The sequence below is a fragment of the Pieris rapae genome, chromosome 11 (genome assembly GCF_905147795.1).
Source record: "Pieris rapae chromosome 11, ilPieRapa1.1, whole genome shotgun sequence".
Taxonomy (NCBI): domain Eukaryota; kingdom Metazoa; phylum Arthropoda; class Insecta; order Lepidoptera; family Pieridae; genus Pieris; species Pieris rapae.
Genome location: NC_059519.1, coordinates 4,709,430 through 4,848,367, shown reverse-complemented (window position 1 = coordinate 4,848,367; position 138,938 = coordinate 4,709,430). Strand labels below are relative to the sequence as shown.

Genomic DNA, 138,938 nt, shown 5'->3' with positions numbered 1-138,938 from the left:
CCACACATTTCTCGGAATTCAAAGCATATCAAGATAATCGTTATTACTGATTAGTTTTATAATGTATTGGAATATAAGTTCCAATATATTACAAAATTTGTTCAGCTGCTTATATATCCGCACATATCTTAGGACATTATAATAATGAAGTTTTTTTTAATCAGCTTAAAATGTTTAAAAATACTTTAGTATATTGTAAGGAACCCGCGACCTTTTTCAAGATTCTCGCCTAATGGGGTTGAGTGATTTGTGGCTATTTCGATCTCCTATTGAATGCCTCAAAACCTTTTAAGTTTCAACTTTAGCCAGATAACGGGTTATAAACGAATAATTAATTGTTATAAAACATGTTTTACTTAATATTCAATTCATTTAACATATTAAATGATAATGAAAATATTGTTCTGAAATGTGAAATATGACCGATTCTTAAATTGACAAATGTAAGGAATTGCTAAGGTTTATAGCAAAATAACCTCCAATTAGATTTAGGGTTCTTCTAGAGCAGAGCGTAGGTATCAGTTCTTAAAGGGCCAGAAAAACACCTGCAGAGCCTTCTGCCAATGTGAATGTCAATGGGGAATATCAATTAACGTCAGGTGACCATGTAGGAGACATGTTATATAGAAAAAGTTGCACTAGAACTCATTTACTCATCTGTGTCTATTCTATGAAATCACTACCAAATTTAAAAAAAAAAATAGGCTGTTTGCCCCAAATAGAGGCGTCCTTCACGCTAATAATCAGGAGTCAAGATACATCGAAATTTATGTAGAAAAAGTTGTTTTAAATACCAGATAGGTACTTATTTAGTTTACAAAAAATGTGTTAAAAGCCTATATGATAGAGAACCGTTTTACAAAACGTAAATATTCTTTGAAAAACCATATTCCTTTCGAGGGTCGATTTAATGTTACGTAAACAAAGACGAATCGTTTAATTATGAATAAAGACAGCACTATTTTGTTTTGTTCGTAAGATTTATATTTAGAATATTATTGACAAATGATCATTAAACAGATTCAGAAAACTGAGACCCGATGATTAGTTTTATTTATTACATATTAAGAATATTAAAGCAAAAACGGCCGAGTTTGCTTCTCAGGCCAGAGATAATTCATTATAAACACTTGGGGCTTCCTACCATTTCTGGTCGAGAATCCTCCCTTTAGGTCGAAGGAAGAGAAACACATTCCGTCCCATACATACGTAATATGGTCACTTATTACTTTGTGTACTAAATTAATTTTATAACTATCACACTATATTGAGGAACTGTTGGCAGAAATGCACCGATTGCCTATATACTCCTAAGTGGACCTTTGCTCATGGCATTTTGACATAAGCATGCAGTCTACTTGCTTTCTTTTCTATTCAGATGTTTGGACGCAACGATCGTGTAGATCATCATCTATTTATTTTCTAAATTTAATACCTAAGATCATAGAAGAATAGTGGATGACAATAAATTATAGATTTGTATTATTTGATAAATTACAACTATTTGTATGTTTTTTTTACTGTAATATACATGTAGTATAATACAGTTTACTGTATTAATATTTCAAATATGTAAGTTAATTTTGAAAATATATAATATTAAACCGTAAATACTTTATATAGGTGGGTTATGTGTGTTAACCCATGTTTTTCTACTGTTACGAGACTTTTCCCAACAGGCCGACCAAATTATTAACGAAAATTATGAGTACTCAATGTATTGTTTCTTCGTATAATGCTGTAACTGCTCAATAGTACACCAAATACACCTTGCTATGATATAATTTTTATGAGCGTAACCATAATGGATGTAATAACTTTGATACTTGAAGTTAAATAACAGTTTTTTACGAATATAAATTAAAATCAACCACGCAATCGTTGGTAGCGTGACCACAGAATTTTATTTAAAATATATATGTAAAAGAACCGAGTTATTGTATATGTTAATCTAACACACGCTTTCCTTCGTTTTAGGTCTAAGGCATGTCGGGTTCCTCACGATATTTTTGATACTGACTCGTTAATTGTATTTTTGTATGGTTTTATTTTAGTTTTAATTTTGTGAAATGTGCCCTTAGAAAAAGGGCTTCATCATCCAACCATCGGTCAACCATGATTCGTAGATTCCTTAGACGTGGCGATTAAAACACTGGACAGCACTGCTCTTAAAAGTGGCGGAAAGTTTCTTGCTAGTTCTTCTTGCCCGCTCTACGCCCTTGACTTGCGAACTAAAAGTAAATGTAAATTTACAATTATTTTTTTTGACGTTCATAAGTGTACTTGTCTACTATATGAATAAAGATATTTTGATTGATTGATTGATTGAAAAAAAATAAAGGTGTAGTACCCTAGTACATATTATATATGTTAGAGGCAGCAATCGCTAGTATCAAAACAACTCAGTGCTGCTACAAAGATTCATCCAAAAGTGTTCGCAGCGACGTGCGCCGCTTACAAAAGGCATCATAGCGCACCCCTAGTAAAGTGTATTCTTATCTTATTTGTCGGGGACATTTACGAGCCTGCGGCAGCCATTCCTTACCCTTCGAGCGTATGATAGAGTCACCATACTTTACATAATTTGGGGATTATGACGACAGCTTGGTTTAATAGAATATAGTTTGGTAGAATTCCGAATACTTTTATTTTATTTATGCTCTAAAGCAGTTATTCGTCTCTTTATTTTTGTATTTGTTTTAACACATCTTGAAACAATAAAACAATTATGAAATTTGAGAACTTTCAAATCCGACGCAGTGCTAAGCAGATCCATGCAACAACAAATTCCGCGGGTTTTATGCATCGAAGAAATGAAGAAATAGTAGTTAGGTAAAAAGTTCCCATGTAAAAGTAGTATAATTTAATCCTGGATGTAAATCCTTTTACGAATCTGTGACCGCTTTTAGTATTTTAGTTTGATCTTGACATCACCTATATCTTAATATAAAAAAGGCGGGAAACGGGCTCGCCACCCTCTTGCATCGGAGCCTCATGGCCGTTTTTGGCTATAATACCTGGTCACCCCACGTACGATTACAGATGAAAATGTATTATGCGATGCGGTTTGGTTACAACTCGATTTGCGTCGACCCACATATTATAGCGATTGTGATATGACTAAGAATAGAAGTAGATTATATACAGGTAGGCACTGACTAACAAAAATACAAAGAAAACCCTTAAAAAAATCAGTTTCATTGATTAGGCACGATTATATATTGGCGGGCAACAAAATACTACCAGATATAATTATACTAGATACACAATGAGCATCGAGAGAGACAGTCCTTGACGTCGAACACAGAATACAGCGAACCTGGAATAATTGCTGAATGGAACCTGCATTAAACATTTAAAAGGGGGGGATGACACTGAGTCTTACTAAACTTATGAATACCTGTCTCCTTGCTTTATATACTCTTGTCAAATACGGAACACTTAAAGAAGTGGAATTAAGTAGCAGTGTAGTATTGTCTTTTATTAACATAACATTTACACATTTAAAGAAAACACTTTTTTAACGGATTAAATTTATGTATTATTGTAAACTTATAATTATTTAAACATAATTTTAATTTAACCGACGTTTCGCGTGCTTTAGTGCGTGCGTGGTCACGGTGACTGAAGACAAATAATTATATGTTTACAATATTACATAACTTTAATCCGTTAAAAAGTGTTTTCTTTAAATAAGTAGCAGTGTCAGGGGAGCTTGATTGCAGTATTAGGCGATAAACAAATCCAATATATGCAACTCGCAAAAGCACACTTGACAAAAGCCACAGATGCGGTCAAGTATGTCAAAAAAATTAAATGAAAGTAGGCGGGACACGTGGGTAGATTCAAGATGGAAAAAGGAGAAGAATATTTCATTATAAAAGGATCAAGAGGCGCGATCAAGGACGACCCCCCTTATTCGATGGGAGGACCTTTCCAGAAATTTCTAGTCTTGGCTCTAGGGTAAGAGAAATACATTTCTCAGAGGAGGCCTATGTCTGGAGGGGGTTTCAATGTAATTATAAATAAATAAATTTATCTTATAAGTATAACAAAATGTTTGTATTTATTATTTGTATAATTATATTTTTTAGGTCAACAGTACTTTTTTACATTTTTATGTTATTTGCTATTGTTGGCCTAGTGCCTTCAGCGTGCGACTCTCATACCGGAGGTCGTCGGTTCGATTCCGGGCTGTGCACCAATGGACTTTATTTCTATGTGCGCATTTAATATTTGCTCGAACGGTGAAGGAAAACATCGTAAGGAAACACCCAAAAGACATGTCTTACACCCAAAAAATCGACGACGTGTGTCAGGCACTGGAAGCTGATCACCTACTTGCCTATTAGATTTAAAAATGATCATGAAACAGATTCAGAAATCTGAGGCCAGGACCTAAAGAGGTTGTAGCGCCACAGATTTTTTTTATTTACTATTAATTTAGTAGATATTTCAAATTGTATGGGAAAAAATTATCTAAAAATATACCAGGTTTTTTACGTAATTGGACTTTCTTTCTATTACGTTTGAGCAGTGTTGTTTAAAAGAGCAGTATTAACGTTTGAGCAGGGTAGTTTGGAAGATAAGTGGTTTGGTTATCAGGAGCTGATGAATGAGAAGCGGTTAACAAGAAGGAAATACAAGACGTGTTGGGTAAGCCTTTTCATACACACCTGGACATGAGAAACTAAAGAAGGGATACGTTAAAAGTACTATGGGTACCGACGAGCATGCCTGGTGAGTGTCATGAATAGAAGCGAGGAGAGTCAGGATCGTAGCAATAAGATAACCGTGGTCTCTGTCTACCCCCTCAGGAAAAAGCGTGATAATATAAATAAAAGTAAATAAATAAACATTTGAGATATTTATCGTGATTTCGAATAAACCAGAACAAATAATTTTGTATTCATCACTACGTTTCTTAGCGTTAATATTATATGAGAAGTACTTCTTACGGTTTTACTTACAATCTTAGTGGATTTAAGTCTCTGATTTCATTAAGACATTAATTTGGAGATAAGTAATTCATTGGTGGAGAGCAGGGTTCGTTTAGTAAATTCGTCGGTTCGATGCCCGGCTGTGCACCAATAGGGTGTCTTTCTATGTGCGCTTTGAACAATCGCTCGAACGTTAATGAAAAACATCGTAAGAAAACTGGCTTGCCTTAGACCCAAAAAATATGTATGTATGTATGTCAGGCACAGGCACAGGAGGCTGATTGCCGATAAGCCTATTAGATTGACAAATAATCAAGAGACAGATACAGAAATCTGACTTCTGAGGCATAAAGAGGTTGTAGTTTTTGTGGTTTGCTTTTTTATTCACCGGTGCCTGACAAAGATTTCAGCCCAGAATGATTGCCGTATTATATTTATATATATTTTATAGTATATTTGATGTAGAAAACGTATGATTCAAGATATCGGTGGACAATTACTCATCCATTAAATACGCTTAACCACTACTTCTATTAGAAGTCGCATTCCATTATCCATCATAAATAAGACCCATTTAATCTAATGAACCATTTTATTGCCAAGTTTTACTTACCAATAAGGGTGATGAGAAACCCATGTTATGCTTAAGTAATTAAATATAATTGAGATATCAATATCACTTTATCCGTCTAATATTAATCCATTATTATGATTTTAGCTTATATCTTTAAATGAGCAATCATTGTATATATATATATATATATATATATATATAATTGGAATCTCGGAATAGGCTCCAACGATTTTCATGAAATTTAGTATACGGGGGGTTTCGGGGGCGGTAAATCGATGTAGCTAGGAATGATGATTTTTTCTTTAAATAACCTGTTCATATTTTTTTATTATTCTGTCGGTAAGATCTAAAAATATTATTCATATTTCATCATATTACTTTATTAGTATCTAATTCCTACTTAAATATAATTTCCAAAAAACACAATCAGTAAATTAAAAAAATACCGAGCGAAGCTCGGTCATCCGGGTATCATATAGTACCCATTATATCATACCCATAAACAGTAGTATAAGATATTATAGACAATAGCCCCAGTGACACTCACCTTTTAAATATTGCTACGCTCTTTAATTCAATTACCCTATGTCAAATTGGTTCAAATAAAATATTAATTCAAGTATTCATTAGACCAACTAAAATGGCGCTTTTGAACTTTAAATAAAATATAAAGATGATTCTAGTTGCCCCTTCCAAAATGTAGTTTCGTCTGGAGAAGAATGGGCAAAAACTCCACAAGTGTGGAGTTTTTTAAAAAAGAATTTACAATATTTTTATACATTAATTGTATGGTTAATATACATGTTCCTCAAATATTTACAAACATCGAAACCGTAGAATATTATTCATTAAAAACAATAAAACAGTGTGTGAAAATTGTTATTTTCCTAACAAAATAATGCGTTCGAAATGCGAAAAGTATTGATGATAGAAGAAAAAGAGGTTCCACAATATTAAAGAACATATTTATTTATTTATTTATTTATCCTTTATTGCCTTATACAAAAACACAAATAACAAAAAAAAAATGTACCTACTACCTATCAATATCTACAAAACATGTTTAAAAAATAAATGTACGTACGATGAGCCGCTAATTATTGATAAAACTTTTCAAAACAGCAGCGAGACTAAAATATAATCTCATATTTATGAAGTTTAATTTAAAACTACTTTTAATGCGAGCAAACCGCATTCAATAGCTAGTAATATAATAAAATTGATCACCGTCAGATGAGCCAAATGTAATTATCGTTTAATCGGCGCGTGCCATTAAATTTACCATCTCTGTAATTCAATTACTCTGTATAATCAATTTGTTTTCGTTGTGCCTATGGCTCAGTAGGTATTAATCTACGCTTGGAACATTTTTAACTTGTATAACCAGATTCTAAATCATGCTATTTGTAATATCGAATTTTTAACGCATTAAAAGTACTGCAATACTTGTTAGTTTACTTCAATTATATTATTATGATCGGCCATTAGGGTCAGCTTTTCCGAAATTCGAATAAAAATATAACTTAATGTTGTTATTTTGTTAATAACAACATTAAGTTATATTTGGTAATTAATTTGTCTCATTTTGCCTCTACAATTAATAAGGCTTTTAGCAATAAGACGACTTGGATCTTTTGTTTAATTTTTCTCCTGTTTATGACTTGCGTTATTCTTGCTGATTATTACAGCTGCTAAATGAAATGATTTTTTATTGACTTGAACTTGACGTAAACGTGCCGCCCATGGACACTCTTAATGCCAGAGGTCTCGCAAGTGCGTTGCCACCCCTTTAAATAAATGGATTTCTGGAGGTCTAAAAAATAAGTGTAACTGTTTTGGGATAATTTTGTTATTCTTTTCACTACAACCTCAATCCTTTCTCATCATCTGTGGGCTGTTGGAAGGGTAGTTAATCGCCTCAGACAAGCATTGAGGAAATATGAACTTATAATTGTTCTATAGTCTACCTAGCGCCCCTTTTTAATTCGTCAAACAAGCCCAGATAGCGTCCCCTAACTCAATTACAACACAATATCGTACCCTCATTGTACCAATGAGAATATGAAAACACTTTGTGGCTTAGTACGCTATCAAAGATGAGTTTTATTGTTTCTATTTGTAATTTCATATAGAAGTGATGATGTTTTATCCCTAGCAAGCCCCAGAAACCCAGATGTGTACCAATACCATTCATGATTTATTGTACATCTAACACTCATGTTACCAATTCTTAAAAAGCCGGCAACGCACTCGCGAGCTCTGGCATAGAGTGTCCATGGGCGTCGATATCACTTAACATCAGATCAGCCTCATGCCTGTCGGCCTCCTGTTCTATTAAAAAAAAGTGTGTAAGGAAAACATCGTGAGGAAATTGGTATGTCTCAAATCAAGAATCGACCGCAAGTGTCAGACAGACTGATCACTTACTTGACTATGAAAGGTAAATGATTGAAGAAACGGACGTAATCTGAGGCCAAGTCCCAAAGGCTTATAGCACCACTGAATTATTATTATTAACAGTTCATTTTTTTCGCACCACTAAGTAAAATAGGTACCTACTGAAGCCTTCGCAGTTGCTAGACTGGTCGAAGATCATACTTTCAGGCCGGAGAAAGAGCAGCACCATCCATGCTACTCGTATTACGTCTACACTCAGTCATAAAAGAAATATAGCAATAAGAATAGTTTAGCTTAAGTATACACAGGCATTATGTTTCGATACGAACTAATAATCGTCTCGGATGCCATTCACTAAGACCGTTAATGTAAGGAACAGTAAGAATTTGTTCAGATTATGACCAAAGAATAGAAATTAAAGACCAAAGAATAGAAAGGTATCTGCTTGTTTTAATACGGTTTAATAGAAGAAGCGTTGCTGAATAATCCCGTTTATGATTTATTAGAAGGTGTGAACTTTGTTTCTCAATTTGTTTTATATATATTGATACACAATTTTGAATATATAATATGTCAAAATCCAAGACTTTCCGACGTAGAAAAGACTTAGTGCTGAGTTGCGTTTCTGAATTAAAACAAAATATTCAAACTTGCAATGCCATCAGTTTATAAATCTATAGAAAAATGTGCGTTAGATTCAAGCATTTTGATGTCTTGTTTTTCAACCAGACTATTTGACATATAAAAAAACAAACAATAAAACAATCTGTTACAGAAACAAACAAAACAATTGCGCAACCACTTGTGACTGTAGTAGTCATGTGTGGCAATGGATATTGTTTCGCTAGGGTTGCCACTTTTATAATTATACAATTTCAAATGAATATCCGTCAACGAGCTTTTTTATTTATTTATTACATTAGATACAAGTCCATTAGTCGCGTCATCTAGAATTTTATTGAAAGGTTTTATAGGAATGAAATTAAATATATTTTGAGATCATCAAAGTGATTTCTGTGGAACCATCATGACGTAACAGTGTTGTTAACATACACAGATAGTTTAACACTACTGCGACCTGAAATCCTACGTGTCCTATCGTGACTTTAATTTACTTATCATTAGCAATACAAACTAAAACAAAGTATATAAAATCTCAATAATATAATAATCTCAATAAATAAAAGTAGATTTTATCAGCCCTACGTGAGTGTATAAGGGGTGTGATAAAATTATATTACAATGACTATTCACCCCTGTTGTAACCCATCTGATCGTTTGATGCATTAATATAATAGGACCGAATTAAATATTAATCTATTTATTTTGTCATTAGATAAAAATCGTTTTATTGTATTGGATGTAAGTGGAACATTGCATTTTGTTAAATCTATGGTCATGTAGCCTTATTGTCTACAAATTACTGCGATGACGTCATACCCTGAAACGCACTAACGACATTATTTCATCCGCTAACTATATAGTTTTCAAAATTTTTTGTTAAAGAAGAAGGGACAAACGGGCAGGAGCTCTCATCATTTTACGTGATACCACCGCTCATGGACACTCTCCCATTCAGGCCGAGCTAAGCTCGCCAAAACAGCCCATTGAGCTATAAAAGCCCTTAAGGCCAACAGCGAGATACCATACAAAAAAAAACAAAAACGCGTTCGCGAGCCCAGTTCCGGCATAGAGTATCCATACTCTCTATGCCGGAAGGCTTGGAAACGCGTTGCCGGCCTTATAAGAATTGGTACGGTCTATTCTTGAAGGACCCTAAGACGACCTTTAGGCTTTAGCCACTGGGGCCTCAGGCTCTCAGTAGCTTATTACGAGTCAAGAATCCTCCCGTTAGACCGGAGGAAGAGCAGCACCATCTTTGCTCCACAGTCACGTATAACCTTCAGAGGCAAAGAAATCAGAATTAAGTAAAGGGACATTGAGGTTTACCAGGTACCAAAACACGTAGCTAGTATACGTTACGCGTATTCCTTACTGTATTACGTGTAAGTAAGTGATAACTAGATGAAGGGCAAATAACGGGACGCCCAAAAACGGAAGGTATCGCAAGCCATGGACACCCATTTTAGTAAGTTCGTTGCCGGCATTTAATGGAAGGATGCTCTATAAAAATTGTAGGTCTTATCTCCCAGAAGATTCGGCTGGGAGTACCACGGTTTGCTAGTTCATAAAATAAAATGTTTTTGAAGCAGACCGGGCTATGGAAACTAAAATAATACTTCGAAATTAGGGTTTATTGCTAGATGATCGCAATGTCTAGCGTCATGCTTATGTAGGTTATGTAGGTACTATACTTGGAAAATACTATTACTTACTATTACTACTACTAATATAACTTTTATATTATTTTTAGTAAGAATGGATGACTGGATCGGCCATGCGTAGGTGTAAATAAATAAATAATTAAATAAGTTTTATCTTACCGCGTTCTCAGTAATAGCTAATTGATATAATTTTAAGGATTCAATAGTAAGCTTGCAGGTTTCCGGACAGCAAGGAGTTTAACTACAGATAAAAATATACAAACAAATGTTTTAATCGTTAAAATTTTCCGTCCCATCAATTACATGCGAATCAAACTATGCGTGAGAAATTCAATAGACCAAATCGCAATGGGCCCATACCCCATGCCCCTAATTTATATCTCTTTTGAACAAGATGTTAGCCATTGAGTAATGTCAAGTGCGACTGCAGATTATGGGAATCACGCCTCGGTACCATATCTAAAACAGCCTATATTACTTGCGAATATTTATTGAAAAAGCAACTTTACCACATAATATTAAAGTTTATTTTGTTTTGTAACAAGTAAACGTATAAACAATTACTGCAACGCATGCTGTAAGGTATTTAGTTCCGTATTCATAGTATTATATTTTTAACTTTATTTCGTATGATTACAGTTGATTTTTGATTATAGAATAGAATCAATATCAAACAACAGTTAACACCGGTGATCCCCCGGGAGTTTAGGCTCCAAACCCCAAAGTGGGGCGGCACTTGTTAGTTTGGGAATTACAAAGTATTGGGGAGGTTTTATGAGTTAATAAAAAGTGGAAATTGGTGTGCTGTGAGAGATTCACTTTGATGATTTCATTGTTTTAAATTTGGACCGTTCCCGTCTGTGAATGTGTACGTATGACAAAGAATACATACTTTATGAAGAGAAATAAGCCAGTTCCGAGTTCGATCAACTGTATTTATCTACATAAGTCAATCTTATCGATTTTCGTATCACGTAATTGTGTATTCAGAGAAAGTTGGACCCATCAATGTTTTGACCGTGACAAGTGATGCTTAACTTTAGAAATCTCTTATTATAGACAAAACTAAGAAACATAATAGCCATGAGCGTGGGAGTTTAGATAGTTTCGCGTGACGATTTACAAACATACGTAATTCCTCTCTAGAGAATCAAAGGGATTAATCACCATATCAGTTGACCCCTCACATAATATTAATCCATATAAACTAAATGCGATGCGAGGTAGCCGGGTGTCAGGTTATATTGGTCATAATTATTCGCACGGAAATTTGATATTCTTGATATGAATCAATTTGATCTCAATTATGATTGTAGAGAGATTTGTGATGATTTTACATGAAATCACTAGAGACACTAAAATGTGTCTATTCCACGGGCCGTATTTGTTCCCAGCTACTCGGACCAGAAACACAATCATGTATTATAGAAATTCAGAGAAATGAAATCGTCGTAAGTTATATTTTAAGTCTAATTTAAAAAGCCAAATGGTTTTAAAATCGTATAAACAAAAGCGATTCGACAGCGGCTCTATACATCCAAGTGTTGACATCTTCTGAATATTTGAGAGCAAGACGTGGGTCAACTGTCATCTGTCAAAGTCATTTAACTTTAAATTCACTCTTTCGTAGGGGGCATAAAAGCGTTATCGAGTTGGGGCGATAATAATGGGGAAGAGAATTTTTAAATTGTACTTTAAATAATATAACAGACTTCGTGCTTTTGAAATGTTTAAACCTAAAAATAACTTTAGATTATTATATCAGCAGTAATTAAAAATCTTACTTAGAAACGCAAAACAAATTAATACGTATCTATCACATTTATTACGTTATTTATCAGTATGTAGTTGTTATTTGGCAAGCTTCGAATCTCAGCGAAATAATGATTATAATGGGTAGGCAGACAAAGCTGACTTCCCCCCCCCCCATAAAAAGATTAAAAAAAAAAATAATTAGAAAATAGGGCGCTTATGTGTCTGACTGGTCGCGTTTAAAGAGCCAAACAGCCAAGTGGGAAGTAAAATTAGAGGACCAGCCAGGAACTTGGGAAGATGAAAAAAGAGATAGCGGGGAAAGATCGGTAAATAGTAGCTAAGATAGACACAATTTTAGTGAGGCCTTGACCGGGTCGCATAATATAATAATAACAAAAACATAATTAACATTAATTATATTACTCATAAACACTGATTTATCATTACATACATACATACAAGGGTATAGTAATTGTAGGTGAGTATTTGAAAAATATTATATATTATATTATAAGTTAAAGAGATTTTCACAACATTATAAAGGGTTGAGATGGTTTAATACGACTGCGGTTCCGTAATGAGTCGGGGTACGATCCTCGTTTGTCCGCCACTGCTCTGGAATATTATGGAGAAGTCAAATGAAAGTCTAAATAGGACAAAATGTATGTAAAATAGCTTACTACATATAAGGCACTTCATTGGAATTTAGTACATTACATAATAATCTTTCTATTAACTTACACGTTCTAAAAGTCGTATTTCTTAAGCATTAACTATACCTAGGAGAATTCTTCAGTTTGCGTAATAAAGAATAAAAATAATAATAATTATTTTTAAGGTTTTGACGAGTATACTGCCTTGGTGTACCTTTCTGCTCTTTAACTTTCAAATAATTAGAATAGTACCAATTAACTTTTGTACAAAAATCTTTTACAGTGTTCCGTGTATTAACTATACATAATTACGAATATCTTTTGAATATTTTCCCATAGTCGACTATTAATAGATACTTTACGAAAGTATTCGTACAAAACAAATAGTATATGTGGCTTAAGTGTTCGATTCTTCTTATTCCTTCTTCTTCTCGATTTTAGCCGCTCTACGCCCTTGACTTGCGAACTGGTTGTAAATGTAAATTTACAATTAATTTAATTTGTTTTTCTTGACGTTCATAAGTGTACATGTTTACCTATATGAATAAAAATATTTTGATTTGATTTGATTATCAACTGTGATAATATAGGGTATTTCAACAAGAACTTTGTTTTCTAAAACAAAATAAAACAAAGAATTTAGAGGAAAATGAATAAAATTTTTATTGTATTACAAAGAGAAAAGTTTGGCAATTATGAATGAAAAATGATATCTGGCAAATGTCCACCACGACCACGCTGACAGATGTTGATTCTTTCATCAAAATTTCTAATCACTTTTTGGCAAAATGGAGGGTCTATTTCGTTAATGACATCACGGATTTTGAGTTTTAAGGCTGCAATCGATTCGATTGGCTCCGTATAGACTCTGTCTTTAACATAGCCCCACAAAAAATAATCCAGTGGTGTTAAATCACACGATCTGGCTGGCCACTTAACAGCTGAATTTCGCGAATCCAGCCTTATCTTCGAAAAAAAACGGCCCAATAACGCCTCCAGTAATGCGGTAACAGTCAATGGATCACGGTATCGCGAGATCACGAGATCACCACTAAATTTTGGCCTATTATTGATGACATGGATATCACTGAAATGTGGTTTCAACAGGACGGTGCCACATGTCACACAGCCAATGAAACGATCAATTTATTGCAAACCAAATTTCCCGAGCGCATAATTTCGCGAAATTCAGCTGTTAAGTGGCCAGCCAGATCGTGTGATTTAACATCACTGGATTATTTTTTGTGGGGCTATGTTAAAGACAGAGTCTATACGAAGCCAATCGAATCGATTGCAGCCTTAAAACTCAAAATCCGTGATGTCATTAACGAAATAGACCCTCCATTTTGCCAAAAAGTGATTAGAAATTTTGATGAAAGAATCAATATCTGTCAGCGTGGTCGTGGTGGACATTTGCCAGATATCATTTTTCATTCATAATTGCCAAACTTTTCTCTTTGTAATACAATAAAAATTTTATTCATTTTCCTCTAAATTCTTTGTTTTATTTTGTTTTAGAAAACAAAGTTCTTGTTGAAAAACCCTTTACAAATAGACGTTTCTTCTATTTGCGCATTTAACATTCGATCGAACGGTGAAGGAAAACATTGAAAAAGGCTTGCCTTAGACCTAAGTCAATGACGTATGTCAGGTGCAGGAGGCTTATTACTAGCCGATTAGAATTGCCAAAAAATCATGAAAGAGATACGGACAAAGAGTCCAAACCTAAAAAGGTTTTAGTGCAACTAATTTTTAATGATTTGTTTTAACAACAATATACGTCCTAACTTTGCAGATCATTTAATGGCACGATAAGATAACTGGTGGTTATTTAGAAAAAATCGCTTTCCTTTAGGCGTTTGAATTATAAGGAAGTAATTTGTCACATCCACGCGGCCATGCTGCATGTTTCACTCAAATTACGCCCGCGTGCTGGATTATATTTGATGCGGTGCTAATCAGTCTCACTTACCAGCTAATTGCTTTCCGCATACCTATATTACAGGTGTGATACCTAAATTTTCAGTGTTTTCTTCTAATGTTTATATTAATAAAAATAAGGCGCTTGTTACAGAGAGGAGGCATCTGTCATACCGAAAGGTATTTAGAAGTACAGGGATACATTTTAAAGAATATAGACTTTTTTAACGCATACCATTAGTGCAAGCCCTGTACATTCTCATACCCAGATCTTGCGTATATACACTTTTTTAATATATATAAAAAAATAAAAAAAACAATTTATGGGCAGTCATCGCAGCCCATAGACAATTTTAGTTTGTACGCTCGAATTTTGAATAGTTGGAGGTCGCATCTCTCAGTAATCACCCCCACCGGGAGTCCATTCTACAGTTCGCAAAAGAAAATGCCCTGTGGAAGATTTCCAGCCATCAAGAACGATAATGGAACCGTATTATAATATCTAGCGGCGCTATTGTCCGTTATAGGTCTTGATTGTATCGGTTTCTTCGATTACTTTTACTTTATACGAAGACTTCTGTATCTGAACACATGTCATCGATTCTTGGATTTGGGACATGCCGGTTTTCTGACGATTTTTACAGTCACCGTAGGAGCCAATGCTAATATCGCCACAACTGGGATTTGAACTCAAGGCCTGAGTGATGAGGGACGACTTATTTAGATATACTATACTCACTTTTTTAAGTAATCCAAACATAGCGTGACCAATTGCACATTAATCAGTGTCTCAGTCAATCTGATTGACGTGTCGTGCTCTGACGAATACACCCAAATATTTCCGTCAACGTCACTGTCATACTTACACTAAGTGCATGTTATAATGGCCCGTTTGATGTGAAAAATGCACTGCTCAGGTTCGATTCTTATTCATATTTTAAGCGGAAATCTATTCTTAGGCGCTGTCATATGTTAAATTTCACTCAGAATAATTAGTTACACAGGTCTTGAAACTAGATTAACGTTCTAGAATACGGACCTAAGATTTTGTCACGTCACCGTCATTTTTATATAAATACTTAAGCAGCGCTTCAAGCGAATATTCTTCGCTCAGAAAATAAATCATAAGAATTAATAAAATTTTACATAATGTATACTAAAAACTAAAGTAAAGCGTCTCACAAACGAACCGATTATACATTAAAAGTAAAAGGTAAATAAATAAAATCGAACTCAGAGGTGGCTTCTACATTGGGATTGATTTGCTCCAGTTCAAACAATTTGTATTAAAAACATGGCGATTGAGAGGACTGGCGGAAAGTTTCTTGCCAGTTCTTCTTACCCGCTCTACGCCCTTGACTTGCGAACTGGTTGTAAATGTAAATTTACAATTTGTTTTTCTTGACGTTCATAAGTGTACATGTTTACTTATATGAATAAAGATATTTTTGATTGATTGATTGATTAAAACTTATGAAAGATAATGGCTCCGTAATTGGTAAATGAGAAAACGCCTAACATTCGGGAAAACAAAATTTTAGACTCAAACGTGCCAAGATGAACCGATATGGCAATAGTCCTAACACGCTACAACAATTATCGAGCGACAAGTCTCAAGTTCGATTCCCCGCAGTTCGTTTTAGGCTAATTCGGAGTTTGTCACGCGATCATTAAATGAACGTAAAAAGATAAAGTTCTGCTAACACATGTCAATTTAAACTCGTTATTAATTAACTTGTTTTAAATACATAAATATAATGAAATCCGTGAGTTCCTTCCTCTGAGAACAAATTCTTAGTTAAAGAAAAAGCGTATATAACATTTTATTTTTTGCTTTATTTATTTATATCATCGCACCTTTTTTCTAAGAGAGATACATATTTTCTAAGAGAGATACCTCTCTCGCTGATTCTACTTTCATGGTCGTCGGTTATGGGTAAGGTACTTTTGACTCTCAAGCACCTCCTGAATTTGGTTGGTCTATCTTTCTTGCTAACCGCTTCTCATTTATTCATCATTTTGTCCACGTATGGTTTTACGAAAAGGATACTAAGATTATGAGTATTTTTAATTATTTTATTACTTGGCTTAGTCGTTAACGAAGATGGCGTTCAGGTCAGGTTAGCTATCCAGGGAAATAAGTTAAGTAACTTAATACTGATACAATAGAAAACTGTTATGTATTACTATAAATAAACAAGAAAGCATAAAACCTATTTTTTTTTAAATTATGAATACCTACTGCAATCCTAGTAAATTCAGCCAGTATGAATGGTCAGTTTTGTATGCAATATCTAGTAGTATTAGAAGCGCAAGACGCGCGTAAATGGTTATTCCCTCGGTAAATTTGTATGCTCGCTGCACTTCTGGTAATTGCGACCTCATATCACGCCGAGTATATTTATTGGCAGCATCAGTGTCCCCAACTTTTCCGCATTATATATCCTACCTGTAACGACCTATAACCGGGTAAACACTCCATGTAACCTCACGTAAATACATCTAGTAAATTTTGTTGAAATTCGAAGGCCCTTAAGGCCAACAGCGAGATTCCTTTCAAAAAAAAAAAATGTTGAAATTCGAAAACCATTAAAAAGTGGTCGAATTTAAAATATATATTTATTTATTCGGAAACCAAACAGAGACATCCTTATAATAAAAACAAAGTCAAAAATAAAACACAATAACAACAACAACAACGGTAACTCTAGGTTGCAAGGCTAAAGATACGCATTTTCTGGTATTATCGAGCTGTTATAGAAGAAAACCTTACATTTCATAGGCATTGTAATGATTGTTAGTCTTGTGAAGCGTCTCTTGACCTGAGCTAGATGCCTTAACTCTTCCGCAGTCACAATTCCAGCCCACTCCTATGGATTTTGTCCATTATAATTAATATTGTTAACTTCCGATGAGACATTAGAATACCGTATTATGATGATAGTCTCTACTATCATAGTGGTCTCTACTATCTGGTGGACAGTTTCTCGTCTGTCCTTCTATTACATTAAACATCGTTCACTGAAGCACTTACAGTACGTATTTAAATTAGAAATCGTCGTACGAATTTTGACATTTAAAGTATACAATAGGTACATACTCGCAGTAATTTGATGATCCCCCATATCTTCATATGCGCTTAAAGGTTAACCGAAAAAACCCCTAAACGTTTGAAATGACTACAAAACCTCAAATTAGTTTAAAAAAAAAACAAAATGACAATCGTCTTCGAATAAACGAAATCGATTTGAATGATTTCCGTCCAAATGCTCGAATTAAGGACAGTTCGGTGATATACTTTATACAGGATGCTTTAAACTTTTGACTGACTGAACTAAACATAAAAGACATAATATAGATAGAGAACATTGGAAAACCTATATGTTATAAAATCAGTTTCATGTCGGATTTTGCCTCCAATAAATAAATTTAACATAGAAAATGTTATAACTTACAGCATGCTTGTTATACCTATTTACAGCAAAGTACGTAATAATAATAAACCCTTTGTATTGGCCAAAATAAAATGAAACAGTGAATTATAATGAAACTATTTCCTGATAGTAAGTTTTTAAAAATTTTACGTAAATTTATTATAACCTTTTGTTATCATATCAATTTTAACACACATGAAACAATTTATTGCGATATAATTTCAATAATCTATAATAATGTATTTTACCCACATAGTCATTAATAATCGAAAATCGATTAATAGAAAATTAAATGACATATAGTTTAGTCCCTCTAGCAGTGTATGTTTATTATTGGCTAGCAGTATTGCGGTACTCATTTCCCGAGAGGATTACCAGCTTTGTGGTACCATATAAACCAGCTAAAATTTATAATTATCACTTAAACCCCACAGCCCATACTCCAAAGGGAACATAATCAAAGTTACAGATATACTTTTTTGATATACATAAGTGAACCCCTGTATAGTTCTTAGTAATCCAACATTAATGATCTGCGGTGTAAGGATAATAGTTATACGTGACTTCTGTGCCGTTATTAGGGAGTTTTTTGTTACTAATGGTTTACATTCGGGACTATTTCAATTGCGGTTTTGACTTTATGAAAATAACTTTAATGGAGACAATTTTAATATTATTTACTGACTTGGAACGTTGACGTTATTATCGAGGATCATTTCTGGTACTTTAATTATGGTATAGATTACTAAATTTATAGATAAACTGTTAAATGGCCAGATATAATTCGTGAAACGTCGCTATCGAACGTTTGAGTCCAAGTGAGACAGAAGTATATGTATGTATGTATGTATGTATGATTAAAAATGTTAAAAAGTTTTTCTATGTCATAGCACCGTGAATTGAAGTTATTAATTAGCTATAATAAATAATAATCTAGGAACAGATTTAAAGCCAACACAAGGGTTGTACCACCAATTGTTTCTTTAAATTAAATAGTCGAAATAAAATAATTTAGTTTTAATGAATTTTTTATTATTAAATAAATTGTAAATATTGTATTATTGATTGTTGTTACTTTAATAGTAATCGTAACGTATACTCGAATAATTTAATAGTAAATCAGAACTGCTAGACCATCATGTGATGTGAATGTAAATACACTGACAAACCGGTGGTGCTACAATCTGAGGCTTACCTGAGTCTCAGATTTGTACATCTATTTCCTGGTGGGTTGATGATCAGCTTTTAGTACCTGTTGACACACATCGCTGAATTTTTGGGGCTAAGGCATGCCGTCCTCACTGTTTTCATCGTCCGACCTAGTGTTAAATGCGCTCAAAGAAAATCTGTTGCTGCACAACCAGGACACGAACCTAAGACCGCTAACTGCCACCAGGCCATTACTACACAAAAACAAAGTAAAATACTAAGTAAATACTAATAAAAAGCTCATGTCACAAATGACAAACGACGGCATATTTTTTTATAGAACTTTTATAGACAAAAGAGCAATTTTAAGCGGCCGGACACTCTCAACGCTGGAGAGCTGGCGAGTGCGTCGCCGACCTTTCAACAATTGGTATGCTCTTTTATTTAAGGATAATTGTGTCAAATTAAATATTGATCATTTTAATATCTTGTTTTTACTTCTAATGTGGTACTCACAAATAAGTGTGCTACTGTTTTTAAGTGGTAGTGATAGAAAAATGTATCCACATGGGTACGTATACCTTTTACATTTGTTTTTCTACCTTTGAAGGTCGGGATTTCAGATAAATTCTGAATCTGTTTCATGATCATTTGTTTTTTATAGGCAAGTAGCTGTTGACAATTTTGAGTTTAATCGTGAGTTTCCTAATACGATGTTTACCTTCATTAGCGAGTTTAAAACCGGCTCATTGATTTTAAGAACATTGGTGCACAGTTCCGGTGAAAAAAATAAAAGTCAAAGTCAGATACAGTACAATCCTTTGTCTTGGACTCAGATTTCTGTATCTGTTTCGTTATTGTATATTTTTTCTAATAGGCACGGATGATCAGCTTTCTGAGCCTGACAAGCCGTCAACAATTTTAAGTCTAATGCATGTTTCCTCACGATGTTTTCCTCCACCGTGCGAAAGTTAATGCGACATTGTTCACAGCCGGGGTTCAAACCTACCTTACGGATAATATTGGCCTATAGTAATCCTGCTAAGTACTTTGACGCTACAACTAAACTCTTTTGCAAAAAAAACAAGAACATAAGGAAATCCACCTCCTAAGATCGTTTCAAGTTTAATTAATTTCATTTAATTGTCTGAAGTAGTCTGTATACCTTTAAATAAATTAATACACGTAAAGTGAATTTAAATGAATTTTTAATGAATTCTCTAAAACCGATGATAAGACACACATTCAATTAAGCAAACACGACCGAACAATTATAAGTCGGTCGGCCATAAAGACAAGAAGATTTTTTTACTTTTTTTTTAATAAGTTACGTGAGAAGAAGGTAAATGACCTTCTATTGGCAAATTGCTTGAATCTGCTTTACATGTTTGTAATAAAGTTTTCAGGAATACGTCTCCACTCTTCTTTAGTCCAGAATGTTTTGTATCTTATTGAATTTTATTTATCTATGAATTTCAAACTGACCAATCTATACGATGGATTTCAACTTCTTGCTTGTATGTGGAAATACATCGCCAGAACGGTGCGAGCAAGCATTCGTCGTTCATAAAATGGAATCTTCCTTTAGAAGAGTATAAGTTAGTTTGTTGATGGGCAGGAGGTGGCATTTGTCTGCCTATATCAGGAGTTACCCGGCACAAAGAGTTTACATTGGTTATACCCATTGGAAGTGTTTTAAATAAAAGAAATAAATATCTTTAGTAATTTAATTTAACATTAGTGCTCATAATATACACAGGCAGGCATTTCTAGAATCTTCATGTCTATGTTATACAATAGCTAGTTCTAATTATAAGAACACATTTTAAAACTATTTACATTATTTTTAAATATTTATACTTCTCATACCGAATATGGCATTCTTACTGTCTGAAAGATGTGGAAGGCTTTTTTGTCAGTTTTTATTAGAGGAATATTTTGTGCTGTAATTTTTGATGGTGTGATAGAAGGTAATGTTAAAGAGATGGGAGGGTGATATTAAGGTTTGGTTTTCGTTAGTAAATATATTTATTTATTCAAACATTTCACGTGGTTAAATTAATATTTACTGAAAAAGTTAACTTTATGTACGTAAAGTATAGTTTGGATTTAGATATTAGAAATAGTATTTACTATATCAAATTTCAACAAAAAATATGATATAATTAAGACACCTTTACAAAAAAACCTTTTGCTATCTATTAATCCTCTCCATGACCCTTCTATTTAAGAATTTGTATCCAAACAGTAAAACATTTTTCTTCTATCAGTTTTGTTAGATATTCATTTCAATTTTTTTAACTGAATCTTCAAAAAAATCTGATCGGGTATCGGAATCTAGTCCGATTCATGTAAAACAAATTTAAATATGATAATATTTTACTTTATAATCTATTTTATACATTAATATTATGTTATTTACAATTTAAATATCAAACTTCTATTGATTATGTAGGATTGTATTATCTAATAACTATAATAATACTGTTTTCGTAATATACACATTGAAATAGTATAAAATTTCACTAAATACGGTAGAGCCGTTTCTAACCACTAGCTTTTAAGGAATATTAAGTACTAAGGCTATTTACACATTTTACAAGAATATATATCATACTATTAAAAATGATATCGCTTAAAGCAGATGTTATATCAAAATAAGTATATGATGTTTAAGTACATCGATTTTACATTAAGGTACATATTATAATCATTATTACAGCAATTGTTGTCTGCGTGCTACAATTTATGTCATAGTGCCTAATTGGTTTGATCATTTCATACTGTGGCAAACATTTCATCACAGGCAATTGCCCACAAAGACTGACAATTACCATAAACGTATGAATCTGGAGTCTGCCGCTTTATAAAATGAGCAAATCTAAAATAGTTCGTAAATAGGCTACGAATCACATAATACATCATGGAATAAAACCTCTTTTCATAGAATGAAAAAGTAAACTCTTGAATTTGGAACGAATTCAGCAAATCGGTGACGCGACAGGCGGTGGATGCGCTGTTGGCGCTGTATTAGGGGGGTTTATAAAAGAGCCATGGTTCCCGGCCCATGGCTGTAAATTTTGCAATGCGCTTAACGCTGTATTAGACGCGGGAGGTGCGGCGTTCTGTTGATAATGAAGCGCTGACAGCGATGCACCGGGTGGCGGTTCGGGAATGTAACCTTTGCTTAGCGCTTCAGCTTGAAGTGAAAGCATTAAGCGGTTAGCTGCTTGACGTTCCGCTTCACGCTCTTCAGCTGTCTGTCGTCTGAAACAAAAGAAAATACAATTAAACAAAATTATAGCTTGCTAACATTTTGAAAATTAACGTCGATTAAAGCATTTAGAATGATTTCTTATTATTTAGAAAAGATAAATAGTATAAGATGTATAAATAAAGGAGCAACTTCAAAATTATAAACATGTGTATTTCGAAGCCCTTAGTTAAATTTTCAAACATTACTGAGAGATGTTCAATGAACAAAGGATGAAAATCTTAAAGCGGCTTTTAGCGTTAAATGGAGTAACGTTCATTAACTGAAAGTGGTGTCAAGTGCATCTGTAAAGTTGGAGACCCCACTTAACATAATACAGAAGCCTGAATTATTTATAAACCCGTTGGATTTGTCGCTCGATTAGCGCGAAGCCCGTTGACATTTTACTTAGAAATAACATTCAAATTATACTTTTTATATGCATTTTATTAGCGGCTAGTATCTCTGATTCACTCTCTTGTCTATAAGGTATTGTGTAGAGGAGTTCAAACTATATAAATCGATATAAAATAAAATGCAGAAATGATAAAAATTTTGTTAAAAAATAATTTTTTTTATTATTTAAAAATTGATATTTATATACATTTACATAATTTTTTGTCTGGGTTGTCAATATCGAATGCACAATAAAATAAGATAATATGCTTTCGAAATCTGTCAAAACAATCTTTGTTTCACCAAAATCAAACCCTGGATATCAAGGATGTAAGCCACGTTTTCATTATCAATCCATTTCGGTATCTAAATTCTGAAATTGTAGCTGGTATTTTCCAGAAACGACACTGGCAACCCTAGAGCAGTTAATGCCCGATGATACTAATTGACATAATTCAACTCGTAGTCTTGAATTATTAGAACCGAACCCTTTGAGTTGACTTTAATAAATGATTAAGTTTATATTCCTTACGAGCGGTAACCGTTTTATGAGTCTATTCTCATATTTTGCAATGGCTTCTGTTTATTGGCAAATAAGCTTAAATTACATAAGTTATATACAAAAATCATTACGTTTTACAAATGGACACCCACATTGAAGGCTCGCAAATGTGTTGCTGGCCTTTTGAAAATTGGTACGCTTTTTTTTCGACGGACCCTAAGTTGAAATAATTCTCATATTTTGCACATAACATTATTATGGTATTTGAAATTATTTAAAAGTGTTATTAATAGGAATCTGTAAATGGCTTAAGAAAGCGTTATGAAGTAGATACATTGTAAAGAAATATTAATTTATGGAAATATTCTTAATTGAAAGTATTGATTAATATGCGTCCGCCATGACACAAAACGGTCACAGATTAACAAATCTACGATGACGTATTCTTGTAAATGGTATGACAATTAACTTGCATAAAAATCGTTTATTAAAATTATAAATATTTATTTATTTATTAACACTTCGTTACATTACTATGTGAAATTTGGACATAATTAAACGAAAAGGAGGGCAACTGGCGGCCTTATCGCTTTCGAGCGATTTCTTCCAGGCAACCACTTTACAAATCAACAACCAATTTAATACAACAAAGCCAAAAATTGCCAGAATTAAAAAAAATACGTTCCGTTCGTTTTTAAAATCTTGACAAATAGAGAGATGTACAATTTCGTCTCAAAATATTGAATATTGAAGGAACCTTATATCCCGTATATACTCAGATCCTCCAGATCTTAAACCCACTAATAAAATTAAATAAAATCTTAACAAATATCCTACCTATCCTACATATCCTATTGGTATAATAATATTACTGTATGACCATCACACCCATCGTAGTTCGATAAAGAGGTTATATTTAAATGCATAAAACAATATTTTAGCAATAATTAATTACCTAAACAGTTATGACATGGTTCTCTAATATAGAACGAATATAAAGCATTCGTATCTATTTAATTAGCGATCATAGTTCACACCCGTCGATAATTAATTTTACAAATGTCATCGTATGTAAAATTAATTTCAATATAACATCATAGTCTCTAAGACTTATGTACAAAGATGATTTTGGATCTTTCTTAAATTATAATCAATTGGAGGCATTAAACCGGTAATCTTCAATAAGACAACTCGCAGAAATCGAAGATAAAATATTAGTTAGTAACTTAAGTTTTCGGGAAATTCGGGAATTACCTAATTAAAATCTGGTTCAGATTTAAACTCTCAGGAAATAAATTTTAGTTTCAATAATCAGACAAAGGCAATCGTAGTTAAATCCTCTAACCCTCTTTTATCCGACGCTGAAATGCGCTTGCGCATCTTTTACAGCACAATAGTGACAGTGACAGTTGACAAATTCAAGGGAATGATTATACCCATCAAAACTGGTTATTACGAATCCCAACACAATTCAGAGCTCAAATGTAAAGTTTCTCTTCTCTCTTCTGCTTCAGCTAAATTCTTAAGATAGCTTTTAGTTAGTTCTAGATAACATTATATTGAAAATCATAGTATTAGATAGCTAGACTTTATCCCGCGCAAGCGCCTACATTAGTAACGATCAAGGCATAAACATAAACTCCTGTATCGCACTAATTAAGATAGCTCCTTACAGAGTGGTCCACATTCATTTGCATAGCGAAACCAGTTACTGCAATAATAGCTTTTATAACATACTAATTAGGTTTATTATTCATTGAAGGTAATGTTAGTTATAAATAACGCTTTTAGTATGATATCGCACGTTGTCGAATGACCTAAGTGACTCAATTAGGTTTATCGTAATCATGGAAATCGGATTAATGAAAGTGATTTTTTTAAGCATTAAAAGTTAATTGAATTGGATTCGATTTTTAAAATACGTAATCTTTGAAGTGAGGGTAGTATTACATGTCAGCTGTGTAATGCTTTGAATTTGTTTAAAATTATGTGTTTTTAGTATTGTATTGTGAAACAATTTACCAATAACCGTTATACCATATTCTCTTTTAACGCGTTTAATTAATTAAAGATTGTTTATTTTTGCGTGTATTACATCAAAATAAAGAAATTAATTGATCTTTTCTTCATAAATTTATACTAAACATAAATATTGTTGTGTTTTGTTTTAAAATACATATTTCAAGCAGTTTAAATTTACATAATGTTTTTATATCACAATGCATCAACAGTGAAATAAAAATTTCGATTGTTGGCCTGAAGGGCCTTGACAGAACAGCTCAAGTTGTTATGGATTTTCTTCCTTCCTCTCTTCTTGAATTTTGAATCTTGACTTGTGCCGTTGCAGAGTGGTCACTCACCTGACGGGCAAGACGGAAGCTTACTGGACTAAGCGAAATATGACTGACTCAAAAGACTGTTCCGTTAACGCCCGAATTCAATAATTAATCCAAAATCTCAGATTGTTAACAATCTGATCAGACCGTGACAGTCGATCGATGTACTATCTGCATCCCAATAACCAAACCCTATGAATACAATCCACTTTTGGCGACGAATAGAATGTTATCTCTTCGCTCTTTACACTCATATTTGATAATCAATATAAAACAAATAAAGTAAAAAAACCGTACAAATAATATTAAAATATTCATGTCTATGTTTAAAACATATCAAATAGCTTTTTCATTACTTTAAAAACTGGTATAAGTTTAAATTTTAAGATAGGATATTGCCACAGTTGAACTGTCATTTTCACACAAAGGTCCTATCCACATACACCGATCCGACCTACCATGGATAGCTTGTATTGAGAGAGAGCTATTACAATCCGTCGATTGGTTATTGGCACACTTTTATCACTATTTGGATTAAGATGTCTCTCTCAGATGGTCAAAAATGAATTGAGATGGTTGATAATGATGATGATGATGGTTTTTTTAGTATAATCTAAAGAAAAAATAAATGTTTTTGCCAACCCTGATATTAAACGACAATTTTATTCTTAAGAAATATATGAAAATAGATTACAACAAATAACTCCTTGTTAACATAAGTTAAAATAGGCTTAGGGGGTTTTCAATTAGGGGTGGCAATAATTCACAAACTTTAAAGCGAGAGAATTTACGCCAAATTCATTCCCCTGTCAGGTTCAATTAACTAATTAGTAGACAGTTCTCATGTATATTGCTATACGATGTAAAGTAATCTCTAAGAGGTTACCTCTTAATGATTACGCCTCTTTATTTCTGATTAGGACAATTCTTAATCTATAAACATTTTACGACCAGAAGGCCAAAATTTAAAGGTTAAAAAACTCCAAATATCTTGTATGTGACCGTAACATGTGAACGTTTTCTGCCATCTGCGAACCTCATCCCTGCGAAAAATGCTTGACTCCGGTTACGCACTATTATTATGGACTTTCTGTGTATGTTCAAAACATCGTGAGAGAACCGGTATTAGGCCCAAAAAGACAGAACAAGATACGAAGGTGTGTCAGGCACAGAAAGTTGATGAAAAGACGAATGATCACGTAAAAAATACAAAAATCTGAAGCCTAGGACTCCTGAAGGTTTTGGAGTTTTGACGCCATTGGTTTTTTTAAATAACGAAAATGAAGAATCGCATGCAATATACAAAAACGCATGCATTAAAATTTAATTTAAATTCGAAAAGTTATTTTAAAGGTATAGTTATGCAGAAGGCAGCCAATGTTAATTGTTAATGAATGATTGAACAAAGCGCTAAGTCTATTATCAGGGAGAACTTTATTATAACGGCAAATGAACGAACTAGTGTTGTGACAACGCTATCGATACTTTTACAAACCATATTTTAGTATTGTGGAAAATTTAAATGTACATGGTTTTCCACAGACTGAGAAAAAAGTGATGGAATGAGAAGTTGATTTTTATTAGTTAGTGTCTTGATAAATAGTTTTATAAAGTAATAGTATATAGGTTTAATAACAGTGTAAAAATACCTTCACTTAGGAACATTATTAAAAAAGCAATTTAACGCAACAGGCATAGTTATTATTGTATCCACTATTACTATAACTGTTTCATTATTTAAGTTTTAGTTTGAATTTCATTACGATAAATTACATACTGCCTGACTGACAGAAGCAAAAGCAATTTAACGCAACAGGCATAGTTATTATTGTATCCACTATTAATATAACTGATTTCATTATTTAAGATTTAGGTTGAATTTCATTACGATAAATTACATACTGCCTGACTGACAGAAGCAAAACTTGATTTTTTTCTTTTATCGATGAAATTGGCCATCACTAGCCAGTTGGGTAAACCACTTTAAGCCGCCTCCTTTATAATTAGATAACGCAAAGTACAATGAAACTTTCCTTAAATAAGCCAAACGCTGCGGCTGGCAATTACGAATTTCATCCTGATTATTTTACAAGCAGTTTAGAATTAATTTTATGGGGATTTTGAGGGGTTTTGTGAATATTCTTATGAATTATGTTTGACACTTTAGATTAAGGATATTGGAGTAAAGACATCTCGTAGTCAAACAGTGTTTATCATGAATTAAAATTAGGCGTCATTTTTGAAACAGCAATTGTATTAACAAAATTGTCTATTGGGAAAACATGACCTGTGATTTAACACATTTGTTTAAATTTTATATTAAATTTTAATCAGCCGTCAAAAAATACAAACATAATGTGTATTTTCTTCTCTTTCTTGGCCTGCACGGTTTGTGCGTCAGACAATACTATATACTATACATAACACATAATAGCAGTTTTTGATTAGTAGTAATTCCTTCTGTATTACGAAGCAAGTTTTATATTATAACTCTCAATCTGTATTGTGAAATAGGTTTCAATGTTTAGAGCAATAAGCCGTTTTTTACTCGTAAATATCTAAAATCATCTTAATGAAAAACCAATAAAATATCGTTGCTTTTGATATATTTGCAGCCGTCAAAACCATACAATAAATCCAAAGAACACTTTAAAACTTCCGAGATGAATCTTAAAAACCTTATAAATAATAGATGAGGTGAATGTATAATGAACTTTTCTGTTCAAGCACTCGCAATTCAGAAGTTTTCATAATATCTGTTTTATTTAGATGATTTGATACTTTGCCGGATGTTTTTGTGCTTAAAAGATTTTTATTCTATACAGGGAATATTTATATCCCGTTTTCCGAAAGCGGTTGGCTGCGACCACAAATCTCCACTTGATACCTCTTTTGCTTTCATGACATTAACAATTTGATCCAGATGTACGGCGGCCTACCCATTCTTACCTCACCGTCCACTGCAGATCTTTATTATATTTTTATGATATAAAATCATCTTTGAAAGTTGGATGACATCAAAGAACGTTTGATGTCCTATGCGCTAATAAAAAAAAACAATAACATAGGTGGCGCTACAACCATTTTAGGTCGAGGCCTCAGAACGTCAATCTAATAGGCAAGTAGCTCACCTAGCCTGTGTCTGACATACGTCGTCGACTTGTTGGGTCTAAGATGGTTTCCTCACGATGTTTTCCTTCACCGTTCGAGCGAATGTTTATTTGTATAAAAAATATTAAAGTTTATGCTACTAGATATCAGCTATTTCGTATTCACAATAGTTTGATTCAAATAAAATAAATACACGTACGTAAATTAACGAGCACGCAACGTTAACCTGTTAAGACGTTGTTCCCCGACGTCTTGTATCAATCGTGATACGGATTTGTTTCGTAATTCCAAAGGAGACAACCTACAAGCAACAATTATACTAACGACACTCTTTCTTAAAATAATTGCCCTAAACGCCAAGAACCGTTCAAGACATTCTATGGCTTACACCTTCACAATAAAACCTATGATCCCATGAATAGGATAGCAACTGGGAAATTAACTGGTTAAGAATGAAGAGCGAAAATGTTTCTTTTAGTAAGGAGTGTAAGCACTGTTTTTATAGAACAATCGTGTCCCCCTAACGATTCAGGGAGTTTGAATATTCACTTATACAAAGGAAAGGAATTACAGCAGGAAATGAAACAGGGTAAGTAAATAAATAAGGAGTCTCCTCCCCTTGGGTAACAGTGTGTTAGATGTGGTTCGATCGCAATCCGATTTGTTAAAATTACGCTTCGATGCCTCGAATTGCCGTCGAGAGTGTGAGAATAGGATTTCCTGCTTCGATACTTTAAAAAAAAATATTTACTTAAATTGTTATGAGTTGAATAAAATTAGACACAATTAAAAGTTGGGTAATTTCTAAAATAAGCTGCTTCATCAATAACATATCTATATACTTGGTCAATGAATATGTAAAGTGGTTGACTGGAAGAGATCGCTCGAAAGCGATAGGGCCGCCAGTTGCTCTCTTTTCCATTTAAATTCAATTTTAATATTGTCATGTATTAATAAATAAATAACATAAGATAATAGTGTACATTATAATGTAATGTGTCTCAGTTGCGGTTGAGAACCGCGGTTAAAAACAAAAGAAAACATAAACCGAAACAAATGAAGCCACTCTTACGGAGACCCACGTAAACGAGCGTAAAATAAACCTTAAGAGGCATAGTAAAAGTCACAAAAATAGACAATAAACTTCCAACGAACAATACATGTAAAAAGGCGACCGTTCGTCTTTTCCACTGTGGTTAATAATTGATGAGCTAAACTGCCGAGTTGTGTTCCTCATACAATATGTATCTCCCCAGTTACCCTGTGTTACCGCCTGCTCCAGATATACTATATGTATAAAGATTTAATTGGCTGGCTATTGTAACGATATGACTTTTTACAGGGGGACGCAAATAGCTGCATGGTTCGAGCATTTATAAAATGATTCTACCCTAAAACGTTTTTAGTAACAATAGAAAATTATTCACAATAGCCAAATTATTTAATTTCATTAATACGAAAAAGACGACACCAGTTCCAAAAGGAAAAATATGACAATTCGAGAATTTAATGGAAACAGGTTGGTTTTAGAATGGAAAGATTATGAATTCAAGTTAGAATTGGAAAGATTTGCAATTTAATTTCATTGTTGGTTTTTCAAAAAGGATGTCAGATATCCGTTTTTTTTTTCAAATAATAACCTGACATTTGGTGAGATAATTTAATTCCATTTTAAAATAATGTTCAGCTAATAAAATTTAATCGATTGCTTAAATGGATTCTCATAAATGATGTAAATTACAACGTGTTAATGCTGTCGAATATTTATGAGAATTAATCACGTATTAATGGATTTTAGCACTAAAATCTGAATCTAGGATCTAGACATTGCACCTTGGTCGTGTTTAAATGACTATATTATAATAAATTGTGTATCTGATTTTGTAATGTGTATTTTTTTGCATATTTTGTTTTTAGATAAATCTCCGCAAATAAACTAATTAGGTGTAATAAATAATATGATCTAAACAACATTTTCAACAACAAAGAACGTTTTCATATAGCATCCTTAAGCATAGTTATATCAAGACATCACATCAAAACATCAATAATATTTGTAGTAACGCATACATTAACGTTTATCTTTATTGTTAAATAAAATTTCGTGTTTAAGATGGAAAGCGCAGTTTTAGCGTCGCAGAAATAAAGAAATAGAACACTGTCTATGGAACATAGTTTGAATACTCTGCAATAAAAGCAAAGACATAGGTACATAAAATAAAAATTTAAGCAAATGTCAAGTTTTATAAAACTACTGTTTTTAAAACTTCAGATAGTCATAGATTATGTCATTTGTCCTTGCTAGATTACAAGTAGGCTACGTTTGTAAAAAACAGTCAAATTATAATATGGACGCCATTATATTAAAAAATGGATTCTAGGCTCATGTCGTCATGGAAAATAAGATTCAGGAACCCGTATCACGCAGTAATTAGCAATAACACTTTCTTAGCCTTTAAATGTATTGTTTTACGTATGTTTTATTTCAGATCATATTTATTTATTAAAACCAAAACTACAACTTTTGTCACTCATATAGGTAGATTTCTTTGAAAAACACTGGGACATTTAGATTTTCAACTTTAATGTTATCATACTTTATCATTGTATCTATTATAATAAATTAATATGATAGCGAGTTACGCATGGAATATCTTATATCGATATATCATACGTCTTGTCACATTTTATCTCCATGATATAGTCTATAGAGTATCATCTGTAATGCTTTGTTGCATTGTTTATGGAATTTCTAACATGTATTTTGTCTTCAGGCTCAGCAAGTTCTAGTATGTATGTGAAGGATTGCCGATTTTTTTTAAAAAATATTTGCAATAACGAACTAGAAACCGAAAACACTAGGATGAACAGATATAATTTAATACATCCTAGAACATAAAATTAATTAGCGAATGACGTCACATGTAAGGTATAATACCCTAACCTTAAATAGAAAGTGACTAAATTAAATTTTATTTTCAAACCAATAATAGTAATAACAACAATATTAAATTAAATATAACATTTTATAACACTGTTTTACTATTCACTAATGACTTAGTCACAGATAAACCAACTTCATTCGTCATAGATAACTGTCAATTCTTTATTGCACGAATCTATATTTATGATCTCTTTTCGATGACATTTTAAATAATAAATAGTCGTCAATACGGATACATTAAAATTAAAGAGGTTATATTCCGGTTTCTTATCTATGCGATTTGAAATTTTGCGCGCATATAGCATTAAGCATACATTTAATATTATCAGTTTTATATCAAGTATTTAATAAAAAATTGTGTTGATAGTTTTGTTGAGAAAATTTTAGTGTGGGAATATCGATAAAACTATAAAAAATCTTTGAAATTTAGTTAAATAATTAATGTATTTAGAAATGATTTTGGTATTGCTGGACTGCTCAAAGTAGTCAATTGGTCAAGTAAATATACAATAGCACTTAAATCAATTAAAGAGTTTTTTTATATTTAAAAAAACTCTTTAATTGTATATTTACAAGTATATAAAAATACGAAATTAGGTAGTTTGACGCGCCGGCGGCTTTGTCGCCGTTAATCGTGCTCTTCCAGGACAAGAAAATAAACATAAATTGAATTGTGAAGATGGGCATTTCATTTCATAAAAAATTGAAATTATATGTTGCATCAGCCTAATAATAGTAGTTTCAGAATAAGTGTTTAAACTGACAATAAACCATTGTTACGATAACTCAATGTTAAACAAGCGATAACGCCCATTCAAGAATGCTAATACGAGAAGACGTGATAAATGAAATGAATACTTGCTGAGCCACCTTTGAGCCTAGATGTTAAAGGGTGTAGCTTTTGGGCTGAAGTATTCTCGCCTGGGCTAAACTGATAAATAGTTGATCATTTTTGTTGACTATGGTAAGAACTGGCTGCTTTCAAACCGATTATTATTGGTTTTGTAGGGAATTGATTGATAGTGTTAAGCTCTTTTAATATCTATAAAAAGTTTTTAGTCTTATCCTTTCATTGTTCAGTGATTAAGTGTTAGCTAGCCGTCGGTAATAGTTACGCTAGTCTCTACTCTCTATTTATAGTGGAACTACATCTATATTATACCTAGTTTCGCAAAATCTCTTTAGCAATTAAATTCCTCAAATTGATTACGGAATTATATAGCGATATCATTATGCAGTCGGCAAAACGCCTATATTTTGAAGTGAAATTAAACAAAAGCCTATCGACGTTCGAATCACGAATATTTTTTTTTAACAAAAGCAGTGGCTTGGCGCCGTTCGTATCGAGCGTTTGTTATCTGTACCCAACACAAACAGCGCTTGTCCATTAGTAATCTGTGCCACCAACACGATCACTAGTATTGTATCACATGCTCATGGAATTTTGTAGCGTACCATTTTCAAATTCCATTTGATGTCGTTACTAATTTGTCTATCGTAAAGACACTAATGTCACTGATCATTTTATTAAAAGCAAAGTCCGTTAACTATGAGATTTAAAGCATCATTCTTTAACGGAGTCCATTGCGAATGTATTTTGCGATTGGGGCGAGACTCTATTGCTATATTAATTATCATTAGTTAATATTTGAGTCACGTGACGATTTCCAAACAAAAATGACTAGCGCAAAGTATTTATGTGTAAAGCACCCATGACTGCAACACAAGACAAACGTAATAAACCTAACCGTTATAATGATGTTAATGTTAACGTTTTGGGTGGGTTGGCTTATATAAAAAATAAAACCCACCTCCACTTCGTCCGTCGATTCTGGAACCAGGTCTTGACCTGAGCGTCGGTCATCTTCAAGGTCTTAGCGAGGGAGGCTCTTTCCGCTGACGCCAAATACTTCTGTTTGTGAAATCTCTTTTCTAATTCAGCTATTTGCATCCTTGTGAAGGAGGTCCTTGGTTTTTTGCGCTTCGGTGGAGTTCTGTTCTGGTACGGATGGCCGATCCGTCGGGTGATTGGAAACGATGCTGCAAAATAAAATAATTTTACTAAAGAATAAAAACAAAAAGTTATTATGTAACCGACTTTGAAGAAAGGAAGAAGTTATAAAACATTTTGTTTTGAATATTTTTAGTTTAATTCTCGATGTGTTGTTTAAAAAAGCGATGTTTTTTTTACTACAATCTAATTTTTATCTTTATTAGTTTTATTTAAATACACTTTAAAATGTGCTTTTATTTATTTAAAATAAATACAGAAATGTATGTAACGGTGACGAAAACGTCGACATTTAGTACTATAGTTAGTAACTATATTTAAATACTTGAACTAATTACTATTTTCTTTAAATTTAATAAAGCGGAAATAAAAATAAGTATTTTATTATGACTGTAAAGTGTTAATTGTATGACAATTTATAATATGCATGTAAGAAAATAACAGTTAGGCATTTTATCAAACCAGTATTATCTTAAATATGCCAAAGAAATTTCCTGTATTCTTATTCCATTAAAACATACCCATTGTTTTGCAAAATAATAATTTACTACCTTTATCAAACATCTACGTAGACCCATTATTGTAATAAATGTTAATCTTAATGCATACATTATAAGAATTACAAAAGCTATCGTAATTACATCATAAGAAGAAATCACGATCCTATGAATAAATAAAAATTCCATCAAACATAAATTGCTACAAATCATAGTGGTATGCAATCAAAATGCTCAGAATAAATTGCTTGAAAATTCTTAAACGGAATTGTAAACCATTTTCGTTTCAGTGTGATTATTTCTTTTGAACAATTGGTATATTGCATCGTTTTGTATGCTTTAGATTTTAATTAGGGATAAAGTTCGACCAAATGTTATGATATAATATAGCATCGCACGGTCTATTTAAATAATGAATATCGTATAAATCCACGAATTTATCACAACTATATACACCAAGGTAGGTATAACTAGAACTTAAACACCAATATTTTTATGAGTTATAATTAAAGAATTTCATTGATTTTTCGTCTATACACAATACGCATTTTGGGTCCTAAGAAGTTTATATTTCGAAAATACTTTCTGTTTTTATAAAAAGAATGGGTTTTTTTCACCTATCTATAATTCCCGTATTTCAATGACTACTAGCGTTTTGGATAAAGAATTTTAGGAAATGTATATATATAAATGGGAATAACCTGTTTTAACATAATGTACTAATAAATATATATTCAATTCGCGGAGATGGTATAGCTATCACAGGTCTTTTCAAGTCTTATTATATACATTAAACATATAAAAATACTGACGCTGCAAACGTTGTTTTATATGTAATATAAAAAATTATTAATTTATGTAAAAAAATTAAAAAAAAAAGTGAACAACGACGGCTGGCCTAATTGGAGTTCTTTTTGTTTTATTCCTTGAATTCTGAGGTTCTCGGGAGCAAAATCGATATTATTTTTTATTCAGTTATTGGATCATTATTTCAGAAAAGCGAAAAGTCTCTATGGGGTCGCATAGCAAAGTGTTCCATGTATTGGTATGTGTACACTGTACAGTGCAAGGTAAAAGGTAAACGCTATATATATAATATATCTATATATATATAGATATATATAAATATATCCAAAGAAATATTTCTTATACATTCACGAAGCCTGGTATATAGTGGTCATGATATCTTATTATTTTTGTATGATTATTTTATTAGATATAATTTAAGTGGTCGATAAACTAGTATTACATTCAAAGTCATATTATGTAATTTAATATAATCTTAAACATTAATTCAATGATTGACCATGATTTGACTGGATGTAATTTTCAATTGCAAATTACTACGGACTTAAATATACCTTATAGTTACTATAATTTAAATAAACATTAAATAAAAGTCAGAAACAGTACATTATCCCCTAAAGTGAATCATAATATAGATAAAAAAATTCAAATAAGAAACGGTGGACTTTGGCAGGCCTAGTTTCATTATTTAAATATGGAATTGAACCGAAAATCAAAAGATATTACATCCCAGGGCTTGGTACTGCATTACACTACTCTTAGCCACGTAAACATATCTTTAGTCTTTAGCCTATGTAGGTTCAATTAAAATATTGTAATTCAATACGATACCACAGCACGTAAATTTAAAATTAAATTACCTAATTGCTTTAAGTATTTAAGGCAACGCCAATGAAAATCGTGTTCGCGTTTCATATTTTCAAAAATAGAATCCCATTAAATGGCGCGCTCCCATTGGTCGGGAGACGTAATGGCGGCTTCACGTGACCACAAATAATGTAATTTGTAAGGGTGCATGATACATGGCTGTTTTAAGACAATGGTAACTTGAACTTAATAACCCTGTTTGCAATATTTATGATCGCAGTATTATTTTAGCTAATTGGATTGTCAAGTAATATTTGAAGGTTTGTTTGAAGGAATGTTCAGGTCCAGTTTGTAATTTAAACTTTTTAGTTTTTTTTTTCGGCCTAAAATTCTGCCATAGTGTCTAGGGACTTTTTAGGTTTAGGTTGTTAATATGCGCTTGGACTTTAATAAATCATTCACCAGTCAATTATATTTTAATACATTTAAAAATGAACATAAGATTGTCCATAAACAGTTATAATACGTCAAAATTTAATACTCGAAGGTATCCCCTATATGTATTGTTTAAGCTAAGATTTTCCTTTCATACAGTAATTGAAAAAGCAACCATTAAGGAACACAAACCATATTTATAGCAACGCATGAATCATCTCCTAACCAGATTACGACCTACCAAATCGTATTAACCCACCCTTTTCCACCCCGACATGCCATGAAGTAACTTTGTGTGTTTATTGGACAATTTTATTTGTTTTTATACGCAGACAATTGGTGATATCTCGATACACTCTATATAATAGGTTACGGTGGCACTTAAGAGAGAATTCGAATTTAAAATTTAAATAAAACATGCGTTTATAACTTGATAACACGGACAAAATAATGCTTATTGTATTTTACAATTTATGAACATGAATTGAGCCACAGATGCAAGCTGATGTAAGCCGACTTTTATATCTATCACATTGCACTATTAAAAAAAACATAACGGTACAATTTATATACGATATATTGTATTTAAAGCCTAAAATTTAAAGCAGATTAAATAATGATAAAATAGAAGTAAATTCTAAGTTGAGTTAATCATCAAGCTCGCAACATTCCATTTTTATACGAATTTTAAATGTCATAATTAGAAAGAAGATCACTCGCTAAATAAAACTCAAAAGAACGCGTAATTGCTTTACAATTATATCCCTAATCTTAATAAAGGGGCGAGAAAAATTAACAAACAAATTAACTTTGAAAGGGTTTAACCTTTTATTCCTGTCCCTAATACTTTTATGATACCATCCCTCGGGATAACCCTCCTTCACATCGCATTGTCTATGATTCATATTCAAATTTCGAATGATATTCGAATTATGTTTGAAGGACGTCTTTTGAAAACAATATCATGTGATTATTGTGCATACATCTGATTAAATAGAAAAATATGTCTAATTTTGACTTAAATATTTTATAAACACAGTATATTAATTGATTTACCTACGTTTTTAAAATAAAAGGTTGTTCTCATTAGTATATTCGTAAACGGCGATTTATTGAAACATTTTGTCTCGGGGCATCAAGAAGACAAAGTAGTTTATTATATTATTGTTAAGTAATTTGTAAACATTTAATTAAATAATACTTCATTGTAAAGTTAAATTGTATCAATTGATATTTTTGGGAACTTAAATTAATAATTTCTGGGATCCTTCAAGGACGGTATGAGTCATAAGACCACTAGTTCCAGGTGCTGGCGAATCACATACTATTTTGTAATAAATTATATTTTTTCCTGCAAGAGTGAAGACTACGTAATACCGAAACGAGCACACTAACATACACGTGAATGGGATCTCTTTTTACGACAGTATTTTTTTATTTAAAAGTATCCCCCTGACCGCTTGTTTGACTCCAATTGCAACAGTGCAGTGCCACTGAATACTTCACGAGACACGATTGAAGTTACTACGTGTTGCACCTTAAATATGTATGAGATTTTGGCCGGTCATTTTTTGCCCGTCCATTTCGCCTTTTTGACCGTCGGCTCGGATAATTGAGATGTATGTGATTGCAATGTTTGATTGCGATTTTATAGGGTGTTTACGGTGAAGGGTTGAAAGTGCGTAGTGTAGTTTAATAAACATTAAATTGCTTAGATTTTTGCACTTAACGTTTAATAAATATGTAGATATGTGCCTATTGAACTAAAAAGATTTTTGTGAAATCTCTGAAGTGTAGGTACGTTTAGCAATTTATTTACTCATAAATGCTAGCGATTATAATACTGTGAGATAATGAATTCTTCTTCACCACTGTATGGTATTGGTTTAATCTGTATTAGGTACACTAAGAACATTTTTTTTAAATTTCAATCCCCTAAAACAAGACAATTCTGTAGATCATATCTAATTTGTGCGTGAAATTGTTTGTATTCTTTTAGGCTATAGGTATACACTATTAATATTATGTAAATAATTTAAACCACTGTGTTGTATTTGTTAAGTGCCGATTAAACTAATATATAATATAGTATAGTATAATTTAATCTTAATGAAACAAATAAATAACTAACTCTGAAACTAATAATACAAGAAGGAAGATTTTTACTTTAATTCCCTCAACAGATCATATCTAATAAGTGGATGAAATTGATTTTAAATTGTTTGATTATATGTAAATTATTTTGGTTTAATGGCGTATAGAGAGGCAGTAGAGGCACTTCAGAGGCAAAAATCAGTAGCGCTAATACCTTTTTTAGGTATTGGCCTCAGATTTCTGAATCTATTTCATGATCAGTGAATGAGAGGCACTATTAATGATGTTAAATTATTAAATATAAAAAGCCGTGTCAAAACTGCAAAATTTTCACTTAAGCACTTTTATCTCATTTCCATGTTGTAGGCAACATCACACAGTAAACAAAAGCGAATTCAAATCAATCAGTTTAGGTGTTAATAGTAAAAATTCAAATTTCGGCGTGTTAAGCTGAGCAGAACGTTTAATAATTCAGGGGTAAAGTTTAGCTTGAAGTGCAGACAAATGTGACCATCTGAGTGATGGAGCGAGCGGCGGTAATCCCAGGTGACAGACTCCAATTAGATGGTGAGCATTCATCTTCCCCCTCACTGTTATGCTGGATAAAAATCGGATTAAAATATGTGAAATTGCGCTTACTGCTTACCGGTGGTGGAATATTTGGACTATGGAATATGTTTTTTTTAATAATATATGTAATTAAACTGTTTTAACTGTTAATTTAATTGTTGGTCATTAAAATAAGCATTGTTGCCCTAGTGCCTTCAGCGTGCGACTCTCATACGTATCTCATACGTGAGGTCGTAGGTTCGATCCCGCATTTAACATTTGCTCGAACGGTGAAGGAAACCGACATGTCTTTGATCTGACTGATCACCTACTTGCCTATAAGATTTAAAAATGACAATGAAACAGATTCAGAAATCTGAGGCCAGGACCTAAAGAGGTTGTAGCGCCACTGAGTTTTGTATTTACAATAATAATTCTTTAGGTACAAAAACTATATTTAGATAAATTACTTTATTTAATATTTTCGCGGTGTATTAGAATACTGTAGATTACCTGAATGACACTAAAAAATCGAATTTTAATGAATATAAAAAAATTGGCCCGACAATAATTGGCCATTTCTCTTATCTTGGAAAAACATCGAGAGGAAACCGACAAGCCATAGATTTAAACATCGGCGCGTGTAAGGCACAGATGACTGATCACCAACGTGTCCATACAAATTATAATGAAACAGATAAGAAACTTAGCACTAAGTTATATATATATATATATATATAGTTCACACTGGTTCACATAATCCCACCTCTAGACGAATCACAATTGTTTTAACATCCATAGTGCTGATAACATAAACTGGAAATCATATTATATTTTACATTAATTTCTCCTAATAATTATTACTACAAATTACAATATTTTATACAAATGTACCATTTAAGCCGAGGCAGTGACCGCCGCACAGATTACAAATTCTACCAAAACAATCGAGCAAATGACATGAGAACCTCATTACAAACACGCCATCTCATTAAATATTTTGTCCCTTGTCATCGCTATACGGCTTAATTGTAGATGATCCTCCCAAATGAAAATTAAATTTTAACATTTTCTTTAAAATTGATCATAATTGGTTTAGAGTGCGTGTTTTAAATTGAAATTGTAAAATGGGCTATGCAAGTACTCAGTAGTTATAATAAGCTAGCGGCCAGTCTTCACACGGATATAAGAGGCCAGATTCAGAATGGATATATTTCTTAACTTAAGGATAATGTAGCGTTGAAAATGGTGAAACATTTGAAACTTGTGTATTGATTTTAAGAGTAAAAAAATAAATTTTTAATCTCCATGTATCTGCATCTCATCTGCATTAGTATCTTATATCTTATTTATTAAATGAAAGATGAACTTTCTTCCAAGCTCGATGATTCGATTTTTAAATCAACGTTTTCACAAACACACCACGATTGAAAGCTCAGAATCGTGCGCTTAGCCTCTAGGCCTCCATCACAATTGTTACTTATAATATATCTAAAGCTTTAGTAATGAAAGCTCGCAGTTACCTACTATAGTAAAAATACTAATTTTTTCACCGTGTTAATTGTATAAGGAAATATACCCGAGATTTTCGCACGACATCCCTAACAGCACGTATAATTTAATTTCATTCATATTTTATTAACTAAATAACTGTGCACTAAAATTAATCACTTGTATCGAATACGTTATATGTAAATTTGTCTGAAACCTGCAATATAATATTTTAGGCGCCGCCCGCCCAAACCATATATTTTCACGTTTGAAATATAGCTTCTTTTATAACCTAGCACGTTATGGATTGGCGATGAAATATAACAGCTTTCGGTTTATTTTATGGAGTTTTTTATAAGAATTATGTTTACAATGTTTAGGTATTACAGTATATTTAAGTGTTATTATTAGTATAGGTATGTTATCATGGACTTTGATTTAATTTTATATTATATATATTGTTGTTTATTGATTCAAAGTCAAAAATAATTTATTCATATAGGTAACATAATGTACACTTATGAACGTCAAAAAAATGAGAAATATACTATTAATGAATCTAATTTTACATTTACTGCTTACTGATTAGCTGCTGTACTAAATAGTCAGAATTATTTTTTGGTTTATTATTATTTAATCTTCATTTTTAATTAGGCACGGCTAGGTAAAGGTAGTACGACTATATTTACACGTCCCAGTTTATTTTTGTGATCGCTCGGCGCCTACCAATCAGAGAATTATTGTTTGTCGGAAATCAACATCAAAAATATACTACACACTAGATCCTTTATACATTATACCTTGGTAGAACTCGATATTGTGAGACCGTTACTTATTATATGACATTATTCGTAGTAAAAGACTTATTGGACAATATAATAATTAATTTTTATCATATATGTATAATAAATATCATAAAAAAAAACAATAAAAAAAACGTTTTGTGAGAGGACATAGTAATAATAAAAATAACTATTGCGTAAATAACGTAATTATCAAAATTAGTAATTAATATTGTCTAAACACGGAAGTGTGATAACTCATAATTAATTTATAACAATGATTCAATTTTAATTAAATGAAACGCGATATCGTGTACTAATAATTAATTATTAATAAAATATTTAAACACACACGTTTACTCTTTTAAATATTACAAGTGTTCACAGAACCCTTTCATCCCTAAAGGTGTTAAGAGAATATCACCGCATATCATCGCACTGAAAAGATCGAGCCAAATTTTCATAACATGAGGTTCCCGAGGGAAATGACGAGAAAGGCTTTGCGGGGAACGACCGTGTATCGATGATTTTGTTTTTCCAATAGTCTATATGAATTCCAATATTATTTGCTTCTTCCATGAATATCCGCCAATTTTTATCATTTTTTATAGGATAGGAAGAAAACTCGGGTGTATTTGTCGACCTTTAAGAGAATGGTGCGCTGTCTTGTCTAATATATGCAGTTGAGTTTCATCATTTGACGTCAAGGCAGAATACGAAATTTCATCCGTATCACCTAAACATGAGTCGTTCCTATTTTGAGGGTTTTAAGGCAATTTAGCCGCGCACCACCGCTATGTAGAACCAGCTACCCACATAAGCATTTCCGAAACAATTCAACTAAAGGTCTAGGTAATTCTTAAAAGGCCGGCACTTGCCTTCTGTCAATGTGAGTGTCTTTTGGCGGCGGTTTCAATTAACATCAGATGAGGCAGGCGGTTTGCCTCCTATTACATAAAAAAACAAAAGTTGCAATTCTTTTTATTTCATTATTTTAATAGTACTGTAATACTGTATTACTTCAACGAAGTGTAAATAAATAAAATATATATATATATAATACATAGTAAAAATATAAATTTTTAAATAAACAATTTTTACTTATTAGTTCTAGGGTTATTGGCGTATCAAACTATTGTTTAAGACATTAAATTGTTAATACAAACTAAATAAAAATAAAATAAAATTATGTTGGCCGGTATTGTTAAGAAAGTTATATGAATAATAAGGATATATTTTCGGCGTTTTGACATCAATTACTAAAATATTTTATTTCTTAATACCTCGTACACCTCTTTAAGTTTCATAATTACATAATCAAGACTTTATGGACACAAATAACGTCAATAAACAATATTGTAAAGCAATTATACAACACAGCTATTAATTATAATATTAAAACGTCGGCGAAGTTCAAATAAGAGATTTCGTTTATTTGATTGTAATGAAAATATTTTTTGCGTCGCCAGTTTTTGTTTACAATTTTAGATAAAATGCAAATATGGTTTGAAAAAGCTAATAACCTTTTAAACTATTTCTATGATAATTTAGATAGTTAATAAAATAAATTTAGGACTGTCTTCACGTTTTTAATTCTTTATAGTTTCAACGATATAGACTAAATATTAAGATATCTTCGCAAATTATTGGTTGAAGGCTTATTCATATCGTCTGTAGTCTTTTAAATTAAATTTTGGGACACTACGGGTCGTTGAATGTCGTGTGTTTTGGTCTATACTCTATACCTAACATAATGTCCTTTTGTGTGACATTTTTAATATATTAAAAGTATAACTTGACGTTCTTACACAAAATTACAAATCGTGTCGGCTGGGAATTGAAACGGATTTTATTATATTACAAAATATTTCTGCCATAAAACTGGGCAACGTGAAATACACTTTATTTCTTTTGATTTAAAGTTTATTTTAGATTGAAATTATAAAACCGCAATTCAAGGCTTTGTCTGATGTTTATATTGTAATAAGTCAATTATGTGTGATGAGTTTTGATCTGCTATAGTCTGTTTACTGGCCTACTCAGACTAGATATTTATTAATTCTTAAATAATGCTATTTGATGGAGATCTCAATGATTCAATGGATATACCAATATTTAAACAATATTTTATTAAGCTTCTGTAAAGTAAATAATATGAAAGTTTAATAAACTACCAAATTTTCCTACATATTCTTTAAAAGGTAAAATGTATGTAAATTGACTGACTATAAAAATAAAACGCACTATTAAAATTCTGAATTACTAGTGAAAGATATAGTTGCATCTTGCAAAAAGTTCTCATATGTAGAAGATTGGGCAAGAAATTCCATATATACGTATGATTTAAAAATCCAATATTTTGTACATATAAATTGATTTGATATATGTGAAGAAAATAAAAAAAGGCGTATGGGGTTATAAAAACCAATTCAGCTAACTATACATACATATTTATTAATATATACGGATGATGCTAGTTTTAATTCTAATTTATCTTCTTAGATAAAAAAATCCGTGGCGCTACATCCTCTTTTAGGTCGTGGCCTCAGATTTATGAATATAAAAATTACTTCCGGTAAGTTTTTACCTTTAGTATGATAAATAATTACTTTGCTAACTTAACATATAAATAAAAATCGAAATATCACGATTTATGTAATTGTAATTGCTTAGTTCGATTTTGTAACCGACCCAAATGACGTCATTCAAGACAGATTGATGATATCATTCTCGAATTCAATATATACTGTAGACATTTATTAATAGTGAAGTAATTTCGTTGTACAAAAATTTATTTTAGTACAGTGATGGACTAGTGGCTTCAGCGTGCGACTTTCATCCCTCAGGTCGTAGTTTCCGTAGTTTCGATCCCTAGCTCACAGCTGAAACACACAGAAAAAAGTCTATTGATGCACAATCAATGGACTTTCTTTCTATGTGCGCAACTAACATTCACTGAAACTGGTGAAGAAAACATTGCGAGATAACCTACTTGCTTTAGACCCAATAAGTCAACGATGTGTTTCAGCAGGACGCTGATCAACTACTCGTACTTGCCTATTAGTAATTAGATTGACAAACGATGATGTAACAGAAACAGGAATCTGAGACCCAAAAAGGTCAGGTCAGAACCTAAAAGGCATAACTAATTTAATTATTTAAAAAATCCATTAAAAAAATGTGCCTTATTCAGTTTCGTCAAGGCAGAATCCAAAATACCATCCGTTTATATGGATACGGATCTGCTTCGAGGTGATCCTCGACGTCCGTTGTACCACAACTGAGGGTTTCTTAAAGCAGTTCTTGCCGCACACTACCACTATGTTAAACTAGTTGCACACTGAAGTATTTTCGAGTAATTATGAAATTATTATTATTAATAAACACGTAACTAAATCAGCGAATAAATAATATTCGGATTTTGTTCTTGTTAAACTTGCCGAAGAAATTATTTCTATTGTAAATTGTAAGATAAAGACTATTAAGTAGTGCGGTCTGTAACAGGAAACGATGACCATTACACTGCTTATTACACTCTCCATTGAATTCAAAACTATGGCCATTTTTATTATACGCCTAAAGTTGATTGAACTGATGTCTACGTTTTATAATAGACAAAATCAGCACTCAAATTCTGTTTTTTGGCAATATATTACGTTCAAAGACATCTTGGTTTATTGGACTCCGATGTCTTGCTTTTGGTAAGGATTAATTAATGGTAATACGATAAAGGAACTATAGCTTCTTGGCAATGATAGATAACAATATCTGCATCCATCGCTTACAAACGAAAATGTAGTAAGTACCTAAATTAAAACTGACTAAAAACAGTGCTTCATTATTTATTTATTTATTCAGAAGATTTACAGCATAATACTTAAATATATGTTTATATATAACATTGTGAGCCAATTAAAAATCGGCACATATAGTTATAGGTGCACGTACAGTGATTCCATGCCTAAGGACACTAGAGTCTCTCCAGGGTGTGAACTAAGTGACCTAAACCTGGAGTTCCACCACTGTATCAGGGAAGCTCTCGTCGCTAGCTGAAACTGCTGTCTTGTGTATTAATTACTGGTGTCTCCTATTTGTTTATTTTCTACAAGTCGCAATATTTCATAGTTAAAAGATAAAAAGCGTCTAACCAAGTCAGTTAGCACTTTTGTGTTGAGCAGCTAAGTGACCGCAAACGGAACCTAAGCAGTCTGTTTAGATACGCTCCAGATAACACAATTTTCTTGTACCACAGATTATGGACTGATAAACGATTATGTAAAGGTACACGAACCTGTAGATTGTGAGAAGAGACAATATACCATCAAATTTATTATTTCCTATACTTGAGATGTCGAACAAAAATTCTATAATAAATTAAAATATCTGATAAGAATTCCGGAAGTTCCTAAAAATTTGCGTAATTACATAGAGCAAGGTACTTTAAAATATAGTGAATTAATTATTGAATTCCGAGCGTTTGGACTTAAATTATGTTAATAAGGTAATTAATATTTAAAACAGACTGTAAACATATAAGTTTTTTGTAAGTATTTTATATTTTGTTTCAATTTTAACTATTTTATAAAATTCTATATAATCTATAAAACTTATTACAGAGCTCAAATATTTTCAATTACTAAATTGAAAACCGAAGTCCAAAAAGGTATTATAGAAAAAAAAGAGGTGTCATTGACAGCCTACAAAAAAGTAAATCATCGGAGCGGATGTTCTTATTTCAAATGTCAAATTAGTGGCGCTAAGATGACAAAGGAGTGCCGTGTCCAGTGTTGCCAATTCACGCAACTATCTCAATTATAGGCGTCCGCACTTCCGTTGCGGTCGAAAAAACAACACAGGAGGTCTACACGCGTCGAGATTCGCAAAAAAAAACGATTTTAACTGTGATAATGGCTAAGAATACAATCGTTTGTGTAGATTAGAATCGGTTTATAGTTTTATTGTCTTACTTTTTACGCATTAATATATGAAATAATAAAAGTTTTGTAACCAAAAACCTAAATACCCTAAACCAAAACCTAATACTGTTTGTTATAGTCCAGGTTGATATACCTACTATAGTTATATTAACTTTCCTTGTTTATAATATGTATTATTAATAAGCTACCTACTTACTGGGGATTAGACAACAAGCACAATGTCTAATTCCTTTAAAAAATAATCTTTAATCTTTTTAATACCTAGTAAATTGCTACGCGGCTATATTCAATGAAAAAAATCACAACATATTACTGTGTTTGCCATACCAACACCGATTAGCTACTTACACGCTAAAAAACATTTTTTCCTTTGAAAAAAAAGTCTAAATTACGCTTGCGACTCTCGGCGCGACAAATTATAACGTAGGCGTCCCGAAAGGATACAAAAAAGGCAAAAAATTCTAGTTTACCCAAAAAACAGTCCTTCGATAGTGACACACGCAACAGATAATTCCTGACATTGCCACTTTTCAAAGGATTAAAAAAAAGTTTATTTTTAATCTGTATTCGGTCACAGATTTACATAGGTGCATACTTAAAGTGATTTATCGGTTTGAGATTACAATTCGAAATTTAAAAGCTTTACGTTTGACATTATGAGAAAGATAATTTTCGCATTTTCGATTTATTATTGTATTAGTTTAGTTGTCAGGAGCCTTAAGTAAAAGAGCTTAAAAAATGTTGCATCGATATTTATTTATTTGAATGGTGAATTATTTAATTTAAAAATTTAATATTATGTTAGAGCAAAAGTCAAGATTAGGCGCTACTTAAAGTTACCATTCCATAGAATCAAAAATAGATTATTTTATTATGTTCGCATTTTTTCAAAACATGACAAAATACGAACAAATTTTGCTTGATTGGTGTTTCAGCTTTTATTTGCCTATATGTATATATATTAATATAAGCGTATAAGTTATAATTTTAAACCTAAAGTATTGGTATATTTATAATTGCCATCATCTTAATTCACATAAATAATAATTATATTTACTTATAACAACGCTGGCTCATACAAAGGTCTTGCCTTTAATTTTTTTCTTTGTCAATCAGGTGTTTGTCTACATGTGATTAAAAATTTCATATTTTATTTTAAAAAAATGTCACTCACCATTTAATCTATCCTTAACAACTTGGTGTGCAAAGGCCGCGGCGGCTGCCTGCCTCATAGGATCCAAAGCCACCCCCCAAGCCCCCAGCGCACCCAAGGCTCTATGAGCTGGCACCCTCACAACCCCTGGGTTGCTGGAAAACCCATACCCACCACCAATACCTAACCCAGGCCGTAACAATAACCCTGAGTTCGTATACATAGGATTATGGGCGAAATTCAAAGCTAAATTGTCCTTTCCATCGTCCCTGGCACTTTCAGACTCTGTGTCCTGATCACTTCTTTCGTCACTCTCACCAGAATTACGTTTTTCTATGTCAAATTGTTTTCCTAATAGTCTCGATATGCTAAATGGTAAATTTACCCGCGGCTGGGTTTCAGTGATATGAGGTGAGTCGCGGTATCTGTCGTGGTAGTCGGAGTCATGGTCTTCGGAACCACTTCTGTCGCACTGGCCGGAAAGTCTGCTGTCAGAATCTACATTTATCTCCTCCTGATCATCATCAGAATGTAACGACGACATTTTGGAACACTTGCACTATTGTTCACAAAAACATTTCAAATTTCGAACACAATTGACAATGTTTGAATTCCGAACACTCGATTCGCGCGCAATGACAAAATGAGCCAATCAGCCCCACCTCTTCAAACGATAGTTTGTCCGCAACTCAACTATGCCCGCTGAGTGGAACAGTTTCCGACAAAAGCTTAATACGATTTCCAAACATAAAAACTCGTTTGGACTCAGTAACTTTAACGTAGTCATTCTGTCTCTTTCTGTCCTATTTCCACATCACCCCTTAGCTCATTTCACAAAGAAAAACGAACTTTATTTCAACTACATGAAGTTTATTTTCATAATGTAGAATAGTTTACTTACACCCTTTTTCTCCCGGTAGATTGAAACTAAACACATTGTCGATTATTTGGTAGAGCGAGACGCATATATGCTGAATGTATCCATACGGGTATATTAAAGAGAGACGGTTATACATACTTGTAGGCGTGGTCACGAAAGCGCAGTTTAAATCCAGTTATGGACTTATGGCCTGACAAATGGTGTACATATTAGGGGGGCAATGTTAGAAACTATTTTTGAATCTTTTAAGACAGTTAAATTATTTACGTTCGGCGGTCGAGTGGGCTATAGACAATGCACTTTATAATAAAATAGGGCCCAGGTTTCATGTTATTGAGATAAGTAATAATGTATTGTGAAGATAACTGTTTTATTCTATTGGCTTTGACAGCTCGAGTGGTTAAGGATAGAAACGATAGACACTGTACATTAATGCTTATTGTTCAATTTAAAATGAACATTGGACAGCCATATTGGCTTTTATTGATGAATTGTTTGACGCGTTGTTAATGTAGTGAATGCATTGTTTTGATTTAATCCTAGCTATAGGTACTGACGCCCGATTTCACACATAATAAGGGTGACCTTTTTAATATTCGAGGCGGAAATTAAATAATGCGGCTACGTGGAACTTCATACTCACCAGTCTTTGCTATTCAAAGGTTGATGACGGATGTGCAATACCCACTAAAACCACCTCGGGTAGTTTTTTGTTTAAATAAATTTATATTAAGTATAACTCTAAAAAATAACTCAGTGGCGCCGCCTTTCTAGGTTTGTATTTCTGTATCTGTTTAATTATAATTTGTCAATCTAAAAGGCTAATAGGAGATCAGCCTCCTGTGCCTGACACACGCCGTTGACTTTTTAGGTCTATGGCAAGCCGGTTTCCTCATAACACGATGTTTTTCTTCGCCGTTCGAGCGAATGTTAAATGCGCACAAACAAAGAAAGTCCATTGGTGCACAGCCGGGACTCGACCCAATAACCTCAGAGATGAGAGTCGCACGCTGAACCCACTTCTCTTAATTAATACAAGTTCTCAGTGCTAAATTGTTTACGAGAAAAACAAGAAATTACATCAAATACGGCAATTTAATTTGTTCCACTAAGTGAATTTAAAGCAATGGCAGATAATGAAATTAGAAGCAAGCTGTTGATTTTGCGAACGGACTAAGACTGATCGGACTATAGGTAAACTTCAGAGTCAATAGATAAGCAATTATGACTTATCATCTTTATCAAAGGTCACTTATCTCTCTTTTCGTTGTAATATAAATACAATTTAATAGAAAGAGAAAGACTATTTAAATAATATATAATATTGAATAGGCAGCATACTAAAAAAAACACGTGGCACTCGGAGACTGCCGCGGTAAAGCTATTGTATAGCATTTTTTATCAACTTATGCAATTATAATCATTTATTTATTTTTCTATTTATGCAGTATTTAATTTTCTTCTATTTTAATTAAAACTAAACACTGACACTAACACGTTTAAGCACATATACGTCATCGTGTGTTAGGTTTTTTCGTTACGGAATTTCTTGCTTCGACCGCCCGCACCGCGCTTAAAGCCCGCGATAAAATCTATGCAAGCTTAAAAAGTTATGCATGTATCGGATACATGATCCCTAAATTTTATTCTACATAGGCAGTGTACCTAAACATGGAAACCAAGACTGTAAATAAACAGAAGTCATTTTTAGAATTCACCCTGCAAAAACACGCGCGAACTTTCTCCCACGCAAAATCGTTAAGGTTACGTGCCAAAACCAACAAATTCCTTGATACGGGTATTTTAGACACTCATTAGAACATATTAGAGATTACAGTCTACCCTCGCACTTCCTCAACGATCACATTTTATTGAGGACACATAGGCTCGTGACGTTGTCCTCTGTAAAAGATATACTTTTTCAGCTTTTTTTATTTTTTAAAGACTGGTCTACTATTCGTATGTGCATACCAACCGAAATAATAATCGACAAGATTGTATTAAACATAAAGTTGTTATGCTTTGCTTTTTTATAATTACGAGTGGCGAGCGAGACATATAAGTAGGACCTACACCAGTAGAGTACAGAGCAGTTACCTATTGTAAGCACCTACCGTATAGGCTCCGTGTTAAAACTACTTTTAAATTTATATACTATACATATAAAGGGTTTCAGTTCTTAATACTTTATTTCATTTTAATGAGCTTAACATCTTCACTGTCAAAAACGAAAGAAATATATACATCAGTTACTGTGAGGTGGGTACAGACAATGTAGGTATGTTTGATGTTATTTTGCATAATAATTTTAAAAATATATTTGGTTAATAATAATTAAGTAACATCTTTTGTTTTGATTTTCATTTTAATTATTTGTATTATTACTTTACAGTAACATAAAACAATAGGTTCACTGTTATAGATGTGTTTTTGCATTTTTATTTTCGAAAGACAATTGTAATTCAATGAGTAAACTTATTATGCATACAATATGAATTTTATTAATTTATCTGTACATTACATTTTTTATTTTACGACATCTATAAATGAGTAGATTACATAGCAATCAACTCTCTGTATTTTATAAACTCGCCATCTAGCGTCATGATGTTTAAATTAGTAGCTTAATAACACGACATCTGTTAATGAGTGGCATTATTTTTGCATGACATTAGATGCCTGGTAATGTTAGTTATGTTATTTATTTTATTAGTTTGATTCATATTTTATTCTCGCTAAAGAAACAAGTTACACAAAGTATAATAAATGTTGTCACACAAAATATGCGCAAACATAACATGCTTATTATTGAAAATAAATAAGTGGAATGTTCAAGATGTTGTAATTATTATTGTTAATACAATAACGTTTTGAATATTTCAACTTCTTAATTAGATGCAGTAGGTAGGTAATTATAAACTAACATTTATTGATATATTAAAAAACAACAAGGAAATGTTGCCAAATTACACGGGGTTATCGAAACAAAACTAATTCCTGTGGCAGTAAAATGACAAGGAATATTATCACTTTGCATTGGGATTTTATACCAAAAGTGCAATTAAAGTTATTACAATTTATAGCTACAATTCTACTTTAAAGTAAAGATAAAAAAAATTAAAATAAAGGTCCCGTATAAAATTTAGTTTTCAGTTATTAATGGTTAGGTTGTCAAATATGTACATTATTTCTTCTTATAATAATTAGTTGTGTACAAAGTTATAAGCCATTACAAAGTTAATCGTATATTGTTCAAGCGCGAAGTCAAAGATTGCAATGAAATCTTTGCTGGGTTTTGTATTTTTATTTAATGTAAAATTTGGTATGTACATATACATGTAAACTTTATATTTAAATAAACCTATTTATTTGTGACAACTGATATAATTGAGTGCATTATACATATATATTTCAACTTGTGTAAAATATTACAAATATTTTATTTCCGGATCTTAATTTTTACAAAACCCTTCAAAAGTTATTAATTAGAGAGAACTACTTATCTAGTAGTTATTATATATTTAATTCTACGATCACTTCTAGGCCTTTCTCAAAATACGTCAAATTTAGACGCGATAAGGCACTTGACACAAACTAGACGAATCCTCCGAGGTAGTGAAGTGGGAGACACGAGACCATATATGGTAACTATGTACACCTAATACGTGTTAAATGTTCTATTCCCAAAGTAGGGCTAGCTTCTTGTTTTCTTATTGATAATATCGGACTAATTCTATCAGACGTCGAAGTTGAATGCAAAACTCCATCCTTTTCTCCTCGCCACCTGGCGGTCCACTACACAGATTTTTAATTCACTTTCTGCTGCACACTACCCCTTTGTGGAACCTACTTCGTCTCTCCAAACCGATACGTCTCAGCTTTCTTTAAAAAAACGAGCGTACAATTTACTGTAACGTTGGCAACACCGGGTGTGTTGCACCCGGCGCTGTAGTGTCCATGTTCACCTTCAGCCTCTTAGATTGCCTCCTGTCCCATATTTTTTTTATTATGTCTTAATTTGTGTGTACTTTGCCTTAGGTATACCTACGACCTGCATCCACAGAAGCAAAAGTCGACGCAAACTGGTTGTGCGGTGGAGTGATAGTCGACGCCCAGTATATATTAACCTCCGCTGCATGTATTGAAGATGTCAGGCATTTTTATGTTATATCAGGAACACACAGGTATAGAGATTTAGTTCTTGCGCATCGTTAGGTTAGTTCTCACTCACTAAACGTTCTTTGATCAACTGCGTTAATTTTATATTTTAAAAGAGGTACATGTATCATTCTGCCTTATTTTATTATTATGCCTTATGTTATTCCCTAATGCCTCATAGGAATGCCGAAGATTTGGGATCAATACCTTGTAGAAGAAAAATTGTTTTGTCTTAGAGGTAATTAAAAGCCGGCGAGATATAAATACAGAAGTGAAAAAGTTTTTAATCATTCAGCATAATATGAAATTTACCATATCAGCAGATTTAAAATTACAGGTGGATTCCAAAAAACATCGATGATGAATGTATAAGAAATGGTGCAAAAAAAGCAATTTGGAAATGCGTTCCACAAAGTAAGTGTCTTACCTAATTGAAATAAACGAAAACAGTGTGACATCACAACGATATATATTTTAGTTTATTTGTAATTAAAATTGTTAATTTAACCTAGGAATAAGTTCCGTGCATGAGTCATGCTGGTCAACTGGAATTGGATATTTATATTTTGTCTCTTCCTTCAGACTATGTCTTCGACGGCAACGAATTTGACAATATCAGATGGATGATAAATGATATAGCGGTTGTTAGGGTTGAAGATGACTTTAACTTTGAGAGAAGGGTTCGTGGGTGCGACTTTGTACCTAAAATGATATCTTACAACAATCGGAGCGAGGAGCTGGAAAATGCTGGAACTGTCGCGTCCATTGCTGGATGGGGATCCGTCGATAACTTTGGTGACGTATGTACATAGGACTACACTATATATATAATTTACGTAACAGGGTAACATATATTGTCTTATTTCCCCTAATAAATCTAATACTCGATTGTGTCACGATAAATCGTAAAAATAAATAGGTATTTTACAAACTTACTACCGTAATGTATAATTATATTTGATATATGTATTTAAACTAGCATATACATACCACACGTATGTATTCGGCACTGCCTTTAACACTGCTGCGTCTGTCGAGTACAATTTTATCAACTAATAGTATTGAGAAATAAATTAAATATTGAATAATAGCAGACTTTTAACCATATATTTATTTAATCTGCATAAAACATTTATTATATATGTATTTTTAACAGTCGGTCTGGCATCTCTTTCAGGTTTACGGTAGAGTGTCAGATAACTCCCCAGATTTGTTGGAAACGGACGTGGTGCTTATCTCAAAGAAAAGCTGCAAAAACCGATGGCCGGAGAGATATCATCACATAATTGATGGTAGCATGGTTTGTGCTAAAGACAGCACAGATGACAACATGAATGATCTTTGCAAGGTTATATAAGTTTTAGATGAATTAGTTTCATAGAGTTAGAGTTCGTTATAATATGTTAGGCGCTTGGGTGATATTCTTCGGTTCAATTTAGGAATAATATACTATTATATATATCTGCGTGTAACATACCTCCGCTATCCATTTAGTCAACTATCAGCAACGTTCTAGAGAAATTGTATATCATATATCGAATATATAAACTCGCTTCAACTGTTATGCTAACACAGTAGTTCAATAATGACGCTACAATTGACATATACATGTATATTATTATGAGCTTAAGGGCTCATGCCCACGAGACGGATTTTTGCTGGGACACCAGACGCCAATCAGACGACGCCGACGCGGTAAGCCGGCCCTACTTACTACGACTGAACGTAGACCGGGTTGTTGTTTGTTTTGAAAAAACTGTCACATGGGCATAAGCCGCTGTCTATGATCCCTGTCTCACTCTGTTTTAATGTGATAAAAAGAGTTGTGAATTTATTATTTTTTGTGAATTCTTTTGAATTTTGTTTTTAAGAGATCATACTACAAAAATACTCTGACTTTAAATAATAGAATTTTCCAGGATCAAGCAATAAGTTGTAAAGAATTAGTTTACTCTGATGAACTGGAGGAAACTCGACGCTTTGTTTTGGAACCAAATTCCATTAGAGTACATACATCAAGACATAATGAAACACGGCGCTCCAAGGTTATATCTGGAGGTTTTTGTGAGGTTGGGTTTTCACAACTAAGCTCTCTGTGTAAAATATACTCGTATGAGATATCATGATTTTAAGAGTGTTAGCCACAAACTATTAGCGAAATGCTGACTAAATCATCGTTCCTTCACTTAGGCGTAATATTTGCGCCCCATAAATCTAAAATCTTAATGTGTTTTAATTTTTGTTTGTTTATTATTTTTATCTTTTTAGTTTTAGTTATTATTTATATTATTAGTTATTATTAATAATTTGTATTTTGTTTTATTTTTGTTTATTTTGTGGCTGTTTCTTTAGTTCCTTTGATATATTGCTTATTTTCTAATGTAATTGATGTGTAAGTGTGTTAAATTTATGATGTCATATTTTCTTGTCCTTTTTAGGCATACACACTGTTTTAGAATGTATATATGTATATAAATAAATAATTGCTTCCCAGGCTGTTTGCCCTAAACTTACAGCAATGAAGACCTCGTTAATTTGTTTAATTTTAACTATGACTTCAGAATGACCATGGCGGGCCGTTAGTGGTGGGTTACGGCACTGGAGCCGTGGTGGTAGGAGTGATATCAGCCTGTCAGACTGCCAACATAACACAGAAATGTTACGGACCCTACTTGTACACTAGCGTCTGGAAGAACAGACATCTCATACAATGTGCAATACACAAGAATATAGAGTGCGTATTTATTTTTAATAGACAGTCACAAATGGAAGATAAATATTTTTAATCATTATAATTGCTAAGATCGCCTTGCTTTACGCATATTGCACATCAGCAAATCGCTTGTATGATATCGAAATACTGAAAACAAATTCGCTATAATCGCTTACTACAGATAAATTTTCCCGTTATTAAAAAGCTGATACGCATTTGTGTTAAATGAACGTTACAGAGAATCCAAAATCCATAGATAAGCTCTATGGATTTTGGATTCTCTGTGACGTACACTGTAAACGTATATTTTCATTGTTTATTTTTTAGAGCGTCGTGTAAACTTCTATTAAGAACGTCAAAAACACGTGAAACCGTCTTTAATTGGAAACAGCATCCAGATGGGTAATTATGATCATAGACTTCTTCTAATATCATACTTAAAAATAACTATATTAATTTACCTTAAACATAACCTGCCAGTAATACTATAAACAAATTTTATAACTTCCTTATTACAGGAAAGCAAAAAGCGAAATAAAGAAGCCAGATCCGGTCTATGTTCCAAAACTACAACCAAAACCAAATGCCACTGTCGTTAAAAGCCATAAGTCTATTATAAGGAGTTCAAAAAAATATTAAATATGAATAAATTATACCCAAAATACTTTTTTCACATTTGCTTTATTTCTCACCCTTTATTGGATAGTTTATTGTAAAAATAACAGTTGATAGTAACAATAAGGAAGTATTTATTCATTATTATTATTAGGTACTTTTCACCTCACAATTCAATTTATATTCTTAGTAAGGTACTTACTAAGAATTAAAAAAAAATGCGCAATGTAATGTTGTTAATCGTTTATGGTTTTATAGTTTGTCAATTCTTTTATATTTCCCTAGTCTGTTATAGAAATTATTATATTCATAGATAGCAAAAACGAAAAAAAATTTGTATAAATATTTTTTTTCAAGAAGGGCTATTTAAAAAAGGTAGCAACAAGTTCAGACAGTTGACGCGCTGACACGTCTTGTGTTTCTTATTTTAGTTTTGTGAATATTTAATAGATGTCGCTAAATCATAAGTTAAAATATTGTCAGAAACTAAAAAAACAACTATTGTATCTAAATCGAAAGTGATTCAATTTAGGAACCTTTTTTTATGTATTTCATGAAATAATTTTAGTTTAACTTTCAACTGAAACATTATGAACGTATCTTAAAACTTTTTTATAAAATATATGAATAGTTTTGCTTTAATAAGTATAATAATTGATAATAATAGATTAAATCAAGTAGATCAATTCATTATATACATATCTTATTTTTTGCATTAAATGGTAATATTTTTTATTCATAACTCTGGATAGCATATTCGAACTTTGACTTGTCTCTGGTATTAAAAGCTATTACAGCGAATTTGTTTTGTGAGTGTTTTGGCGCGTTTGTCCTATTTGTAAATTTTAGTATTAACAGTAATTTCGCGTTGCTATAATAAAAAGTAAATATTAAGCATAGGCTAATTATGTTTTAATATGAGATAAATCCAAGATTTGTGTTGAAGTTGAAGTAAAGAAGTATCTAGTGTTATGTTGTTTAAATATGTTCTTATAACAGACGTAGGTAGTTGTAGACAGATAGTAGATACGAAATAATTCTTAAATATGGATTCGAATTGCATAGAATAACAAAATTACAATTTTGACTAAGATATAGATAACATTTTAAAGAACGAAAGGATTCTCTCGTTTTCTCTTCAGTACATCTATACTATAGTTTAAGTGTAGGTAGTTATAATAATACGTGATCGGTGGAAACTTTGATTTATTCAATTCAATTAAGATTTTCAGAAAGCGTGAAATTATCGTCGACGTGACGGAACTTAAAAGCAATTATTGAAAATATGATTTGATAAAATGTTTATTTTCTTTTGCTTGTTTGTTACGAATATTTTTGGTTAGTATACCAAATTTTTAAATACGTAATATATTTTTTACGCTATATATGGTTTTAGCCACTTTTTATAAGTAGTAGAATCCGACACCTTAAGACATATTTTGATCATTTATTTATATATTCTCACCCTTTGGCGTGGACAGAGACCACGCTTTTCTGTCTATTAAGACATTAACCTTGCATGCTCGTTAATTATGTTCATTTTACCTTGTCCTATTGATAATATAATTATTCATAAATATTTTCAAGAATTTGTAACGATAAATATTTCAATATATTTATAAAGTTTAGCTAATATTATTATGTTATTAGTGAAATACATACAAAGTTACGGACAGACAAAAACATCGAATCTTTAAGGGCCCCATTTGATATTTTCCTAAGAAAACTTCCGCAACCGATACCGACATATACAATTGAAAACTTCAGTTTCAGAGTCAGTAGAAGTAGGAACAAAAATACCAGAACATGTTGAAAATATATTAAAATCGAACATCACCGATTTACGGCGGCTTATCAACGGAACTAGGAGGATTATCAATGGGGATGATGTTCGAAATAATAGGCCATACATGGTGCGTATAGCATTTGTTTCTTGCGAACTTAAAAACACTTTGGTAAACTTTGACTAGTAGGATCATCGCCAAAGGAATGCAGGTTTAAATTTTGAACGAAAATTTGAACCGATTCAAATACCTGTCAACATCATTTATTGCTACTAAGTACCTATTCTATATGTTCCTTTCTGAAATAACCTCGTAATGTATATTACGTTATCCCACCAGTTGTAGTCTTTACGATGTCGAGATTAAGCCGTTGGTCCAAGGGTGGCCTAGGTACCCTACCCTACCCTACTAGGCCGGCTCACGTGAGTTTTCTTCTCCATCCGCTCTTAGCCCATGCACTCAAGGCGCGACGGGTAATTTTTTTTACACAGAATCTCGTTACAAGACCGTATTTATAAAAACTGAATCAACTTAACACCACCGGTCTCTTTTCATCACAGCGTAAACACAATTTTATAGAAAAAGATGAAAAGTAATTTTTTAGTGTTATGAAATACATTTGCATACAGAGACAAAGATCATGCGACATTAGCGATGCTGTATTGAGAGAACAGTATGTGTAACACGACATTGAGGCCGTGTATCATTTTATATCTTTCAAAGCCAGTCATTGTAGGTATACCTTAGACTCCCACAAAATAATCCAAGATATAAGGACTACAGGCGATGGTTATGTGGTGGCGTTATTATACACGAAGAGTATATATTGACTTCAGCTGCTTGTATAGAGGATGCTAAACACTTCTATGTTGTCTCTGGGACGTATAGGTAAGGCAGACTTTTAGTAATGAGATATGTTTACCGGATTAAAATAATTATTAATCTCATGGTACAAATTCTTTAATTTTAGTGCAAAAATATATAAAGTTACTAAAATGTCTTAACATTTTTAAAACTAGATTTAAAATACTGGTTTGTAGAATACAAACAAGTATTATTAAATTTATGTGGTGGTAAAAAATATTATTTCTGAGTTTAAACATATTATTTGGGACCATGTCCCAAAATAGGCATAGACATAACATTCAATACTAACAAAACATACACACATAAACTCACAAAAAACCTAGTCCAACTAGTAAAAAAATAAAAGATTTTTTTTTCTTTTAAAGAACGGATATTCCGTTATATGTTTGTAATGTGTGCCATATTCATATACATAACAGTGTATGTGTTGTGGTTATTGTTTTATTATTATTTCAAAAATCCAATTTTACATTTAAATATAATAAAACCTAAACAAATAGTTAGCGTTTCGGTACCGGTTATTGGAATTAATATCGGTTTAGAATAATAGTAATCTAAATAAATAGAATAATAACATAGACAATCCTTACAACCCTTTCAATCAAACAATAAAAGCAGCTGTTATCTAATATTGTAGATACAGTGAAGAAGACGATCGTCAAAGTAACCCGTGCATAAAGAATGGCGCTAAAAAAGCCGTCTGGAAGTGTGTACCACGAAGTAAGTCCTATGTTAACAAATTAATAGTTTTATCTGTGGCTAAGCGGTGATGATGTTTTAGAGGTCTTCAATTCCCAGTCCAATTGTAATTGTTCGTAAATTAACTTACAATTATAAAATATTACACAGTATTCACGATTATACGGATGTTAGTTCATATTAATAATTGATGAAACAATATCTGCCCCATGGTTCATGTTAATGTTAATTAAAAATGTCTTCAACTTACGCTATTTGATTTCGAATCAAGCAATTTCTTGTTGCATTTAAGTACATATAAAATATCTAATTTTTAAATCTAGTAAAATAATACTAGGCATAGAAGATCTTAGATTAGAAAAAAACATATTCTAATTAAACTTTTCAGTCTTTTCGATTCAAAATTCTTTAATTTGTAAAAGCTATTTATGTTTTATTTTTCAACACTGATTTGGACTTACACCACAAACATACATTAAAACGGTTTAAACGGAAAAGTGTTTTTTTTAACGAAGATTCCGGCCAATGGACTTGTCTTGGTTTAAAAAAAAATCGCTTGCTATAATTTTTTATCTATGCCCACTTATGTACGTATGCACGACCACGATTTTCTATAATCTTTTGGTCTCATTACCAAGCCATAAAATCAATTTTAAAAAAAACCTATCGTGCGGCGTGTCTCCAAATTTTATAAATACGCTAAATTGACTATTGTGTATTAACTGATTTTTGAGTTTAATATAAAATGTTTAGATTACATATTTGACGGCCACGAAAACGATAATATCCGATGGATGAATAATGACATCGCAATCGTCAAAGTGGAGGACGATTTTGACTTTGACCGCCGGATACGAGGTTGCGATTTTGTGCCAAAACCGATTTGCTATAATAACATTACCCATAGATTAGAAGAACCTGGAACTATTGCTTCTATTGCAGGCTGGGGAAGTACTGATAAGTATAATGATGTGAGTTTTGTTATTAATAATCGTACTCATTAGAATGCAGATAAGTCAGAAATAAAGCAATAAACTTTAAGCAACATAAACAAACATTAAAATTAAAATGTTTTTAGTATGCACATGTGTTGTTTCTGAAGTGAATTTTTTAATTCGACCTCCAAACGAACAGGGTTGTGACTTGTGTGTTAAACAAACGTTTAACGCTTCTGGGGATGGGGAATGGAAAGACACAGAACGAGAATTAATGCTTCCTTTTCATTTTCATTACGAAGTTTCACCTCCGCCCGGAGGGACTCCACACACAATTTTTTTATCTATAAGCACTTATAAGAATTTCTGTGATCATAATAAAAAGTTTGGGTTTCTTCTGTAAACTTTAGTTTCTAATGTAAGCAATAAAATAAATGATTACCTCTAAAGTTTTTATACAAGTTTATTGTTAAATTTTCTAATTTCTCAATAATCAATACTAAATATAGGGTTAGAATTCTTGTCGACTTTTATGAGTCCTGTATGTCAAATCAAATACGTTTTTGATAAACTAAGCGCTAAGATTCGATTCGGAATGACATCATCTCATCACATTCACAGAGAGACACAGAATAAAACTACAATGATATTCGTAAAGCTTATTGGGTGAAGCTACGAGAGACTACCTCCAATTAAAAAAAAATACTTAATAGGCCAGAAACGTACCCACTATGATTATAAACTTCGGGAGCTATATGGCTGATCCGTAGGCTCCTTTGCCATCCTGTTATATAAAAAAAATACATTCACATTCCAGTGGGTGAATAAAAGAAGTGGAGTCACACAAGATTTATTAGAAACAAACGTTATAATAGTATCTAAATCGAGATGCAAGAATCGTTGGGGGGCGCGCTATCACAGTATCATAGACAATTACATGATATGCACTAAGGACACGGTACCGGAACTCAGTGAGGCCTGTCAGGTATAACTCTATCGATGAATATGTCGCAGTAAAGTATTTTATATCAGAGAGATACTCTGGCTTTTCGTCAGACAGATAGTTAAACGTTTTCGACGCTGCTTTATTTAATTCAAAACGCTTGCGACTTCATTAAATATCGACCTTTAATTAACTGTCTAGAGATTCAATTTACTCTCTGATTGAACTACTTTACTGCGACAGATATATAGCGTAAGTGGTGTTGCTTTTTTCTTAAATTTAACTAAAAACTCTGACTTAAACATAAGCCATATCCTCAATAATCTTAAAAAAAATAAAATGTTTTTTTGGCTAAAAGCTGAAGTTTTGTTTACTTTGCACTTGTTTAAGGCTCTACTATTATTATATATATATAATATGTTATAATTTAAAACTACTTATACTATTTTCTCATTTCTTCCCGAGGTTTTCTATTTTGGAAATAAAATCTAAAACTATTTACGTAACTTTGTCATGTATCGTATCGTATACCTTCAGATTATAAACAAATTACCAGCAAATACATATATTTTTTAAAACTAGTATTATTAGACAGAATACCTTTTTATTGAACATATTATAATGATCAATGCATCTTACAATTCGTAAAAAAAGATAATAACTGTGTTTTCTGTTTATGTTTAAATATGTATTCCGTTTTTGTAAGCGTATTATGTAATGTATGTATGTTCAGATATTGTACTGATAAGCAAATAAAAAAAAGGAAGTGTGTACTAGCGTCCACACGTAAGAAGTAACGCCGATAAATAAGTTTTACTTCAATAAATCCTTCGTATTTGTTATGTACTGATAGTAGTTATGGTGACATTCTTCTCGAATCATCTGTCATTATATTACACAAATCATTCCGTTTTAGCTTTTATTAATAATTACTTACTCTTACAGGAGAAATACACAGAGTGCACTGACATAATGTATTCAGGTGAATTAGATTCGGGTGACGCAAGACGAGCGAACGCAAACGAGACATTTGTTCATAACGCAATACACGAATCCGGGAGACGACAGAAGGCAAGCAGTGGTGGTTTCTGTGAAGTAGGTTATTTTGAAAATTCATCTATAGAATTAACGAGAGTCGCCCACTTAATTCTTAACCTCAGATTGACATTTGTTCTTTGGTAATTTTTCTTTATAGACAAATAGGTAATCGTCATTTCTTTTTGGACAAAGAAAAATTAAATGCAAGTTTCCTTACAATATTTACACCTACACCATATTATGAGCAAGCGTAAATTTTTATTATATAATATATATAATTTTGCTTGTATATATATATATTTCTTTTCGCCAGGTTTTAGACTTTTTGAATTTTTTTTTAATATTTCGTTCCCATATTACATTTACACATAGTAATGCTGCTAATACATTTATCGCACGTTTTTAGAATGATCATGGCGGACCCTTGGTCCATGGTACAGGGCCCAACGCAGTAGTCATCGGCGTGATCTCAGCGTGTCTTGTTAAAGAGAGGACAAACAAATGTCATGGACCATTTCTATACACCAGTGTCTTTAAGAACCGGATTCTAATAAATTGTGCTATTTATAAGGATGTCAAGTACGTAAAATGATTTTAACTACAAAAGTTCTAACATTTGTATTATATTATTTATAATACAATTTTCTGCAGTCTGTATGACAATAAAGGTGAACATAATATTATAAAAATTATTAAATTGTGTGTATTTATGTACACACGTTAGAAGAAAAAAAGATAAAAATATTTTCACAAATTTTATCTTTTGCCTTATTCCACGTTTGTAGATCAAACGACACTAACAATAGAAAAAGCTGAAATGTTGAGTATAATGTTTTGTTTTGTTATAAAGTAACTTCAGTATTAGTGTTTTTGGGACGGTGTGCGCGTGCATCGTAAAAAATACTTTCATAATTTTTCCATAATACGCGCCAAAAGAAGCAAACTTCAAAAATAACGTACAGCTAACCTTAACTTACTACGGAATTAACATAGCCTATGTTACTCAGCGGTAATGGGGCAGTATAATGATGACTTAATTTTTAAATAGTAGTTTTTGAGATTATTCTCAAGAAATTTATTTAAAAAAATCATAAGTAATAATATTCATAGTTTGCAAAAATATCTCGTATCAAGCTCGTTGGCATGACGTATTTTTTTTACTATCTGTGGTTGGTACCATTCTACAAAATGTGCAGATTACTAACGCAATGAGCCTGTTATGTGAAGACTTTAATTTTGGAAATAACACTTATTTTTTTTTTTTTTTTTTTTCAATTTATCCCTAATGGGAAAGGCAAAGGACTTTAGTCCATACAGCCAGTAAAATAACACTTATATTGTAATGACAGAATGACTAATGTCATATTTTGACAGTGGCAGTTATTATGTACAATTTTTATTATTTTTAGGGGTGACTGTTCTAAGCTCTTCCGGGCCAGTGAGACTCATATTGAAGAAGATATCAGTTGGGTTGATCATCCAGATGGGTATTTTTTATTACTTTTTAACTAGTGACATTTGCGTTCATCTTATAAAAAAGATTAAAATAAATTTCTTTTTTCAGTCCTGCCAGGAATGAAATTGCAAAATTGAGACGCAACAAAGATCAAGTTAACGCCACAGAAAAATCCAATCCCACGCCGTATGATAAAATAATTCAACATGGCGGTGTTATTCTAAGAACTTCGGATAGCAAAGAAAATATCAAGAATGTTACAATATAATTTGTCTAAGGCTTTTGAAGTTTTATTTCTATTAAAGCAAAAAAATCGACATTTTCTCCTCGCACTTGTATATTAAAATGAATTATGGTATAAATTTATTGTCATTATGTATGTCTGCTAATGTGACACAAATTTTCTTTGCACCTTCTCTACAGATTATAAATTTATATGCTTTTAGGATATGAGATTTATTTATAAACATACAGGAATTAATGGACAAAACTATATACAATTGTAAAACACACTAGCAGCTTAATAAGCTCATGCGCGCGTATTTTGAGATTTGGAAAAAATATCCAATCTATTTTTAAAAGAGGGAGGTAGGATATGATAGGCAATTTGATGTTTATTGTGAATACGAGTACAAATCTTGGTTTTTAATTTATTTTATTATTCTTAATTACTCAAGATGTCATATGGACCATGGTGTAATGGTTGCAGCTCCTTACAAACGTTGTGTAAAAAAAAGACTTGGCAATTAAAAAGAGTGGCGTAGAGTTTATTGCCAGTTCTTCTCTTCCGTTCTACGCCCTTGATTTGAGCACTGGCAGTAAATGTAAAATGAAAAGCATTTAATGTATTTATTTTTTTGACGTTCGTGTTCAAAAAAAGTACTCTCGTAGTTATTTTTAATTACACATAATTTTAATAGATTACAACTAGTTTAACTACGCCTCGTACTCGTATTCACAGTTGTAGTAATAATATATTAAGTGAAAATTGTAAGTGTCAATGTCAAACATTACATGATGAAAATTCAGTATTATAGTTTTTTTTAACATGTTATTCATTGAGATTATGAAGTCGGCAGAATACATTTGTACAGAGGCTACTTTTAAAATTTTAATGGCTTAACCGCTAGCAGTATTCTTAAGTAATAAATTATTATGACTCACGGAATTTTAATTATAATTATTTTTGTGAATACTTCAGCAGTCAAAGCGTAAAATTGGGAAATAAAAATTAAGATTGTGATTCCCTTTCATATTTTTTAAACAGTTATGAAGTATTATACATATATTTTTTGTATTTTTTTCATATTCCGTAAGTTTTTTAAGAAACTTTCGTCCCTATATTTTTTGAGGTCATATCTTCCCATGTGACATGGGATTGACATATTTCTGTACGTTAAATTTGTTTTGTTCTAAGACAAGCAAGTAGACAGTAGGTATGCCTATAAACTTCAAACAATAATTTTCGTCTGTGACTCGAACCTACTCGCTTTAGCCACGATGTCTGTTATTTTTCAATATATGCGAGAATTGTACAGAAATCCAAACGAGATGCTTGTGTCAATTTTAATATTATAATATTCGTATGCGTTTGAATCCGTTAAAACTGCATTCCTTTCAGGACATTTTTTTTATTTAATTGTTGATTTTCAAGTAATTTTTTAACTTGAATTTTCTTCAGATGTGCAGGCTATAGATGTCGCCACTCATCTTCCACCGGAAGTTAACAAGCTACTAAATCTATCTGAAACTAGAAGAATTATTAATGGCGAGGAAGTAACAGATGGAAGACCCTACATGGTATGTATCTCTCCAAGTAAAAAAAAATAGTAAGTCCGAGTAAGATCTGACAAATTTACGTGCCGATATTTCTATCATGCATTTATAGTGATATTTTCATGAACAAGTACTATGCAAGCTTGTAGGCTATCATGGCATTGACATGACTATCAATTTATACTAAATCTCGTGTCAGTTTCATTAACAACAGTCTTATAGCAGCATTATGGGTAACAGGTAAAAAGTCAATTTAACGAAACAAGTAAAACAAAGTATAAGTAATAAATAATATAGCGTAATAAAAATTAAGAAAAGGAAATTCCATTTGAATATTTAGTTTTAGGTTTCGTCATACATAATAATAAAAACTTGGATTGACCTTCAACACAAATGATATTCAACAAACAAATCTGCTATAATTTTTTTGTGTATTAGGGAATTACAAAAGTCTGTAATTTAAATTATCACCATAAGATTTTTTTTAAATAAAAATACTATTATGAAACTATCCCAACTTCAAATTTAAGGGTAGTATTAAGTATCTGACGCTTCCCGAATTTATTTGAAATTCAAAAAAGGAATATGCGTTCATAAAACCTCTTTACTATCATACTTTGACATGATTAGGTGTATTTGAAACTGCCTAGAAGCAATCAGAAAAAGCCAAATTATAGAACATGGTTGTGTGGTGGAGTTATTGTACATGAGGAGTACATTCTCACTTCTGCTGCTTGTATCGAGGATGCTGAACATTTTTACGTCGTTTCTGGGACATATAAGTAAGTTATGACACTGACTAACATAATAAAATACAAATAGGATACTGTAGAACATATTATTCTTAAAAAAAACACCATTTTTTATATTATCTTCGTGGCTATAATTAAGGTGTTTAATGGTGTTCAATTGCTATTTCTGCGTAAATTCATATAAAAATTTAAAGTAATATTAAAAATACTTCGAGGCTGAGTAGTCTACCTGCATATTGCGTCTGGCGAAGTTAGTTTTTAATGTCTGACCGACCACAACATCCTTATTTATTTTTAGATCATAGTATGTATCGTGATATCGATGCGTGATATATTACAATGTTAGAAGAAGTAGTTCGTGGTACATATAATGAAACAAAAGTCGTATAAGACCTTAAATATGCGTGAATGTATGAGTCTTTGATGAGTGTGGGTGTGTGCGTACAGAAGTTTGTGGTGTTTTTGGAAACTGCAAGTCATACCAAATATGGTTGCAAGGCTTCTATACTATCATATAAGTACAAGTATTTAATTAACTGTTCCTGGGGAAATACGTCATTAACATATATGTCGCTGATACAAATAAATGAGCGATAGTTAATCTGAAAATGTAATACATCTAGATATTCCGATGAAGATGATCGTTATAACAACCCGTGTATCAAAAATGGCGCGAAGAAGGCAATTTGGAAGTGTGTTCCCAAAAGTATGTAGATTTCTTTTCTTCTATTTCCTTAATTAACGTTTATTACGACATGGCAACTTATGGTTTTCACGAATTGTTGCAAATGAAAAAGGATTGATAGTGTTCCGCTATCATAAAGAGAGGATGATTCATAGTGATTCATAGACAATAATTGTAGGTATCGCTACAGATTCATAGCCATGTTTTCATTCAATATGGTATTAAAATAAATAATAAATTAAAATAAATAAATAATAAATTCCTATGGCAACACACATTGGTTTGTCCTTAAATGTATGTTTTTAAATCAGATTTAGTAAATTCTGTTAATCTACAGGTTCCATAATTAGCGATATTTTTACGCTTGTTTGCACATTTATTCATCTGTATTTAAATACAGATGAATAAATGTGGGTTTCTTTCATAGCTCCCTAACTACATGACAACTTTGATTCGATTGTGTGAATCGTTCTAGATTATATATTCGATGGTCACGAAAACGATAACATCAGATGGATGAACAATGATATAGCTGTGGTCAAAATAGAAGATGGATTTGACTTTAACAGACGAATACGAGGTTGCGATTTTGTGCCTAAACCCATTTGTTATAATAACCAAAGTCAAACGCTCGAAAATCCTGGCACTGTTGTCACCATTGCCGGTTGGGGTACAACATCTAGGTATAATGAAGTACGTACATACATTTTCTATATATTAATCGTTTATTGCATAATAATAACCTACAAAATACAAGGCCGAATAGCTCCAGCGTGTGACTCTAATTTCTGAAGTCGCCTTTCTAACTATGTGCACATTTAAAACTTGAAGATAAGGTAAAAGAAAACGTCAGCAACGCGGGATTTTTCAAATCGTAAATTCGGCGACATGTGTCAGAACGCTGATTACCTGCTTGTCTATGGAATATTTTATACAAATTTGTACAGGTTGTAGAGCCACTAGATTATTAAATAATTAAATCTTAAATTTTAAGATATATATACAGTAAATAACAGAAATATAAAGTTAGATTTTGATATGACTTTGCTTACTCGATTAAAATGCGAAAAAGAATGTTTCGATCGCATCCCTACTAGGTATACGATTATATTTGACGAATCACTAGTTTGACAATCAGCAGTCCTACCCTTAAACTATTGAGAGATCCATGTAACGCCAAGTCGGTTAATATATTCAGGGGCTATTTCTGAAGCTGTTACATAATTAGTTAACTTTACAACATCTTCATATAAATATTTTCTGGTGTGCTTGCAATGTGGTGTTCTTCCCTTTAATCGTCAAGATAAATAGCAAAGAGAAAGTTTCTCTATGTATTTTTCAGTGGGTTAGTCGTAGGAAGGAAAATCAACAGAACCTTCTAGAAGCTCACGTGGAAGTCATTCCTAAGAACCGATGCAAGCGGCGCTGGGGGTCACGCTATCACAACATCATTGACAACTATATGATATGTACAAAGGATATCGGACAGACAATGTCGGAGATTTGTAATGTATGTAAAATATTGTCTTATTAATCTATAAAAAATAACATATACAAGTTTATAAGCGCGAATATTAATAAGACACGCCCATACACTGCATCTCCCAATTGCGGCAGCCATCTCGATTTTCTAATATTGAGTTTTAGTGCAATGTCGAATTTCCAACATCAGCAAGGAGGTAGCATTTAAAAAGTCAGGATAGCTACTGATATCGCTATCACTGTTGAATTTACATTTAATATTTGGCTATATGTACAGGAAAAATACGTAGACTGTCAGGATATAAATTACTCGGATGATGAGGATATGAGGCGGGAGATAAAGGTGATGAGGTCAGAGAAGGTACCAACGAACCTGGTGATGCATTCTGCATACCACAATGACACAAATGGGACACGGAGATACATATCCCAGGCTGACGGAGGTTTTTGTGAGGTACAAAACTATTTACATGCAGTTTTCCTTATCATGCTGCATATTGCAATTTAGACATAGGCATAAACATAACATTTATTACTAACAAAACACACAGAAACACACAAAACAACAATTTAAAACTCTAAACGTTTTTATTATATATAATAATTTACTGAATACATTTCTATTTCAATGTCGGAGCAATGACGTTACTGTCAGCTGCCATTGTCATTATATCTCACAGAGGTCTTAAAATAACGTCAGTCTTATCAGTTTATAATCGTTAATACTCCTGGTTTATTCGATTATAATGTACTATAATTACAGACTATCAAATAGTATATTAATTTGTAGATCCAGAAAATTGAAACAATCTCATGATAACGACAACCGATACCAGCGGCATTGCTCCGACATATGTATATATAAAATCTTTGTAATTTAACCAAAATACTGTTTAAAATACTGTATTCTTATCGCCAACGAATATTTTTATAAAAAATCTTGATAAAAATATCGTCCATCGGAAGTAGGCAAATGTATTTTTATAGAACGATCATGGCGGACCCCTGGTATACGGCGAAGGCGTAAACTCAGTTGTAATAGGGGTCATTTCAGCGTGTCTCGTTAAAGAAAGAACCAATAAATGCTACGGGCCATTCCTATACACCAGTGTCTTCAAAAACCGACAATTTATATCTTGTGCTATTTACAAAGATGTGGAGTAAGTATTTTTTCTATGTAAGAAAGCCTTTGCATTGAATATTTTTAGGGTCTATACAAAATTGGGGTTTTAAGTTTAAAAAAAAAAACTTTCAGATAGAATATAACCCGGTATTTCCAGGTTCGATTCCCGAAGCAAACTTAACTTTTTCGTGTCCCAGCTCACATTACCACAATAAAGAATGAAATAGGCTATAAATGTGTCCCAATTTCTACAGTTTTATAGGAAAATAAACAATATTATGAAGCGAATATAAAGATAAGTGAATATGGTAAAACGGTATTTCTACACGAAAAATTCATAAAAAATCGACTTTCCACATATAATATGTATTGTACTGTTTCGCGGCAGTGACGATTTTAATTGTTTAATCTAACACGAATTATGTGTCAACTGAAATGTAAATTATTGATATTTACAAAAATAATTTACCACTTAAACGATTTCTTTAATTCTAGACCAAAATGTCGACGACAATTCCGTTCCGGTGTCACACACCTAGAAAAAGTGTTGTCTTGGAAGAATCATCCTGATGGGTAATTTCATTTAAATTCTAACACCAGCATCTGCTTTACACTTGGGTCGTGCGTTCGAACCACGCCCGTGATCCAATTTATTTATTATATTATTATTTATTTACTTTGTTCACAAATTGTTGGTACCGTAAAACTATCGTGAGGACACCGGCATGTTTAAGGGAAATAATTAAAGTTGCAACTCCCGTTTGCCAAATCTATAACGTTTTTTGACAAAAGTGACTCATAAATTATCTTTGGTCATACTCAGCGCTGTCTTGAATTTTACTTGTACTTAGAACCCTGATCAGCTGCTACAATTAAACAAATGCAGAAATCTTAAATTATTCATTCATTATCATAAAAGATTGTTTTGTATCGTCAAGAAGTTCGACTCACTTAGATGCGAAAAATGTATATAAATTTTACTTTGTTATTAGTTATTTAAAACCTATGCAATGAGTTCTTTAATTATTTACAAAAAATAAATTATATCATTAAAAATCGTCACCTAGTCGCTTTGTTTTTGAATGTGTTACAACATTATATGCTTACAGTTTTATATATAATGTATTACGTAGTATATACATTATATATACTACGTAAAAGGGAGCGTCCTTTCTAAGGTACACTTAAACATTTATGATGTTTTCGCGATTAAATTTTTTCACAGACCAGCAAAGAATGAACTCCCACCATCAACTCCTGGAAAATCTCTTGACGCAGCAGACGATAAGGTATTTTCTGGAAGTGGCTTCATCATGAGAGCTGATGATCTTAGACACGCTAATAAAACATTATCTTGAGTTATAATAAATTTTAATTGTTAATTTTGTGGTATTTTTATTAATATGACAATAATAAATATTTAATCTTAAAGACTACATAATACTAAACATACAACTCGTATCGACTCGAGAAAGATAATTTATTACCCAACTTCAAAAACTGCTACATAATTAAAAAACTTATTGCACATCTGCATTCAAAAAGCAGAAATAAAGCAAGAAGTTTGATAAGAAATCCTTTTTTTTTTGTTCAATATGTAAGAAATCCTTGAATATAGATTTGATGAGGTTGAATATAGAAAACACATGAAATAATATTACTTATGAAAGAACATATAACAATAAAAGATTGATGAATATACCAGCACTCTAAGTAGACCCTAGGTCGGCAAATTTTTATGGTGTCAACAGTTTTTTGGTACGTCATAGAAATCAAAAAGCTATCTGCATTACAGGTTTCTGATGTTTTACAGAGAGAAGTCTTCAACAAATGTTGCCCAAGCGCAGAGAAACGCACATTTTGTATGAGTGAAAAGAGCGAAATTGTATAGGAAATACACTGTCTTGCCTCTTCCCCAGATTAACATAATATGTACTACTGGTAGGAACTGACTGTGGCGAGCGGGATGGTTTGTGTATAATTCTGTGCGCAAAAATCAAACCCAGAAATTATTTGCGTGTAACGAAATTGTTGAATTCTAAAAATAATCTAGGACCTGACAATTGTAGAGGAAAGGGCGGAAAAATATCACTTTGGAAAATTGTAAATTCCCAACTACGAAAAAGTTAAGTTTTTCCTTATTTCATAATTCCTTTCCCTTATGCGTATTTCTAGAAAATAATGGCCATACAGAACGAAATATACTAAATATCAGTATACTTAACATGGTCTTGAAGCGTAAAATGCAAAAATTAAAAATCATTCCCTTATTTAAAAAATAATCAATTTTGTAATTAAATTTTATTAATTGAGCATGTTATTAAAAATATTAAATAAATATTGCCTTTTGAAATTGGTTTTAGGCTTGAGATGACGACTGTTGCGTTGGCGTTATGTGTTTGTTTTTGCTTAGGTAAGAAACATTTAGTTTTTTTAGGTATAAGACTAAACTACTATAAGAGCATCTAATGACGGTATGTATATATTTTGATGTAAACGGAATATACATATTACACGTCGTTAAATGACACTTTTAGTGGAGGAATAGAATGTTTCAATAATTATTATTTCGCTTAACACGGAGGGCCACATTTAATATATACATTTTATTATTGACTTATATAATATATAATGTAAAATTGGTAAACTAAATTTTTGTTTCAATATTGAGTTTTCTTTTGTGTGTTTTCTAAATACACAAAATGTTATGTAAATATTATATAGTTAATCAACTATAGGGATAGCTGTATCAAATCCGACGAAGGCAACACACAAACAAAATGATACAAAAATTATTAATTCGCAAAATATTACGAAAGACGAAATAGCTGATGAAGGGTGGGAGTTTGAAAACAAAACTGTTGTGGACACTAGAAGGATTTTATACAGCAAAAGAGTCGGTATAGGAAAGCGGCCATACATGGTAATTATTATTAATTATATTTTTAAAGGTGATATAAAACTCTTCGTTTCGCTGCCAGTGAAGGTATTTCTGAATCTTGGTCGTACGATATTCTTAGCGCTATTTGTTCTGCCTGGGGTTGCAGATGTCCACGGGCATTCTTAGTTTATTCTACCATATTTCAGAAAAATATTTCATACAAGTGATAAAAGCTATTTAAAATATCAGATAAAAACATATACATATATAGTATGGTAGTAGATAATTAAAGGTACAAGAAATGAAGTGCGGAGTAAAAAATAATTTTAAAATATTTTTGTCGGGACATTTGTAAGATTTTGGAAGGAAGAATAATTAACTATTATAGTAGAAAACAATTTTGTTCCGTAGAGAATCGAACAAATCCTTTTTGAACAAATCGCTTCCAGGTTATAATAATTTAAACCACAATGACTTCTGTAACCTTTACAAGTATATTTATACCCGTATTTATAAAAAACAGGTATACCTACAACTAACTAAAGAGTCTGCAAAAGCCCACAAATACCGTGGCTGGCTCTGTGGAGGAGTAATCGTCCATCCTCTCTACGTCCTCACTTCTGCTGCATGTGTAGAAGACGCTGATCACTTCTATATAGTCTCTGGCACGACAAAGTTCGTAGATAGCTTTGATTATAAATCAGATGAGTGTGTTTGTAAACGTCGGCGGAGGGTCGTTTGGAAGTGTATACCAAAGAGTAAGTGGATGTCTTGGTACAAAAAAAAAATATTTACACTAAATCTGATTTCAAACACAATTAGTTGTCTATGTTTCATTTTAATACGATTGTACGTAATGATTAGATGCAAAAACAATCGAAGGAGTGAAGTTAGTTCAGATTTTTCTTTAAGAATTATTGTTGATTTCTAATTCTTTTTTAATATTAACTAGCTGACCCGGCGAACTTCGTTTCGCCTAATAGTCTAATAATATCGTGTTAACTTTAGTTAAACTTAATTTAGGATTTAATTACGTAATAACATTACTACAACTTTTGTAAAATTAATTAATGAATTTATAGTTATTCGATAACGTACCCGATATTTAATTAGTTATTCTTCTATTCGGAGTGGAGAAGATTCCACCAAAAAAGAGAAAACTAACAAACAAACATACATCCATTCGATCTTGAGTTATAAGTGGGCTAACTAACACGACTTTGTATTCCCCCCGCGACGGCCCAAGCCGAGGTTCGAATCTCTTAGGAGACGCCATTGCGCGAGTCGCGGGAAACCTCTCCTTTCAGGCCGAGCCCTTAAGCGAGAATCCTTACAAAAAAAACGACTTTGTTTTTTTTTTGATTTGGCGCAGATATTTGTTAAACACCAATCACAAATCGAAGCTTCACACAATATTATATCGTGTATACATTCAAATATTGATCCCTATCTTTTTAGACTACAAATTTGACTTCCAAGACAGCATTAAGTGGTCGGCCAATGACATAGCAATTGTAAAAGTGGATAAGCCGTTCAAACTTGGTGTTTTGGAAGGTGGATGTGAATTTGCAACTGACCTGGTGTGCTATAACAACGTCAGCCGGGAGCTGGAGAAGGCTGGAACCAAAGGTTTTATCGCGGGATGGGGGAGTGGGAACCAGTTTAGAGAGGTTTTTATTTGTATTACATTTCTATATGTTAACATTGTATAGAGTTTACACGTGCGAGAACTCACATCGTCATAGTTTTGTCCGGTGTTTTTAATAATCTTTAAACGTTTTAATAAAGGTAACACTTCAAAATATATAGATACTATACTATACGTAGATAGCTACGTCGCAAAAATATAATATTAATAAGAAAGTTATTTTTATTTCTTTAATAAGTAAGTAAGTTAAAGGCTGCATCTTCCGCTAGGTACGGAGAAAATGATGCTTTTCGTATTGTTCATCTATATTGCTGTCGGCCTAATTTGGCGTGGACAGCATTTTGTCTTACTGTCTTTTTTTGACTGTCTTTTTTTTTATTTAGATACACTGTTTAAAACTACTTCCTTTTCTGTTTATAAAAATAATTACTTTTAGAAGATTTCGTATATTATATACTTTTTCGCATTATGCCTTGTGGATTTATTTGCTAATTAATTTTTGTGCTACGGTTTTTTTAATTAGAGCTTACAACCGTGTATCACACATTTTGTATATATTTATTTCCTTTGGCTGATTGTCTTCGGAGGTGTTACGCAATTTATGTTCCTATCAACAATCTACATATATTAAAATACAAATCTTTCGAAACATTACATATTTGGTTGTAGCTGTTTTATAATTTAAAAAACCTAGGCTTTAAAGACTTTTAATGATTTGTTTAATCTTCTAATAACATTTCGTTTGTAACATTCTAAGAAATAATGTAGGTACACTAGTTATGTTCCACTTTAAATTTTTGTAAAACGAAATAAAGTATTTTCGAAATTGAATTGAATTACGTAACTTATGTGCGTATAGCTATGATTAATAGCAAAATAGCATTTGTGATGACAAAGTACCACTTATATATGTTAATAAGTTTTTGTATGGTGTTTACAGCAAATTCTAAAATGTCTCTAAGCTTTCGTTCAATATTATTTGTTTGAATTTAGTCTCTGTTGTGTTCTTTTCTATAATTTGTTCTATATTGTATCTATCGTAACCATATATTAGTAGGCAATTAAGACATATAATACTGTCGCTTCAGCTGTATTGTTGCAAGGACAATGGAGAAAATGCTGCCTGATTTAAGCAAATCTGTGAAGATACTATGATAATCCACCGACCTGTCACAATTCACAACCGTGTTCTTTTGTCTCTCAACGGTATAACTCCACTAATATAATTGTAAGGTACTGAAAAGTATTCACTATCAATTTATCCAGGGTGTCTACCGAAGTGACAGCGTCCATATACCAGAAAATTCGAAGTATCTACAAGATGCCAAAGTTTGTGTGATGGATAACGAACAGTGTGCCAAGAAATGGGCGCAGCGATTTCGAAGTATCATCACACAGTACATGATCTGCACTAAGGATGTCATGAAGCGTCTCAGTGATATTTGTGATGTAAGTATTTTATTGTTATTATTACAAAAAATACGTATTTTACTTGTAGAATGCCTTTAAAACGTATAAGCTACCACATTCAAACTGCCCTGAGGGATTGAATGCATTGCATTAGAAACAACAGTCTTGCCAACCTACCAAACCAAAAATATTAATAATTATATATATAATTTTAACTCAATGAAGTCTCTTCATTTGTGCATTCTCTTAATTTTAGGTTGTACTATTGCAAATAATGAAAATAATTTAAATTGTAATAACGTAGGTACTTTTTAATTTACCCAATCAGATGACCGCTTCTAAAAACAAATGAAAGCAAAAAAAAATTGTTTCATAAATATTTTACACACTTCAATTCCCTTATCAGAAGAAATATGCAAACTGCACTGACGTAGAAGTAAGACGGCAATTGGAAGATTACAAGGACGAAGAATCTTTCCATGTAGACTTGGGGAGACATCTCCGTGATCCTGACGACTACACAGCCAGACGCGCGTATAAACAGGGTGGATTTTGTGAGGTAATATTATACCTGTATAATCTATATTATAACCGCGATAACAAGGCCACACCTAAAAAAACACGAAAGCAGAAAGAAACAGATGAATTTCCTAATTAGCATCATGAGCACACCCAACATTCACACTTTCATACACCTACCCTCACTTTTTCACTGCACAGCCAAATTAGATATTACTTATTTAAATGTGTTGAATAATTTTTGTTTTTTTTTTCCTTTTGTAAACGACTGAACCTTTTTATAGGTAAAAATTATGTTTTCCATCTTTGGATATATTTTTAGTGAAATTGTTTCCTAAAATTATTTCACTAGTACCAATAATTTTTGTATATACGAAATAACAAACAATTACGACAATTATGTATGATTACGAAATACGACACAAAATTTATAAATTAAACTATATATGTATAAATTTATTGTTGTTCGTTTGTCTTGTTTAAACTCATGAAACACTAGATTGATTAGCTAATTATGATCTTGAAATATTTGTGAAAGATCAGGGACGGTTTAAACTGTGTAAAAATACTAAAAACGACAATATATATGAAAACAGCAAATTTTAACTAAAACTAAATAGTATATTAAAATAATAATAAACACATCGAGAGACTCCAATATTTGAAAAGAATTTAAATTTAGTTACATGATTATCGATCATTATAGAACGATCATGGTGGACCACTGTTAGTAAAATACCAAGGCAAGGAGCGAGTGGTGGGCGTGATATCGGCCTGCAAGATTGACCCCAAGACTCACAACTGCCACGGACCTTTCCTCTACACAAGCGTGTTTAAGAATCGCCAGTTCATCTCGTGTTCTATCAATAAGGATATTGAGTAAGGATAATTAATCATCGTAGATTCTAACTTATTATAGGTACGTTACATTAGATTAGTGATCGAGGAATTTCTGCTTGAGGTAGGTTGGCTATTTATAGTAACTTTTGTGTTTGTTTACTAATACAAAAAAATGCGTTTAATTAACCACAGTTTCTTTTAGCACTGCATTTCTAGTTTACAGAGGACCGAGTAGAAGAGAACGCGTGGGATATAAACTGATATATTTATTTATTTACAGCTTATGTATGGCCAAATTTGAACTAAAAATATCATACAATTAAGTAATTTTTATATACATACTGGCTGCCTCAACCAACTTTGTTTCTCCTTAATGCCTAGCCTACCTTTTTAATTCATAGCAACATGGAACATTTTGCTATGCTACCTCAGAGACTGTTCGGTTTTCCGGAATGAATTTTTTTAGCTTGTTCTGTGATTTTTCTCTATATGAAACTCACGAGATCATGTCATAAGCTTTTACTTAACAAATAAAAATAGGGGTTAATTGTAGAGGGGGGGAAATTAAGGGTTTTATGTATTTTTTGCCGTATCATAAAATGAATAAAAAGTAAAAAATTGTCTAAAAATAAAAATAAATATATAGGGCTGGACACCCTTTATTGTGAAGAGGTTAGAAAGATAGATACAAAACATTATCTTTAGATTGAAAATCATATATTTTAGTTAGTCGTTTTTAGTCTTAACGCATAACGCATAACATATACACAACAACTAAATAGATGTGGTCTGTGATCCCCTTTTTTTACCCTGTTTATCCTTTTCAGAGAGAACTGTAGACGTGTATTCCGAACCGGCATTACGCATGAGGAATTTTCCGTTGACTGGAGTAATGTGGATGAGTACGTTTTGTTTTTCATATCGCATATTATTTCACAATCTGCGGTTCTTCAATTAAACGAAACTTACAACACTCATACAAATCCTATTTTTCAGAGACAATGACAACAGAGCTGAAAGGTTTGTATTTATTTGAATTATAATTTTTAAAAGAGTACCAAGAGTACCCTCTGTCTTCTTTGCCGATGAGTAGGGATGTCTACCGATTCAAATTTAATGACGTAGAATAAGATAAGACCTACCAGTGTCAATTCCATACTAAACATCATTGTATTTTTTATTAATAAAAATTATCAGCGATGCGACAACTCTATTCTTTATTTTCTTTTTCTTTTAATTTATATACCTGACACCTAGTTTCCATGCACGTATCTATAGGTTGTCTTGATTCACACAGAATTCAGTGATAGTGATTACTTGAAATATAAATATTATTTGATATTTTGTTACATCAATATTTATTCTATTGCAGCAATAATGATGGAGACGATGACGACAGGTTGGTTTTTTTCTTATCGTCTTGTAAATGTCTTGAACAATTTATGCTAGGTTTAATGTTCTCGCGTCAATTTTATGGATTATTAATATCTGTAAACAATATGAAAAGGCATGCAATTCTTGTCAGAATGATTTTGTATATTTAATAAGGTAATTTTAAAATAAAATATAAAGGGAGAAATTTTATAATAATATTAATTTTTTTAATTTAGCGAAGAAGAAGATAGACTAGCCTTGAGGGAAGAAAGGTGAGCCATAAAGGAAATATGTTTATGATACTGAACATACATAGTTTATAGAAAGATGTGAACTTACTTAAATGACCTTCCGTAAAAACTGATAGCAATATAGCTTAATTCCCATTGCCATTGAATAAAAATACATCGTAGTAATGGGGATATTGCATTCAGGTTAATTACTTTACTCTATAACCTGCCATAGTGGCGTAACATTCAAGGAAACAACAATTTTATTTTTTATGAGAAAGACCAAAAGAAATAACAAAACTGTTTTTAGTAAACTATATAATTTTTTATAGCGTTTCGAATAAACCTAAAATGGTTAAAGCTGATTCAGACGACTCCACTGATTCTGAAGAAGAACCAATGACTACTCAGAAACCCGAGAAAAAAGAGGAAATCAAAGAGAAAAAAAGAAGTAAATCAAAGAAGAAAAAAAACAAGAAACGGTCTGGTAAAACAAAGAGGGAAGAAAGCAAAGTGGTTAAAGTGTCTTACGAGTCAAGTCGTGATGAGAATGTAAATGAACCTGATGAATAAAAATCTGTTCTCTTGATGCATTTTTTTTATAAATATCCATCGATAATCTATATGTATGATCTGATATGTCTTGATGTCGGTAAAATTCCTACTACGTATCGATATAGGTTCTACATATCGATATCTCCCCATTAGGTATTGTTACTCTGTTTGGCATTCATGGATGCGCATTACGGCTACTACAGCCAAAGGTTTAGAAAAAAAATTACAGTCAAAATCTTTTACAACGTTTGGTCGTAAAAAGCGATAGATGACGTGAAGTAGGAATAAAATTCAGTCGGGAAAAATCATCAATTTCATCAATTTGGTCAATATAACCGGTAGGTATTTAAACGATGTCGTCATAAACGGTTTTAAGTGTATTACTATTCAGGCTAGACAATCTGATGTTAGCATTATAAAATATGAATAGGTACGAAAACAATATACTTATAAAAAATTAGGTTCCACGGGGTAAAAAATATTGTGTAATTCCAGTAAATAATTGCGTAATGGTCGCTGGGCTGCAGATTTCAGATACACGGCTACGTCACACCTTCCTACTAAAATGTTCACGAATATTCTAGAACTTTGTATGATAGAGGTACCTAATCAAAGCTATACTAAATGGTCGTACATCATCAGAGACTAAACATTTGTTGAATTAATAGTTATATATTAAATGTTATTTTTCTTGTATTTTGTGAATTCTAATTGCTTATTAAAGTTGTGTGGTGAACATAGTTTTTATAAGCTTATTATAGCTAGCTAGCTAGCTAGCTATTATTTTTTAATCACAAGGTCCCAATGTTCAAGTAATTTGAACTGTACTTAAATTCGGTAAGCCAATCGTTTCTATAGCACAAATACCTATCTTATGTTAGTAATATGGAATAGTATTTGTTCTTTTGGGGTGGCGTGTGACAATCAGTGTAAATTACTACTTGTTCTAAAATGATTCTTTCGTTGGTATTTGTGAATAAAACAGCATTCAACTAGAAAAATAGACTTTAATTCGTACTTTAACCACTACGCAATACATCACAACATTTATTTTCATAGTATAGAGCTTAATAAAAAAACAAAAGTTGTTAAATAAAGTTTATTAAAAAAATATAAAACAAGAACCATGCTCGCTACCCATGTGTTACTTAATATTATGTGCGCAATTGAACGTCGAGGCAGTTTTATTGCTTAACAAACCAGTTAAAATGCTTAAACGCGTGAATGAAGACGAAATGTGAAACATCACCACTATAAGTGAAATTTATTTAACTGTGAAAATAACTATTATGAAAATGGACTACGAAATTCGTCTTCATCCACGCTACTACTATTATGCTGCAAAAAAACGTATAATTTCGAAAAATACATCGATATAAAACAGGCTTAAAGTACATCAATTTTTCACTATAAGAGACCAATAGGATCTGTGAACCGGGTTCACTAACAAAAAGATGCCTAATACAAAGAGATTTCGTTTACTAATAACAAATTACTTCATTTAAATATTATGATAATTGGCTTCACTAAAAATTTCATAAACTAAAACACTTTTTTGGCTTTTAAACAAAACGGAATCTCTCCGTATCTTTGGAATCCTAAATCCATAATTCTAATACTGAAAAAGAGTCTATATCAACAGATATGCCTAATCGTTGAAAATCACAAGACATAGGACAAACGGTATTAACATACCTTAATCGAGTTGGCACTTAACCAAAACGGGAGTCCAAATCATTCAAAATATACTTAAATCTAATCAAATCCGTTTAATTAAAATTTGGACTCCCGTTTAAGCACCGGAATATGGAGATTATCAACCATTGTTAGAATAATCCCCATACAGGACGTATACGCACGTACTCGAATCACGTATACGAGTTACGTATACGTCCTGGGCCCAATGGTGCACATCCTACGCTATATATAGAATAACTTCTATACGCGGAAGAATCCTTAAAAGTATTGAAAACAAGAGTAAATATTAAATTCTAGGACTAGAGAATCAAAAACGAATATATTAAATTTGTAAATATATACTCTATCTCTCTCTAACAAATAGGCCGGCCGTTATGGCAATAAGAACAAAAAATACTTCGAGCCCGTTCGAAATAACTTAAAATCGAACTTTCGCTTCCTTGGAACCAATTATAAAAGTATATTAATAAAATTGAATTTTAATTGATGGATGCAAAGCAAATAAGTGACAAGTGTATAGACAAGAAAGACATGATAAAATATAGAAAATATTCAGAGGGAGATCAAGAGATAGTGTCGTGTGAAAAAAAAGAAACAAATCCATCGTCAGTCTAATATTAAAATAAAATTTCGTTTCGAACTAATAAAAATTTTAAAAGGTTATTTACTACTGTTTTTAAAAACTAAAATTTGGCTTTAGCTAAAGTTTTTGGTTTCAGCATTAATATAATTCTATAATTAGCATAAAAATTGCTAAACGGCCGGCAGATAAATAAGACTTAAGACTAAAATTAATATCGGAATGCTCCGTGCTGAAGCGAGCAACGTTCGTGCGACACATAGTAGAAGATTAATGTACCTGGAAACAACATATTGATTGGAAAAATTCAGCATTATCACAAACTTTTTAAGATTCATATTATCCAAAAAAAAGATATGTACTATGTTAATTTCTATTACGCATTTGTTTATATTAAGACAAATAATACAAACAAATGCGTAATAGAAATTCTCGCTCGTATATATACATATTAATTTATTCTTTTGTTTTTTTTAATGTATCTATCTATTAGTGCACTTGCTTGTTTTCTGTTTTTTATACATAAATTGTTAATCTATGTAATCTGTTTTGGCTTTCTGTATTATCTAAGTGTTTTGTATTATAATATGTATAAGTATAAGCTGTTCGATTACTTATAAATAAATATTAAGTTTCTCATATAAATAAAATATTTTTTTTTGTAATGAGATATAAAGTTCTCTAAACATTAAACATTTAGGATACGAAGAAAAATAAAAGTACACATAAATAGTTTTACAAAAACCTAACCTATAAATCCAACTAAACGTAAAATATTTTTGTAAAGTTAAAACAGCGTTTATCAATATACTCAAAATATCTTATAACTTATACGTTACCTCTAACGGCGGCTGTTCCACGGCGGGAGTGACAGGCCGCACAATATTCCTCGGAGGCGCCGGTTCAACGCTCAGTAAACGGGGCTTCTCGCTAGTCTCGTCCCCTGTCCCCGCCACACACATTTGGGACAACGCATTGATGATGCTCTCCATGTTTGGCGGTTGAATGTTGTCGCCTTCACCCTGAAACATATAAAGATTATAAGTACATATTTATTATATTTCACCTATAAGTGTTATATCTGTGTTTAATCAATTTTAAATAATAATTAGTGTTTCATTTTCAAACTATATTTAGGTTTCTTTGAATATTGCGTTCACTAAAAGTACAAAACAAAAAAAACTACTTATAGTAGTTACTTCAACTACATATACAAATATGATAGGATAGTATAAATATATGCAAACCTTTTGGGGTGTTTTGTAGAAATGCAGGTAACAGAACCCGCGGAATCCCTGAAAAGAGGATCATAAATGTACATATAATTAAAAAGAGAGCGTAGTATACTAAGAGTAAGTTTTTTGTGCTCTGTGTGGGATCCATAAGTACAAAATGATTTACAAGTTGCGTTACAACAAAATTTAACATAAATTAATATATAAAACTTGACCACTTCGTGGACGATATTTAAAAACAGTACGTTCAGAATATACCATGATGATGGTATCGACATAACATATTTTTTCACAGAAACAAAACAACCAACCTAGAATATCAAAAATCCAGTCAAACAATAAAATCTTTGAACTTACTTTCCAAGTCATCATCTGTGGTTTGACACCGCGTTCTATGAGCGCTTGCTTCAAGTCACGCACTCGAGTCGACGGGCTGATATTAGAGATCTGTAATAAATAAAAATAATTATAAGTTTTTGATGTATAATGACGGACATATATATCCTTTTACAAAACAGCCAGTTGAAAAGTCAATATTACATTCTATAATACGTTAAAAAGAGCTCAAATGTGACTATGATCAATGCAAGGATGTTTAAGCATTACTTAAAAACTTTTAAATAAATTATACACAAAACTGTGGTAAACATAATAATTTTTTTCACCGAAACCGTTTATTAATGAGGTTTATATATTTGTGTGTCTCAAATACTGCACAAATAGAAACCATCAAAATTTACCATCAAATAGAACACGTAGATGAATATATATATTTAATGCAAGTAATATCTCCTCGAAGAGTGTATTTATGAGTGAAGAATAGCAAACACTTGGAAATAGAACGATTGGGTGAGATAATGAAAGACAAGAAAAGGCTTATAACATGTATTTTTGTACTTGGGCATTGACAGAACAGCTAAGATGGAGATGGAGGGTTCATATGACGAAGTAAGAACGCAAACAAAACAAAGCAGAGTAAAAGATTGGTACCGATGAAGTGTGTATCAAAAGAAAGGCAAGCAGATAAAATAGGACAATATTTATTTATTTATTTATTATTTATTTATTTTCCATTAAATTTTCCTATCTTTACAGTTACAACTAATGCGATAGAAATCCATTATACTACCCACACCAACTAACCTACATACAAACATTAAAAAATTAAACTAAAATTCCTAAACCTTATAACTAACAATATAGCAAGCAACTCTTGTGAACTCAGCCAGCGTACAAACAAATAGGTCCACCTCAATGGAAATTTTGTTAATGATCTGTATTGCTCGCGTGAGTGGCGCTTTGCTAACCAAGTTGGAATGTGCGCGCGGTACATCCAAAAGCTTAGACGTAAGCCTCAGGTTTCTACTTGGTACCCGTAGACCCAGTCTCTCCATTATATCCGGATTATGCACCCGACCCGTAAGTATTTTAAATATATAAACGGTCACAGCTACCTCTCTTCTGAGGCGCAGCTGGTCATACCCCACCATACCCAGAACAAACAGGGTCGGGTACATAAGCGGATACAAGGGATACACTCCATACAGTCTCCTGTAGAGGTAGCGAGTGAATTTATTTTGTACTCACAAGCTGTTCTTAATACGAACCCCAGATTTCTGTACGCCTTTTTGCATACCATCTCTACATGTCGCGCGAACCCAAGATTCGTATCAAAATAAACTCCCAAATCCTTGACCTCTGAGACTTGCGCCAAGGTTAGCCCACTAATGGTATAATTGTACCGAGTGATTAACCGTGCCCTTGAAAAAGATATCACTTTACATTTTGCCAAATTAAACTCCAATCTATTTCTCCTGCTCCAGTTAACCACTCGATCAATGTCTTCCTGCAGCCGAATGCAGTCATCTATACTCTCTATAGGCATGTACAGTTTGAGATCATCAGCGAAGAGCAAGCACTTTGCATTCTTGACAACTTTCGGTAGGTCATTCAGCATTATCAGAAATTCTAACGGTCCCAAATTGTTGCCTTGTGTCACGCCTGATCTCGTAAAGTAGGCCTCTGACCTACACCCCGCGTAATCCACGTATTGCGTTCGATCTTCCATAGAACTGGCCATAAAGTTTAATAAGTGTGGAGTGAATCCTATATGTGCAAACTTCTGCAAAAGCACGTCATTATCGACCAGGTCAAACGCTTTTTTGATATCAAAATAAGCAGCGTCTACCTGTTTTCCACTGTCCACAGCTGGGCTAATATTAGCCGTATAATTCAAGAGGTTACTAGTGGTACTCCTCATAGGCCGAAACCCGTGTTGCGCTTCCGATAGTTGGGAACTCACTTGATTAAATATGCATTTTTGAAGTGCCGCTTCCAATACTTTCGCCGGACATGACAAAATAGCTATCGGTCTATGCTGTTCTACTTTATAATCTCATCAATATATATCGTTAGAGAGAGAGGGCTATGATTGAAACAATTTAAAGGAGGTTTTTGTCATAGAACAATCTTTAAATAAATAACGTTTTGCCGATAGATACTTAGAATGGGACTAAATATTATATTTTTTAAGGCATATTTACTTTATATAGCTAATAAGTTAAACAGAGTTAAGACTATTTTATTTATTTTCTACTCACTTTAACAGAAAAATCAATGACCGGTCGCGGTCTACGCGGACGCCTAGGCTTTTCTTTGACGTCATCTCCTTCCTTGTTTTCTTTGTTCTCCTTGGCAGACCTCTGACTGTTGCGCCTGCGCGGTGTACGACGGTTTTTGGGCTTCTCTTCACCTTCTGTCGTGTTACCCTGAAAACAAGTCGTATAATTTAAGGTCCTTTTAAAATGATAGAATTACTCACGTTTATCATCATCATCATCATAATATCTTTATTCATTTAGGTAAACATGTACACTTATGAACGTCAAGAAAAACAAATTAAATTAAATTTACATTTACCACCAGTATATATGTAGTAGTACCACCAGTATAATTTTATAGCGGGTGCAATGCTGATACTAAATACGCTACAGAAAATCTGTGAACGTTTTATATAAAAAATGTGGGTTATCCATAAGAGATAGATATATACCATCAGGGACTTTTCTGTAGACCTTTTCAATGTGTACAATACTTAGTACATTATTTTGATAAAACTCGTAGGGTTCAGCCTGCGTTTGCAATGTAAGCGGAAAAAAATTAATTATTTACGACATCACATTAGAAACCTCAAAAATAACAGTACTTCTCCACTATTTAATGGATGTTATTATACATATAAACCTTCCTCTTGAAGCACTCTTATCTATTAAAAAACCCGCATGAAAATCCGTTGCGTAGTTCCAAAGATTTAAGCATACAAAGGGACATAGGAACAGAGAAAGCGACTTTGTTTTATAATATGTAGTGATAATAATTAAAAGGAAAAAAAAACCTTGGTTACGGCTTTTAAAAACCCTTTATTTTATAAACATAGCTATCTATAATAAAATATGCCCAAAAACGACTTTAACTTTTAAGAATTAAAATTGGGATTGGACAACGTAACGCATATCGTTATTTTAATAACTACGGATTGTATATTATATATTCTAGTTGATAAAAGGGCCTGGGACTAATGCTGGGCAGGCTACCTTTAATTAATTTGATATATTTGTTTTAAATATTGTTTGATGATTTGCTTTTTTAAAAGAGTACCGAGAGTTTTTTTACGCCGGCTTTTTCTCTCGGCCTACACCCTCTGTCTTCTTTGCCGATGAGTAGGGATGCCTACAAGTTCGAATTGATTGACGTGGAATAAGTGATACCTAGATTTCCAAAAAAAAAAAAAAAGGAACTGAATTTTTCACTAAAATCAAGTTCAAATTGCTGGTGAGAGATAAAACTGTATTTCAAAGTATCTCACCTCTCCCTCACTCTGGCTCTTGTGTGAGCGAGTACGACGTCTCTGTCTACGTGCACGAGATCCGCCACGGTCTTCAATATCCGTGTCCACTTCCTTCAGCGTACAATCACGGCCCGCCCTAAACATTATTTCCATTATTAGCAATTACCCCTTTTGTCCCATAACATTTATTATATCAATATTAACCATCCTACTAGAATTCAAAAAACAGGCCACAATTGGATAAAATTAAATTTTAATAACTTTGGCAACAATTAACTAATATTTTCATCACAATAGATTTTAAATCACAATAGATTAATAATAATAGTTATATCAGCCTTCACTTACAGCATCTCAATTTCACGTAGCTGAGCAAGCACTGGCATCTGTAGAATGCGTCTGTTTGAGAGCAGGTGCCAAAGGATGCCCACTGGACGCTGGCTGAGACGCTGTGTCTCTATCACCTGTATGACAAACATACATTATTAAAATATATCTAGAGTTGATCCTTGATAAAATAACATTTATTTTGATACTACACAAAGTGTTGTTTAGACACTCAAAGCCATTCACTAAATTATTAATATTAATCCATAAAATTAAGAAAATCATCTTAACCAATATCATGACCAACAGTTTGAAGTAAATTTAGTAATAATAAAAGAAAACATCAGATGAATAAAATAAATTAAGACAAAGGATGTGAAGTGGTCGATCTTATTGCTAAAAGCATTGTCGTAAAACAACCCAAACATAAATAAAACTACAATACAAAAATTATTTTCACACAAAACTACTTAATATAGAAATACATGCAAGCAGTAAAAATAACAAAGGTCAATCGGTGCATTTAGTCTCCAAGGTCAAAAAGTTAGTTCTATCCAAAGGGACAAGAATTACCTTTAAGATAGGTACGAAGGGATACATGATTATTGAAAATGAAAATCAAGAAAATGGCAGTTATACTTATACTTTAACATCTTCCTATAGAATTTATTATATTACGGAGTAAATAATGCGATGTAAGAATGGACAAGGTAAATGTTACCTGTGTGGGTGTGACAATGATGTCTATTGGGACGTCATGAGGTCCAAACAGTTCCTGCGGTAGTGTATCAAACACCTGTAAATAAGATAATATATTAGTAAATACTAAGTTAGCTTATTCAAGACCATATAATTTCCGTTTTAAAACAAATAAAGCAGTCTTCAAAGCAGCAGCTATTTCAAACATGTGAAACTGTATTTGAAACAACAAATTCAGGATAACGATAAATTTGCATGACAAAATTCGAATTTTATTTTCATGTAAATGAAACACATTATGTGTTTTACATTGTCTATGTTTCTTCGATTTAAAAATATTAGAAATTTAACTGGGTGTTAAAATGTTAATTGACACACATTTGGTCTTTTTTATATCCTAAAACAAATACAAATATAAACAGTGTTTTATATATATATTAAGAATTTACTAACTTGACAATCATGCACAGTGGTGACCACAAGAGTATTGGGTTTGATAGCCTTCATGTGCATTATTAGACCAAACTCCAGATCTCCATAACCTGAAAATATTTCTAAATATAACGAAAACCACATCTATCTATCAAATAGTCTTGACTATTACTTTATTTTATTTTTAGTGTTGAAAGTAAAAAAGATAAATATCTTACAAAATCAACTTTTTAGTATTCTTGTCTACAAACCTCGTCCTTTGCCAATGCGGTATCCTTCTTTGGACACTGCGACTGATCCCATTACGACGAGATCCAGCGAAACGGATTCTTCGATGGCTGGAAAAATAGGGCCTTTAAATAATCTTTATCACTAAATTCTTCTAGTATCACTTCAAGTCCTCCCATTTTTGACAGAGGAAAGATAAACTCACAAACTACCGTACATAATATTCATCAAAATATATACTTAGCGAGGTTTAGGTTTAAATTTTTTGTCACACACACTCATGCAAAATGGCATCGGGAGGCCTAGTACTCCATAAAGATATCGCAAATATTATGAATTAAAGTTAACATTTAATTTAAATTTGATGTTTCACTTCAGAAGAAATTTAACAGTTGAACCAACGGTGACAGTTGACTGATAGTAACAATAGTAATAAATCCTTTATGTTGTCTATTTTTGAAACAATATTGAATATCATTTCTGTACCACTTATAATTACCAACAATACAATGATTGACCTATCCACTGCATTGCTTAATTTGTAAGTAATACTTTATGCCTATTTTACTAGAAGTAGTAGTTTTATCCTAGGAGTACATTGTGTTCACATATAATTATTTATGTGATGTAGGTATATAAAATATTTTAAAACCAATTTTAAAAAAATTTTCCACACTGAACTAGCTTTTGCAAGGAGCAACTAGAATTATCTCTATATTTTATTTAAAGTTCAAAATAGAATAAATGTTTCGACTATTGACTATTGACAACAGAATACTCACTCAAAGGTTTTCCGTACGTCTCCATGCCGTTTCGGGACACAGCTTTTTTGATAGCAGCGGGACCAGTCTCTCCCTCGGGCAATACTAGACGGTTCATAAAACCGTTTTGCAGACGAGGCACCGGAACGTAGAGATTTTTTTGTTGCTCCAGGCATAGCACTCTGTAGAGAAACAAAGTTATTCATTTTCGAAGTGATTTATGTATGTATGATGAAAATATATTTTGGTTAGTAAGAGACTTAGATAATACTTATAAAAGTATTAAGATTGAAAATATCTTCCATACTTCTATTAAAACACCTAGTTCAAATCGATAATCTAGTGTACCGTCTTATACGAGGGTAACATTGAAAATGTTTAAAACTGGCCAGTTATGGATATGGTAAAAACCAGATCTCCACCAATTTTCGCTCTCCGGGAATTGTTGTTATTTGTTTACTATTTTTATGTCTAAATTGACCGGACTAAAATGATTTCGGGGGCTAAATCAAAAACCTATGACAGCACAACTCATAAGCAAATATTTTTTTATGTCAAATCAGTCGTAGTTTCCATTTCGGTTAGAAACGACGCGTATTTATTATTATAATCGAAAAAGTGCAACGCGCTGACGCAGCGCTGCGGTCGCGCTACGATGAATCGTTGACCTAATTGTTACTGTGTAATGAATTAAGGCAAGGTTTTTGATTTTATAATTTTAATATTTTAAATTTATCATGGCATCTCCAATTGTCAGTGAAATTAAAACCCACTTATTAATAGCTGAATTGAAAAAGGAAAGAGCCCGATGCTCAGACCTGGAAACTATTGTCCATGAACTAAAGGAACGGATAGCTCAGCTCGAGCAAAATCAACCCTTAACACAAAGGGATGCGGCAGCCGCTGAACCTATCCAGTATGAGACGGACGAAGAAGAACTGGCTAAAGAAACGGAATGGGTGCGACAAAAAAGCAGAAAGAAAAGGAAACTAAACACCTCCCCTTCCCCCATGAAAGAAGTTACTTGTAGTGAAGTAGCCAAACAAAAGTCCAAAAAGGAACCCCTTCCACCCCCGATTATCGTCGAAAATGTGATTGAATACCAATCATTTTACGACACTTTAATGAAAAAAGAATTAAATAAAGACTCCTTTACAGTAAAAATGCTCAGAAATGGATCGGTGAAGATCAATACCAATAGCGAAGCTACCTATAGATGTATCACAAAACATCTAAAAGAAGAAGAAGCCTCGTGGTTCTCTTACGAAAACAAGCAGAACAGACCAATAAGAGTTATGGCAAAAAATCTGCATGCTTCTTGCAAGCCTGATAGGATAGTTGAAGACCTCATCCTCCAAGGATTTAAAATTTTAGACGCAGCCGTTAAATATAGCTGGAAAAACAAGGAACCGCTGAACATGTTCATTCTCTCTTTCCATCATGAGGAAAACATAAAGAACATTTATCAAATCAAATCGATACTTGGCTGCAAAATTGATGTACAGCCACTGAAATCACCAAAATTGATTCCTCAATGCAAGAGGTGTCAGGCTTATGGGCACACACAGAAATACTGCTCCAAGGAGCCGAGGTGTGTAAAATGTACTGCAAAGCACCTCACAGTAGACTGTAACAAGCCTCGAGACGCGAAACCGAAGTGCGTTCACTGTGGTGAGTCACATCCAGCTAACTATAGAGGCTGTGTAGTTGCAAAAGAACTGCAAAAAATGAGAAACGTCTTAAAATCAAAATCAAATACAGAACCGGTCAAATCTGTAAAACCAGAAAAACTAGTTTCCAAGACTGTTTCTTTTGCTCAGGTCACTAAAGGACCAAAGGCTAAATCCTCAACACAACAAAACGAGAAAGCTAACACAGGCATAGATGAAAAGATTAACACCATACTTTCATTATTGACATCTTTTGATGAAAGACTTAAAAAACTAGAAAGCGGCACCATAATAGCAGCTTCCAAACGTCTGAAGCAATGATGTCTTTAAAAATAATGGCATGGAATGCTAATGGGTTATTAAAACACCAAAGAGAACTTCATATTATTCTTAAACATGAAAACATTGACATCTGCTTGGTATCGGAAACACATTTTACCAGGGAGTCATACATTCAACTTAAAGGATATCAAGCCTACCATGCCCTTCATCCCAGTAATAAATCCAGTGGGGGAAGTACAGTTATAATAAAGGACAGTTTAAAACACCATGAGACATTTAAATATGAAAAAGAGCATATTCAAGCTGTGGCTGTAAGCGTAGCAATGAAACAGTGTCCATTAACAATTTCATCTATCTACTGCCCACCTAGACATGCACTTAAGTATGATCAGTACAAAAGCCTACTAGAAAGTCTTGGAAATAGATTTGTGTTGGGAGGCGATTTCAATGCAAAACATACCTACTGGGGATCAAGATTAATATCGACTAAAGGAAAAGAACTGTTCAATGCTATGAAAGATTTGAGATGTGATACTATTTCGACAGGAAAGCCTACCTACTGGCCAACAGACAAGAATAAAATACCAGATCTTATAGATTTCTTCATATTTAGAGAAGTATCACCAAATGTTCTCCAAATAGAGGAAGCCAATGATATGAACTCAGATCACTCACCAATCTTACTCACAATTGGCGAAGACCCTATAAAGCGAAAACTGAATCCATCTCTCGTAAACCCGCATACGGACTGGGACAGCTTCAAAATTTATCTTGAGAATATGATAGACCTAAGAGTACCTTTAAAGACTGAGGAACAATTAGAATTTGAAGTAAATAACTTTACAAAGAACATCCAACAAGCTGCTGGAGCAATACTCCTAAATTTAAGAAAAAGGTACAAAACAACTACTTTCCAAAAGAGATTATAAATCTCATACAGACAAAACGAGCTCAAAGAAAAAGGTGGCATTCCACAAGATGTCCTGAAGACAAAAAACATCTGAATAATCTTACTAAACAACTAAGGAGAGAGATAAAAATATATAAAGATACCTCAATAAATAAATACCTAAGCCAATTAACATCTGATGGTTCCACCAACTACTCCATCTGGAAAGCGATAAGAAATATCAAAAAACCTACAACACATATTCCTCCCTTACGAGAGTCTAATGGGAATTGGGCTGCAAGTAACATACAAAAAGTTAGGAGGTTTGCTGATCACCTAGAAAATATATTTCAAATCGATAAAGAAGATTCACTTGACTTCGAAGAAACATCGTTAGAAGAGTTAAACATCCGTCTAGTCACACCGAAAGAAGTTATAAGAGAAATTAAATGTTTAACTAAGAAAAAGGCGCCAGGTTTTGATTTAATTACGGGTGAGGTACTACAGCATCTCCCCCGTAAAGCCGTAGTTAAAATGACAACCTTAATTAATGCCACATTTCGACTTCAATATGTTCCCAGTATGTGGAAAGTTGCGGAAGTTATAATGATTCCCAAGCCAGGAAAACCACCACACGAAGTAACATCTTACCGGCCAATCTCATTGTTACCTGTTATAGCAAAACTATTTGAGAAACTCTTTCTCAAACGTCTTAACCCCATTATTGCCAAAAAGCAGCTCATACCGGATTACCAATTCGGTTTCAGAGATAAACATTCTACCATAGAGCAGGTCCATAGAATTACAAATAATATTGAAATAGCACTAGAAGAACAAAAAGTCTGCTCCACGGTCTTTCTGGATGTAGCTCAGGCTTTTGACAAAGTGTGGCACCGAGGACTTGTTTACAAATTGAAGAAACTACTGCCTCGTCAATTTTCAAATATCCTCGAGTCATATTTAACACAAAGAACGTTTAGGGTACGACAAGAAGATGATTATTCAGAACTGAAACAAATAAAAGCTGGGGTGCCGCAAGGGAGTGTATTAGGTCCGGTCCTGTACCTCTTATACACGTGCGATATCCCTGAACTAGAAGATAACATAATCGCGACCTTTGCCGATGATACTGCTATCATGTCTACGGCAGCTACTGAAAAGGAAGCGGTAGTAAAACTACAAAGAGCTATAAATATTGTTGGCTTGTGGACCAAGAAGTGGCGGATAAGACTAAATCAGTCGAAATCAGTTCACATTAACTTTTCCAACAAGACATCAAATTACCTGCCAGTATACATTGATAACGACAAAGTTCCGTTCGAAAATTCAGCTAAGTACCTAGGTATGACGCTGGACACTAAACTACGATGGAAGGTCCATGTTAAAAAGAAGCGCGAAGAGTTGGATCTCCGTTACACTAAATTGTACTGGTTGCTCGGAAGGCATTCCACCTTATCAGTACAAAATAAATTATTGATATACAAACAAGTCCTGACACCTGTATGGACTTATGGTTGCCAGCTGTGGGGCTGCACCAGTAATAGTAACATCCAAGTGATCCAACGTTTCCAAAACAAAGTGCTCAGGGGAATAGTCAATGCTCCCTGGTACATTCGCAATTACGACCTCCACCGGGACCTTAATGTTGAGGACGTCGCTACAGTAATAAAAAAGACTGCTGGAGCACACGAACATAGGCTCCACCATCACGTGAATGTCGAGGCTATCCAACTCCTTGACACCACGGACTTAGTGAGAAGACTGAAAAGGACAAAACCATTTGAACTAGTGATTTAGTGATAATGTACGTAAATATCAAGTGCTAAAGAGTGTCTGCAACATAGAACACAAGAACAGAGTGTCTTCTTCCCTTTAATAGAGACTGTAAGTAGTGTTATTGGACACTCACTTATATAATAATCCTTTTTAGTAAATTAGGTTAGACTTAAATTACTTATTAGTCTTAAGTTAGGCTAGATCGTAATGTTCCATGATGTCTCAGTGAAGACACATGTATATAGAAAAAAAAAAAAAAAAAAAAATGTCAAATCCGGTTTTATGCATTGAATGCACCCACGTTACTTTACTGATTGAGTAATCATATAGACAGCATAATATGTAAATTAGATTGCGTTATAAATGCAATCAATATAGAAAGGTCGAGCGTCCAGTGTATTTGCAAGTTTAAAAACCTAGCGGAAAAATAGCCTTTAAGAAATGTCAAATGTCAAAGTATAGTAAGTATATAAAGCATCCTACTACTTTTTAAATACGAATTGTGTTATCATACTATATCAAAAATAAAAAGTTTAGTCTTACATTAAAAAGCAATTTAGGTTCTGATCAAATAAAAATTATGTAATAATGCAACTAATTAAATGAAAACAAAGTTATCTTATGTTTAGGTATTACCCCCGCTGGGTTATCATTAAAGACGGCTACAAATAATATTTACAAATTAACGATATTACAATCAATGCATAAATATTAACTTATTTATAACTTTTTAAATTGTATTAAACACGGAATTTATTGTAACATGTTCATGAAAATAAAATGAGAACAACCCGTTTAATAAAGAATTTAAACAGAGGTTACAAACTACGTACTTATTAAGTAAGTTCTTAATCGTATGGGCCCTATCTAAAAGTTCAACCGTTAACCAGTCTCATACGTTACCGACTTTAATAAAGACATGCCAATATTATAGTGAATGCAAATCCGGTAGGCGCAAAATCGCTTAGAAACAAGAAGTAGGTAATTGTTGTGTTGTCAATGGGAAAATAATGTATAGATAAAATTTACATGAAGATCGGGTTTAGCCGTAACATGGATCACACAATGTTGTCTCATATTTATTTATACTATTCGACCTTCCAACAACACTTTCTGAATGGTTTAAAACTTTAAAAAGATGATCGAAAATAATCTAATCGTTAATTTTAAATGATAAGAGAGCAATGACATTTTGATTATGCTTAATGCAAAATTTTGATACTGGTGAATATTACTACCGTCTTTTTAATAAATAATAAATACATTGTGTAAATCGTAGTATTTTTAACAAGACTTATCACCCTTTTCTCTACTCTATATTTTGATGATCATCAAACAGCTTCTGAATGTTATAAACGTGACAAAACCATTTTTATGAAAAAATCGCGACATATAGATACAGTAATATTAGGCCATCTTTTATAATAGATCATTACTTTAAATTTGTTTTATTATTTATCTAATATTAGTCATTAGTTTAAATACCAAATACTTTTAATCGCGAACCCACAAAAATCTGATTATTTGTCAAATATTTTTTGATAATATAGGAGCAAAATGCGGCTTTTAAAAGCACCAATCTTTATCAAATAGCTTTTCCAACAATTTCGCTACTGTTGACTGAAAAATAGACAGTATTAAAGTATTTATAGAACGATCGCCCTAAATAACTCCAGCTGTGAACCGAATGGGTCAACGGCTCTGTAATACCTATATTATTGTGAATTTTTGGAAAAATATAGTTACATATGTTTATTTCAAGTCAACTCTTTTCATGTAAATAAATTGAAAGTTTGTATACTAAACCTACTTATGCTGACCGATTAATCAGTACAGCCATGTCAAAAGCTTGTCATCAGGTCTATATCGTGTCACTTAAGAAATTTATTATAATTTAATCTTATTAATATAATTATTTTTTACAAGAACGATTTTATGTTATCCATTATATGTTAAACATGAAGTTATATACTAAAAGGTTTTGTTTGGCTTTGTTAAAACATCCTCTGCTCAGTGATTTTTTTCAGGAAATTGTTAGTGCCATTACCGCCCTAAATGCGAGATAATATATTTGCAAATAGCAAACTTGTTAAACTGATATTCTTCGAAATTTAGATGGAATTTTAATATGACATATGGAGTGAGTTAATTCAAGAACAAATTAACGGATTAGCTATTTTGATAAGTCTACAGAGAAACACCTAAACACAGCTAGTTACGAAAATGTTTGACCGAATTGTAGTTAGAAAATAGACGAAAATTGGGACACAAAACAGACGCTTGACGTGGGCTTTTGCGATCAACGATAGTTATGCGACAATATTTTCTTGAAAACCGATTGGGATTCATATAAATATCACGCCTTTATTATATAGTAAAGGAATCGCCTTAACTGAATAAATTGTATTTTAAGTGCATAGAAATGAATTGCATAATTATTAAAAGTATGTCTTCCCTTATACATAATCAAACAGGTTTTGCATTTTATATATTTTATTTGTTACTAACATTGCAATACAAGTATCTACATTTAAGGAGCTTTAAAATAAATAAAAAATGGTCTTTTCTCTAGGTGTAATTGCAAAATATGTACATGAAAGCTAGATAAAGGCCTTATCCTTTTTACATTAATCCAGGATATACCAATAATAAATTTAGTGGACTTCAAAAAACCCCAGAATTAAAATTAAATTTAAATTCTTACGTTGACGTTTATCGTATTATATAAGGAAGAAGACTTACCTTACGGGCTCCTGTGGCTTATCAGGGTTGACTTTGACAGTATTTGCATTCTTGAACACCTCCAGCTCTGCCAGCTTGACTGCTGCCTCTTGAGCACCCTTAAAATTTGGTATACGGTTGTATACCGGCCGGGGGAACATGGCCAGACCATTGTTCTCCAAGTGTCTCCATACTTTGACGCGGTAAGATTGCTTCGTTACTTCTTCAGGCTTGCCTATGGAATAAAAATACATTCAATTAAAACATTGCAACAAAATGCTAGAAATAGAAAAATATTATACATATTTTGATATAAGACTACCCATATATCTAGAAAAAGTCAAGGAACGCTGAATGTAATGTTTAAGCTTTAACATGTCAAGTTCTAAACCGATTTATTCTTATTATTAGATAACATATATCTAATAATAGATTGATAAATTTAGATTTTTAAAGCGATTTAACCAGCATATTGTTATCTAAGTATCTATGTAAAATGTCATATTCAGAAATAATATTAAAAAGTGGGGGGTAGTTAAAAACAAAATGTAAAATGTGTTATTTTTCCTTTAACTGCAAACATAAGGTAATTATAACACTTTTGCATGTTACACACTTGATAATAATAATGTACCAATTTGAAACGGTGAAAACGCACAATTACTTTCACTATAAAATGTTCAACCTTCTGAAACTTAGTCAAGCATGACCATAACCTTACACAGTAATCTAGACATAAAAATCATGGATAGAGAATCTATAATTGAATGTAATAAAAGTTGTTATTTAATACTGTTATGTTGTCCATTAATATAACATGTAGTTTCATTTTGATAATAAAATAAAACATTGAATATTATGTTTGTTTTTGAAATTTAAAGCAGCTAAATCAAAATCAAAAGCAAGTTATGCTTAAATTAAAACATGATTAAATAGTTAATAAAGTTAAAAAACTAAAAATCAAAATTAATCTTACTAATTCAGATATCAACTTGTATGTAAAGGTCGATAGGATGGTAGGTAAACAATATGGTTGGTATTGTTCATGCATAAAAGAGGATAGAATGAAATCTTCTAGAAGATTCTAGAAGTATAAGTATGCAAACTATCATTATTACGTAAAGGCTATTGTAATTGAATCTAGCTTTTATTGATGTAGACACACCAATGTTACTAAACACCTGTTACTACAAAATTCTGAGCAAACAAAATGTATTTCAAACTTGATTAAGGAATTATTTAAACACTTCATTTTTATATATGATTATTATAATAAATGTGATTAATGTTTAAAAGATCTATTAGAAGAAACAAGTAGTCAAAAGATTCAAGAATACCAATGATAAAAAGGCATCAAAATTAATTTAAAAACAGCCTACTTAGCAAAAATATTTGTAGTTATTTAGCGTTAAATAAAATATTACTTAACTATACTCAAGAATCAACACTCTTCTTAAGTAACAGTTTACTTTTGTACACTTTTTAAAATAAAGCTTTAAATTACTTCTCCTACTAAGGTATGACATAATCTAACTATTTAAAGCACCAGTGATGTCATTGTCTGCTTTTTAACCTTAACATACTAAGATATAACACACTATTTACCATTTCTAATTTTCTGTTGTGAATAACTTGTAAGTAAAAAAATGTTTTCCCTAAAATATTTGTACTAATATTCAAGTATAAGAGCTATTCAAAGTTTAAATTTATGTGGCTCTTAATTATGATAAAATTTTCATTTTAGATAATTAATATATGATTGTTTGATTGCAAGTGGATTGGCTAAGTCATTAGGTAAGGTATACTTCAAATTCAATCTCAACTAGTAAGTAATCTATTACAATATTAATCAAATTTACAATACCAAATAATAGTAAGCTACGAATATTTAACATTAAAGTTAGTGAGTAGGGTAGTATAAAAAACACATGGTTTTATTTCATGATCACTTTGGCTAAAATTTATATTTTTATATATAAAAAAGATTTGTGCATTTTACCAAACAATTATAATTAATAAAGAATATAAAAAAATATGGTTTTTATCACTTTGCATGTATACCCTCTAGTATAGGTAGAACTATCTGAGTCATGTTCACACTCTAATTAAGCTACTGTAATTGCGAGGAAACCACCCAAATCGCACTAAATCAATGCACGAAACGAAATAAACGCAAGTGAAATTACTAGTTACTACCGCAATAAATATAATTTATAAAAACTGAGCCGTGATTGCGATGCAATTAATATTTAGAAATAGAAGGGGGTACTTGAAAAAACATGCTTGTTTCCAGATGCGACGACAAAACAGTGAAACAATAATTTAAAGCAAATGATATAAGTAAACTTACAATAATTGAAAAGACTAAAACGCATATTTTGTACCGATTTAAATGGATAAAAAGGAAATTGCAAAAATTACCTGTTTCCGTAGCTGCCACTGTTTCTTCACCGTTCTGCATGTTTTATATAAATACTGGAGCAATTGCGAAGGAATGAAACCTAATAATTTCGTAAAACGAAAAGTTTTAATGAAATTAATATTTTATTTGCGGGACTGACTGCAGAACCGTCACACACGAAAATAGAATGCGAATAAAAAACAAATGCTATTCACTTGACAGCTGTCAACAGAAAGAGAAATCGGAAGAAAATATTAAAACGAATAGAAATCCGTAATCGTAGTCATAGACAAGTCTTAAATATATATATCTTTGTAAATTTATGTATTACATGGTCTCACAGATCAAGTTAAATAGATTCTAATACATGATATTTATCTGTTAATCAGAATATTTTTGTTTAAATAAAAAGATATGGGTAGTCGTAGGATAAGGTAAAAATGCATATTATTTTCATCAATATCGCCTTAGAAATAATTCTATGTAATTTATCAAGAGTTAAATACTAATTATAAAGTGGTCGCTCTTAGTAGAAGGCAAAGTTTAAGATAAGTGGGGTAAGGGGTTTAGTAAAAATAATTTCAGTAAATTAACAATTGCTATGGAAACCTGATAAAATTGCAAAACGTTTAAAGCTGTACTAATTATAAGAATAAATAAGTAAATAATATTTGCACAAAGTTCCAAACTATTAAAACATCGCCGCGATATGATATGACGCTCTAAAATTATTTCTACATATAAAGCGTATAATGTATATTAGTGTTCCTAAACTGGTTTAATAGAATTTTGTCTTTTAAATATAAAAATTGTCAGAACAAAATAATATGATATTTCAGTAAATATTTTTACGTCTTGAGTATTTTGCCAGTTCTTCTTTTTCGGTCCACGCCCTTTATTTCAGTACCTACAAGTAACTGGCAGTAAAGTAAATGTAAAATTAGAAGCATTTAATGTACTAGTAGCGGGCACGAAACTCTAACGCTGACCGTTATTGCGCAGAAGTAAAAAATAAGGTACCTGAGGGGGCTCGCGGAATTAAGAGCGTCGATTGGCTCTCCAGTCGCATTCCGTCCCCCGCACCACAGTACACATGCGCAGCAATCCCCTCCACGTATCGGCCAGCGCTAGACTTACGTGCCGTGCCTCGCTGTATTTCTTTTTTTTTTTACGTTCATAAGTGTACAGGACCTGGATGACCGAGCGTAGCTCGGTATCTTTTTTTATACATCGTGTTTTTTGGAAATTTTATTTAACTACGAATTACATACTAATAAAATTATGAAATATGAATATAATTATCGAATAAAAATAATTATATTCATATTTAAGTTTTTATTTGACTGACATCTTTAAACGAGCAATTCTATGTTTAAGTTGATAAAACACAAATAAAATGACATTTTCTAGAAATGATTCCTAGCTAAATCGATTTATCGCCCCCGAAACCTCTGTATACTAAATTTCATGAAAATCGTTGGAGCCGATTCCGAGATTCCAATTATATATATATATATACAAGAATTGTTCGTTTAAAGATATAAGATTACGTAACCTATAGAAAAATGATTAAAAAAAATATTGGGATTAGTTGGAAGGTACGGAGAAGGCTCTACTATCTAAGACAAGTAAACTCACATATGGCCGCCGCCACGTTACACATTACTGATTTAATGCTATCTGACAATACCCAAAGATTTCATGGATCCAAAATGTGATAATTACAAAACTTATTTAAACTAAATTATATATAAAATGAAACATACCTACTCTATAAATCAAAGCCATTGAATTATTTATGACAATTATTATTAATATTAACAAATGAAACATTATATTCTGTATTTTATCTTTATTTCAAATAACACTGTATAATATATCACAAATTTTAGGTGTAATTTTAATTAATAATACTTTGACCTCACATCATAATATGGTAAAGATTTAAGTATATGTGAATAATTAGGTAGGTCTTCTTAACTATTTTCCAATTGTTTTAGTTATTAAAATATACAAGCAATAGCCAATCACTATAAAACAAATAACAAAGTAATTATCCATATCAATGACAATTTTTTGACACAATGCATATATTCAATAAATAAATATTTATCACTATTTAAAATAAATTTTCCCCTCTGTATAAGAACCTTTAATATTTGAAGTATCTTTAACCCCTTTAAAACCACTACATATTGTACTACACAATAATATAGAAAAAATTACAAACAAAGAAAAAACATTATTTCTATGACGTCACATATCTGGTTTATTACATGAGTTGAAGACTGTTAAGTTCCTTAAGTTCTAGTAGGGCTGGGACTTAATTTATTAAACTAGATAGTAGTGATACACATACACATGTAGAAATAAGCCTTTTTACACTAAAATTTCAAGTCATATGTTTGTTTATTATCTATTATCGTATAGTTTGTGACATGTGCAAAGGTGTCAGCATTAGTTCAAACGCTGCGTCTTTCAGGTTGGCACCGCGCAGGTTAGCTTCGTGTAAGTCACTGCCCGAGAGATCGCAAGACTGAAAATAAGCAATTATAAAATAATATTTAAAAGTTTATTTATTTATTTCAGAAATACACACATTATCTTTACAGCCAATGCCAATGCGACAATGTGGAGAAACTATTAATTAAATATAATAATGAACATACAAATTAGACACATAATAAACAACATTATAAATGTTTTTAAAAATCATCATAAATTGTGATGTTTACCTAATAATACTGGATTGGCCATATAAATAGTAATATAATGTTAATGTAACCCATAACCTGGCTTCATACATCTAAACTTTAAAACTATTGTTTAAAGAAGCTGAGAAAATATAGATAACTTAATCAACAAAACGAGACGGTATAATAGTAAGATCTTATAATAATCTTACTATATAACTTTATAACAATTCACTAAAACTAAGCTGAACGGGATAGTTAAAGTGATACCTCTAAATCAGCTCCCGCCAAAACAGCAGTCCTTAGATCACAATTTTGTAGGTTGGCATTTTTTAGTGTTGCCACACGTAAATTAACGCCCGCCATGTTGCTACCTTCCAAGTTTGCACCTAAAGTATATAAAATTATCTACTATTAATGATCATGGTGTATAAATAGAGATGGTCCATTTTGCAAAATTACACAGCATCAGTACACATTCATATTCATTAAAGTTTACACAGAGGACTAAATAATCATATAAACTTAACATATATATATTTTTTAAATAGCCAAATATATTTATTATATGTATTATAAATAATAAAAACTATCATTATCTGATGAGTCTGTAACTTCAAGTTTCATACTGTTATGATAGTGTTAATAATTTTACTTTAAAGAAAAATGTACACAATATACATTTTTCACATGTGTGATTATATTTAAGATGTACCTTTTAAATTGACCCCTTCCATAACAGCCCTAGAGCCAGCAGGGTCTTCCATATTGCAACCTTTTAAAATTGCTCCTGAAATATAATTTAGATTGTTGAGTTCTATGAAAAATTGTTGTCAATGACAATAGAGCTTTCGATCTTGATTGGTATGATCAGTAATATAATAATAATACCGAAAAGTAATACCCCAATAAACATCATAATTATTTCAATCATAACTAATAAATTTTATAATTGGGCAATGGATTTCTATGGCTCTTTATTCATCAACCATGTTACCAAGAGCTTTTAGCTAGATATTTAATAGCAAATCAACAGTGCACCACTGGGTTATTGGAATTAAACTGAATTAACAACATTTATCAATTATTGAGTTGTAAAATACAGTTAATATAACAACTTATATCATACAAGTATTGAAATTTCATGGAAATAATAGTAACACTACACACCTTCCATATTAGCACAAAGTGCCTTTACCCCTAATAAATGAGCACCCTCCAAATTAGCATGTGATAAATCTGCTCGTTCTAAGCAGCAGTTAGATAAGTTAGCTCCACTCAAATTGCATTTAGATAAGCAGGCATACTGAAACACAACACGAGGGGCAAAGCTGTAAAATATACAATAAAACAATTTAGCATTCCTATCATCCAGGCAATAATTGATGTTAAAACATTTTTATATATGCTATACACTTTTCCTTTGAAAGAACATATAATATACATAGTAATTATTATAAATTTTAGGAAAATGTTGAAGATGAAATTTAAGTTTAGTAATAGTAAACCTTTGATTAAACAAAAATAAATATTGTAAATTAATTTAAATAATGACAATTGATACATAAAAAAAATCTCAATTCCTGAAGAATATTGTTATTTTAAATTAGCATAATTAAACTATTCCATATTCATTAAAAATACCTTAAAGTTAATGTATCTCAGATCAAGTCTACTCAGATCAGCACCAGCAAGATTGACACCTTGAAAGCGTAGTTCAGATGTTGTAGGTGTAGTAATGATTAGTCTGACCACATCCATTCTGGTAAGGGAGTGGTTGTCATGGCGACTCTTCATTTCCTCCATTAATTGATTTATCTGTGGAATCATAGAATCCAGGCCTGAAAATATTTAAAATGATACATAAAATAATTTATTTATTGTGAACGTCAAATTTTATTGTAAAAATATAATTTAATTAAAATAATAATCATTATATGATGATTTTTTCAATGCAAACAAGGCTCTGTAAGTGACTTTTAGAATGCCAATCATTGTTTCATCTAAAACTTATAAGTATCATTACCATAAACAATAAAACATGCAAACAAAAAATTATAAGCAAAAATTATACCTCAAGAAAAATAATCACCATAGAAAATTGCCTCTTCAAGAACACCTCTAGGATTAACATTTCTGTCAAGAATAACTTGGCCGTGACGAAGATAATTTAGAATAGGTTCAAAATATTCTGGACTGCGGTCAATAAGGTAGGCGCCAGTATTATCTTTAGCACTGGGGTTCATTAAATAAGTATTATTATCATCAGCAAACATTCTTGCTAACATGGATAAAGGTTCTTTTGCTAACAGTGTAGATCTTGAGGTCATGAAATGTTTTCCACCGACATTTAGTCGAATCCAGTCAGACACAGTTCGGTTTTCTTGCTCAGGTAAGGAATGCCTAACTTTATGATAATTCTTATCGTATTCTAAATATATCTTTTCCTCGTCTTTAAGAACATGTAGGTCAACAATTTCACAGCCATTAGATAAATATAACTTTAGGTTTTCCACCGGTATTTGAAACTGACATGAAATTTTATTTTTGAAGACATCCATGGAGTTTTCCAAGGCCATAACAAATCCATTTTCTGACATTGTTTTGTATACAAAAATACGGTTCGTCATTTTCGCTCAATGAATTAATATATGGTATTAAAGGGAACTATGACCAGTTGACATTTTAAATTGAATCTAGAACTTAGTAAATCAAATATATATTATTTAAAATATCACAGGTATTTAAAAAGTTAGTATTTCTATTAATTTAATGTTCAGTGTGTATCGAGTTTACAGGTGACACCGTGACAGACTAGCACTTAGCAGTTAGCAGACTAGGGGTTACAGATTAATCACTAATCAGAGACTAACTAGACTAGTCACTCAAGTCAGTAGTCTGTACTCTGTGATTAATAAACAGACAGGCACAGTCATGAGTCAAGACGCCTTTCTTAAATTTAGTTTTTCACTATCTACATAAACTACAGACTGTTAGGCATCTTGACTAAGCCAGTTCCAGTATCTTGGAACAGGAAGTTTAGATTGAACACAGTGTTATAATTTTATCTTGACAAACACCTGAAAATAATTCTGTTTCGAAATTTGATAATTTTATCTTCGTAATTATTTGTTATATCAATAGGTTGCGCGATAGTTACTATAAAATAATTTGTTATCTTAGTTTTGTAGAACCTGAGTAGATGGCGCAAAAATATACATCTTATTAACACTTGCTAAACTTAGCAGGTTATGTTTCTAAATTAATAGGGAGATTTCAAATTTAAAAGCCTTTATTTCAACTAATAGAAGAGAAAGTTTAGTAGTGACTTTTTTCGACAATTCAATATCAGAGATTACCAAAACGAAAAATCCGACAGACCTTTACAAACGGTGAACGGTTAATGGTAATCATTGACAAATGCCCGAGAAATACAATGCCTCTCTTGGACTCAATTGCCTCTGATCATTTATCATTGTATCCTTTCCCAATCTTCTGACCCGTAGTGCCACACTCAGTGAGAGCCCAAAAAGCAAAGTTACAACTGCACGAAGGTGGCTCAACCTTAAAAAAACGTGTTCAAAGCCTTATAGAAAGTGCTTAAAGTAAAGTATGTCAAATTCATTTAATACATACATAAATATTTCGTATATAAGCGAGGTAATTGCATCGATAAATCGCATCAATCACAGATGGCCATCATAAAAGAATCTTCTGATCTTTGCGTAAACTTTATACGTGTCTGATACTTCACACCATTTAATGATCACTAAGTATATGTTAAACTGTCTCTGTAATTTAGTTATGCAGTGGATTCGTTCATTGCTTTTAGTTCCTGGGTTTATCAAGGAATTAATCATTGTTTCCGTTTCAGCACAGGATCAACGTTACTTTAAAAACAGTGTTTTTACTAATACTTTAATTAATTGTTTTCACGAATAAACTGTTTTCACGAATTAATAAAAGTATTTTTTATTATAAAGGCAATAGAGGTTCGCCGTAGATATTTGACGGAAATGTCCAGAAGTGATAGTCTCAGTATGATTCTCAGTATAATTACACATACACACTAAGATATAATAATACAGACAGCAACAGCAACATGAAAATATTGAAATTGTTTCACTAGTGGCTTTATTTATAAGCATTCCAGCGGGTTCACATCTTTTATCATATCTCTTAACTTCTATCGATATTGTGTGGTCAAACTATTAATTTCAGACAGGGCTGTCAATATCAATACGCATTAGCATCAGTCAAAACAGGTAAGGAAATTTGTCTTCGTAAGCCTTAAAAAAAGTCTTAAAACAAACGTCTAATGTGACATCCGTCCATTCGGTCCTTCTAGGAGCACGGATACGAGGATGCTATCGGCAATTTGATACTTGCGTGCTATAAATCGGTAAAATATTTACACAGTCTTTGGTAAAGTTGAAAGATCGTAAGTAAACTCCTCTCGTTGCAAAATAAATACCAGACACCTACTTAAACTCTATTTTTATACACTTCATAAATCCAGTAAGTTCTAAAATAGAATAGTTTACGTGTTAGTTTAATACACCTGGGATGTTAATGACAGGTAAACTTGTGAAAAGTATTTTCTTAGAACGCTCTATGGATAGTTTTTATTTTCCAAGTAATTTAATTCGGCGAACGTTTTAAAATACTTCTTTTAAATGTGGTACCGTTAAAATGGTAATAAGATTTTTAGCTATTCCAAATGCTTTAGATATGTTTTGTTAAGCAATTTTCAACTTTTTATATCAAATGCAAAGATGTTAATTATTTAAGTATAACTTATAAGCGTGAAAGTGAACTTTTCCTTTCTCTTGTGACTTATATTGGTAAAGTTGTCTCTCATTATAGACGAGACAAAGAACTACGTTCTATCGCTAAACTAATAACACGCTCTTTCTTCCTTTATTTATATTTTATTTGTAGGCGATATATACATGAACCTAAATATTTTTTACTTTATAAAATGACTAAACTTTTTGTTGCGGTATCAGTTGAAATAGTTATGTGTAATATCTTAAAGTGATTTTAATATTTTTAAATTAAGATGTTGATTCAACGCAAGCGCCACATGACGCATGAATTTTCACTAAAACTCGACATCACCGAGGTTTTCTTTGAAAGCGACATCATTTAAGAAGATAAATTGATGGAGTGGGAGTACCACTCATGATCTTAAGTATTAAAATAAAGGTCAAAATTACAGGAAGTTGGACTGGCTTAGGTAACCAACAAAATGTTCACGCCAATTAGACAAATGTTTCTAAAAGTGAAAAAAGCCGCAATTCTAAACGAAAAACTAGACACATACATGTTAAAATAATGCAATTGAATTATTAATAATATTATTATGAATAATTAAATATTTTTTAGTGAATATTTAATTAAGTATTTAGGTTACGATTAACATCCATTGTATATAAGGAAATGCTTTGCGTGATCGGAAATAGTAACTTAACATAAGTAGTTTTAAGTGTTCTAATAACATTCTCGAATAACCGTAACAAAATAGTTGTGAAGAATATGTTTTATTAATTAAATAAGACGGAAGTAGACGGTCAAAGATAAAATAATATCTTACTTTCAAGTTTTATAACAAATAATTTGTTATCTTTAAAAGCCCGTGTAATTATGCCCACTTCGAATTGTCAATGCTACCGTGCCAATGATTTCCCGCGCGTAGGCATTCCCAAAATTTTCAACCTTATCGACGGGAAGCGCTCCCGTTTATTTATACAACAGTGTCCATCCAAGTCGGACACGCGTGTATAATACAAGCGTTAACTAAATGGATTCCCTCGATGTCCCACCAAGTGAACCTCCTCCGCCTCCACCTAAGCCTTCCCGACCAAAGATAACCCTCACCATGCCAACCCCTACCTCAAGAATTCCTAATACACCATCTTCGATCCACTGGGGCCAAACGCAGTACTACGGTAAAATGCCCCAAACCCCAATCCCCCACATGTCTGAAGCCAATCCTTACTTTAATCCTTTTGTCCATATGTACCATAATAAAGCGTCAGAGTTCATGTTCAAACAGTTCGAAGGGTTCAAAGACTTTACGATGAACACCGCGAAAAGTGGTTTAAGTGCTGGTGAGAAGACGGCGTTTTGGTTTTACAATAAGTTGAAGTTGTGGTCGAAAAAGTGGTTTACGCATTTCTTTTTGACACTGTGTCTATTGGTCTATAGTATCCTTGGTGCCTTGATGTTTCAGGCTTTGGAAAGTGAGTATATTAACTGTTATAATTTAGTTAATACCTGTTGTAATTTATTTTAAATTTCATTTAGGAAATTATATAAAAATTTGTTCATAGAAACTTACTCAATTTATTTGTAACTTTTTCTCAAATATCAATAGTAGGAGAAAGTTTACATGTACATATATTTACTTAAGAAACTAGGATTTTTTTATTTATTTTATCTAGTCTCACTGTAAGCTGACTTACGTTAGAAATAATATTCCATACTTCTACGAACTCTTGCTCTGTAAGGGGAAACATACAAGTTTTATTAAAACTAAAATATTTTTATAAAAGCCTGTTATTAAAGTAATATTTTATTGTGCTTTATCCCTGTACCATTTGTCGTATAGCCAACTTGGGAGAAAAGTTTGATACTTAAGTAAAGCTGTTACGAGAAATTCAGTGTCTTCCATCGGCTAATTTGTCCTACTTTATCCCTGGTTGACACACGTTTAAACTTTGCGTAGAGAAGATTATTTTATGAGATGAAAACAAAAGCGGTTTTAAATATGCTAATTAATTCGATACGATAATACGATTTAGTTAGTGGTAATTTCTAAGATGAATTGGTGCTAATTTAATGTATCATATTATACTAGATGAACATTGAAACTTCGTATCACCTACGTATATTTGTAACACAAGTTTTAAAAAAAAATCAAACAAACCAATCAGAGCTTATACTCCAACTATGAAAATCACATTTCTGGAGGAATCTAAAATGAAATAAGTAACAAGTGGCTTATTTTTATTTCTAAAAAGACACATAGATCAAATATTCCTCTGAACAGTTTTTGATAGAAAATTCAAAATTACTTATACATTCCGTCAAATTCTCCCTGAAAATTTACAAACATTGAAAGGTTCATAATAAGCCAAATCGGTCCAGGCGTTCCTAGTTTTAGGGAGACAAACGAACAGCTAATCAGATAATTAGGTTTTATATATTTTATCATTTATATATTTTAGAATTATTATATAACATTTATATTGAAAATAACAAAAATAACCACACTGACAATTCTTCGTTATTCATAAAAGCGTAAGAAACAGGAGAAATTTAAATATTAGTAATAATTGAAAGTTGTTAGTAGTTGTTACAATTTAATTTAACATTTTAAGTTTATTGAACTAGTTTAAAATTATGTGTACATAAAAGTACAGTAAATAATAAAATATCTATGAATCTTCAAAACGATGTTAAATGAACTAAAACCAAGAATGACTAGAAAGAGTTCAGAACTAAAACTTGTTACAAAAAGTACAGTTTACATAAAACTAATAAATTCAACTGCTAAACTTTGCTAATTCGCATTTCGCGTTTGCTTTTTATTCACAGGATAAATATTTGTTTCTTTATAATTCATAATTTTGTCTTTCGATTAGTTTTATTTATTCTCTAGTTAAATTATTTATTAGAGTTAGGACGCCACACATATAACTCTACTGGGGTAGTTATGCAAGTTTTTAAATAATCAAAAGGGTTATCGTCTAAGTGTACCAAGTTATGAGCATTCAACATTCATTACCTTACTAGCTGAAATTAATGACAAATTTTAATAATAACTCAAGGACTTGACATAGTTAACGCGGTAACATAAACTAATATCACTAACAGGATCTCGAAAAAGTATAGAACTAGTAACACCATATACGATACGATAATCATATAATATATCTATATATTTAATTAAAATTGATTGTTAATGCAAGCAATTAATTTGACGTGAATTACCAGCGGTGCAGTTTAATCTTTTAGATTAATTATGGAAATTAGGTTAATCCCAACATAAGTGGACAATGACAAACTGCACTTGTGACAGAATTATAATTTCACAACATTGTTCTCTATTTTAGTTTTATAATAATCAATTTTAAGTACTTATCCACATTAAAACAATAATCTTTTTTATGAATATTTCAATAAGATGGTCAATATAGTAATATACACCATACTATTATTATAAGTAATTTTTATAGAGATTAACGTCAAAAACGACTCGACCGATTCAAGTATTACAGAAATTATAGTCGGGAGTTACTGGTCAATTATCTTATTCAAGAACGGTTACCAGTGGTTAAGAAAATAATAATTTGCTTAAAAATGGCTTTGTTCGTAATGGAATTGCCTTAAAGTCTCTTAAAATAGCCTTTCATTATTTACAATTAAGTGACAATTTATTGAATGAATCAGTTCACATACACATCTTAATTATAAATTACGTATCATGTTGTTGGTCCGCCATAGACTCCAAAACTATCGACCGATATCAATTAACTAGCTTACATCTCAACTTATACCGGCAATATTAATTTATTGCAAATATTCGTTTATTATTTTACACAATTCTAACAGATGGCGCTGTGTTAAAAGTACCAACGTTTCACATACCATTCTTAAATAGTTTACTACTATGTAATATAACAAAAACTTTAGCCACAGGCCGAGACTACTAGTTGTCATATAAATATAACTGTTGAAGTTCATATAACCCCAATATTATTAACCTAACGTAATTCACAGATGAACAAACCCGCAAAGTCGTAAAAAAACAGTTATATACAGTTATGATGGTAGGAAATTGGAAGTAATAAATGTTTTATCTGATACCGCGTTGATTAATGCTGGCACTGAATATTAATGAATTTATACAATGAAAATTTCAGTATTTATACGTTCCAACTCTTGTTTGGTTAAGCAACACTTATTTTTGTTAATATGTCCAAACAATAATGTTTGCGTTATATAACGGATTATTAAAAAAAACATTTAATTAGGTTTCATATTAGATGTTGATCAACTTTATATATAGCAAAGAAACAAAAATTATTTCCCATTAACAATGTAACTATAATACACAAATACTTTTCGGATTGTTTTGCTTTAATAGTATTTAAAAAATTTGTACTTTTCTTAATAAGATACCTTACAAATTTTTACGATCTTTCATTGAGCTCTTATATTGTGGAAATAAAGCTTTTTCATAAAGTGAAACGCGAAGTATCAACGTTATAGTGGTGTATTTTACACGAAACATATCTTATAAACAATATATTTTAAAAGAGTCAGTATTTGTATAGATAGATATACATTCAAAAAGACTTCATCTTCAAAATAATAAACCACTTTATTACGGTGTCGGTGAATATAAAATGTGATGTGCAAATTTGATTCTCATTGCCAAAGTTATAAAAAATAATAATAAAATAAATAATGATATGACTGTAACTTTCTGTTTAATGCATATAAATGCGGAGACGATAGGTAGCCAGGAAACAGGCATATTTTGGAATTATGATCGTGTACACAAATTTTTGTGTTATCTAATTTTTGCATATAAAGAGAGTTAAATTAATAAAGGATTATTTTTATAAACTCAAAATTTAGCTGAAGTAAAGCTTAGCTTTGACATAATGGAAATATGTACTTATTTTTTCATCTGTTTTACTATAAACATGAAATGACATCTTGATTTTTTAAATTGAATTTGTGCCATAGTCCTCAAAGGGGACAAAGTGTATCCGTTAAATTTATTATGAAAAAGTACTAATGACTTATAACAAAATAGGTTTTACATTCTAATCTCAATGATCATTAGTAAAAAATAACTTCGTAAATTTAAACTACATGAAAGCCCTTGTCCTTCATATTTTAACATCAAAGTCAAGTGACACTGAGAATCGTGGTATTTAGTTTCACCTTCTCCAATTATATAAGATGTCTGGCTAATTATAGTTAAGCAAATTTCACACTAACTAAAAACTAAATTTTTACATTTAACATTTGCTCGAACGGTGAAGGAAAACATCGTGAGGAAACCGACATGTCTTAGACCCAAAAAGTCGACGACGTGTGTCAGGCACTGGAGGCTGATCACCTACTTGCCTTATTAGATTTAAAAAATGATCATGAAACAGATTCAGAAATCTGAGGCCAAGACCTAAAGAGATTGTAGCGCCACTGATTTTTTTTTAAAACTAAATAGTAAATTGTCTTTTTAATTTGTTGGTAAAATACGAGAAATACAAGGATAGTTAGCTACTGCTAAATAGTGTATCGAAATTGAACACAGTTTTAATTAATTTTATATGGGAAATGTTAAGAGGAAATTGTACTAAAATGAAACAGCAACAGTCGATAATAAATATAACGTAATAATGTCGTGACGTTGACCTTATCTTCTACAAATAATTTTCCTTGAAAACATCCAACGCCTCGAGATACTCGGAAAATTTGTAAATATTTTTTTATATACCGTAATACAAACATAATAATTTTGATAAATTTTATCCATTATTATTTTCTGGTCTTGAAAATAACGTTTATTTAGGAACATGATACGACTCGATATGATTAATATCATTTAGCTCAGTCGGAGGCATTTGCGTGATTAATATAATGTAATGTAATTAAAACAAAAAATAAATCGCGTTATTTGAAGTACCTTTTTATAAAAATAGGTGAAGGTTTTCTTTAAAGCAATAAAATTAAATAATTTTAACTTATGCCAAACCTTCTTTTCAAATAAAGTTATTGAAGGAAATTAAGTAATCGTTGAGCGATACAATATCGAAGTTAGTTGTAAGTTAGTATAAGTAGTTAGTTAAGTTTACGGTATGTAATAAGCCTAACGTTATTTCAAATATGATTAGTAATATCTTGATTTTGAACATCATATATGTTTCAGATGTCCAGGTTACACTTATGTTAAAATGATTACCTTTGTAGTTCAGGCAACGCTCTCTTGAAAATAGTTCACGTTTAAATAAAACCAAATACTCTTCCAAATATAAAAATAAGTATTTTTATGTATATGATTTATTATTTATTTCATTCGGCTAAAAGCCCAATAGTTTATAATATTTTAATAGTGAGTCATGGCATTGAAATGTTTATGAGCTTTGAGTCACATGTCCCTGACTTTATTAATAGATTTGTACTCGGTTTTGAAAAATGTCCTCAGATGCGAATAGTTAAAATATTCACCTTGAAGAAAGTATACATACTAGTTAGTGGTATGAGGCAAAGTTATTCTGATATTAAATAAGAGAATCATACTGCTTCCGGTTAAAACAACATGAGAAATAGGGAACTAAAATTATAACGTTGCAAACAATAAAATAACACTCCTTACGATTTCGATTTAAATATTGTTTCGCCAGGTTAATTGTTATTTGATTAACATTAGAACAATATAACCTTTATCTCCGACATTTGGTCAAGTTCTATATTTAAACGGGCGCCTAAATTCAGTTTATTTCTGTGAGAGAAATTGCTGGACGCGTAAATCACAAGTCGCATACCTGAGAAGTCACATTCTTTGAAGATTTTATCGAAAGCCTATATTGTGTCTATAACATTTAGTATATCTTTATGTATAAAATAAAAAATAAAAATAAAATAAGTTTATTTTTGAACATAAGATCATCATGGTATGACTTATTCCACGTCATTAAATTCGAGAAGCCGGCCGAGAGAAAAAGCCGGCGTTAAAAACTCTCGGTACTCTTTAAAAAAAAAGCAAATCATCAAACAATTCTACAATATTTAAAACAAATATAGCAAATTAATTAGAAGTTAGAATATACTATTATCTTTACTAAGTAGCAGTACAACTAATGTTAAATAATATTCTTTAAACGGCTATAAAGTTGACATTTGATAACTAAAATATCATTGTACTCAGTGTACCGTAAAAATAACTGATCCTAATTACATATCTACTGATGGCTATTTTTTAATAACCTAGATATGTAGCGCTACATTATCTGAATATTCTTATTGAATAATATAATTGTACCTAAATGTAATAATATAATATTCTAACAAATACGAAAAACATGGGATCTCCAATCTTTGAAATTTTTTTTTCATATGCTTTAGTTTTTTTTAATAAAGTTTAAAAAGGTCTCATGTCATTGCTCCTATACAATATTATTAAATATATATAAACTGAAGTACTCTTCAATTTCACGAAATATGACAAGAAACGTGTACGAAAAACTTATTTATAAACATGTCACATCTGTCTGTCCTTATTTTTAGATGAACTGAATATTACATATTTTACACTACATCCGTTATTTTGTGAAATGTTTATTATTTTGTCAACGATTACAAAATTAAGCAATGTGTAAAAGTGTGTTAGAATCAAAACTTGAAGATGAATTGCATTGTAAAGGGTTAATAATTAAATATATTTTTACAGTTTATTTAATTAGAAATTATATACATTTATTTTAATTTAAAATCACACTTATTAACAAGATATTAGTACCTACATTAACTACCTTATTCAGACTTAGTATTTGTGAAGCAAAGTCAAAAAAGTAATATTGCCGACGGGTGCTGTTTTTACTTGAAGTGAATGTTGTTTTATAATTACAATTTCGACAACTTTCATGACGTCACCTAATAATCTGACTGAGATATTCAGTAATATTTCTAATAGTAATTCTTATAGCCACACGTATGTATATGTAGTCCAACTAAGGAACGTATACCTCGTTATGTACTTTATAAATATTAATTATAGTTCTCGATTCAGCTCTCTATTTGCAACTACTTTTATGAAATAAATACAATATATAAATAGTTGTTTAGCCTTTCCGAAACAATTGTAATTGGATTTTTAAAGAAAAAAATTTCACGTATAAAACTTAAAAGCAATATTAAACGTAACAGATTGGAGATTCATATAAAATTTTATGCTGCCATCACTTTCAAGTATGAAAATAAAATCCAAGTGAGTTCAAGAGATAAATCAATAGAAATTAATTAAGAGAGACAATGGCTCAGATGTATGCAGGTAAGTGCTCAGTCTTAGTCTTATTAGATCTATTGAGAAAAGGTATCTATTATTAGATTAATTGAAAATTCTTATTGACGTTTGGAAGAATACCATCATTGTTTCAACATCTTAATATACTTATATAAATTACGCGTCACGTTGTTTGTCCGCTATAAACTCCTTAAGTACTTAACCGATTTCAATTAAATTTGCACAACATGTACCGTTTGATCTATATCTTGTAAGTTAAAAATGTAATGTAAAATTGAAGTATATATATATATTTTACTGTACGTGTGTATGCCAGTCTCCTCTACTAGTACTCCTCTGAAACGGCTGGACCTATTTGAATGTTTTTTGTATACGTTTGAGTGGAACCCTGGATGGTTTAGATTCATAAATCAGCCCGGCAGAGGGCGCTGCAGTCGGTACTTTCATACTTTGTTTAATATCCTAATCACTTGAAATATTATAGCATTTTCGAGCGTGCATTTTCACCGCATCAGGGCTCGTAAAGCGAATACCATGAATTTTATCTTTAGTTCTTATGAATAATTGAAAGTAGCAGGGCATGAGATGTGGACTGTATGGCGGATGACTCATTATCTCGACACCTGCAATATTCAAATGAGGCAATCATCTTTTTTTCTTGACTTCTTCCTTTCTTCACCGTAGTTGGCCGATCCTCGAAAGGAAACACCCACTGAGCCGCTTGTCTTTTGGTTTCGGTTTCATAGCAATATATCCAGCGTTCATAACCTGTGACGATGTCAAATACAGCATTTGAACCATCGCCGTTGAACTTATCTAACATTTGGCGACACCAGTCCATGCGAAGATGTTTCTGTTCGTCGGTTAAAGTATGGGTATCCATCTGGTACAAAGCTTCGTGAAGCCTAAATATTCGTGTAATATTTTTTTAACTTGAATCATACCAATGCCTAGGCTTGCTCTTGCTGATAGGTCACTCTCATATCTTCTTCTATCATACGTTGCACAGCACTGATGTTATCTTCTGTAGTCGCTGTTAACCTCGGACGTCTTGGACGTCCCTCACGAGCACCTCATCATTGAGATTGCTACGTCCACGCATAAACTCGTTAAACCAATTGCAAATAGTAGCACGAGATGGCGCTTGGCGAAATGGTAATCGCAGCTTTGTTGTTGAGTAAATCATGATAAATCATTGACTGAAAATTTTCGCGTGATAGGATCATTTTCATGTGTCCCAAGAGTTTAAGATTTGCCACCAATTCACTAAAACTAACGACAAATGAATTCAATATTTCAACATTGGGTTACCAAAGAGTTCTAATATTGAAGTTCAAAAATAGTTTTCATTAGCAATGTTTCTAACTGGCCAGCTCTAACCATTTTCAGTGTTACCCACGTATTATATTTAAAACGATATGTCTAATATTTCAGTCCATCCGTAGTCCGACCACTAGACTGATTAATACCACAAAAGTGCGGCTTTACATTTTAACCAGTTAACGTGTAAAATATCTTTAAATTAAATATGGCCTCTAGGCCACAGATTGTAAAATAAAATTAAAATTATAACTGTTTTTTTTTTAATTGTATTGTACAACATAAAGTCCAAATCTGTACAGAAAAACATTAGATTGCGTTATTTTAGTAATGTTATGAAGTAATAAATTAAAATTATCGTTTGACTAACTGTTTACGTATCTTAGCTATTTTCGTCAGTGACTGTAGTATGCTTTAAAACTTTTGTCGCGACACTGGAATGAAAAATATGCCGTATGTAAAATATAAGTCTGGTTTAGTGTAAATAGATTTGTCCATAAAATATTTTAACAAGGAAATTTCTACTTTAATATATATTGTTTTTTTTCTGTTACTAAATTTAACACTTTTATAACAAGTTTATACATATACAATTTCATTTAGTCTTGATAATACTGAAAAACCTTAACCAATGGCTGCTGTTCTGTCCTCGAGCTTGTCTTCCCTACCCGACTTCTCTTTCCATCTATTTCTAGTTTGTCGAGACTATACGGTTCTCTCCTTGCAATATGGTCAAAGTCTCGCTTGTGAAAGACATTTGTCAGTCTTGTTCTTTTTACAGTCCATGGTATCTGCAACATTCGCCTCCAACAGCACATCACGAGTCATTCGAGAGACGGAGCACTGTCTTTCAGCACTCTGCACGAATTGACAAGAATTGCATCCATCCATGCAAAATATGGAAAATATGTACTAAAGTTCTGACGGCCCTGCTTGATAGTATTCCACATATATAACACGGCATGGCAAGATATAATTTTGCCATATTCTTGTCATTCTTGCTCATTACTTTTGTCTGTGCTTGTCTAAATCTTCCCGAGTGTTTATAACTTTTCGTCGTATTGCCTCAGTTATATCTTATATCTTTAAACGAGCAATTCTTGTATATATATATATATATTAATGCAATCTCGGAAGAGGCTCCAACGATTTTCATGAAATTTAGTATACGGGGGGTTTCGGCGGCGATAAATCGATCTAGCTAGGAATCATTTCTAGAAAATGTCATTTTATTTGTGTTTTATCAACTTAAACTTAGAATTGCTCGTTGAAAGATGTCAGTCAAATAAAAACTTAGATATTAATATAATTATCTTTATTTGATAATTTCCAAAAAACACGATTTATAAAAAAAATACCGAGCTAAGCTCGGTCATCCAGGTCCTGGACTTAATAACTGATAATAGAAAAATATAATTTCTGAATATCTATCCATTTGCTTTATATATTCTTCAAAAAAAAATCAATTACGGCTTGCTAAATATTTTAATATTTAATATAAACCCTATTTGCAAGACTAACGGGGCTCACCATTGGCTCACGTAATGAGCTATAAAGTGACAAGCGGCCCATAAAACAGCAGTTAATAACGCATTATGTAGCCATCATTAAGGCTCAAATATCTTGTAAACGTAAAATATATTGATACTACGACGGAAATCATACATAAAAATTATGTCTATTAATTATTATATGCAACAAACTTCGAATCATGATTATGGAGTAATTAAATAATATTTAATGTCTAATCTATGATTAAAAGCTATGTCCAAGAAACAAAAAATTCAGCAACTAATTGATCCGTGCAGACATAAAATTCTTCGAGACGTGACTTGAACCACTCTTACTGTGATCTAACTTTAGCGATTGCTGGTGGTTCCGTAGGGTTTTAGAGGGTACGCACAGTATCACTTCCTATATAACCCTCCATTACAAATAATGTGTTACGCGTAAACGATAAAAAGTCAGATAATATTAGTTTTGATAATAATAAAACAACTGCCAATGTATTATTAAATAATCGAAACTATAATAACAATGACATTGTTTCTATTTCTAGATAGTCCCTTTCGCTGTAAATATTTTGGACTAACAGCAGATTAAAACATAAAATATTAAAATCGTGTGTTGTGAACTGTTGTTTTTACTGTCAAATTTGTTAAATAATACACATTGCACAAACACATTGCGCATTGCTTATAATGAATAGACACATTTTCTTTAAACGGAAGTAAGTCAAACCTTTACCATACCATGCAAACAAATATAAAACTTTATTTAAAAAAATATGTATACATTTTACGTTGTATTTGAGTGCATCTATTCTCAAATTAAAAATGTGATGTAGGTTCACATAGAGGCGGATTTAGGAGTATCCAGCCATTTCCCTACTATTAATCTCTTAGTTCAAAATATTTATCAAAAACATAGTAGTTTTATTTTTATTTTCTATTAGTTATCTTTATATGTCACTATTAATTAAATCACCTTCACCTTGCTTCACAGCAAACTGCATCAAGATATACATCCCGCAAATACATTTATAAAATATTTCGACACACATTTTTTGTCCCATCAAGCGAAAAAGAAAAAAAATATTCAGCCTTTCAAATGAATTAATCTGAAAGCAAATATGCCGTCTGAATAAATATTTTCATTACCAAAATAAACTCGTTATTTCTGTTAAATAAAATAAACCATGTTACATTGACTTGGGTAATACAACGCATTTTTATGTTAACTCCTCTTCTGTATTTACTATTCGATACTATAAAGTCACAGTACTGGTCTAATCTTAAATGAGTCATATTTAAAAATATTTTCCGTATTAGAAAAAAAATGTCGTCATTTGCCCACGAAGGTGTGAAATGAGATCGCATGTTAGGTCTGCATAGTGCATTAGTATTTTTTACAAAGATGTAATTTTTTTACTGTCTCAAATAAAAATCCATTTGTATTGAAAATTATATAGTTCCGACTTAAACATAACTATTTTACAATTTCAGTAGAACGCTGCTTAAGGTTGGAATATTAGTCAGGAGCAAAACACAAAACAACAGAGACTCTGGCAAATGATATATGAGATGCCCAGGCATAGATAACAGAGCAATGGTACTGCTCTAACCACTATGAATATTATGTACGTAAATATGACGCCAAGTATTTCCTTGATCGAGTAGCTTTTTTGGGCTCTACGTCCAGAACAAATATCGTATTCTTTATAAGCTGAAACAAGCCATTTAACAAAATCATTTAATCATAACATGGGGCACACCAATCATCATAGCTTGTGACCCAACCTTTAAAACTAAAATTATTGGAACGTTGCACACGCATGTTCAACAATACAATATAATTAATTAAAATTAAAGACAACTTGAAGGCACTTTGGATACTTTAATGTAAAGCAATAGTTATATATTTTCAAACCTTCGTTTAATTAAAACTTTTTTACTCAAATTAATAAGATTAGGAGCAAATTATGTCCTAATTCCCTGACAACTTCTAAAGAACCTTTGTAAGTCTCAAAGCCTCTGAAAATTCAAATGAAATAATTTCACTTACTTGGCATTTTGGTCAGATTGTTATAATCTTGAAAACTGGATTAAGAAATGTGGGTGTACTTAATCATGTTCCAGAGTCGAGCTATCGTATGTTTAAATAAATAATATATAATTTTATTTTGTCATGTTGTGTTTTTGAGGGTCTGACAGATGAAATCATATAAAAGCTAAGTGAAACATGGTAACATAAACAACCAGTTGCATTTGAAACAGAAATGAGGTTGATATCGATCAAAATAATAAAAGAGATACTTGGATTTTTTTTCTTTATCATGTACAGAAAAATGTGTAATAAATCGCTCGATGTCAATGAGGTCAAAATTTAATCGTGTCCTTGACCAGATAAAGAGCCACTCTCATTTCTCAATAGCATGTTGTAATAATTAATGTTTAATAATAAGACAGATTCATTTTGAGAATGTTATTTTTTACGGAAGTTTTTAGAGATCGTGGTTTTAAATTTATGCTTAGAAATTCACTAAGACAAAATTACATAACCAAGAAAAATATAATCAAAACATGCACCGCTTGCTTATATTGAACCCCTTATTTAAACTAAATCAGTTATTGCACTCTTTAAATTAAAATCCTCTTTTGTATAGTTTTGTAAAATAATGTATACGCTATATAAGTCGATATGTCCTGTGTAAAATTTGCTCCTGCTACTTCCAGTTATGAAACATTTTCCCCCTAGTAACTGGTCTTCAAACTCAACTTGGCAGGTGTCATTGACTAAGTATATTATCGGCTCCCAGGTCTCGACAAATGTTTAGACTAACTCACGATAAAAATTAGCACCAATAATAATGCAAATGTTATATTTAACATTTGTGGAATTATGGCACCATTATTTCTAGATTTATATTTTTCTCTCTCGTTTTGTACTTACAATTACATAAATTTGTTGTAAAATTGTTTACGGAACTCATAATTGAAAATATAATTCAAACTTACCCTTTGACGTTAACTTAAGGAAAACGATAAAACGCTCTGTTTTATCGTTCCGAAAATTAATCATTGCTATATTTTATTTTGAGCTCGTCGGCCGCAAACCGATTTAATATAAGTTCCACGCAGGTAATGGAGTGAAAATATTAATTATATTTTTTTAGCTCGGTTTTCAAACAAAACAATCGTTTCATCGAGAATCAAGGTACCATATCTAGTTAAACTTAAGATATAGAAGCCTTAACTTAATTATATATATTATTTAAACTTACTGCTATATTTCTTTTATTTTAATTCTATTACCAAATACTTTCAATAGTGCTTTGGGTAGCCAACGTATCTTTTATTAAAAATTAAAGAAAAGCGATGTATTAATAATAATTCTAATTTAATATTAGATGAAATACTTAATTAAAGAGAATAACGAGTAATTCATTATTTGGGTAACCTAAATATAATCTTCAAATAACGCGTTCTAAGAAAAAATATCGTATTTTTCTCACTCAATTTTACTCTCAATAAATTAATTATAATTTATTTATGCGTCTGTTAACACGAGCGTATGTGGAATTGATAGCATACTCAGCTTCGGAAGGCTTTTAAGGGATAAAATATGGGCAAAATGCGAACCGTGTAAAGCTGACATAGTGAAAAGTTACAGCCTTTAAAGTAATTCATCATTCAGACATGCTTTGCTGGGAATATTTGCAAGATCGGTTTAAATTCTTTTCCTTTTAGAATATTATTTCCAGTCTACTAAACGACAAAATTGTTAGGGCTGGAAGGATTTAGAATAATTATGTATATATTGTTCTTCTAGAGTAAAAGACATTCAAGATAATTGCAAAATTTGTTTTCTATTAATATTACATCATTAATTTTTTAATTGTTTTTTTGTTTTAATCGACCAGTGCTATGGCTAAGAACTTCACCAAGGTTATTATTTATATTTTGCGAATTGAGGAATACAATATGATTTTATTATGTATTGAAGACGTCAAATTTATATTATTTTATGTAAAGTTTTGTAACCCCTATCCCCTTCGTAATCGTGTAACAACTCAAGCCTACTTCACAAGGAATCGAACGCCGTACATTTGGGTTATACATAATATATCAAGGTTACTACTTAAGTCGAACCAAATAACTTTTCTTCATCAGACCATTTTTACTATATTTAGAAAAAGCTTTTAAACTGGCTACAACACAACTTGCTACGACGTAGCTCCTGCTACGAAAGGATTCCGTCTTGATAACTTTTAATTTGCGCCTAGTTTTAAAACTTATTAAATTATTTGCTTAGTAAAGGGAAACATATTATTATTTATTATTTTGTTTTTTTTTAATGTATCTTTGTCTTATAATGCGCTTGCTTGTTTTCTGTTTTTTATTCATAAATTGTTTATCTATGTAATCTGTTTTGACTTTCTGTATTGTCTAAGTATTTTGTATTATAATATGTATAAGTATAAGCTGTTAGATTACTTATAATAAAATAAATAAATGTTTTATCAGTTAGAATCAAATTCACAATTAGTGTATGTGTTGGTTGGTACCCATAACATTTATTTAAATTTTTCGTTTCAGTTCCGTTCAGTATACTTCTATAAATAGTTATTTACTGACGCTATTAAACGGAAACGTTTATTTATTTAAGAATAGTTTATATAGACATAGCCTAGTAAACCCATGTCGTAGGTGACTATTATTGCATCGTTTATTTTATATTTATCAGCTTACAAAGAAACACTATAATTACAAATGCTGAAGGTAATTATAATATTAATATTTATTACACACAATATGGTCTTAAATGAGCTTATTATCTCGTGTTTGCGTTTTGTTTGGGATTTTTTGATTGCCAAATTATAGTACTTATTGGTAAATATAATTACGCCATAATCTGATAATAAGTTTGAATGTTTAAGGAAAAGGCTATTCAATGAATTTTAATTGAAGTTTATGTATTATAAAATACAGATTTTTAAGTGCGTAGCGAGGATATCGTAAATGGAGAAGTCATGTTCATTCAATCTCGCTTAGAGTTATCTAAATCATTCTCGAAGCTTTTAGCTCACTTTTTACGCGTTATTAATGGATCAAACATGTGTGTGAAGATTGGATCTTTTAACATGAGACCTATTTATAATGAAATATTTTCACGAACGAACTTATATTTAGCTTGATGTTTTAGACATAGAAGCTTTAAATTTCACTTGGTACAACTGTAGTGGAACTCTATTCGAAAACGACATTTTTATTGAATATTTAGTACCTAATTCCCAGACTATGTTGCAGTCGGGGTATTAAATTACATACTACGTTACTTGTTTACGTACAACTTAAGTCAATGGAAATGGAAACCCGAATGATTAAGCACTACTACTTATTACTTTTAACATTTTTTTTCTATAACATTTACAGCAAATTCCAAAAATGCCTTTTCCTATTGCTGAAAATGATTTCTTTTAACCTCGTCTTTACTTGTACTTCCACACCTTATTCAGTGTACCTGTCGTATCATTGGTCAGTCGATCACGACATGCAACACCGTAACTTCAGCTGTATTGTTAAAAGGGCTTTACCTAAACTTCATCCGTAATATTATAGATTTAGATAATAATATATATATTATGATCTATAAAACTTATATGGTTTACGATATATACTTAAACACCATTTTTGGTTTGACATTTCTGCGCTCGATTCATTTATACATCATTATTCTGTGCACGCGACTAGATTACTAGCCATCTGCGACCAATGAAGTCGATTTTTGCTCCAAGTTATTATATTAGTCATTTTCTTTTATATATTATAGAAATTTACTTTCTAAAAGAGACCCCATTGTTAATTTAGTAAAGAGGCTTCCAAATCACAAATCTTGACCGTTTTACCTAAAATGACAAAAGGACTATAATAGTTTCAGTTCTATAATGTAAGTGTAATTATTAATATTGCTTAATTAATTTTTTGTTTGCAGGTCCTACAGAGGAAAAGTTGAATAAAAATATAACATTAGTAAGAAAGGATTTGGCTGTCAGTATACAGAAAACAATAGTGGATAATCAAACATTATTACAGGTATTTCAGTAAAGATTTTTAGAAGTATTTTTTAAACTCCTACGACTCTTGATCGCTGGCGAACTTTGATTGGGGCTATACACCAATTGAGAAAAAGGGCATGGTGAGATAAATAAAGCAGATCAGCTCTCGGTGTCAGGCACGGACAAAAATAATGCTCAGTCGTTATCATTATTTTTAATTGACAGGAGCATCAGAGGTACATAGGATGAAAATGTCAAATGACAGTAAAAGAAGAAATTCAGATGAATAATTTTACATGTCTTGTGAAGCGGAAACAATTTTTTTAGCTATTTACTAATGATTTCCCTCAGCCTTCGAGGTGTTATTTTTATATTTTTTATACTGTCTGCAAATTAAGAATATGTTTTATATTTCGTGTATATGATGTAAATAAAAAAATAAAAATTTCTAATTGTTTGTATTTTATCTGATTTTAAAATGTTCATCTCATTCCAGGACAGCAATGACTTACTATCGATGGTTGAGCAGAATTTAGCGATTTATGAAGAAAATTTTAAAGAATACCTGAAGCATGTAAACGGTAACAACAAGGCCTGGACATTTTGGAACTCAATGTTCTACGCCGGAACAATTTATACTACTATAGGTAATTAAAATTATTACATACGGGAAATACATAAGTACTATTCACAATAGTACTGACCTGTTTCTTATAAACACAGAGTAAACACTAAAAAGAGCGTGTTTCTTTTTACTAAGAGTAAGTTACAGGGGTGAAATTAGAGAGTGTTTATGTATCCCAGACATAATTAAACATTAAATATAAGGGAGTCCTAATGATAATTAAGACGATATCTAGATAGTTGTGACAATAGCAGTTGCATGGCAATACTGCTACAACACAACACAGATTTTTAGTTTCTAAATAGATTAATTGGTTAATCGGTAAAATAATTATAGGAACGACGGCTATAGCAAATAGACTGCAACGATAAACTGTTGAAGTACTAGAATATAAAAGTGCGTTTTTACTCATGTGTTAATGTTGACGAATTTTCATGACGCATCAGTTGACTGTAAAACAATATATTTTTCGTTTAATGGCAGAGAATTGATAAATTAATGTTGTGTGATTTGTATGTAGGTTACCGTCTCTGCGTTGTAAGGATTACATTCTGATATGTGCTTATGGCTTAAGCCTTAACACATGCTTAAAGGTTTTCACCGACTCAAACTCCATGGGGAATATAACATGACACTTGACTTGAAAGGAAATAATTTGAGCAATATCTGACATTAACTAAATTCAATTTCATAATTTGTTTCATGCCATTACACAGTTACTTTGACTTTTTATTCCCTGAATAAAATCCGGACACACCACAATCATATTCCTTTTACCAGAGTTTTGTGAAACCGAGACGATATTATTGCAAAGTTGTAATTTATACCTTATCACAATGACATACGAATAAAATTTGATTTTCAATGAAAATACCTTCAATTCTCTGCGGTCGACAACCGTTTTTTCCTACTTAACCTTTGTTATATAGAAGTAATTAAAAATAAACAAAAACATCTCTTTGTTCGTGACTCTGTTACACATTTATGGGTTAGAAATGTTTCTTTACGTAACGAGTATCCTGATAATTTAGAATCTTATAAAACATGCCAAGGATTTGAACATTTTAGATACTTCCTTCCATTTAGTGTAAACATAGACTGAGAACTTAACATAGGCTTAGGCTGCGAACTTAAACTTAGACTTTTAGGCTAGAAGTATATGTCCAAGGAAAGCATCTACCAATTTGACCTATTTATTAATTAACAAAAACACCGGTTTACAAATTCTGAACTCAAACTGAATTTCACTAATATATATAAGAACTGTATTTGTAGCAAACAAATAGGAATATACGAAAAGCTTGTAGAATTTTTTCACACATTTTACGGAAATGATCCGATTTTTAAATTCAGTAAGTGGTTTTAGTCACAATTCCTGCAACTTAAAGGTATGTATATAAATGAAGTCCGCGCCATTCCGCGAATCTTTCCTCCCTAACAAATACGTTTTACAAAAACAGTATTTACGAAGTTATATTATTATAATACCGACTGATACTGATATAAATTCATATGAAACACGCGATTTATACAAACTTCTACAGCGTTCGAATCTCTACTATACTTAATGTCTTTGCTCATATTGTTGTTTTTAAATTGTAATACGAATGGGCACTGGAGCTGCTATCTTTTTTTAATATCGACCTACGATTTTGTTGTCTGGCTGCCTTTTTTATATAGAACAGGGGGCAAACGGGCAGGAGGCTCACCTGATATTAAGTGTGTAACCAGCTGCCCACTGAAGTATTTCCGAACCAGTTCGACTTAGGGTCCTTCAAGAAAAGAGCGTACAAATTCTTAAAGGGCCGGCAACGCACTCGCGAGCCCTCTAGCATCGCGAGTGTCCATGGGCGGCGGTATCACTTAACATCAGGTGAGCCTCCTGCCCGTTTGCCCCCTATTCTATAAAAAAAAAACATTTGTGCAATTCACACATGGTAGAAGTGAAAGCTTCAAAAACTAATATAAATTAATCATTTTCCACTATCTAAATGTGTGTGTTCTTTAAAAACAGTATATTTTAATTATACATTTTAATTTATAAGTTTAATATAAATCTTTAATTTGACAAAAACTAAAACAACGAAAGTTTGAAATTCGATCAAAAAAAAGCGGCAGTAAAGAGAGGCTGTATAATGCCTCCTATCTCATTTTCTCCCACGTTAAATCTTATGAATTGATGTTTCTGTCTCTCTTTACCGCTGCATCCGGTTTGAAATCACGACGATTCGAAAGAAGTTTATCTATCTCATTTTCTCCCACGTTAAATCATATGAATTAATGTTTCTGTCTCTTTTTACTGTCGCTTTTCCGTTGCATCGGGTTTGAAATCACAACGATTCTAAAGAAGTTTCACTTCAAAAGTGATACCGCCGCCCATGGACACTCTCAATGCCAGAAGGCTCGCGAGTGCGTTGCCGGCCTTTTTTATGTTCTTGCGTTTTCCATTTCGTGGGTAGCACTACGTTTTTCTTCTCGTCATATTCTTCATTGCTCGCATTAGTCGCTAGTGATATCTCTCCACTTTTTTCGGTCTATAGATTCATTTATCGAAGGTGTTAGTTATGGGATGACCCGTGAGAATTGTGGCTTGGTCGCACTAGCGTGTTGGCGAACTGCCCCGCGGCCTTTTTCCTTAAAAAAGGAAAGAAACCCTCTGTTCAATACACCCTCGGACCCCAACCAACGTTATGATTCTTTTAAAATTTTGTATTGTTTGATTAGGAATAAGAAAACAATATGAAGATCGGTTTATGAAACGAGCATTATATTAAAGCAATATAAAACGCCTTAATATTTATGAGCGCAATTCCGCATCTTCACGTATATTGTATTTCTCAGGCGTATGAAAACATTTCACAACAAAATTGCGACCATTTTCCGATTGCAACTGCATCGTGTTTTAAGTTACAGAGAAAAGTTTTGCTTTATTCTTTTATCCTATACCGTCGTTGCAATCCACCGAGGTTTGATGAAATAAGACAACACTGTTCACAAACGATTTGTAAAAATAGAGGCGTATTTGCTGCTTTTACCAGACGACACTAGAGTTCATATTACTTATAACATTTTCATTTAAATAGAGATACGATATTCTGACCCTTCTAATACATGCCATATAATTACTGTAAATGAGGTTTAAAATTACATTTTCAATTTAAATTCTCTTTTATCTAGTAGCTTTAAAAATAATAGAATGTACGGAATTCATATTATCTATACATTAACCTTAAATATGCAATGGATTTTTAGGTTTTGAGTTTATAATAGTACAAAAGTGTCTCAAACGCTATAGCTACTCAATTCACGCACACATGTAGCATCACACTGTTTTAAATTTGGAACTTTGCCCGGAAAGCTTGGCGCACTTTAACACAGTGCTCCCGCGCACAAAACGTTGTCGATTTAGAAATAATTTTAACAACACGTATTATTAAAACTGACAGCTTTAACCTTAAATATAATTAATTAATTATTATTAAAATAACTTTAACGGACTTCTCTGCAAAATTCGATTTGAAGTTTTCTAGTGCCGGTTGAATATAAATAGATTCTTTTATTAGAACGTTCCGACCCCGATTGTGTTAAAACAGTTTCTGAATGCGAATCCAACATGGTAAGTATTTTATTATAGCAAACATTTTGTGTGCACCTACTTGTCATCGGCCTAAAGTTGGCACGATTTATTCAATCTTTTGCCAATTTTGGTTACACTTCTAGCCTATTGATGTTAGTACGATTGAAAATCGATACAGTCTAAATAAGCATTGTGTTTAATTCCAGGACCCGTTGGGTATAACTAGTCATGAGTGAGGAGTGCGAGGTCCCGATTCATGTCTCCTTAAAAGTTCCTGTTATTAAAAACGAATCAGCAACTCAAACTCCTACTGTCACTATTTCTAAATCATCTAAAAAAGAAGAGGTTAGCAAAATGGAAGATTCATCCAAATCAATGTCACTAAAGAAACGAAGGAATATTTCTAAAAACAGAGCTCAAAATACCAGGCAACGCGAGAAAACCCCTGAGCCAGGAAGAACTCTTGGTCCTCACGAGGATACTCCTACTTCAGACGATGAAGACCCTAGGCCACAGCGGACTTCACGAGAAATCGAAGCTGATAACACTTATGAAGAAATGAAACGATTAGTACAGGAAAAAGCAAACGAGAAAGATCCTGTTTACGACATAAACACTGATGAAATTATGGAAACCAGAGCTATGGAGGCAAATGCAAGGAGACGAAGAAGTATTTCTCCATTTGCGGTTCCCGAAAAAGAAGAAGGAACTTCTTTACAACGGAAAGGGAGTTTTATTGATCCGACAAATAAATTACTTAGCACGAATTATATTGTGAGCCCAAAAGACGATGACCTAAGGCGTCGTAATTCATTAACAGGTGCTGCAGATGATTTACAACTGAGTTCTACAACTTCTTTGTCTCCACCAGGTACCGCAAGTGCGTCACCAAAAGAGAAAGATTTCCCATATCCTTTGCCTGCAGCACCTAAAAAGCTTGAAGAAATCGTGTATCCGGATGAACAAAGTGATAAAAAACTGATCAGCAGACCTAAACCACCACGAGCAGAATCAAAACAAGAAGTATCCAGAGATAAAGAGGAGCAATCAATAAAAAAAACTTCGCCAGTAATTATTCCTGATACTCAAATTCCTACAACTGGCGAACTGGTTACTCGAGTTATTCAAGTAGAAAGAACCCCAAGTAAAAAACTCACTCAAGATCAAAAACCAATTGTCGAAGTACGTGAAAGAGTTGTAAGAACTCCAAGTAGAAAGTTAACAGGTGACGCTAAACCTACCGTAATTCAAAAAAGCAAACCCCAGGAATCTCAAACGAAAGTGCCACCTGTGAAACCAGCAAGAAGTAAATCAGCATCACGTTTAGCGGTCAGTTTTTTCATTAAATTATTATTACTTCTCATCCTCATACTGATTGCAGTAACACTTTATGTTTTCTAATGAAATAAAATGACACTATATAATATGAATATGACGACTGTTAAAATCGGCGGAAAATAACAATAATTAATTAATCCATAATGACGTTTACAGAATAGAACCAGTGAGAGTGAGATGAGTGAGGATCAGATGTATCAACAAAATGTGTGTTCAAATGAAACGAGGCGTAAAGTAGTTCCAACACCAAGACGGTTTTTGAAAAATAAACCAAAAGAAAATCGGTCACAATCAGTAAATAGAATTGAAGATATTAAAGTTATTGACAAAACTGGTACAGGAATGAGTCAGACTAGTTTAGAAATAATAGAGTTAATGCAAAAAGCAAGAGCCAGAAGTCTATCAATTCCTAAAGCTGACGCAAGAGTACCAGCAGATTATAAAACATATAGTAGAACCTTACAAACACCAAACAAAACACCAGTCAATTTAAGGAGATCAAGAGGAATATCATGTCCAAAAACAATTCAAATTATAAGTGACCGAGAGATTTTGTCAGGTCTCACAAAAGTAGCCACTGAAAAGATTGAAGTTCGTCATAAACATAGCAGGCAAAGTTCGGGATATGTAGATGCTAGTCAGTCTGAATATACATCAAGCTGTTATTCCACATCACCCAGTGAAAATGAATTTGAATTTGATCTTTTAGATAGAACGGCAGAGTTGACAAGAAAGCTTAATCAACTTAGCCAAATAAATAGTAAGGAAAAAATAAATCTCGTAAAGGCAGACGTAGATCAAAATGATAACGAACCAAAGTCAGTTTTAAGAAAACGTTCTATTATATCAACTCAAAAAGAAATAAAATCAGACACCAATGTGGAGAAGACAAAGGAGCAGTTAAAGGCCAAAGAAAAAAATCAGAGTACAAAGCCAAAACTAACAAGATTTAAATTTATAAATAATTGGCGACAGTTTAAATTAGAGTACAATCATGATTGGCAGAGATTGGTATTACTAAGAAATAAGTGTATTTGTGATTTATTAATATTGATTATAATATGTGGTTTGGGTGGAATGATGTTTAAAGCACTCGAAGGGTCGTTTGAAAATGCCTTCAAATGTAATGCTAGGAATGTTAAACGTGATTTTATTGAACATTTATGGCGTGGAAGTCATTATCTTAGAGAAGAAGACTGGAAGTCCATGGCAAGGAAGAAATTGTATGAGTTCGAGGAACAACTGCATACTGCCCATGAAGCCGGTGTCACTTCATATAGCGGCCAGCGGTCTTGGAATTTTATGAATTCATTCGTCTATTGCTTGACTTTGATAACAACTATTGGTAAGAAAATGCATTAATATACAACATCATTGTATACTAATATAATAAACAATACTGCAATTTATTTTGTTTGTTCATTCTGCCTTCCTTATTTACCTAAAATACTGTTTTGTAATACGCCTTAATATTATTTTTGTTTTTAGGTTATGGTCACATAGCTCCTAAGACCACGTATGGTCGTGTTGCTACGATCGTGTATGCTATCATCGGTATACCACTTTTCCTGATTGTCTTAGCGGATTTCGGCAAGTTGTTCACCAGAATTATAAAATTCTTCTGGGCTTTTATTCGGAGATTTTATTATACTAGAAGTTGTAGAAGAGTGAGACGGACAGCGCCTATGCAGGTTAGAATAAGATAGTGTATATTATTTATTAATTTATAGTATACTTATATAATTATAAATATCTTTCTAACCTTTTTATAAAAAAGCCGAACCATAAGTTCTTCTAAAGAGATAAAAATAGCTCGCATGTTACATTTAGTCTATATAAATATTTATATGCCTCAAGTAATAGGCATATAACAAAATGTTAATAGGTACTATCCATAATACCACCATCAAACTACACGACACCACACCACCAACACCAACACCACACTGTTTTGTGAAGATTTATTTGCTTAATTTATAGCATGAACAATAAATGTGTTATATATATACTAATCAACATATTGTATTATCTTAATATATATAAATCTCCTGTCACGATGTTTGTCCGCGATGGACTCCTAAACTACCCAACCGATTTTAAATTAAATTGGCACACCATCAGCAGTTTGATCCAACTTAATGATAGCTTAGATCTTTAATTATAGTCGCAATTTTATTTTATTGCAAATATATGTTTATTATTTGACACAATTCTAACAGATGGCGCTGTGTTAAAAGTACCAACGTTTCACATAACATATTCCTTCCAAATAAGTTCTCCTACCGTTTCCCTTGAATAGTTTAATACTATGTAATATAACCAAAACCTTAGCCACAGCAATGCTTGGCCGAGTCTGCTAGTATTACTATCAACATATTATTTCTTTAAATAACCTGAAAAGCTCTTGAATATCTCATTCAATTCATTTCAAAACCAGTTTCAAATTACAACTGAATAGGAAATAACGCGAGAATTTTCTTCTACACAGAAATGAAAAATGATTTTGCATTGAACAATATGCTGGGTTGTTAATTTACTGTTTTCAATGTTCACGGTTGTACTATATTGCATACCTATTTTTAATTACAGGAAGTGATGAAGGGCTTGAATATCGTTTACGATGTAGTGCGACGTCCATCACAGATATTTTCTGAAGATGACATAGACACTTCTTCAAACCCACCACCAGCAATCGAGCGGAAAACGAGCGATGTTCCACCCCCATTACCACCAAAGCCTGGCCAAAAGCTTGTTGAGGACGGAGAATTGGACACCCCAGCGCCATCAGTTTTTGAAATAGACGATGAATTCAACTTACCAATATCAGTTGCCATTACAATATTAATTATCTACATTATAATTGGTGCCGTCGGCTATAGTATTTGGGAAACGTGGAATTTCTTTGAATCCTTTTACTTTGTCTTCGTATCGATGTCTACCATAGGTCTCGGTGATCTAGTGCCAGATCATCCAATGTTCATGATGGCTTCCATTTTATATTTAGTTTTCGGTCTAGCTTTGACTTCTATGTGTATTAATGTTGTTCAAGTTAAACTGTCTGATACGTTTAAGCAAGCCAGTGCCAAATTAGGGGCTACTATCGGCCTAAAAGTAGCCGAGGAAGACGGTAGTTTGGTTCCTATAACACCACCACCAGTTGAAATGGCCCCCGTACACAAGAGTACAAAAGATATTGAAGAGATTAAGAGTACAGATGATGCAAAAAATAGATAAGTTTTATTTATAGTAGTTTGGTAAGGATTTCAGTTAGTCTGTGTATTAGTCTAAGATATTTACAAGTTATAAGTTGCAGATGTTTTAATAATTGTTGAGAGAGTTAATAAAGATTTTAATTCGTTATTGTGATTTTTTTAATCGGGTCTTTAACGCCAATAACAGTTTAATTATGATGCTAACTCTTCCTTATCAGAACATATACATTAGAAATAAAACAATTTCAATAATATATTAAACAAAGAATTATATATCATATACTGGTAAGAGTGATCATATCACAAGAAATTGAAGATAATTAAGGCAAATTTCCTATATATAAATAAATATAAAAAAAACATTTTATCATAAACCGTATTTAGCTCATAATTTTACAAACGTAGAAACATCACAACACTTGTGAATATATAAGCATAATAGGTTTATTCTCCCAATTAAATGCTTGAAATATCAATTACGTCCATCTTTGCATAGCTTATTCGTAGATATATAAAATTCAAAACGTGTAGAAAGAAGCTTAATTTCAGCGTCAAACGGTTCAAGGGAAAAGCTTGACAATATTTTTCCAAACCCAGTAAAGGACGTGACGTGTGGCAAAGCTTTGTGAAAAATTTAATCACGCTACCAAGTAGACTAGGTCTGACGATTCAAGCACAATGAAACAGTTGACAACATGAAGGTTTTGGCAAACTATAACGCAGTTTGCCAAAACCTTATTCCTCCACATTTCGTGGCTTTATTAGGTGATTCATCAAACATAATAATACATGGTAAAACGGTTTAGAACAGCGTAATATCAATCCAATATCAATACAATCATCTTTAGTTCTTTACCTGATGGAGAAATTATGTTTCTTATTTACACAAGTAAGGTGGACAGACTTTAGACTTCAGACAGAAGATATTTAGCTCAAAGACATTACGGTTTCATACTGTTCATCTTCACGGTACGAATAATTTTTAACTTTATGAAAATAGTACTCGTACCAAATAATACTAAATAATAATACCACGATGGAACATACATCTCATACATCTTAAAAGGAAATAATTAAAAGACCAAAGTAAGTACTAAAATTTAATTACCAACATAAAAACTAATTATTTGGTCCTCTATCCCAACTTCTCGTCTTTAACATATCCTTTAAATGTTTCGACAAACTGAATATAGTTTTTTTACAATTATACAATTTATAATTTAAATACTCATTTACAAAGGGCACGTCATAATATTGCAGTAAGGTTTGCCTAAGTCTGTGTTCTATTTGCAATAATTCTTTAATCGTCGTATTTGTCCATTCTAAATCTTTATTAACATTATTTACATTTGTATTATGTGTTTTTGAATAATAATCAACAGCGGATAAACCACGAACCTCATCATTCATATTAAATGTTACATCTGAAAAAAGCCTTTTCAAATGCAAATGGAGCTGATAGATTTCTTTACCATCAAATTTGCATTGTGATGGGTCTATGTAATTTATTGTTACTTTTTTACATTCTAAGACACTGTTAAACTTATTTTTTAGATACTTATCGAAGTAATCGCTTAAATTTAATTCGTCATCAGCATCTGAATATCCATTTTCTTTAAAATGCTTTACTAAGAGCAAGTTCACGAATAAGGTTGGTATTGCATTGTGGAATAATTCACAAGGCGGGTCCATGTGACTATATCGGGACCAACCAGTTAGTATGATGCCTTTGAAACTATAAAGATCAGTCATACCACCGAATTTATAGTTACTAATTATACTTAACCAGCTAAAATTATTGAGTAAACGTTTCTTAATGTCGGGGAAAGTCGCCACTCTTCCATCCGCGCCCTTATACGCAGATGCGATCCAGATATTTTGAAAGGAATAATAATATTTCATGAGACTCACATGAGAAACCGATAAACTTGGCCTGTAATCCCAGTAAACTGGTTCTACGCTGAGGTTCTTTATATAATTGTCCCATTTATAAATAGGCACATCTCGCAAACCATCATCCCAGACTAGCACGGTTGTATTAGGACTGATTTTCTTTACAATGTCTGTTACTATTTTCACGTGTTTCACGAATATTTCTCTGAAAAAAAAACAGATACTAAGTATGTGAAACACATCTTGCATACAAAAGAATTACGCAAAATCGTTTTTTAGATGTAGCAAATAATACGAAGTAGTTTGTAAAGTTAATCTATAGTATATTTCATTACAAGTGCGGAAAGCCTGTCATTGCAAAGAGTTGCAAAGAGTTCCGGCGAATGTCTTAAATCTTAGCCACTACAAGCTTGGTGCAACGTGATTTTACGTTAAAGGGTTAATAATAAAAAAATACTTACATATCCTTAAGATCCCGTCTTCTACACAAATGACATTTATTGATGTGATATACTTCATCACAGCCGAGGTGAATACGTTTGAGTGGCGCTATGTCGTTGTGAAATGTGGCTACCTGTAAATAGATAAATTTAAATCGAATTAAGCCTGACTTCGTTCATTCAAACACTGGATTATTTATTGTGTATGCACAACCAAAACTTGATTATTCAGTGAAGGAAAATATCGTAATGAATTTTGTATTTTCCAAAACGAAAAACAGAGGAAATTCAACAACAATAGAAGTCAGCCTCGTTCTCGTATCCTATTGGAAGTTACGAGTCCGAAAACAAAGTTTAAAAATATACTTAGTAAGCGCATTTTAAGTACAGTGCAACGGCTTGCTAAAATATATTTTAGCGCTTGTGTTAAGACTTTGAAATAAAATGCTAAGGAGTACGACACAACTGTTTTCTGGAATTTAGAATGAAAATAATAATACACATTGCAGTACAAACTAGTCGACGCATAGACGCGAGTGAAACATCAAAGATGGCGTTCACCGGTGTTGTCAACATTAAAACATTTTTTGCTCTCCACAACACAGATTAATCATCACGTAAAAATTAAATGTATAAAGTCCATACAAACGTTAAATACCTGTTCAATCATATTCTTAATTAGGTCTTGGCTTTCAACCCTACTGGGACAGATGGAGTCCGGGTAAAGTGGTTCTTCTCGTAAATGTTGGAATTGTTTTAATTTCAATGCGTGCTCCATGTGACCAAACGTTTGTATTAGTGGTATGATCTCCAACCCAGATTGGGTCGCAAGGGATACGAACTCAAATAGCTGAAAATAATTTCTGTTTATTATAGGATATTAGATTTCTAACATTATTTACCAGAACCCTACAGGATAAAATATGTATAATGTAGGAGTTCTGATATTATTGTATTTTATGTTTTTATGTATTTCATAGTTAAATAGACTTTAACAATTTGCTTAGCGTATAAATTAAAAAATAAACTCTTTAGTCGATTTTAAGCGTTAATTAGATAACAATATTCTGAAATATATGTGGATTTTAAACACGATTACATTTATCCTCCATATGGAATTGTTCCGAAGTATCTTATATTCAGACATGACGTAAATACTAGGTCAACTGAGTTCCGTAGGGTGGACTGCTATCATCTAAAAATATACATACGGCAGCTGACCGCGGTAGTCATTATAATATTATCTTGTCAGTTTGACGCATCTGATACATTACGATTCTTATAGGAAATAAGAAAACTTAAACCTATGTTCTTCCCAAACCTTTAGATAAAACAAAGATAATTGAAATCTGCACAGTACCTTAGGAGGTTTTTTTACATAAAGTAACATTGATGTACGTTAATAATGCTAATTGAAAAATATTATAACTTATTATTAACTATAACCTCAGATTTTTCGTAACAGTTCCTTGCACTTAAGTTCACCAACTTATCTTCATAAGGAAACATATCTTCATACTCCATAAGTAGTCCTGTGACTCCAAGATATTTAAATTTTGGCAGCAACGTCGTCAAGTACGACATTTTCGGCGGCGATCCCTTGAAGTCAAAATGCACTATAACATTCTCCAAACTCAACTGAGACTTCATCTCCATACTTTTTAAAAACCATGTATTTATTAAAATCAAAATTATAATAAAATAAATCAACGAAAACGTAGTCAAAATTACTATTTTGTGTTTAAAAGTCCTCGCTAAAATCGGCCGCATTTTTATCTTCAAATATTTGTCATTTTGATTTTTTAAATTATTCATTTTTGTAACAGATACAATACGCGAATCGACACATTTGTTTTTTTAAAAACCACAGATACAACGTAGATCACGTTCGCGGTATTGTGGAATTCTTTTTTTAAATATTGCGCGGAGAGAGCTGAACAATATTTGTGTAATCGAATGGCACACAATACTGACTGAGGGTCGGGATTGCATGTGTAGGGATTCGCATATAATAAGACTTAAGTGTTATTAGAGCTCGTTCTCAGCGTTTATAGGATAAGTGACTTTATTATTTATAGGTACTATGCTTTGTGGCGTTGTTAATGAAGTAGAATTATGAGAGTGAGGTTTGGTTAGCTAAGTTTAGGGTAAATAATTAAATTATAATAAGAATACGTGTTTCGGTTAAATATATTAAATGATTTTTAATTTAAAATATGTATGTTAATAAAAAAGGAATTTTTTTCTATCTATCTATCTATCCACCAAAATATAAAAAAGGTATTTTTTTATATTTTGGTGGCAAATCATAAATATTTTCATTGTTTACGGCTTCGGCTTTTTTGCCACTACTACAAATATTTGTAAATTTTAAATTTATTATATTATAACAAGACATACGATAGAAGTGTAGTCTATATAATTCCAGAATTACAAGAAGTACAGATACGGAATGTTAAACAGTTAGACAATTTGTTTCAGTTTACTTAAAACATTTTAAGTTCGTTATCAACGAAGACGAAAGGTTCAAGTCATTGTGTATATTTACCAAACTTCCTTTGTTAATGATATCTTTACGAATCTTGTTAAGGTTAGAGGTGATTTATATTCCTAAAGTTATTTATTTATTCATAATATTATTCAATCGTTATATTATGTTTATATATACGCTTAAAATGACTATGAAATAGTGTTCTATATTTTAAATTAATTTTGAAACCTACTTACGCCAACCTACCACTATAACTATAACATTTATAATTTAATAATACTATTAATATGAATATAATTTACTTGCAGCAGCTTCTAAGTAAATGCCCCTGAGTGGCGATGGTCAGGACGCTTAAGTATTAAGGGGAAGCAATGTTATATTTTTAAAACAACATACAGTCGCAATGTATAGTTTTATTCATTAATTTTTTTAAAAGTCAGTCATTTTAGATGAACACATCACTCGTATATCTGCTTGGAAAAATAATCGCAACAAACTTAAGTAAACGAAACCTATGTTTAAGTGCAAAGTGACTTGTTATTGGCCACACATATAAGTAAATTATGTTAAAATGTATATAAAATAAGTGCAACACACAACAGGCGTGGAGACTTGGGTACTATTTTTTATAATAGTTTTTACTGTACCGAAGTCCATTATTTGAGACAAATAAATATTAATCTCTTTAAATCTATGGATTATTAAAATTAATTAATTAAGTAACGTTTAGATGTAAAAGGAAGAGACTGGCTGCCCACAACACAGGGAATCCTAGTGTGGGGGCCAGAGCACTCTACTTTATAGAAACAATTATTGTATTTTGTGTCTAATAAAGTTATTTCTTTCTTTCTTTCTTTCTTTCATAACTTGACCCACATTTTACAATGTAAATCATAGTGTATGGTATCTTTTAAAACAGTGTAAGTAGCCTTTCGTATCGGGCGAATTCGTCGTCGTCGTCATCGTTTTGAGTATTTTTATTTTCTTAACCTTCTCGAACATACTCAGCAAAGCAAGTAAAGTATTTCAATATGTATAAGTAGGCTTACGGGCAGCAGGGACACCTAATGGTATGTGATACCGCCCCCTTTGGACACTCACCAGAAGGCGTTTGCTCTGCATGGCACTGTAACAAATGGCATGTCTCTTTCTTGAAGTAGCCTAAGTTGAATTGGTTCGGAAATACTTCAGTGAGCGCACCACCACTATGTGGAAATAGCTGTTCCACAGAGTGGTTCTGCGCGGCAAAAATATCCATTATCAATTGATTGAAAAGACGAATTTTAAAGAAATATTCACAATAAGACAATGTACTTGATAAGCTGTCGATTGTAGGTATATTCAGTTTTTTTTTTAATAAATTATGTTTGTCCGAGAAATGAGCTTCCCCTTAATCCCCGAGATTACAGGAGATTCGGATTTATGTCAGCAGGCCGCAAGCTCTATTTAATCTGCATATCAAGGCACTGCAAGTGCCGGATTGCTTTGAGAATTTGATTTGTGAGATGGGAATTACAGTCTAGGGCTTATTACAACCAGAGTACTTTCGATAAAGTAAGTATAGATTAACGACATTCCAGGTACTACCATACCAGGCACCGTTGTACAAACGTACGTGTGATTCAAACAGTTCAAGTATATTTGAACCCCAGGTATATTTTTCTCTATACGCAATTGCTTATACTGTAACACAAAAAAAAATTATGTATCGTGTGGAAAACATTGTGAAGAAACCAGTTTTTTTGAACCCAAAGATCGACGCTATGTGTCTTAATAATAAAATATCAATTATTCAAACTAGAAACATATTAAGATATAATGTTTATTAGGTACCTGGGTATCACTGAAATGTTTAGATAATGAAAAAACGGCTTAATGTAGAAAGATGACAATTCTTTTATTGTTTTTCAAAATAATCTTCGTTCAGTAGTCGCAGTTAAAGGACTTCCCTCGCGCGGATCATCATTGCAATTGCATTTTACTTTTCATTAGCAAAACTGGACAGATTTTAAACAGCGAATTCTGAAAGTTAAAAAATATTATAAATTAAATTAATTCATTAATATTCTTTGGAAGGGAGTATCGAATAAGTTCACAGAACGCTTACGAATTTCCATAATGAATTACTTTTATACCATTAAAGACAGATTTGATATTGAAAAAAAAAAACACAAAGACATATGCGGCAAACATGTCAGCCGTCACGCCAGCCATACGTTTAAATAATTTTTATTCTGCCAGCGGATCGGCAAGAACGATTCTGTGTAAAAAAAAATTGTTGTACTGTAAAAATTATATTAATGTTATTTATCACTAGTCGATGCCCACGACTTCGTTTACATAGAATAAAGTTTATTTTAAGGTAAAAAAATATCTAATTGCTTTTCCATTTATGATATTATAAACTACCTTTAACTCAGCGCCATCTGTTAGAATTGTATCAAATAATAAACAAATGTTAATGTTATCGTAATTTTAGTAAGGATGCCTATTTTTTTTGAAAATGAAATATAGCCTATGTCACTCAGGAATGATGTAGCTTTCCAACAGTGAAAGAATTTTTCAAATCTGCCAAGTAGTTTCGGAGCCTATTCAATTCATACAAACAAACAAAAAATCAAACCT

At 32.0% G+C, this 138,938-nt stretch overlaps 9 protein-coding genes across 10 annotated transcripts; 5 read left to right on the top strand and 4 right to left on the bottom strand.

Moving 5' to 3' along the window:
* Positions 1 to 21,697: 21,697 nt before the first annotated feature.
* Positions 21,698 to 47,895, bottom strand: LOC110998702 (T-cell leukemia homeobox protein 2). Its single transcript, XM_022267457.2, has 3 exons — positions 47,234 to 47,895; positions 33,461 to 33,689; positions 21,698 to 22,374 (listed from the first exon to the last, which is right to left on the bottom strand). The coding sequence occupies exons 1-3, from the start codon at positions 47,754 to 47,756 to the stop codon at positions 22,089 to 22,091; spliced, it is 1,038 nt and encodes a 345-aa protein (XP_022123149.1). The 5' UTR covers positions 47,757 to 47,895; the 3' UTR covers positions 21,698 to 22,088.
* A 1,868-nt stretch (positions 47,896 to 49,763) lies between these two features.
* LOC110998689 lies at positions 49,764 to 55,602 on the top strand. Its single transcript, XM_045629962.1, has 10 exons — positions 49,764 to 49,890; positions 51,636 to 51,736; positions 52,131 to 52,276; positions 52,588 to 52,664; positions 52,833 to 53,050; positions 53,428 to 53,598; positions 54,170 to 54,319; positions 54,812 to 54,984; positions 55,291 to 55,365; positions 55,482 to 55,602. The coding sequence occupies exons 1-10, from the start codon at positions 49,764 to 49,766 to the stop codon at positions 55,600 to 55,602; spliced, it is 1,359 nt and encodes a 452-aa protein (XP_045485918.1).
* A 789-nt stretch (positions 55,603 to 56,391) lies between these two features.
* On the top strand, positions 56,392 to 63,580 carry LOC110998708. 2 transcript variants are annotated; one of them, XM_045630113.1, is made up of 10 exons: positions 56,392 to 56,461; positions 57,352 to 57,491; positions 58,099 to 58,250; positions 58,867 to 58,949; positions 59,682 to 59,899; positions 60,681 to 60,848; positions 61,752 to 61,901; positions 62,251 to 62,423; positions 63,254 to 63,331; positions 63,409 to 63,580. In XM_045630113.1, the coding sequence occupies exons 2-10, from the start codon at positions 57,489 to 57,491 to the stop codon at positions 63,566 to 63,568; spliced, it is 1,185 nt and encodes a 394-aa protein (XP_045486069.1). In that variant the 5' UTR covers positions 56,392 to 56,461; positions 57,352 to 57,488; the 3' UTR covers positions 63,569 to 63,580. The 2 variants fall into 2 exon arrangements, with proteins under 2 accessions (XP_045486069.1, XP_022123153.2); XM_022267461.2 differs by lacking the exon at positions 56,392 to 56,461 and adding an exon at positions 56,780 to 56,916 and having other exon boundaries at positions 57,346 to 57,491.
* A 1,092-nt stretch (positions 63,581 to 64,672) lies between these two features.
* Positions 64,673 to 70,500, top strand: LOC110998709. The gene is made up of 10 exons (XM_022267462.2): positions 64,673 to 64,691; positions 64,982 to 65,100; positions 65,707 to 65,858; positions 66,452 to 66,534; positions 66,989 to 67,206; positions 67,856 to 68,023; positions 68,273 to 68,449; positions 68,983 to 69,155; positions 69,614 to 69,691; positions 70,344 to 70,500. Exons 1-10 carry the CDS (start codon positions 64,673 to 64,675, stop codon positions 70,474 to 70,476), a joined length of 1,320 nt encoding a protein of 439 aa, XP_022123154.2. The 3' UTR covers positions 70,477 to 70,500.
* A 966-nt stretch (positions 70,501 to 71,466) lies between these two features.
* On the top strand, positions 71,467 to 78,609 carry LOC110998710. The gene is made up of 12 exons (XM_022267463.2): positions 71,467 to 71,531; positions 71,857 to 72,041; positions 72,523 to 72,757; positions 73,458 to 73,669; positions 74,914 to 75,096; positions 75,464 to 75,616; positions 76,283 to 76,455; positions 77,244 to 77,318; positions 77,413 to 77,436; positions 77,789 to 77,815; positions 78,027 to 78,062; positions 78,353 to 78,609. The coding sequence occupies exons 1-12, from the start codon at positions 71,489 to 71,491 to the stop codon at positions 78,591 to 78,593; spliced, it is 1,587 nt and encodes a 528-aa protein (XP_022123155.2). The 5' UTR covers positions 71,467 to 71,488; the 3' UTR covers positions 78,594 to 78,609.
* Positions 78,610 to 79,562: 953 nt separating this feature from the next.
* LOC110998684 (methenyltetrahydrofolate synthase domain-containing protein) lies at positions 79,563 to 98,351 on the bottom strand. The gene is made up of 13 exons (XM_022267439.2): positions 98,142 to 98,351; positions 95,742 to 95,955; positions 88,404 to 88,564; positions 87,645 to 87,731; positions 87,415 to 87,503; positions 86,984 to 87,058; positions 86,284 to 86,399; positions 85,954 to 86,071; positions 84,689 to 84,856; positions 82,446 to 82,535; positions 82,101 to 82,148; positions 81,693 to 81,875; positions 79,563 to 81,132 (listed from the first exon to the last, which is right to left on the bottom strand). The coding sequence occupies exons 1-13, from the start codon at positions 98,179 to 98,181 to the stop codon at positions 81,124 to 81,126; spliced, it is 1,398 nt and encodes a 465-aa protein (XP_022123131.2). The 5' UTR covers positions 98,182 to 98,351; the 3' UTR covers positions 79,563 to 81,123.
* Positions 98,352 to 99,978: 1,627 nt separating this feature from the next.
* On the bottom strand, positions 99,979 to 103,611 carry LOC110998705 (BTB/POZ domain-containing protein KCTD9). The gene is made up of 6 exons (XM_022267459.2): positions 102,907 to 103,611; positions 102,459 to 102,655; positions 101,985 to 102,120; positions 101,530 to 101,604; positions 101,085 to 101,203; positions 99,979 to 100,657 (listed from the first exon to the last, which is right to left on the bottom strand). Exons 1-6 carry the CDS (start codon positions 103,442 to 103,444, stop codon positions 100,541 to 100,543), a joined length of 1,182 nt encoding a protein of 393 aa, XP_022123151.2. The 5' UTR covers positions 103,445 to 103,611; the 3' UTR covers positions 99,979 to 100,540.
* A 23,136-nt stretch (positions 103,612 to 126,747) lies between these two features.
* LOC110998700 (titin homolog) lies at positions 126,748 to 131,637 on the top strand. Its single transcript, XM_022267453.2, has 5 exons — positions 126,748 to 126,978; positions 127,146 to 128,268; positions 128,434 to 129,622; positions 129,766 to 129,968; positions 130,867 to 131,637. Exons 2-5 carry the CDS (start codon positions 127,168 to 127,170, stop codon positions 131,509 to 131,511), a joined length of 3,138 nt encoding a protein of 1,045 aa, XP_022123145.2. The 5' UTR covers positions 126,748 to 126,978; positions 127,146 to 127,167; the 3' UTR covers positions 131,512 to 131,637.
* Positions 131,638 to 132,576: 939 nt separating this feature from the next.
* LOC110998699 (hexosaminidase D-like) lies at positions 132,577 to 135,776 on the bottom strand. The gene is made up of 4 exons (XM_022267452.2): positions 135,269 to 135,776; positions 134,481 to 134,672; positions 133,844 to 133,956; positions 132,577 to 133,587 (listed from the first exon to the last, which is right to left on the bottom strand). The coding sequence occupies exons 1-4, from the start codon at positions 135,635 to 135,637 to the stop codon at positions 132,609 to 132,611; spliced, it is 1,653 nt and encodes a 550-aa protein (XP_022123144.2). The 5' UTR covers positions 135,638 to 135,776; the 3' UTR covers positions 132,577 to 132,608.
* Between the last annotated feature and the right edge of the window lie 3,162 nt (positions 135,777 to 138,938).

Bases quoted from the DNA above. Each gene is read 5' to 3' on its own strand.
- LOC110998709 (XM_022267462.2), top strand. The intron at 65,101-65,706 runs GTATGTATCTCT...TGACATGATTAG, and splicing joins CAGATGGAAGACCCTACATG to GTGTATTTGAAACTGCCTAG. The intron at 65,859-66,451 runs GTAAGTTATGAC...TAATACATCTAG, and splicing joins GTCGTTTCTGGGACATATAA to ATATTCCGATGAAGATGATC.
- LOC110998699 (XM_022267452.2), bottom strand. From the start codon at position 135,637: ATGAATAATTTAAAAAATCAAAATGACAAATATTTGAAGATAAAAATG. The intron at 134,673-135,268 runs GTTATAGTTAAT...AATTATTTTCAG, and splicing joins ACTGTTACGAAAAATCTGAG to CTATTTGAGTTCGTATCCCT. The intron at 133,957-134,480 runs GTATTTAACGTT...ATCTATTTACAG, and splicing joins TTAAGAATATGATTGAACAG to GTAGCCACATTTCACAACGA.
- LOC110998700 (XM_022267453.2), top strand. From the start codon at position 127,168: ATGAGTGAGGAGTGCGAGGTCCCGATTCATGTCTCCTTAAAAGTTCCT. The intron at 128,269-128,433 runs GTCAGTTTTTTC...TGACGTTTACAG, and splicing joins AATCAGCATCACGTTTAGCG to AATAGAACCAGTGAGAGTGA. The intron at 129,623-129,765 runs GTAAGAAAATGC...TTTTGTTTTTAG, and splicing joins GACTTTGATAACAACTATTG to GTTATGGTCACATAGCTCCT.
- LOC110998684 (XM_022267439.2), bottom strand. From the start codon at position 98,181: ATGCAGAACGGTGAAGAAACAGTGGCAGCTACGGAAACAG. The intron at 87,059-87,414 runs GTTAGTAAATTC...TCTTATTTACAG, and splicing joins CCACTGTGCATGATTGTCAA to GTGTTTGATACACTACCGCA. The intron at 84,857-85,953 runs GTGAGATACTTT...ACTTGTTTTCAG, and splicing joins AGAGCCAGAGTGAGGGAGAG to GGTAACACGACAGAAGGTGA.
- LOC110998705 (XM_022267459.2), bottom strand. From the start codon at position 103,444: ATGACGAACCGTATTTTTGTATACAAAACAATGTCAGAAAATGGATTT. The intron at 102,121-102,458 runs GTATTTTTAATG...GTTGTGTTTCAG, and splicing joins TGAGATACATTAACTTTAAG to TATGCCTGCTTATCTAAATG. The intron at 101,204-101,529 runs GTACATCTTAAA...TATATACTTTAG, and splicing joins GGAAGGGGTCAATTTAAAAG to GTGCAAACTTGGAAGGTAGC.
- LOC110998710 (XM_022267463.2), top strand. From the start codon at position 71,489: ATGACGACTGTTGCGTTGGCGTTATGTGTTTGTTTTTGCTTAG. The intron at 75,097-75,463 runs GTAAGTATTTTA...TTCCCTTATCAG, and splicing joins GTCTCAGTGATATTTGTGAT to AAGAAATATGCAAACTGCAC. The intron at 77,816-78,026 runs GTTGGTTTTTTT...TTTTTAATTTAG, and splicing joins GATGGAGACGATGACGACAG to CGAAGAAGAAGATAGACTAG.
- LOC110998708 (XM_022267461.2), top strand. From the start codon at position 56,877: ATGTTTATTTTCTTTTGCTTGTTTGTTACGAATATTTTTG. The intron at 61,902-62,250 runs GTAGGTTATTTT...GCACGTTTTTAG, and splicing joins GCAGTGGTGGTTTCTGTGAA to AATGATCATGGCGGACCCTT. The intron at 63,332-63,408 runs GTATTTTTTATT...TTCTTTTTTCAG, and splicing joins TGGGTTGATCATCCAGATGG to TCCTGCCAGGAATGAAATTG.
- LOC110998702 (XM_022267457.2), bottom strand. From the start codon at position 47,756: ATGTCGTCGTTACATTCTGATGATGATCAGGAGGAGATAAATGTAGAT. The intron at 33,690-47,233 runs GTGAGTGACATT...TTTATTTTGCAG, and splicing joins TGTTAAGGATAGATTAAATG to CATCGTTTCCAATCACCCGA. The intron at 22,375-33,460 runs GTGGGTTTTATT...CTTTTGTTTCAG, and splicing joins AATCGACGGACGAAGTGGAG to ACGACAGACAGCTGAAGAGC.
- LOC110998689 (XM_045629962.1), top strand. From the start codon at position 49,764: ATGGAAACCAAGACTGTAAATAAACAGAAGTCATTTTTAGAATTCACC. The intron at 51,737-52,130 runs GTAACTATGTAC...ACTTTGCCTTAG, and splicing joins GAGACACGAGACCATATATG to GTATACCTACGACCTGCATC. The intron at 52,665-52,832 runs GTAAGTGTCTTA...CTCTTCCTTCAG, and splicing joins TTGGAAATGCGTTCCACAAA to ACTATGTCTTCGACGGCAAC.